General features: G+C 37.4%; 1 protein-coding gene across 1 annotated transcript; it reads left to right on the top strand.

Annotated features, from left to right (window-relative positions):
* The first annotated feature begins 9,905 nt into the window (after positions 1 to 9,905).
* Dhps (Deoxyhypusine synthase) lies at positions 9,906 to 107,547 on the top strand. Its single transcript, XM_090369874.1, has 10 exons — positions 9,906 to 10,020; positions 15,588 to 15,793; positions 29,753 to 29,917; positions 37,718 to 37,821; positions 45,117 to 45,231; positions 57,707 to 57,793; positions 69,144 to 69,249; positions 75,545 to 75,648; positions 95,314 to 95,439; positions 107,461 to 107,547. Exons 2-10 carry the CDS (start codon positions 15,593 to 15,595, stop codon positions 107,545 to 107,547), a joined length of 1,095 nt encoding a protein of 364 aa, XP_090226000.1. The 5' UTR covers positions 9,906 to 10,020; positions 15,588 to 15,592.
* Positions 107,548 to 116,494: the final 8,947 nt, after the last annotated feature.

Genomic DNA, 116,494 nt, shown 5'->3' with positions numbered 1-116,494 from the left:
TCTACATCTGTCTTTTCTTAATTTGAATTTATGCCCCCTTAGGTTCGTAATCTGAACAAGTGGAAGGATCCCATCAGAATTCAGCGTGCTCAACCCATTCAAGGCCTTATATACCTCAATCAGATCACCGCGCAGGTGCCTAGTCTCCAGCCTCTGCAATTTGCAGAACTTAAGCCTCTCTTCGTAAGAGGATCCCTTCAATCCCCTCACCAATCTTGTTGCCCTTCTCTGTACACGCTCAAGTAAATCTACATCCTTCCTAAAATGAGGCCTCCAGACCTGTACGCAGTACTCAAGCCTTGGCCTGACCATTGCCTATACAGAGGGATAATCACCTCCTTTTCCCTGCTAGCAAAATTCCTATATATCATTGACAAAACCCCATGACCTGCCCTGGCAGCCTGTCTGCATTGCTCAAAAACTTCATATCTGCCTGCACAATTACTCCCAGGTCTATTTCATTTTCTACCACCTTAAGTGTAGTACCACACAGTTGGTACGTTTCTCTGGGGTTACTTCTACCCATATGTAGTACTTTGCATTTGTCAAGGTTAAACTTTAGTTGCCACTTCTTAGCCCATCTGCCCAAATTATCTAGATCCTGTTGCAGTAGCACACTGCCATTACTGTCATTAACAACCTGCCAACCTTTGTATCATCTGCAATCTTCGACATTAAGCCTGATATACCTTCATCAATATCATTGATAAATATACAAAACAACAGTGGACCTAACACCGAACCCTGTGGGACTCCACTAATAACATTAGTCCAAGAAGAGCAGCACCCATTGATTACCACCCTCTGTCTTCTAGCACTTAACCATCCTTTTATCCATTGTAGCAATTTACCCTTAATACCATTCTGCTCCAATTTGTACAATAGTCTTCCACGCGCAACAGTGTCAAAAGCTTTCCTGAAATCCAAATATATGATATCAAAATTATTTTTCGCATCCAGTTCCTTTGTAACCACATCATAATATCCTATCAAATTTGTCAGACAAGACTTTCCCTTAACAAACCCATGCTGTGTCTGAATTATTGCTGCAGTCTTGTCTAGATGACCCTGCAATGCATCTTTAACCAGCGACTCCATTATTTACCCGGAACAGAAGTTAAACTCACTGGTCTGTATTACTCGTGTCACCCTTCGATCCCCCTTTGTGAATTGGGGTTACATTTGCACATCTCCAGTCCGTGGGAACCTCCCCTGAGTCCAAGGATGCTCTCATAATTATGGCTAAGGGTTTGCTTAGTTGCTTTGCCGCCTCCTTTAATATAACTGGATAGATCCCATCCACCCCAGGTGCTTTTCTTACGTTTAACTTCAACAATTTCTCTTCCACTTTGCTCTCAGTTATTACAAAATCATTCAGTATCTTGCTACAATTTGATAACCTTCTGCCATTTTCAAACCTTAATAATTCCTCACGTGTGAATGTAGATGCAAAATACTCATTCAGTTTGTTTGCTATCTGAGCAGGATCATCAACAGTCGAACCATCCATGTCAAGTGGACCAATCAGATTCATCCCCTTCCTTTAGAGTTCATATAAGTAAAGAAATCCTTGCCGTTTTTTAGTATCTTTTGCCAAGGATTTCTCGTAATCTACCTTCGCCTGCCGAACCTCCTTTGTGACCTGATTACAGATTAACTTATATCTGCCATAGGCTTCTGAGTCGCTTGATAATTTATATGCATCCCATGCATTTTTTTCTCTGTTACGAGTCTCATTAGTTCAGTGACAACCATTTAGGCCTAAACCTTGAACAATATTTCTTAATAGGTATGAACCTTTTAGTAGCTCCATGATTAATTCTTGGATGCTTCCCACTTAGAATTTACTGTTGGCAACATCGTCAGTTGATCTCACTGTACAGTACAAGTTGGACAGTAAATGGCTCTTGGCTGGTAGTGGCACATGTGCATAGAAACAGGTGCATGTATACTTGCGTGTACACCAATGCTAGGAGTTTAGTAAATAAATTTGATGAATTTGAGGTATTGCTCAAAACATCAAAGGCAGATATTGTTGGGATATCAGAGACGTGGTGTCACACAGATATAAGGAATGTAGAACTGGAATTTGGGGAGCACAATGTCTATAGAAAGGATAGACAGGATAGGAAGGGGGGAGGGGTTATGCTATTAGTTAAGAAACACATAAAATCCAAGGAAGTGAAGCCAGTCGACATCGCTGGACAGTGCAGTGTAGAGTAAGTTTTTTGTGACATAAGCATTGGGAGACTAGGAATGTGCTATAGGCCTAATGACTCTGATGAGTATAGTAAGAAACTGTTCAGGAAAATAGAGTGGGCCAGTAAATCAGAGAGTCTTATAATGGGGGATTTTAATTTCCCAGATATTGACTGGAATTTGGGGGCTGGTCACTCACACATTAGTAAGGCTTTTGTGGATTTATTGGATGATTGTTTTCTACATCAGCATGTTTGGGAGGCAACTAGAAGGAGCAATACTCTTGATTTGATTATCAGTAGTGATTCTTCATGCATTAAGAATCTGCAGAAGAATGAACCACTAGGTGGCAGTGATCACAGTGTGCTGAAGTGTGATTTACTCAAAGAGGTAACTACCATTAGTGGTAAAGGGAAGGGTTATTGCTTTCGTAAAGGCTACTACGATGGACTGAGACAGTATTTAAATTCAATACAGTGGGACCAACTGATGATGTTACTAACAGCAAATTCAAAATGGGAAGCATTCAAAGAACTTATCTTGGAAGTTACTAGCCTTTACATACCAACTAAGAAATATTGTTCAAGGTTTAGGCCTAAATGGATGTCAGATAAACTAATGAGACATATGGAAGAGAAGAAAAATGCATGGTATGCATACAAATTAACACGTGACACAGAAGCCTATGATAGATACCGGTTGATCTGTAACGAACTTACAAAGGAGGTTAGGCAGACGAAGGAATATTACGAGAAATCTTTGGCAAGGGATGCAAAGTAAAACAGCAAAGAGTTCTATAATTATGTAAACTCTAGAAGGCAGGGGATGAGTCAAATTGGTCCACTTGATATCGACTGCTCAACTGTTGATGATCCTGCTCAGGTAGCTAACAAACTAAATGAATATTTTGCATCGACATTCACACATGAGGAGTTATTCAGCGAGGGGAATGCCAGAGGTGTATTCAACTCTGCCAGTAAGCTAGAGAATCTCGTAATAACTGAGAGTAAAGTGTAGGATAAATTGTTGAAGATAAAGACAGCAAAGGTACCTGGGTTGGATGGGATCTCTCCAGTTATATTAAAGGAGGCAGCAAAGGAAGTAAGCAAACCCTTAGCCATAATTATGACAGCTTCCTTGGACTCAGGGGATGTACCCATAGACTGGAGATGTGCAAATGTGACCCCAATTCACAAAGGAGGATCAAAGGCTGACACAAGTAATTATAAACCTATGAATTTAACTTCTGTTCCCAGAAAATTAATGGAGGCACTGGTTAAAAAAGCACTACAGGATCATCTAGACAAGACTTCTCTTATAGCTTGGACACAGCATGGTTTTGTTAAAGGAAAATCTTGTCTGATCAATTTGATTGTATACTATGATACAGTTCCAAAAGAACTGGATACAGGGAATAACTTTGATATTATATACTTGGATCTTATGATACTGTTGCACATGGAAGACTGCTACACAAATTGGAGCAGTGTGGCATTGGAGGCAAATTGCTGCTAAGGAGAAAGGGATGGTTGAGGGGGAGAAGACAGAGAGTGGTAATCAATGAACACTGCTCATAGTGCACTAATATTATTAGTGGAGTTCCTCTGGGTTCAGTGTTGGGTTCATTATTGTTTTCTGTATTTATAAATAATATTTATGATGGTATATCAAGCTTAATATCCAAGCTTGCAGACGATACAAAGGTGCGCAGGGTTGTTAAGGACATTACTGACGCTATGCTGCTGCAATAGGATCTGGAAAGGTTGAGCAGATGGGATGAGAGGTGGCAAATGAAATTTAACATTGACAAATTTAAAGTACTACATATGGGAAACAGCAACCCCAGAGCAACGTATCAATGTATGTGGTACTACACTGACATTGATAGAGAATGAAAAGGACCTAGCTGTAATTGTGCAGGCAGATATGAGGTTCTCTGATCAGTGGATGGGCTGCATGAGTAGCTCATGGTGCCTTATCAATGATATACAGGAATTTTTCTAGCAGGGATAAGGAGGTGATTACTCCCTTGAATAAGGCAATGGTCAGGCACAGGTCTGGAGGCCTCATTTCAAGAAGGATGTAGAGCTGCTGGAACAAGTACATGGAAGGGCAACAAGATTAGTGAATGGAACACAGGGTTGCTCTTACGAAGAAAGGCTTAAGTTTGGCAAATTACAGTGTCTGGAGACTAGTCACCGGCGAGGTGATCTGATAGTTGGTTGGTGGAATAAACTTCCATCCCTTGTCGTGGAAGTTGATAGCCTAAATAAGTTTAAGGCTCAGCTGAACAGGTATTTCGAACGAACAGAGGGGTGAAGTGGAAGTGGTTATTTTTTATTTATTTATTTATTATTTATTTATTTATTTATTTATTATTTTTTTATTTATTTATTATTTTTTTTATTATTATTATTATTTTATTTTTTTTTGGCTGATGCTGCATAAGCTTGCTTTCTTGCATCAAATGCCTCTACTAATGCTAATGCTAATGATAGAGGTGTATAAAGCCTTGAATGGTTTGAGCATGCTCAATGCCGATGGGGTTCTTCCTCTTGCTCAGAATAATCACCTGAGAGGGCATAAGTTCAAATTGAGGAAAGACAGATGTAGGATAGATGTGCGGAAATTTGCCTTTAGCCAGCGGGTAGTTGGTTGGTGAACAGACTTCCATCCCTTGTTGTGGAAGTTGATGGCGTAAATAAATATAAGGCTCAGCTGGACAGGTATTTCGAACGAACGAACGGAGCGGTTAAGTGTATGTTTTTTTTTTTTTTTTTTTTGGGCTGATGCTGCATAAACTTGCTTTCTTGCAACATATTTTTTTTTTTTTTTTTGTTAATTGTTGGCGAATCAGCTTCTATGTCCATATTGCACATCCCAAAGGGTTTTTTTTTTTGCATTTTATTGTGATCCAAGAACAACTGCTTGTGTTTCACCGAACTTTTACATTGAATTTGTCCATAAATGGGTAACATAAGTCAGAATATCACCAGGGGATCAACACGGACGGAATTCATTTTGGCAATCATTGATCAGAGAAAAAGTTTCTAAATAGTTTAAAAGTTGGCGGTTAATTAATTTCTCCATTACTTTAGAAAGAGTAGAACTAATTGCAATGGGACGATAATTGAATGGGAGGGATTTTTCACCCTTTTTAGGAACAGGCTGCATTCGAGCAAATTTCCAAGCAGAAGGAAAAACACCTTTGTAACAAGAAAATGAAAAAGGCGGCAACGAACTGGAGCACAGGTTTGAGAACAAGTGGAGAAATACCATCGGGTCCTCGAGCTTTCTTAGCATCAAGATTCGTCAAAATAATTCTTACATCCTTTTGACGGAATACCACAGGAGACATTGAATGGAGCGTGTTGGGAATGGTGGGAGGTGTTTTACCAAGATTGTTAATACATGAGTCGGAAGGAAAATGGGATGCTAGCAGGTCAGCTCAAGGTTTACTGTATACAGCTCAAGGTATACAGTACTCAAGGTTTCGCCTGGCTATTGCTTTTTACAAGGGATAATAACCTTCTTATCCCTTCTAGGAAAATTCCTGTATACCATTAACAATCCCTCATGAACTGCTCTGACAGTCTGCACTAATAAAAAAATTTCATATCTAACTGCACAATTACTCCCAGGTCTTTTTCCTTTTTTTTTTTTTTTTTCACCCGAAATGTAGTACCACACAGTAGGTACTTTCTCTGTAGTTACTTCTACCCATATGCAGTAGTACTGTGGATTTGTCAATGTTGAACATCAGATGCCACTTCTCAGCCCATCTTCCCAAATTTTCTAGATTCTGTTGCAGTAGTACACTACCATTACCCTCATTAACAACCCTGCCAACCTTTGTATCATCTGCAAACTTCGACATAAAACCTGATATACTTGCATAAATATCATTGATGAATATACAAAACAACAGTTGGCCGACACCGAAGCCTGGGGGACTACACTAGTAACATTAGTACACGAAGAGTAGCGACGATTGATTACCACACGAAGAGCAGCGCCCATTGATTACCACTCTCTTCTCCCACTCAACCACTCTTTTATCCAATGTAGCAACTTACCCTTTAATACCGTACTTCACCAATTTGTACAATAGTATTCCATGCGCGTGTCAAAGGTTTTCCTGAACTCCAAGTATCTGATCCAAAAATTACTTTTTGCATCCGGTTCCTTTCTGACCACATTATACTGTTCAATCAAATTTGTCAAACAAGGCTTTCCCTTAACAAGTCAATTCTGTCTGAATTATTACTGCAGTCTATTCTAGATGAACCTTCAATGCATTTTTAACCAGTGACTCCATTATTTTCCCCGGAAAATAAGTTAAACTAACAGATGTGTAATTACTAGTTTCACCCTTTGATCTCCCTTTGTGAATTGGGGATACATAATCGTGCGGTAGTCGTGAAATTAGTATAAATTATTCTCTGTGAATGTTATGTATGCAGAGTTACATATGTTATTTAAATTACGAATGTTAAGTATACTCTGCTTATTAATCGAATTCCTGAGTGTATACTTAATATATACATATATACACAGGGTGATTCACTACCAGTGCGACAAACTTGCAGGAGGAGTAGTGGGCACAAAGACGAATCGGAATCACATAGCATTGCAGAGTCCGAAATGCCTTCGTCATGCAATAGAGGACGTTGAACGGGAGGTCGCGTGAACAGCTATCCCGCTGGAAGTCAGCATTTGCGAACCGGTTCCCGAGTAAGTAGGATGGACGAGTATTCAAACGTGGAACTGACCGACATGCACCTCGCGTATGGAGCTGCGGACTGTAACGGGTGCGCCGCTCTGCGCTTGTACCAGGAACGTTTCCCGCACAAGCGTGCTCCTCATCGTACGGTTTCGCACTTGTGCACAGAAAGTTTCGTGAGACTGGTTGTTTCACGAGAAGTACCATGAATCGAGAGCGAACGACGAGGACGCCAGACAATGAGGAGAATGTCCTACGTCTTGCAGAAGGCAATCCGAGTACGAGTACTCGAGCGATAGGCCAACGATTGGGTGTTTCCCAATCCACTGTATGGAAGATACTGTCAATAAACTAAATGAGTTCATACCATCTGCAATGCGTCCAATCATTGGAGCCTGCGGATTATCCACTCTGGAGGACTTTTGCTACTTAGTTTCTTCAACAGAAACTGTTCGCAAATGCTGACTTCCAGCGGGATCGCTGTTCACGCGTCCTCCCCTTCAACGTCCTCTACCGCATGACGAAGGCATTTCGGACCCTGCAATGCGATGTGATTCCGATTCGTCTTTGTGCCCCCTACATCTCCTGCAAGTTTGTCGTACTAGTTGTGAATCACCCTGTATATGCTTTAATCATTACAGACAAATACTTTCGGTAATCGATATGTTATTTATTATTAATAAAATAAAAACATTGTTATATTATTATCCATGAATTTTATTAATATCTAAAAATGAAAACGTTTTTAACGCCTGCCGATGACTCTTAAATGAAAATCACCTTAAATATGCTAGCGGTAGGACACATTACATACCTGGTACAGAATTTTTTTTTTTTTTTTTTTTGTTCCGACACACAATTACGTTCTTGCTAAAAACAAACTTTTGCACATCTATTCTGCAACTATTATTTTTTCAATTAAAATGCATGTCCCATTGGAGAAAGAGGAAGTATACTACCAGCGTTTAGCTTATTCAACACATTTAAGACCTAATACTTAAAGCAGGTCTCCTTGCAATTGCTTATTTTCAAAATTTTGCTATTTACAGACTTTAAGTCTTTCTTGGTAACACTAGACTTTTTGACGCTGACACACTTTGTTGCTTTTCTCTGCACCATTTCAAGATTCAAGAATCTACATTCTCCCTAAAATGAGGTCTCCAGACTTCAAGGTTCAAGATCCAAAGTACTCAAGGTCGGTGGCCCACATTATTCCAAGTAAGACAGTTCCCATTAATGACCATCCTCGATCTCCTACTAGATACATTATTCATAGCAGTAATTTGTCCCTGGAGACATAATGATTCAATTTGCACAGCAGACTTTCTGTGAAACGGCATCAAACGCTTTATAGTTGGGTTGAAATTAGCGATTCAGGTTTAAAATTGAGAAATGGTAGATACTGTATTTAGGCAATAGCAAATCCGGCCGCCTCCGTAGCCAGGTGGGCAGGAGCAGCAGTGCGTAGTACACGCTTCATGATTAGACCGGGGTTCGAGCCCATCACCACCAAATTCGATGCGAAAAGGTCAGGGAATGACCACCACATATCCCCGGAGCAATATGGCCTTAGTTGCTAATGCTCCTAAAAACCAAATAAACAAACAAACAAACAGCAGCAAATCCAGCTCAACTTTTTTGAACCTGAAAGTACCTTACTATCAAACTCAAACCAGTTGAGTTGAAGTATTTAAAGCTTTAAATTGGTTTAGTAAACTAAATGCTGATGTCCACATTGGAACACACACAAAGAGACGTAATTTTGAATTGGAAAAGGATGGTTGCAGGATTGATGTGGGCATGGATGTTCTCAATTAGGGGATAAGTGGATATATAAAGGTAAAAAAAAATTGCATCCGTTATCAATCCACTGCAGGAGGGAAGCTTCTTCAACAATTCATGTTGTGGGAAATGGACCATAATCTACCACGTTGATCCAGTGTGGGTTGGCAAATCGACCATATTTAGCAGTAATGGGCTTGAACCCTCCCCCCCCCTTTACTCAAAGAGCGTAGTCTGTGTGTGTAGCACAGTGATATCGTCACCGTCCTCCACACACCGGGTGGAAAATGTCCTGGTTCGATTCCATCGATGATGCGAGGAACTTTAATGGGCTTTTTTCACTCCGCGACTGAGTTAGTCGGTCTCAAGCGTAAATAACAAGATTCTCCCACACGAAACTGGGGGGTTTCGCCCAGCAAAACAGACAATTCGACCATAGAACACACGCAATTTACAGACACAAGACACACAGCACTGCAGATGAATTTAATTATTCGAGTGTCCTAAAAATAACAGTTTGTTTTTGTTTTTTTTTTTACTCCAAGAGAGTGTGCTACTACACTTCCACTCCTGACCACTCGGATACGGAGGCCAGTACGGGATGTATAGCCTTCCTTAATCCACCTCCTGGTGTTGTGGTAGAAGTGAATAGATTTAATAAATTGAAAGGACTAAACAAATTATTTGGAGAGATGGGTAAACAAAGTGGGTCATTGTTTAACAACCATCATTATTGGTTATTAAAATTGGTTTGATGAGCAGAAGGAATTTTTAAAAAAAAATGTAACCGTGCATGGGAAAATAACAATAAAAAGAATCTACGATAGAAAAAATATTGACAAATGGAATCACATGGACGAATTGGAAACAAAATGGAAACTGCGTGTTCTTGAGACTTATAAATGATTTAAAAATAGGCTTGAATTATATTATTTTTAGATAGACTTATTAGTATTAGTAATTATACTACAATTGTCTATCTAAAAATGAATTTAAAATATTAAAAAAAAAAGCTTATTAGTAATTATACTACAATAGTCTATCTAAAAATGGATTAAAAATATTCAAATTAGCAAGATAATGGATAGAATGATAGAAGGATGTAGTTTGGTCTTACGTTCCGGTAGATCTCGCTACTAGTGTAATTTTGCGGTATCAGAACATGCTGATCTCAATCAGATTATGAGTGATATATTTTTGAATTTGGAAATGTGTATACACGACTGGATTAAAAATAAATAAATAAATTTGCTTGTTTATTCTCCGAGACACCGACTTTTAATCTATCAGCTCTTATAGGAAATTTTTGTTTAGTGGTAGGTTATTTTTGTTTTCACTTTTCTAAGTGTTTTGCGTATAGTTGTGCGCAATTCGCCTTTTATTGTTTTGAGTCATACGTACGTGTCGAAATGAAAAATTTTATGAAATGGAATGGCCATTTATAAATTATCTTATTTTTGATGACAATACCGATGCATGTGACGAACCGGAACGCCATTCTGAGCCCTGATCATAATGTATTTTGCCTTAATGAATACTATAGCTCTTACAATAGTTCTCTCTCTCCTAGAGATATGCATCTGAGCGTTATTTTTTTTTAAAACGCACTCTATAAGACAGCACCACTATAGATGTCACAAAGTAAATGAATATTTCATCGACTGTATCTCTGCAATCAATATGACTCTGGACGCCTTAGCTAGTTCAGATAAACTGCTTCCGCAAATGAAAAAAAAGTAACTGTAGTATATGTTTAAAATTTTCCTTCAGTTCAGGTAGCTTCTTCCATTACTTTGACTTTTTTTTTTTGTACTTTTAGGTAAAATTAGGGAAGTTTTAGCATTTTTAGATTAGTATTAGTAGTGGGAAATTGTGCAAGGAAGCAAGCTTTACAGTATCAACCAGGAAAAAAAAAAAAAAAAAACCTACCCACCTCACATGTATGTCCCCTGCCAACTGCTGATCCTTCCTTAAATTTATTAAACTACCAACTTCTGTGTTATAGGCCTAATCACTCGAATAAGTACAATGTACAATTGTACAGAGAAATAGAGTGGGCTATTAAATCAGAATGTCTTATAATGAGCCATTTTAACTTCTCAGATATAGACTGGAACTTATGGGTTGGTCACTCGCACACTAATAAGATTTTTGTGGATTTATTGGATGATTGTTTTCTGCAGCAGGTTCTTCGAGAGGCAACCAGAGACGGTAATACTCTTGATCTGGTTATCAGCAGTGATCATTCGTGTATTAAGAATTTGCAGATAAAGGAACCGTTAGGTGGCAGTGATCACAGTGTACTGATGTGGGATTTACTTAAAGATATAATTACCATCAGGGATAAAGGAAGGGGATTTTGCTTCTGTAAAGGTGACTATAGTAGTCTCAGACAGTTTTTAAATTCTCTACAGTGGGACCAACTGATGATGTTACCAACAGCAAATTCTAAGTGGGAAGCATTCAAGGAATTAATAGTGGATGCTACTAAAAGTTTCATACCTATTAAGAAATATTGTTCAAAGTTTAGGCCTAAGTGGTTGTCAAATGAATTAATGAGACTCATGGCAGAGAAGAAAAATGCACTGGATGCATGAAGTTTTCTGAGCAATGCAGACAAGCTGCCAGGGCAGGTCATGGGGTTTTGTCAATGATATACAGAAATCAGGCGATTTCTGTATATCATTGTCAGGTGACACAGAAACCTATGATATATATAAGCTAGTCTGTAATCAAGTCACAAAGGAGGTTAGGCAGGTGAAGGCAGATTACTAGAAATCTTTGGCAAAGGATGCTAAGAAAAACAGCAAGGATTTCTTTACTTATATAAACTCTAAAAGGAAGGGGATGAATCTGATTGGTCCACTTGATATCGATGGTTCGACTGTTGATGATCCTGCTGAGATAGCAAACAATGAGTATTTGAATGAGTATTTTGCATCTAAATTCACACATGAGGAGTTATTAAGGTTTGAAAATGCCACAAGGTTATCAAATTGTAACAGGGTGCTTAATGATTTTGTAATAACTGAGAACAAAGTGGAGGAGAAATTGTTGAAGTTAAACATAAGAAAGGCACCTGGGGTGGATGAGATCTATCCAGTTATATTAAAGGAGGCGGCAAAGGAAGTAAGCAAACCCTTAGCCATAATTATGAGAGCATCCTTGGACTCAGGGGAGGTCCCCACAGACTGGAGATGTGCAAATGTGTCCCCAATTCACAAAGGGGGATCGAAGGGTCACACGAGTAATTACAGACCAGTTTGTTTAACTTCTGTTTCGGGTAAAATAATGGAGTCACTGGTTAAAGATGCATTGCAGGATCATCTAGACAAGACTGCAGCAATAATTCAGACAGAGCATGGGTTTGTTAAGGGAAAATCTTGTCTGACAAATTTGATTGGTTATTATGATGCGGTTACAAACAAACTGGATGCAAAAAATAATTTTGATATCATATACTTGGATTTCAGGAAAGCTTTTGACACTATTGTGCATGGAAGACTACTGTACAAATTGGAGCAGAATGGTATTAAGGGTAAGTTGCTACAATGGATAAAAGAATTGTTGAGTGGGAGAAGACAGAGGGTGGTAATCAATGGATGCTGCTCTTCGTGGACTAATGTTATTAGTGGAGTCCCACAGGGTTTGGTATTGTGTCCACTGTTGTTTTGAATATTTATCAATGATATTGATGAAGGTATATCGGGCTTAGTATCGAAGTTTGCAGATGATACAAAGGTTGGCAGGGTTGTTAATGACAGTAATGGCAGTGTGTTACTGCAACAGGATCTATAAAATTTGGGCAGATGGGCTGAGAAGTGGCAACTGAAGTTTAACATCGAAAAATGTAAAGTACTGCATATGGGTAGAAGTAACCCCCAGAGAAATGTACCAACTGTGTGATACTACACTAAAGGAGGTAGAAAATAAAAAAGACCTGGGAGTAATTGTGCAATCAGATATGAAGTTTTCTGAGCAATGCAGACAAGCTGCCAGGGCAGGTCATCGGGTTTTGTCAATGATATACAGAAATTTTGTTAGCAGGGAAATGGAGGCGTAGCCTGACCACTGCCTGTGTATCAGGCAGTGGTCAGGCTACGCCTTGAATACTGCATGCAGGTCTGGAGGCCTCATTTTAGGAAGGATATGAAGGGTATTTGCTTTAACGTGTACAGAGAAGACCATGAAGACTGGTGAGGGAAATGAAGGGATCCTCTTACCAGGAGAGGCTTAAGTTCTCCAAATTGCAGCTGCTTGAGACTAGGCAACTGTGAGGTGTATAAGGCCTTGAATGGGTTGAGCACGCTGAATTCTTATGGGATCCTTCCTCTTGTTCAGATTACGAACCTAAGGGGGCATAAATTCAAATTAAGAAAAGACAGATGTAGAATAGATGTGCGGAAATTTGCCTTTAGCCAGTGGGTGGTTAATTGCTGGAACAAACTTTCATCTGTCGTTGTGGTAGTTGATAGGTTAAATAAATTTAAGGAGTAACTGGACCAATATTTAGAAGGGATTGTTTTGTAATTTTTTTTTTTTTTTTTTTTGGCACCAGCCAAAAAAAAAAAAAAAAAAACAACGCTTGCTTTCTTGCATCACATGTCACTACTACAACACCAGATGGTAGTTTGTTCCAACAATCAGTTATTCTCAGACAAAGCAAATTTTGCAAATCTATCCTGCAGTGGCGCCTCCGTAGCCAGCTGGGCAGGAGCGGCAGTGCATAGCACACACTTCTTGATTAGACAGGGTTTGAGCCCATGACTACCAAATACGGAGGATGCAGAAAAGTTAGGGAATGACCACCCCATATCCCCCGAGCAATATGGCCTTAGTTGCTAATTCTCCAAAAAAACAAATAAAAAGTAATAACTATTCTGCAGCCATCCTTTCTCAATTTAAATTTGTCTCTTTGCCTATGTCATTCTAGAGAGGGTAAGAATGCCATCACCATTTAGTTTATTCATTCCATTTATAGCTTTAAATACATCAATCATGTTTCATTGCATATAGCTAGGTTTCAGATACTGCAATTTATAGAACTGAAGTGTTACTTGATAAGAGAACCCTGTTGTGTCTGTGATTAACCATGTTACCCAGGTGCAGTCTAACTCTAACCATTGCCATTTACAACAGGATACTACCTCCTTGCAAAATTCCTATATATCACTGACAGAACCCCATGAGCTGACCCAGCAACATGTCTGCACTACTATGAGAACTTTGATCAGATTGTTCAATTACCTTTAGGCCTTTTCAGTCACTGTTACCGTGGGCAATAGTGACTGAATTGGTATGTTATTCTGGGATTACTGCTATTCATATTCATGAATGGTAACTCACACTTATCAGTGCTAAATTTCAATTGCCACTACTTAGCCCAATATCAATTTATGGTTGCAATAGTATGGCTTGGTTTCTGCCATTAATCACCCTACTAACTTTTGTATCATCTGAAAACTCGAACATTAAGCTTTTTATGGTCATCTAATAATATGATTAGGGTTCATTGCTGGCTGTGACCCCTAGTAACCACCCTTTGGTTTTTGCCACCTAATCATCCCTTTATCCATAATAGCAATTTAGCTCTGATACCACTCTGCTCCAATTTATACAGCAGCCTTTCATGCAGAACTGGTAGTCTCAGATAGAGACTAAAAGGGGGATATATTCTTTCTACCCTTCTTATGATCAAAATAATGTTTTTTTTTTTTGCTGCTGTATGATGATTAAAGCTCAGTGATTCTCTAGTATGCTGCTTTTATCCCTTCACAGAAAACTGCTTTAGTCCTCCCTTTACTTCACAAAATCCTGGGACCATCACTGTGTAGAACAGCATCAAAAGCTTTACTGAAGTCTAGTATCAAAATTATTTTTTGCATCCAGTTCCTTTATTTCTGCATCATAGTAGCCAATTTGATTGGTCAGACATAACCTTCCCCATACAAAAACATAATATGATTGCTCATAACTTCATTCCTGTCAGGATGATCCTATGTTAATTCTTTAATCATTGATTTCATTATTTTCCTTGGAACAGAAGTCAAGCTTACAGGTCAATAATTACTTACATGCTCTTTGACATTTCCAATCTATAGGGACCTTCCCTGAATCTAAGGATGCATTCATAAGTATGGCCAAAGGTTTACTTAACTGCTTTTCTTGTTCTTTTAACATAACTGGATAGATTTTATTATCCACAGGTGCCTTATTAGCTTCAACAATTTCTCTTCCACTTTCTTGTCAGTTATCACAAAATCAAATAATATGTTGTACACATGAAGACAATATATGCAATTGCTCAATAGAGTCTTGTCAGTACCTTGCTATGCACAAATTTCAGACTCCATCCATACATCCTTAATCTCATAGAGTAGGGAAACAATTATTCACAAGCAGATACAGAGATCTTTTATTGTTACTGTTTATTCCTGGAAAATATTTTGCAGGCCTCTTTTTATATTAGTTTCTCAAAAGGGATGTTGCGTTTTACCTTGATGACCATTATAGATTCAAAAGATAGAGATAGGAAAAAAAAAAGCTGGAACTTTGCTCTTATGTTCAAACGTGGTCCCAGCCCATTTTGGCTCTCAGTAAGCATTTTGAGTACTTCTTATGACCGTGTCAAATGTCCAGTGAAATTTTATTTATGAAAAAAAAATATATATATGAATGTATAAATAGGTTACAGTTTGATTTTGTTAAATTTATTAAGAGAGATACTAAAAATTATTGGAATTCTGAGAATAAATCATTTAAAAAATCCTACTTAATAGAATTATATAGATGTCCAGGTATTTTCACTTGATAAATCTTATAGATAAATGATAAAGTTTATTTTTTTAACCATGTAGCAATATATTCTCTTTATATTTATCAGCTATTATGGATATTCCAAAAGAAGTACCATCGCTAGCTGTTGATGCTGTTCTTGTGAAAAGTAGGAGTCTTCCTGATATACAAGTTCCAGTTCAAGGATATGATTTTAATAGTGGTATTCATTACCATGCATTACTACAGTCATTCAGGACAACAGGATTTCAGGCTACAAACTTTGGCCTTGCCATTGAAGAAATCAATAAAATGGTAATCATGCATGTCTAAACTATTATGTTTAAGATATTTTTCAAGGAATTGTGTATTACAAAATCACTGTAGGAAGTTTGTATCATCAACATTGTCTCTGAGTTATTTTGCATTTTATTTTTTTATTTATTCTTTGCATAAAACATTATGATTAATTTTTTTTGTTATAGTAAGCTTGGATATACATGTTACATGCTAAGTTTATACAGAGAAACTTATGTTAAGCACATCCATTCTGCTGTGATAGATTGTGTGGATTATGCTTAATACGTGCGGTATTGTTTTATGGTAGTAAAGATTTTAACTAATTTTTGGTAGTAAAGGTTTTATGTATACTTTCATAAGAAAGGTATACCCAATATTTTTTTGTCATACGACCTTGGTCCTAATATTTTTAGTTTTAATATTTCCACGATGATTTCGAGGAACATATCCCCTATAAATATTGAAAGCTTACTTTATATTTTAAATGGTGTTTTGCATTTTAATGCTTATGTGCAATAAGGAATAAATATCTGTACTGAAGAAGTTACTTTTAAACACTTCCATATTTCAATGCTTGGAACATGCTATAACTGTGTGTATTATTATTTTTAATACTTTTTTTTTAAATTTTGGATTAAAAGTATTAAATCTGAATAATATATGTATGATGTTTTTGAATTTGTTGATTCATATTTAAAATTGTTTGTTTTAGTTATTCTTTAAAATGAAGGAATTGGGCTATTGAACTTTAGTTTCTAAACTCCTACATTGTTTTGAACACTTATTCTAAGTTGATTCAAATGCATTTTTTACCATTGCACTTACATTACCATATAAGTATGACAGATTTTTCAGTCATTACTGATATATTTTACTCATTTCATAATAGGATTGACTGCACTAGAGTTAATAAATACAGTAGCAGGCGAAGGTAAGGAAAGCCAATGCGTCCGATAACTTACGCGGAAAATTAGTTTCCCAATACGGCACTCTAGCACTGCTCGTTCGGTAAACAGATGGTAGATGTTATCGGTCTGGAGCAGAAGTCAAGAACAATATTGATTGATATGTAGGCATGGCAAACAATGTGCTGATTGGAGTGTGAACACAACACACAATAACCAATAACATCAGAAAAGTTTCACTTTAGTAGCACTAATGGTCACTTGCCTCAATGGTAACTTGCCCTAATGAATGCTTTCCATATTTGCAAAAAAAAGGTCAGGTTACCTCCACTTGAATCCCATGGGAGCTTGAACCCCTCCCAAAGTGGAGGGGGTAACCTAACCTTTTTTGTTTAGAGTCATAATCATATTTAGAAATACATTCATAAAAAAATAAATTTTTTTATGACTGTTGTTTTTATTTTCTTCTTTAATAATATGCCCTATTGGTGAAAAAAGGTCAGGTTGAAACCCTCCCGAAATGGAGGGGGTAACTAACCTTTTTTCTTTAGAATCATGGGTGGACTAGTGCATAAATTGCTTATTAACAAATTTTTAATTTATTATTACTACTTTTATTTTTAAAGACACTCGTGCAGATACACACATATCATAACGTCAATCAATAGCTATTAGTAGTAGTAGTAGTGGCATGTGATGCAAGAAAGCAAGTGTATGAGCTTATGCAGCATCAGCCAAAAAAAAAGAAGAAAAAAAAAATCACACCATTCCCTCCAAATGCCTATTCACTATATATAAAGAATCTTTCTTTCTTTTCCTATTATTTCCTAACCTAATGTTTAAGGTTAGGTCACAAAATATAAGGAAACCTTTTCTATTATTTCCTAACCTACCATTTAAGGTCAGGTTACGAAAAATAAAGAAACTTTTTCCTTTTTTCGTAACCAAACCTAAATCAACAATATAGTAAAAACACTCATGAACTGCAAAAATCTGCTTTTAATAATGAGAAAAAAATATAATGAAGAACATAAAAATGAATGGAATGAAACTTTTATTAATTTAGTTTTCCTCAAAATATCAACCAATGTTTTATTTTCCTTACAAATTTCTTCCATCTTTAAAAGTAGCAATCTTTAAAAAATTGCTACTATTACCTGTTTACCATTCATCACAAAACTATTATGCACCGTTTACTCATAAATACACATTATAATGCCAACCAATGACTACCAAGTAGCTTGTCATCTGTTGTACCCACTACCAATCATTTCATTGTTTGCCACGCCTACCTGTCAATCAATATATCCTTCTCAATTTTGGCTCCAGACCGATAACACCTACCATCTGGTGTCGGGGAAACTAATTTTCTGTGTATGTTATCTGACGTTTTTCGTCGTTCTCGTGTTGGCTTTCTTTACCTTAGCCCAGTAGCAATGTCTTAGTTACAAATTCTAATCATGCTTCAGTAAAAACTGGAAAATTAAAATTTAGTATATTGGCATCATTTTAAGGGTTCCCAAAACATTTTGGGAGCCCTTAAAATCCTCTTTTAATGAAATTATTTTTACAATACAGTATTTTATTTTAAACTCAAGTAATTCTTTGAGAAGGAAGAAAGCAGAACACTGATATAGCGTGTTGAATAACACGAATAATTTATAATGTAATGTATATACTTTTTTAATGCCTGGATGACTTCAACTGTTCCCCTCCTCTGTCCCCCCTCAGAATATTTTTTCTTTTCACGATACTGATACCTTGGTAAAATCATTACTGTACTCATAACAAAATTCAATACAAAAAAAAAAACAAAATGAAATTTCAGAGATATAGTTGCATCTCATGATCATTACGTATGAATGGTTGGCTTAACTAACTATATAATTTGGTTATTTATAATGATTTTCAAAGAAGTTTATCCTCACAGTCTTCAATATGTCCTGTGCAGAGAACTCTGAATTTTTGAGATTTTTTTTCTGTCATTTGTGATGAATTACCTGATCTGTATGCTTATGAATATTCCTTCTTTTATCATGACCTCTTTGGGTCTGAGAAATTTTGTTCAGGTTTAATGCTTTTCTTACTCTTTTTTTCAGTCCTTTCATTAAGTTCTTCATTAGAATGTATCTACTGATAGATACATACTCTGTGAATCCACTAGAGCCTTAGTGAAGATGCTTTTTCTGAAACAAGAGCTTCACATTAAAGGTAATCCTTAACTATTTAACGAGATTGCCTGGCTTCACTCTCTCTCATTCACATAAGAAGCAATGGTATTTTCTAAATTGGATTGCTAAATTTGTGCTTACTAGATTTTTTTTTTTTTTTTTTTAGAGATAAATCATTAATTAGCCTAACTGCCCTCTTTTTAATGGAATCTATAATCTAGATGTTCTGGGGGCACTGCCCCAGATGTGGGAACAATATTCTGTAGTACAGCAGATATGCGATTTCTACTGATTGAACAATGTTAGGAAGAAAAGTAATGCCGAGAGCAAAAAAGAAAACCAAGTTTTTTAGATGCAGAGGAAGCAATATTTGTAATGTGCTTATGCTAAGAAGGATTAGAAGTCAGAGGAATTCTTTTTTGCAAGATATAAGACAGGACTGAATTTTAGAAGTAATGAAATCAACTAAGTTATCTTTGTCCCACTGGAGAATTACCTGGAGATCAGCATTTAAGGAATTGGTAGTGGATATTTGAGAAGTTGAAGCTGTTTGTGGGGCAAGGTTTCTCAAACTGGAAGGGGGAATGCAATGTTTATCATCAGCAAAACTATAGATAGGATTTCCAGTCAATGGAAGAAGGTCATTAATATACAAGAGGAAAAGAGTGGGGGAAAGAACTGAACCTTGGGGAACACCAGCATTAGTAGAAGACAGAAAGAGCCATCTACCATCACTCACAGTGAGTAATCAAAGGTAAAACTGGATACCCAATTACAAAAAACAGTTGGCAAACTGCAAGATAAAGGTTATTATTCAAAGAAGTTTATTTATGCTGAATATGATCAAAAGACTGAAATGTCAAGAGGAACTGCATGAGTTTCAGCAAGCTTTTCCATTGAATTTGTCCACAGATGTGTAACATAAGCCAGAATATCACTAGTAGATCGACACTGACGGAATCCATACTGGCGATCGTTGAACAGATGGAAGGTTTCTAGATAGATCGAGTTGGTGGTTAATAGATTTCTCCATTACTTTAGAAAGAGAAGAAGTAAGTGCAGTGGGATGATAATTGGATGGGAGGGATTTGTCGCTCTTTTTAGGAACTGGTGGCGCCTCCGTAGCCAGGTGGGAAGGAGCAGCAGTGCATAGCACACGCTTCTTGATTAGACCGGGGTTCGAGCCCGTCACCACCAAATTCGGAGGATGCAGAAAGGTCAGGGAATGACCACCGCATATTCCCGGAGCATTAGTTGCTAATGCTCCTAAAAACCAAATAACAAGCAAACAATTAGGAACTGGCTAGATATGAGCAAATTTTCAAGCAGTAGGGAAAACACCTTTGGAATAAGAAACAGGAAAAAAAAGGTGACACTGAATAGGAGTAAGTTCAAGAGCACAGGTTTTGAGACTTGGTTTATTAATTGAAAAATTGAAAAGTTTTACCTCTAAGAAGAGGGACTTTGTTTGTGAATTGGATGAGCTAGGGCAGTGGTTTTCAACCTTTTTTTTAGTAACGGCACCCCTAAGTAATTTATTTTATTTTGTGGCACCCCTACTCAATCTACTCAATTTTCTGCCTGTTAGATCCGATTCTCTCTCTGTATATATATATATATATATACAGGGTGATTCACTACCAGTGTGACAAACTTGCAGGAGGTGTAGTGGGCACAAAGATGAATCGGAATCACATAGCATTGCAGGGTCCGAAATGCCTTCGTCATGTGGGAGGTCACGTGAACAAAGAAGCAAAGAAAAAGAACAGAAACAGCAACTCGTTAGTGTAACAGAAATCATTTTAATGACAAGTTTTACATTGGCAAAAAGCCATGCTACAGAAGGTGTTCGAAAGTTCGACTAGAAGCAGTCACACAGGCTTCACAGCGCCGCCTCATGGAATCCCTAACGTTCTGGAAGATTCCTGGCGTGTCTCGAATCTCCCCGGCAGCTACAGAGATGCAAGCGACGAGATCTTCAACTGAATCAGCGGGGGTCTCGTACACCAATGCCTTCATTTGACCCCAGCAGAAGAAGTTCAGGCATGATAGGTCCTGCGATCTAGCAGGCCAATGAACCGGACCACCACGACTTATCTAATGCTGTCCAAATGTAACGTTTAGGTGTTGGCGGACGTCACTGGTGTAATGCGGGGGAGCCCATCATGCTGGAACCACATGAGCGGCGCAACGACTGAGGAACATGTGCTTCATCAATAAGTTCGGGCAGGACTTGCTGTAGAAAGATCAAGTATGCCCTACCGGTTGAACTGTGTAGTCGGTTCCTACCTGCCCAGGCACTCCCCAAAATTCAGGCACTGCTCCATCTTGGAGTCGACCTTCAGAAATTAGCTACCGACTACAAATACTGTCACATGCTCCTCGAGTGGATTACATCTGTGGAACTGGTATAATTTCCTCCATATGATGTTTAGTCCTCATTTTTTCATTATTATAATTTACATGTTTGTAACTCATAATTTCCATGTAACGGTAATTTTTTCCCTTTTTGCCAATTAATTTCATTTATAATGTAAAACTCCTGGCCATGTCGCTGTGTTGAGTATTATTGTCTCTAGTACATGTCCTGTACTTAATAGCAATAAAGAATTTATTTATTTATTTATTTATTACCGTCCAGAAGAGGGGGCAGAAGGTATGGTCCAATGAGGTGGTCTCCAACAATGCCGGCCCAAACATTGACAGAGAAACGGCGTTGAGTTGCACATGTTCGCGTACCATGGGGGTTCTCCAATGTTGATTGAAGGTTCCCTCTCTTGTGAAACTTGCCTCATCCGTGAACAATACGGATGCAGCAAATGCGCTGTCTGGCGACCAAGTAGCAAAAGTCCTCCGGAGTGGATAATCCACAGGCTCCAATGATTGGACGTGTTGCAGATGATATGAACTCATTTGGTTTGTTGACAGTATCCTCCATACAGTGGATTGGGAAATAACCAATCATTGGCCTATCGCTCGAGTACTCATACTCGGATTGCCTTCTGCAAGATGGAAGACATTCTCCTCATTGTTTGGCATCCTCGTCGTTCGCACTCGATTCGTGGTACTTCTCGTGAAGCAACCAGCCTCACATAACCTTGTGTGCACACGTGCGAAAATCATATGATGAGGAGCACGCCTATGCAGGAAACGTTCCTGGTACAAGCACAGAGCAGCGCGCACGTTACAGTCCGCAGCTCCATACGTGAGGTGCATGTCGGCCAGTTCAACGTTTGAATACTCGTCCATCCTACTGCCTCGGGAACCGGTTCGCAAATGCTGACTTCCAGCGAGATCGCTGTTCACGCGACCTCCCGTTCAACGTCCTCTACCGCATGACGAAGGCATTTCGGAACCTGCAATGCTATGTGATTCCGATTCGTCTTTGTGCCCCCTACACTTGCAAGTTTGTCGCACTGGTAGTGAATCACCCTGTGTATATATGTTATATGATAGTTATTACAATAATATAATTATAAAAATTATATTTCATAATACAAATTATATATATATATATATATATATATATATATATATATATATATATATAATTATTCTTTTGTATTATGATGGTTCAGTTCGCATTTTATTTTTAATATTCTATTATAGTAGTTTTATTTAATTTCTTTCTAGCTTTTTCTGTTGTCCCAGTAGCTGTTTTAGCAATGCATGGGTACAAACAGAGTACCTATTATTATTCTTTTGTATTATCATTCTATTGTGGTTTAATTCGTCTTTGTTCATCATTAATGTCATTGTTTTTCGCCATGATGGCTAATTAAACATTGTCCGTGCCGGTGTTTTTTACCTATAGATATTATAGTTAATACATTACCGGTCTTTAAGCTAGCCTATTCTCGGTTATCTTAATTACCCGTGGCCTATACATTTAGGATTTTGCAACTCGTTGCGCATTACTAAAGAAATTTTCATAACACTTATTGATGAAAAACTGTAGCAATAGGCAAATTATCAATATTATTTTATAACTATATCTATAATTTATACATTTTTGTATTACATCACATGGACGTCAATCCCCTACTTCATTAGCATTAGCATTAGTAGAGGCATTTGATGCAAGAAAGCAAGCTTATGCAGCATCAGCCAAAAAAAAAAAAAAAAAACCCACTTCCACTTCACCCCTCTGTTCGTTCAAAATACCTGTCCAGCTGAGCCTTAAACTTATTTAGGCTATCAACCTCCACCACAAGGGATGGAAGTCTGTTCCACCAACCAACCACCCGCTGGCTAAAGGCAAATTTCCGCACGTCTATCCTACATCTGTCTTTCCTCAATTTGAATTTATGCCCTCTCAGGTGATTTTTCTGAGCTAGAGGAAGAATCCCATCAGCATTGAGCATGCTCAAACCATTCAAGGCTTTATACACCTCTATCAGATCACCTCGCTGGTGCCTAGTCTCCAGACACTGTAATTTGCAAAACTTAAGCCTTTCTTCGTAAGAGCACCCATTTGTTCCATTCACTAATCTTGTTGCCCTTCTCTGTACTCGTTCCAGCAGCTCTACATCCTTCTTGAAATGAGGCCTCCAGACCTGTATACAGTACTCTAGGTGTGGCCTGACCATTGCCTTATACAATGGAATAATCACCTCCTTATCCCTGCTGGAAAAATTCCTGTATATCATTGACAATACTCCATGAGCTACTCTTGCAGCCTGTCTGCACTGCTCAGAGAACTTCATATCTGCCTGCACAACCACCCCCAAGTCCCTTTCATTCTCTAGCACTGTCAGTGTAGTACCACAGAGTTGATACGTTGCTCTGGGGTTGCTGTTTCCCATGTGTAGTACTTTACATTTGTCAATGTTAAACTTCATTTGCCACCTCTCAGCCCATCTTCTCAACCTTTCCAGATCCTGTTGCAGCAGCATAGTGTCAGTAGTGTCCTTGACAACCCTGCCAACCTTTGTATCATCTGCAAACTTGGACATTAAGCTTGATATACCATCATCAATATCATTTATAAATACAGAAAACAATAATGGACCCATCACTGAGCCCTGAGGGACTCCACTAATAACATTAGTCCACGATGAGCAGTGTCCATTGATTAATCCACTCAAAGCCCCCATTCATCAGGGGCTTTGAGTGGATTGACGACCCATTCGATGTAATGCATTTTTTACTTACCCGTTTCTGTTTGCATCTATCACAGCTTTGCTATTAAATTAATTCTAAATTCCAAGGTTCTTTTTGAATTTTTTTGGACTTATGTTTATCTTATTCTTCTTAATTGTTGTTAGTTAAATTATTATTATTTATTATGAATTAAATTAATTCTTTATAATCTCTACAGCAACTGTGATAGAATACACAAAGCCCTACGGGTAAGTTTTTTTGTGTTGCAATACTATTACTTACTTGATGTGTTCCAGTGGAAGTCGAAGAGTCGAAAAGGGAAAGTTTCCCGCCTTTACCTATTGCTACAGTTTTTCATCAATAAGTGTTATGAAAATTTCTTTAGTAATGCGCAACAAGTTGCAAAATCCTAAATGTATAGGCCACGGGTAATTAAGATAACCGAGAATAGGCTAGCTTAAAGACCGGTAATGTATTAACTATAATATCTATAGGTAAAAAACACCGGCACGGACAATGTTTAATTAGCCATCATGGCGAAAAACAATGACATTAATGATGAACAAAGACGAATTAAACCACAATAGAATGATAATACAAAAGAATAATATATATATATATACACAGTATATAATAATTTTATTCTTTATATAGAGGTACTAAGTAAACATCAATTATAAATCACCACAAAATTAAAAAGATACTGTACACCATTTTATAACGAAATAAACATAAATAAAAAAAAATAATAAGTTTAAGTAACTTAAACCCAAATTATGTGGCACCCCTGGAATGTTATTTTGGCACCCCGGTTGAAAACCACTGAGCTGGGGTCTAAATATTGTGGAGTCTTGTAGAAGATATTGAAGTAGTTCTGCTGGCCTTGGCTATCATTCTTTTTTAAAGAATATATCTGCTGCCCCCCCCCCCCCAGTCAGGGCTGGATTTACCTTAGGGCCTCACATTACAATCTTAAAAAATTACAACTTCACATTACAATCTGTCTTAAAAAATTCTTTCTAATATTGTCATAGGTGAACTGTAAGAGAGAAGGGCCTAATACATGTTATAGCTTAGGGCCACAGCAAGTTTAAATTCGCCCCTTGAGTTTCATCCCTCTTTTGTTTATAAAAAATCCTGTAACTGGCTCCAGCCAATGAAGAGCTTTAATTCTTCACATTCTCTGGACTCACTGGTAGTGAGTGCTGTACTTGCTCTCTCTCTCTCTCTTTCTCTCTCTCTCTCTCTCTCTCTCTCTCTCTCTCTCTCTCTCTAAAAGTAGTTAATAACTGAAATAAAAGTTGTTTTCAGATTATATGAAATACATTTTATAAATAGATATTTATGTGCTTTTTAGCCAAAAAGGAAGTTATATACCATTCCATTTACTATCAACTTGACGACAAGGAGTGAAAAGGATGGGGTGTTTGATAATTACAAATTCTGGTTGGGGTGTTGAATTATTTTTAGCATGTTTGGTGTTTGTTGGCATCAAAAAAGTTTGAGAAGCACTGAAATAATCTGCCCCATACATTTCTAAGTCAAACTGACTCCCTAATTGCAACAACTTTTCTTGTGATCGACTTGGGATCGGGCCCCTTCACTTCTTTTAAAATTGTTCCAAAGCTTTTTTTTTTTTTTTTTTTCCCCATTCCATGACCCACTTATTGCTGACTAACTGACTTCATTCCAAGAATCTCTACCATTGTTGATTGCATATATTGTTGTCCCTCCAAGAAGTCCTTTAGGGTTGGACCACATTCCTTATCAGTTGCTATATCGTGCAACATGCATAATACAGTCAGTCTTCGGATAGCACGATAGTTGTGTTCCTAAAAACCCTCGTGCAATGCAAAATCGTGCAATATATACAAAAGGCCCTATGGGAAAAATAGGGTTAGGTGCCGACCACCCAAGACTGAACACACATTTGTAACCGAAACATTACCAAACACAAGAAATAATCGTAATAAATCGTAATAAAATACTTACGTATTTTATTACAACTATTACGTAATAAAATATTGCTAATGCTTTTGCTTCTATCGTAAGAAAACTTGTTTTTTATTTGGTTTTCTATCCAAACATATGACAGCCGTTCCATCTCTTCCAATTCTTTGTGTCTTAATCTAATGGATTTTAATTACACTTTGAGTTGTTCCTGCTATGAAAGTTGTTTTTATTTTCTCTGCATTCTTTGTAATTCTCGGCATTGCCTCATTTAGGCCTGTAGCACGTGCAATATCACATGGTCTTTCATTTCGCTCAAAGTGTTTCACAATTTCATATTTTTTCTCTATTGACAGAGGCGGACTGGCCATAAGCCTTACCGGGGAAACCCCAGTGGGCCGGAGGCCGGTGTGATTTTGGTCATAAACCATAGTATGAAGCCACTATAAATTTTCCCGGGTAAGAATTTTTGACTCAGTCCGCCTCTCTTTATCAATATTGCTTTTCTTTTTCTCTCTGAATCTGCAGTCTCTTCACCAGGACGCTTCCTTTTTACACCTTTTAAGTATTTACTCATTTTTAGGGAATAAACCACAATTACAAAACGAGGAGTCACGCTTGATACACATAAACAAAGCTGCGCACATGTAGAAACTGAATAAACAACTCCGTAAAGGCAGAGATACACTATTAACACCTCACATTTTACTAAAGCACATTTCTAGGGGTTACTACCACCATAAAACAATAAAAACAATTTCTAGTTGCGTTTCTGCTAGTGGAATCGGTTATAAACTGGTAGTAAACTCGATCTAATTGCATTTGCGATTATACTGATAGCTGGAATTGCGTTGGTTTTTACGTTATTATGGTGAAATGTGTTTCCCCTTCACTGATATAAAAAACAAATACATTTTCAGAATCTTCTCTTCATTTCTATCGTGTTGCGTTCGGTTGGGGTGATTCTGCGTTTGACTGCCATTTCTTGTAAACACAAAGGTAAATCTTGCGAATCTTGAAAACCAGTCATGGTTTAAACCATGGGCTTGAGCAGTGAGGTGGTGTTAAGGAGAAGAAACACCACTTTCACATTTGAATTCACGTCATTTAAATCCTAGGGGTGTCCAGGTATGTTATCGAAAATCAACAGGACTGTTAAATGCCAGAATGCTTTCCTAACAACATTCCTTTCATCGATAGCTTACTTTCATCTACATTAAAAACCTGACAAGAACAATATCCTCCATTAAAGCTGGATTTAAGTGGTCTGGGACTTGAGTACATATTTTTAAAGGTCCTAAAAATAAGGTTACAGGGGGACTGCTAGGCCAACAGTAATTGCATTGTTCCAGGGCCCACTGCAACCTTAGGTTGTCTGGGCCCCTTATTTATTGCATCCCAGTAAATCCAGCCTTGACTTCATCCAGTTTAGCCAGTTCATTGCAATACCTTTAGGCTGCACGTATTTGCACTTGCACTCAAGGTTATCAGTTGATTTAATGTTATGAAAAACCTACCCATTTTTAAATCTATGAAACCATCCGTGAACTTTCACCCATCCTTTCTTTCAAATCATAATACAGATCATTAGACATTGCTTTAGTTATAGTCTTACTAATAGTAATATGTTTCTGATACCGATTATCTATCCAAAGAAAGTCTTTCCATTTCACTGTGCTCAGGACCATTTATGGTTTTTGTCAAATTAAAAAATTGGAAATTCTCAGTGATAGTGATGATGATGATGATGAAGCTTGTTAAACGAGGTAGTTTCTGAATACCTTTCCACTCTGCAACTGCCTTGCAACTGCAATGCATCTTTATTACCTCGACCTGGCACCATACAATTCCGTCCTCCCTGATAGTGCATTTTGTTACTTGTTTGGAGAGGTCTGGGTTTGATTCCCATCTGACTGGAGGAATTTCTAAAGTTTTTTAATCGAAGCTGTAGTTAGCTGATCTCAGATGGAGGGAATAGTTCCTCCCCCTTGAGTTATTCTGAATATTTCTGCACAACATTCAAATCAACCCATGAACACACTTCTACAGACATAATACAGAATGGCACAGTATAGCCTAAGTTGTTGATATGCCTGATCACTTGGACAACTGTTGTCTGTGTGATTTCTACTCCCACCAATATAAAAACCTCATTAAAGGGAAATTGATTTTCTAATGAAACAGAAGTTAAAGCAGCTGTGACAAATGCAATCAAGGTACCTTTCAAAAAAGGATTCAGGGAAGAGCTTTTTTTTTTTGCAATTATATGACCAATGAAAAAAATATGTAGATAGCTAAGATCGCTATTTTGAAAAATTTTACGTGTTGTTTTCTTTAAATATTATGCTTTTTTAAATAAAAATTCACTCCTAGAACTTTTTAATCCTGTCATGTACAAAGTTGTGTGACTGAATAAAGTAGACAGTTTTCATTCCCTGTTTATACATATATTACACTGCCTGGCCACATTATTAAGACCATGGGCTAATAGGGTGTTAGACCACCATTGGTCCAAATCACTGCTCCAACATGATATGATATGGAGTCACCGAGGTGTTGAAAAGTGACAGACCCAAGGAATATTGTACCATTTATGTAACAAAACTGTTGTGAATTTCTGAAGTGATATTGATTTGTTATGGATTACAAAACAATGTTTCTCCCCTGTAGGCAGAGGATTATGCTGACAAACATTCCTTTCCAGTTCATCCCACAGATGCTCAAGGGATTAAGATTCAGGGATTAGACTAGCTATGGCAGTTGCAAGAAGCTTTCCTCGTGTTTGTCAAACCACTCTATCACATCTTTGGCATGGTAGATGGTTGGAGTGTCCTCTCAAATGTATCCCTGTCTGTTCCTAATTTGCACCAATATTCAGATATGCTTTGACATTTGTAACGTTTTCTGAGATCAGAAAACGTTACATCATCATTCTTCCTGTACCAGCCTGTTCTGTCAGCACACAACAGGGTGGTTCCAGTGGCTAATGTGGTTTCTCCATATGTGCATTCCATCAGTGCTGAAAGGCATAAATTGCCTCTAGTCCTTCATGTTTCTGTCACAGATCCCACCATATTTTTCAGTTGACGTCAGGGATCATTGGCTTCCACAAAATTTTCCTACTCCTGTAGTACATTCTTGGCGCCTCCGTAGCCAGGTGGGAAGGAGCAGCAGTGCGTAGCACATGCTTCTTGATTAGACCGGGGTTCGAGCCCATCACCACCAAATACGGAGGATGCGGAAAGGTCAGGAAATGACCACCGCATATCCCGGAGCAATATGGCCTTAGTTGCTAATGCTCCTAAAAAAAAAAAACCAAACGTAGTACATTCTTGTAGGGTTCTTTGCATGGTGCAGTGCTAATGCCTTGTGATGTTCCCACAGTAAATGCAGAGGTTAATTGTTCTGTCATTTGGCAGTAATTACACTTTATAATTTGCTACAGACATCAAATATCTAATTCTGCCACCTTACATTTTGGTTGCAGTTATCTGTTTATTGATGTTTTCTGGGAGTTTTTCCATTCATTAAAGATTCAAGGGACATCAACTTTGAACACTTGACATGTGCAGCCATCTATCTTTGCTGTAGCATCTGCTAAATGTGCAAGACAATCTCTTTGAAAAGCTGTGACATCCTATCTTTCTCCATTGATGGTAAACTGATTTGGACACTAATCAGGTTTTGTAGTGTTCCCTGCACTCATGCACATTATGTGACCCCGTTTATTTGCATGTTTTTTTTACATGGATTGTTGCATATCACCCAAACCTCCATGGTCCTAATAAATTGGCCAAGAAATATAGAAATTTTGTGTTCTTAACTTTTTTAATGTTATCTTTCAGATAAAATGTCGAAGACAACAGATTCCCATAGAAAAAGAAGATGTAATAGAGGCAGATCCATTCATCAAAAGAAAAACAAATTGCACTATTTTCCTTGGATTTACATCTAATATGTCTTCTTGTGGAGTTAGGGACAGTATTAGATTCCTTGTTCAGCATAAAATGGTAATATATTTTTGTGATCAAAACAGAAATGGTCATGCAAGAGTACTGAGAATATTCCAACATTAAAAACTTATTATATTGCTCAATGTGAACATTTCTTTGGAACTTACTCTGTATCGTAAAATAAATAGAGGGCTGACTTTGTACAGGAATTCCCTGCAACATCAGTAGATATGTTCCTGAAAAGCACTGCAGTTGGCAAGAGTAAGGTCCCATAGAAAATGGGTGTTAGGGGAAAAACAATAAATATGCCAGTAAAATATGTGATAAAAACACAAATTTCGTTTTCAGTTTATGCAATGTTAAATTGAAAATTAAGTCATAGAAATTATTGAAGTATGTTTATCTTCTGTTCCAATGTTATTACTTCCCTTGCTCTTTTCACACATTCACATACACTTACTGAATGTTTAAAGGCCATAATAAAAGCTGAAATAAATATTAGTTTAAAACAAATGTGGTAACCTTCAAAGGGCTATGTAAACAAGTCCAAAATATATCCAATAAAAATAAATATTAGTCAAAAACACAAAAGATCTACAGAGAGACGATGACACATCCACATTCAACACTGTATATACAGGGTGATTCAGGAGGAATAGTAAATATTTTGGGAGGTTATAATATCAATTATTCTGAGTAAAAAAGTTCATATAAACATGTGTCCAATTCTTAATGGATAAAGAGATACAGCTGATTGAAACTGTCACACACAAAGCCATTATGAGAGGTATTAAAGAACGATAAATGACTTATCGCTTGTATTTATTGACTTTTTGAATGATACAAAACACAAATAATTGACAAATTTTTTTACAGTTCATAATATTCTAAAATCCCACCGCCAACCTCAATGCACTTGCAACTCCTATGTTAATATGACGTGTTGTTCTTCTGAGGTCGTCTTGGCATTCCTTTATGAGGGCAGCAGTATCCAAAATGTGAGCGAGCAATTCGTCTCTTGTATTCGCCTTTTTTTTGTATACTGTGCTTTTGATCCATCCCCACAAACAAAAATCTAACAGAGCGATGTCTGGAGACCTTGGTGGCCAATGAACGGGACCACCGCAGCCAATCCATTGTTCAGGGAAAGTTCGATTTAAATATTGTACCACCAGACAAGTATAATGTGCAGGAGCTCCATCATGCTGAAAGTACATACCAATCCATCCCTTGTACATTCCATCCCTTGTGTTACAAAATTGTCTTACAGGGCCCCATTTACCTAGAATTTCTGCAAAACGAACTTCCCCTACTATTGGAGGATGTTCCCTTGGCAACAAGGATTGCATTAGCATTAGTAGAGGCATACGAACTTCCCCTACTATTGGAGGATGTTCCCTTGGCAACAAGGATTGCATTAGCATTAGTAGAGGCATATGATGCAAGAAAGCAAGTTTATTCAGCATCAGCCAAAAAAAAAAAAAAAAAAAAACCACCACTCCCATTTCACCCCTCCGTTCATTCAAAATACCTGTCCAGCTGAGCCTTAAATTTGTTTAGGCTATCAACTTCCACAACAAGGGATGGAAGTCTGTTCCACCAACCAACTACCTGCTGGCTAAAGGCAAATTTCCACACATCTATCCTACATCTGTCTTGCCTCAATTTGAATTTATGCCCTCTCAGGTGATTATTCTGAGCAAGAGGAAGAATCCCATCGGCATTGAGCATGCTCAAACCATCCAAGGCCTTATACACCTCTATCAGATCACCTCGCCGGTGCCTAGTCTCCAGACACTGTAATTTGCAAAACTTAAGCCTTTCTTCGTAAGAGCAGCCCTTTGTTCCATTCGCTAATCTTGTTACCCTTCTCTGTACTCGTTCCAGCAGCTCTACATCCTTCTTGAAATGAGGCCTCCAGACCTGTATACAGTACTCAAGGTGTGGCCTGACCATTGCCTTATACAAGGGAATAATCTCCTCCTTATCCCTGATAGAAAAATTCCTGTATATCATTGACAAGACACCATGAGCTACTCTTGCAGCTCGTCTGCACTGATCAGAGAACTTCATATCTTCCTGCACAATTACCCCCAGGTCCTTTTCATTCTCTACCACTGTCGGTGTAGTACCACAGAGTTGATATGTTGCTCTGGGGTTACTGTTTCCCATATGTAGTACTTTTACATTTGTCAATGTTAAACTTCATTTGCCACCTCTCAGCCCATCTGCTCAACCTTTCCAGATCCTGTTGCAGCAGCATAGCGTCAGTAGTGTCCTTAACAACCCTGCCAACCTTTGTATCGTCTGCAGACTTGGACATTAAGCTTGATATACCATCGTCAATATCATTTATAAATACAGAAAACAACAATGGACCCAACACTGAACCCTGAGGAACTCCACTAATAACATTAGTCCACATTGAGCAGTGTCCATTGATTACCACCCTCTGTCTTCTGCCACTCGACCATCCCTTTATCCATAGCAGTAATTTGCCTCCAATGCCACACTGCTCCAATTTGTGCAGCAGTCTTCCATGAGCAACAGTATCAAAAGCCTTTCTAAGATCCAAATATATAATATCAAAGTTATTTCCTACATCCAGTTTTGTGCCTGCATCATAGTATCCAATCAAATTGGTCAGGCAAGACTTTCCCTTAACAAAACCATGCTGTGTCCGAGCTATAACTGAAGTCTTGTCTAGATGATCCTGCAGTGCTTCTTTAACCAGTGCCTCCATTAAATTTCCTGGAACAGATGTTAAACTCACAGGTCTGTAATTACTTGTGTCAGCTTTTGATCCTCCTTTGTGAATTGGGGTTACATTTGCACATCTCCAGTCCTTTAGCCAGCAGGTAGTTGGTTGATGGAACAGACTTCCATCCCTTGTTGTGGAACTTGATAGCCTAAATAAATTTAAGTCTCAGATGGACAGGTATTTCGAACGAACGAAGGGGTGAAATGGGAGTGCTGTTTTTTTTTTTTTTTTTTTTGGCTGATACTGAATAAGCTTGCTTTCTTGTATCATATGCCTCTACTAATGCTAATGCAATCTTTGTTGCCAAGGGAACATCCTCCAATAGTAGTGGAAGTTCGTTTTGCAGAAATTCTAGGTAAATGGGCCCTGTAAGACAATTTTGTAACACAACAGGCCCAATCAACTGATTTTCGATGATACTACACCACACGTTTACAGAGAAGCAATGTTGAAAATTTGTTTCTACAGTGGCATGTGGATTTTCATCTGACAACCTATGAGAGTTACAGGTGTTGTTGATACCATCATGGGTGACAGTAGCTTTACCGCTAAACAGTATTAATGGAATTAATCGGCGATTAGTATTTACCCACCGACAAAATTTCAATCACTGAGCGTCGTCTCCTGGTTGAAGGTGTTGCACCTGCTGTATGTGAAATGGATACAAGCCGTGCTCACGTAATGTTTGCCATACCCTTGTCTGTGGAACACCGATATGCATAGAAATTCTTCATGTGCTAATAGTAGGACTACATTCTACCGACTGAAGAATATGTTCTATTTCATCCACATTTTGTTCATTTGCACTTCCAGAAGAAATATGATCACTGGAAACTGTACCAGTCTCACACAGTTTGATGTAAACAGTAGTAAATGCTCTTGAAGCCGGTATTCTGCATTTAGGAAACCAACGACAGTATTCTCTTCAAGCGGTAGCACTTCCACCACAAAACTGTAGGCAAACACCATATCAGCATATTGAGCATGTGTGAAGATGTGTGGCATTCTTAACATTTCTAACACCAAACAGCGTCAGGTTATAACTGCTTCTTGGTCACATCTGATCCAGGAAGCTGTGCACACTAGTTTCAAACAGCTGTTATCTCCTTTGAGAATTGGACACATGTTTATATGAACTTTTTTACTCAGAATAATCGATACTATAACCTCCCAAAATATTTACTATTCCTCCTGAATCACCCTGTACATATAGTAATTGAGCATATGAGTGCATTATTGAGAGGATAGAGTGTAAACAAATTCTCTCATGCATTTTCAACATTTCCGCTCTTTTTGAATTCCTGCTGTTGACTCGCTAGTCAAAAAAAATTATTGAGAAATCCCTGTATTTTATTTTGTTGGAAAATCCCTGTGTTACGTTCTATACTATTGAATCTGTAGAAAAATCTAGATTTCAAAGTTTTATTACTATTCGATAGCACACCAGGCCAACCAAAAGATTTAAGTCATCCAAACGTTGAAGTTATGTTCCTACCACCACAGTTGTACTAGGTTAATACAACTTCTTTCATTTGGCCATTAGATCAAGGCATTATACTCACATTTAAAACTCATTACAACAGAAAATCATTACAATGGATTTTGGAAAAAATTAATTCCGATCTATTGAAGTAATGGAGGCATGGAAATGTTTCTCAATTGTGGACTGTATTAGAATCATAGCTTTATCGCTGAAAGAAGTAAAATGGTCAACGTTAAATGTGTGTCGAAAAATGTATGGCCAGAATCAGTTCATTCAGGAAATATGGTCGAACCGGCAGAAAAGGAATCGGTGTTATAGTAGAACTTGCTACGTCGGTAGGAGAGGAAGGTTTTGATGATATGACTACTGAAGTCCTCATGGGTAGCACAGTTGATAGAATCACCCTCCCCCTCCTGGGTGGAAAAGACCTGAGTTCGAATCCCGTCGATGACAAGAGGAATTTTTATGGGTCTTTTTCAAAACGTGGCTGAGTTGGTCGGGCGAGGGTAGCATGGTTTTTTATACCCAAAACTCAGGTTTTTTGTCCAGCAAAACAGAAAATCGACCTCAGGACACAAACAATTTATAGACGATGTACAGAGTAATGTGGCCTTAGTTGCCTATGTTCCTAAAAAAATTTTAAAAAAGATATGATTACTGAAGATATCCAAGAATTACTGGTAGAAAAAGAGGCTGGCAAAGTGGATTTGGTGGAAATGGCATCAGAGGTGAAATCAATTCAAAGGATGATAGTGCAGATGAAAATTCTAAACTTCCAAATTTTACACTAAAAAACATACGGGAAGGCTTAAAGTTAGTCGAGCAATTAGAATCTTATTTTTTGAATGCAGATTCTTGAATTGGGCCAAAGATTCTTGAATTGAACCAAAGTTCAAAAGGGAGCTTCAAAAATGCTTAGTTCCATATGATGAAATTCACAAAGATTTATCAAGCAAAAGCAAACAAACCCGGATTACTGATTTTTTAAAGAGAGCAGAAGATACACGAAATCTAGAATGGTGTATTTTGTTAACATTTTGTTAACGAAATAGTGTATTTTTGTTAGCTTTTGGAACTTAACTCCCATTTTTCTACTTTTTTAGTCCCATATAACACGGTTTCGCACAACAAGACATTTTATAGGAACCTAACTACCGTGTTATATGAGGGTTACCTGTATATACTTTTGCATCCTTTACTGCTGCTTTGCGTGTTTTGGTGCATCTGTCATACCGTGCTTATTTATTATTTTTATTTTTATCCATTAACTGAAACTTTGATTATATGTTGCATTTAAGATATACAGAGGATTCTGGTTAATCGGGGCAGCCGTTTATTTGGGACAATTCTTAAAAACCAGAACCCAATTGAGAAAATAGCCAGGGTTTACTTCGCTTAATTGGGACAAAATGCCGTTTAATTGGGGCAAGAGACCGCAACTGGAAATTACCCTACGATTGTCTCCGACCGTACCACATAGTTCGGTCGGATTTCTGGAGGTCACAACCATAAAACAATTAGCAGTCACCTGTTTATTAGGTTTTTCTGTTAGTGCAATCTATCATAAACGGATAGTAAACTCGATCTTATTGAATTTGCGATAATACTGACAGCTGGAATTCTGTGGGTTATTACGGTAAATTGTGTTTACACTTCCATTGAATCTTCAATCATATAAAAAAAATAATTTTCAGAATCTTCTCTTTTCCTATTTTTAAAGCTTTGTAACTCGTTACTCCGTTCCCACTTGCGCATATTGTGTTACTTGCAATTTGTGTGTGTGCCGTGTTTTTTGTTATTGATTGCTTATCTTTTTACTGTTTTAAATTTTAACCCCCACCCACAAATGTCAGTGAACAGAAATGTCAACTAGTTTAGTTAGTATGTACATATTACAGTACGTATTAATTTTTCCGATTATCACATATATTCTTCCGAATTTCACACATCATTTAATTTTTTAATTGGTAGGGTAGTAAAGGGTAAATTTGTGCTTAATATATCTTTACTTTTATAGCCTGTGGATAATATCCCTCCTATTTTCGCTAATTAGAATCGCTGTCTAATAGAATTAAAATTCAATTCACAAACGTGATCACAATGACCGGCACTTACTGCACATCGTATAGTGAACGGTACTTTACTATGGTGAATTCATTGTAACGTGATTTGATTGTACAGTGAACTAATTGTAAGGGGGGGTACATTGTATTTTTTTACGTGAAACTTCGGATAATTGGGGCAGCCGCTTAATCGGACCAAAATGCACTAGTCCCGATGTGTCCCAAATAACCGGAATCGACTGTATGTGTATATATATATATATATATATATATATATAATATTCACTGTGGTTTATTGGGAAATTTTCTTGCTTACTAAATTTATGCATCCATAATGAGTAAGTTTTATTGGTTGATGTGTTTATATTTCTCTCACTCTTTCTCTTGGAGGAAGAAAGATGCCTCATGGCTTTAGCTGCCCTGGCACTTATTCTAATTCACAACAGCAACTATCGTGAAGGACATAAAAAATGGTTTATGCATTGTGTACATAAACATTCAGGCGCCTCCGTAGCCAGGTGGGAAGGAGCAGCAGTGCGTAGCACACGCTTCTTGATTAGACCGGGGTTCGAGCCCGTCACCACCAAATACAGAGGATGCGGAAAGGTCAAGGAATGACCACCGCATTTCCCGGAGCAATATGGCCTTAGTTGCTAATGCTCCTAAAAAAAAAAAAAAAAAAAAAACATAAACATTTTTACAAAGGCTATCCTTAATGAGCTGACTCCAGAAGCAATTTACAGATCTGGTGGGAATGGGTTGCCATAGTCACAAAGCTGCTTTTAAGCCAAAGCTGTTCCCCTAATGCACATCACTTCCTAATATTCAAAGTTCTAGTACTTCCATTCTCTGAATGGAAGTACTAGAACTTTGAATATTAGGAAGTGATGAATATAATATAATTCTCCAATGTCAGTGTTCATTGCAGAGAATAGATGTATTGGGCATTATATTGGGCATTATAGCAGTAACAGAATATGATGGATCATGCATTCATGCTACACAGTCCAGTTATCCAATGGACACACCCTGGTGTGGCAAATATTCAAAGATTGATTTCTGCCAGATTGTGTTGCTCCAACAACAGAATTCATTTGTGGTGGTAATGTAATGATATGGCCTGCTTTATGAGTTTTGGACTTGGTTTACTTATTTATCATGAAGAGACGATGATTGCAGCTATCTATTGTGATGTTGAAACAATTCTGTCATACCTTCGTTGTGGCACAGTTAGAACAACAGTGGTTAGAGGAGTAATGTGATGAATCTGCTGTTTCCAGCTCAGGGCTTAATCCAATCCAAAGATGTAACTGTGTCACTCAAAGAGTTTTTATATCATTAAAATTCATAGGGTTCTTACCCAATATTAATTTTTTTTTTTTTCCTGAGCAGATGCTTTATGTAGTGTTCCAATACATGTTGGAAGATAATGCATATCACCAATTTATTTTATTATTTTTTTTTTTTTTTGTAATGATTTTGAACTAATATATTCAGTATATTTTTAATGAATTTTTAAAATTTTTAATGCCTTATCTTCTTCTACTAAGGTAGATTGCTTGGTAACTTCAGCTGGTGGTGTGGAAGAAGATCTGATAAAATGCATGGCACCAACCCTTATTGGTGACTTTACTCTTAAAGGCAGTGAATTGAGGTTAAGTAGGTTTAATACATTTTACTTTCTTTTGGGCCATTTTTCTGATTAAAAAAATATTATTTTTTGTATTCTTTTGATTAACAAAGGACAGTTAAGTTCATTTACTGCAGATTATTAGCTGCTTTATAATAAAGGGCCACCTTTGATTTATTCTGTGGTACTTCTTCAAATCAGAAGAGTTTGAATAATAGAATAGATCAGGGGTAGTCCTTTAGTGTAATAATAAAAATCATAATTTTAGTTTTAATTTTATGTTTGATATGACTAGATTGTTAAAAGTTTTTGTAATTGTTTAGATTTGTGTTTTCTTCAATAAAACTACAAATTAATATAGGAGTACCACTGTTATTGACAGTGTCGTCAGCTAAGAACCCCTGATGTGAAAATAAAAAGCTATTTTCTTTTTAGTATATCAATTATAAACTTGCGTTAAGTGGCTGTTTATTAGGTACACTGACCAAATAGTGAGTAACATCTCTGGTCCTCAGAACAGCTCCATGTCATTGGAGCATGGATTCCACAGTGATGCTGGTCTGTTGCAGACTCCGTCACATCCCATTGTTGCACCAGATTTGATAGTGACAGTGAATCCCTGGTGTAAATAGTTCATTCCATCTCACTCCTAAGTGCCCAGTTGGACTGAGATCTGATGACTGAGCAGGCTAATGAAGTATGATGGACACTTGCCCTTATGCTCCAGGAACCATTCCTGAGCAATCCATGCCTTGTGACACGTCAGATTGTCCTGCTGGAGGTAACTGTTGCCAGACAGTTACCCGGACGCATAGATAAACTATGGGCATGAAAAGATGTACCTGGTTGGCAGTGGTCAATCCGCCATTATTAAGAAGCCTAACAGGTACTACAACACTCTCTGTGCCATCACACTTCCATCAACAGCCTACAGTGTTGACACTTAGTAAAATGGATACATTGATTCATGCTCTCTTCCTGTCATCAGCATGTAACAGTTGAAATTAGGAACCTTTTTTTCACTCTTTAAATTCTCCAATGTCAGTGTTCATTGTATCTATAGCTAGTTGCTTGTTTTTAGCTGACAAGACTGGAACCAAGTTAGATCATTTGCTGCTACACCCAGTGGTGTAGCCACCAGGCTTTTAAGTGAAGGGGAGCAAAGGGATAAAATAGGCACCAATTGTTTGTTTGAATGCCATTTTTTATAGTTTATGGATGTGGGGCATTCATTCTCCCCCTGGCTACACCCCACCCATGACAGGGTCTGATACATTGTGCATTCTGATATACTCCATTGCTTACCACTGTTGTACTGTGTTGTCATTTTTTTGATTGTGGCCCATATGTTAGATTGTACAGATTGTACCCTCCATCAGTCCCACCAATGGACTGCTGTCAGCTGGATGTTTTATAGTTGTTGAACTATTCTCCATACACTCTGGACACTGTAGTGGTTGAATACCCCACCAAGATGGTAGTACTATAGTACTTGTAGTGGTATATCTGGTGCAGACTGTTATATCATTCCCAGTCGCTTATTTTGTGCTCTTTCCCCATTATGTGCATGCACTCACCTCACTATCTGACCACCCTCTTTTTATAGCCTGATACAGGCATGTGACAGTATCTGATGGAGTGATCAATTCCTTGGTTGGCGCCTCCATAGCCAGGTGGGAAGGAGCAGCAGTGCGTAGTACACGCTTCTTGATTAGACCGGGGTTCGAGCCCGTCACCACCAAATACGGAGGATGCGGAAAGGTCAGGGAATGACCACTGCATATCCCCGAGCAATATGGCCTTAGTTGCTAATGCTCCTAAAAACCAAATAACAACAACAATTCCTTGGTTGGTGGGAGAGGGAGGGTATGACTAATAGGTTGTCCACTTAGTGTACATACACGCAATACAGTGTACGTATCTGATGTGGCATTATGTATATATTCAGTTGAACCTCTCAAATCTGGCAACTTATTGGATCTTATCATACTGGATCATTTTCTTGGGGGAAAAAAACAATGTATTAAGTGGTTGAAGACTGTTCCAGGTATATAAAATTACCAATTTTTCCAATTTTTGATTATTTATTGTACTTTAAATTTTCCTTCTCTCTCCCAACTTTCCTTTTTTTATGTCTTCTTCAGCTGGTCCATGCGCAGAACAAATTTCATCATTCAGCCATCCATTTTGCTTACATAATTCTTCTAGATAATGCTTTATAGCCAATTAAACTTTCTTCCAAACTAGCTTTAAAAGCTATTGCTATGCATTCACTGCACTGTAGCTTAATTCCAGAATATTTTTGTTTTAGATTTGTTATCTGGTGCTTTTTTCTAGCATTTTAGAATGTTCTGCATACCACTTCCCTTTGATTACTTTCATTTATTTATAGTTAGTCAATAATGATATGTGCCTGCTGGCACATATCATTAAAAGGGTTCAAAAATTTTCTTTGTCAGTAAGAAAACTTTCCCACAGATCTTAACCAGTGTATCAATTAGCCAACAGTCAAACTACCTGACATTTGAACTTTTTTGAGAAGCATTTCCAAGAAATGCCATAATGTTTGACACTTATTTGTTTATAATTCTAACTAACAGTTACTGTCAGTCATATTTTATGTCACTGTTGAACTTTTTTGAAGCATTTCCAAGAAATTTCATAAAATTAGGAAGAGCTGTTTCTCTCTTTTCTGCTGCCTAAAGGAACTTACGAACAGGGAATTACAGTGCTATGCAATGGGAAATTTATGTCATATCTAATTGTGGTAGATCTGTCACACGCATCTTCAAATTTTTTCACATTAGGCCAGGGAGATATCCCATACCTTGTAGTATAATTAAAATATTTCCATATTCATTTCTGAATGCAGGATATCAAAAATTAGGAACAGCAATGTGTCCAGAGACTGACAGTGGAAATCACAATGCTTTTACATCTACTGACAACAGGAGATTTATTTCTGATACTTGATGGACATCAATCTTTTGGATACAGAGCTTCATATTTTTGATAGAAAGTTATAGGAAATCCAGCATGTACTATTATAATTAAAATAATTTTGTATTTATTTCTAAATGTACCTGAAAAGTGTTCTGAGTAACAAATGTGATAAAAAAAAATAATAATAAATAAATAAATTTTCAGCTATGGCGTCTGCCTCTCCCCATTATAATTAAAATAATTTTTATTCATTTCTGCATATTCCTGAAAAGTACTCTGAATAACAAATGTCAAAAAAAAAAGCTAAAATAAATTTTCACCTATGGATTCCAAACCCCACTACTTACAAAATTTGGTGCCTCCGTAGCCACGTGGGCAGGAGCAGCAGTGCATAGCACACTCTTCTTGATTAGACCGGAGTTCGAGCCTGTGCCCACCAAATACGGAGGATGCAGAAAGGCCAGGGAATGACCACTGCATATCCCCCCCCAAACAATATGGCCTTAGCTGCTAATGCTCCTAAAAAACATATAACATAACTTACGGCGCCTCCGTAGCCAGATGGGAAGGAGCAGCAGTGTGTAGCACACGCTTCTTGATTAGACCGGGGTTCGAGCCCGTCACCACCCAATACGGAGGATGCAGAAAGGTCAGGGAATGACCACCGCACCGGAGCAATATGGCCTTAGTTGCTAATGCTCCTAAAAAAAAACCAAATAACAAAAATAACAATAACATAACTTACAAAATTTCTTTAATATTAGTAAACCATAACAGCTTAGAGGGGAACAGGAATTCTGTGGGTTATCAGACACTCAGTGTAAAACACTGATGGGTTAGAAAGAGACTAGTCACAAGAAAAGTAGAACAAGCATTAAGGGAAAACAAAGGACTTAAATCAGCAGCCATGAGCAGTAATACAGAAAGGCAAATGATATTGAAACTGAAGAATAACGATTGTGTACTTATAAATAGCAGAAGACTACTATAGAAAATTATACAAGGAGCAAGGGAATGATGTCAGCAGTGGGGGAAGCAGTGGAGTGATGTCAGCAGTGGATCACAAATTAGTAACACATACGACATACCTGATATCCTTCCAGATGAGGTAGAACATACTTTGAAGAAAATGAAGAATCAGAAAGCCCCGGGGGAAGATGAAGTTACTGTAGATTTGTTAAAATTGGGAGGAAGAGACATGACACAGAAACTGGCAACATTCTTCACAAAATGCATTAGAAAAGGAGTGACACCTAAGGAGTGGAATAATGCAATCATTGTTTTGCTGCATAAGAAAAAAGATAAATCAGAAATTGGAAATTATAGACCAATTAGCTTGTTGTCCCACATCTACAAGTTGTTCACAAGGGTCATTACTAACAGATTAGAAAGAATACTTGATGAGAATCAACCGAAAGAGCAAGCTGGCTTTAGGACAGGATTCTCAACTATGGATCACCTTCACGTAATGTCACAGCTAATGGAGAAAGCAAATGAATATAAAACACCATTATGCCTGGCATTTGTGGATTATATGTGGTATTAATGATTTTGTAATAACTGAGAGCAAAGTGGAGGAGAAATTGTTGAAGTTAAACATAAGAAAAGCACCTGGGGTGGATGAGATATATCCAGTTATATTAAAGGAGGCGGCAAAGCAACTAAGCAAACCCTTAGCCATAATTATGAGAGCATCCTTGGACTCAGGGGAGGTTCCCATGGACTGGAGATGTGCAAATATATCTCCAATTCACAAAGGGGGATCGAAGGGTGACACGAGTAATTACAGACCAGTTAGTTTAACTTCTGTTCTGGGTAAAATAATGGAGTCACTAGTTAAAGATGCATTGCAGTATCATCTAGACAAGACGGCAGCAATAATTCAGACACAGCATGGGTTTGTTAAGGGAAAGTCTTGTCTGACAAATCTGATAGGATATTATGATGTGGTTACAAAGGAACTGGATGCAAAAAATAATTTTGATATCATATATTTGGATTTCAGGAAAGCTTTTGACACTGTTGCGCATGGAACACTATTGTACAAATTGGAGCAGAATGGTATCAAGGGTAAGTTGCTACAATGGATAAAAGGATGGTTAAGTGCGAGAAGACAGAGGGTGGTAATCAATGGGTGCTGCTGCTCTTGGACTAATGTTATTAGTGGAGTCCCACAGGGTTCGGTGTTGGGTCCTCTGTTGTTTTGTATATTTATCAATGATATTGATGAAGGTATATCAGGCTTAGTGTCAAGTTTGCAGATGATACAAAGGTTGGCAGGGTTGTTAATGACAGTAATGGCAGTGTGCTACTGCAACAGGATCTAGATAATTTGGGCAGATGGGCTAAGAAGTGGAAACTGAAGTTTAACCTTGACAAATGCAAAGTACTGCATATGGGTAGAAGTAACCCGAGAGAAAAGTACCAACTGTGTGGTACTACACTTGAGGTGGTAGAAAATGAAAAAGACCTGGGAGTAATTGTGCAGTCAGATATGAAGTTTTCTGAGCAATGCAGACAGGCTGCCAGGGCAGGTCATGGGATTTTGTCAATGATATATAGGAATTTTGCTAACAGGGAAAAGGAGGTGATTGTCTGTATAAGGCAACGGTCAGGCCTCGCCTTGAGTACTGCGTACAGGTCTGGAGGCCTCCTTTTAGGAAGGATGTAGATTTGCTTGAGCGTGTACAGAGAAGGGCAACAAGATTGGTGAGGGAAGTGAAGGGATCCTCTTACCAAGAGAGGCTTAAGTTCTGCAAATTGCAGTGGCTGGAGACTAGGCACCTGCGCGGTGATCTGATTGAGGTGTATAAGGCCTTGAATGGGTTGAGCACGCTGAATTCTGATGGGATCCTTCCATTCAGATTACGAACCTAAGGGGGCATAAATTCAAATTAAGAAAAGACAGATGTAGAATAGATGTGCGGAAATTTGCTTTTAGCCAGATGGTGGTTAATTGCTGGAACAAACTTCCATCTGTCGTTGTTGAAGTTGATAAGTTGAATAAATTTAAGGAAGAACTGGACAGGCATTTGGAGGTAATGATGTGATTTTTTTTTTTTTTGACTGATGCTACATAAGCTCATACACTTGCTTTCTTGCATCACATGCCACTACTACTACTATTATGATTTTGAAGAAAATATATGAGAACGCTACCTCCTTTATTAGACTAGACAAAGACAGTAACAAATTTAAAATTGAGAAAGGAGTTTGACAAGGAGACACAATATCTCCAAAGTTGTTTACTGCTGCCCTTGAGGAAGCTTTCAGATTAGACTGGTAGCAGAAAGGAGCCAATGTGAATGGAGAGTACCTAAACCATTTACAATTTGCAGATGACATTGTGATCATAAGCCATGATCCCAAAGAATTAGAGGAAAATCTTAATCAGTTATGCACAGTTAGTAAGGATTTTGGACTAAAGATGAATATGGCTAAAACAAAAGTAATGATAAACAAGTATGCCACAGAAAGGGATATAATTATTGAAGGAGTAGTAATTGAAAAGGTGGAGTCATATACTTATCTGGGACAAGTCATTAGCTGTAATAATTATAAATGGCTGGATGTCAAGAGAAGAATAAATTTTGGATGGATAGCATTCAGGAAATATAGTCACATACTGAGGAGCAATATCCCAATTTGTCTGAAATGTAAATTAATGAACCAATATATACTCCCCACCATGACTTATGGAAGTGAAACTTGGCCACTCACCAAAAGACTGGAAGAGAAGCTGAGAACAACACAGCAAAGAATGGAACGAATTATATTGGGAATCAGACTGTTAGATAAGAATAGAAACACATGGATTAGTCAGCAAACTCAATTAAAGGAGATTCTTGTCAAAACTAAAGAACTAAAATAGTCTTGGGCAGGACACATAGCTCGAAAACAAGATGACAGATGGACTAAGAAAATAACAGAATGGTACCCAAGAGGAGCTAGAAGAAGACCTGGAAGACAATGACAGAGATGGACAGATGAAATTCACAAGTTTGTGGGTAATAAGTGGATGGCCCTTGCACAAAACAGAAGGAACTGGAAAGTTGCTGGAGAAGCCTTCATCCTGCAGTGGATTGAAAATTGCTGATAATGATGATGAACAGCTTAATTTGAATAAGTGGCACTCATTTTGTGATTTTGTAGAAATATTTTTCTCTAATTCAACTGTGATTTTATCAAAGAAAAGATAGTTTTTACAGTGGATAAGAGAATGATATAATTCTTTTTTTATCTACCATAAAGAATGCTTGTTGATAGTTTTGCTCTCTCTCTCTCTAACCCATTAGAAAATAAAAAAAATTAGACAGTTCCAGTTATTAAGCAAAGATAATTTTTTTTTTCTTATTATTATTTTTCTTTATTTTCAGGGATAGAGGACTTAACAGAATTGGAAATTTAATAGTTCCAAATGACAATTATTGCTTGTTTGAAGATTGGATCATTCCAATTTTTGATGAAATGCTAGAGATGCAAAGATCTAAAGTAAGAGCAGTTATTTATTCGTATATTATTTGTATTTACTTTTCAGAATAGAATTTTGTAATGTATATATACATATCCAAAAGTAACTATAAGTGTATTTTCTAAGAAGCATCAAGAAAGGCTAAATATAAATTTTAGCTTACTCCACTATGTAATACTTTTCAGAGTGGTAAGTATTGTGTAGACAAAGATAATGCACCTTATTCAGACATGCAGGTTAAAGTTATATAAAATATGCACTAGTATTGACATAGCCAGTATCAGGAAAGAGAATGGAGAACACTTGTAATGTGAATAGCAAAAGCTAATATATCTTGAAATAAGTAATGACTAATATATATTAAGTATTTGGGTGTGTTCAAGGGGTGGTGACGTGAATTCCATAACCTCTCCTACCCAAATGTCAACCTCACCTTCTCGGGGCAACTGACCCATTTCCACAGACGAGGTTCTGCCGACCGAGGTGTATAAGGCCTTGTACACAGCGATATAACTGTCCCATCACATACAGAGGAAATGCTGCACCTAAAGACAGGCTACAAGAGTAGCTCATGGTGTCTTGTCAATGATATACAGGAATTTTTCTAGTAGGCAATGGTCAGGCCACACCTAGAGTACTGTATACAGGTCTAGAAGCCTCATTTCAAGAAGGATGTAGAGCTGCTGGAACGAGTAACAGAGAAGGGCAACAAGATTAGTGAATGGAATAAAGGGTTGCTCTTACGAAGAAAGGCTTAAGTTTTGCAAATTACAGTGTCTGGAGACTAGGCACCAGTGAGGTGATCTGATAGAGGTCTATAAGGCCTTGGATGGTTTGAGCATGCTCAATGCCGATGGGATTCTTCCTCTTGCTCAGAATAATCACCTGAGAGGGCATAAATTCAAATTGAGGAAAGACAGATGTAGGATAGATGTGCGGAAATTTGCCTTTAGCCAGCGGGTAGTTGGTTGGTGGAACAGACTTCCATCCCTTGTCGTGGAAGTTGATAGCCTAATTAAATTTAAGGCTCAGCTGGACAGGTATTTCGAACGAACAGAGGGGTGAAGTGGAAGTGGTTTTTTTTTTTTTTTTTGGCTGATGCTGCATAAGCTTGCTTTCTTGCATCATATGCCTCTACTAATGCTAAAGCCTGTCTAGAGGCTATAAGGTGGGGCTGCTTGTGCCCTTTTGCATAACCCTGCAAAAGGCTGGTAACCTATCCGGGGGACATTCTAAATACTCGAAATAAGCTCAAGGGAAAAAACTAGACAGATCTCAAGGGTAACAACCTAGTCAATGGATATAGGACTACAATTAAGGAACTTAAAGTAGCAACTTGGAACATTTGGGGAATAAATCACAAATTATATGAATTGACCATGGAACTAGAAAATAGAAATATTGACATAGCAGTCATTACCGAAACAAAAAAGAGCAAAGGATTCAAAGAAATAGGTAACTTCATAATTAGCATTAGTAGAGGCATATGATGCAAGAGAGCAAGCTTATGCGGCATCAACCAAAAAAAAAAAACCCACTCCCATTTCACTCCTCCATTTGTTCGAAATACCTGTCCAGCTGAACCTTAAATTTATTTAGGCTATCAACTTCCACAACAGGGGATGGAAACTATTCCACCAACCAACTACCCGCTGGCTAAAGGCAAATTTCCGCATATCTATCCTACATCTGTCTTTCCTCAATTTGAATTTATGCCCTCTCAGGTGATTATTCTGAGTAAGAGGAAGAATCCCATCGGCATTGAGCATACTCAAACCATTCAAAGCTTTATACACCTCTATCAGATCATCTTGCTGGTGCCTAGTCTCCAGAAACTGTACACAGTACTCAAGGTGTGGCCTGACCATTGCCTTATACAAGGGAATAATCACCTCCTTATCCCAGCTAGAAAAATTCCTGTATATCATTGACAAGACACCATGAGCTATTCTTGCAGCCTGTCTGCACAGCTAAGAAAACTTCATATCTGCCTGCACAATTACCCCAGGTCCTTTTCATTCTCTACCACTGTCAGTGTAGTACCACAGAGTTGATACGTTGCTCTGGGGTTACTGTTTCCCATATGTAGTACTTTGCATTTGCCACCTCTCAGCCCATCTGCTCAATCTTTCCATTTCCTGTTGCAGCAGCATAGCATCAGTAGTGTCCTTAACAACCCTGCCAACCTTTGTATTGTCTGCAGAATTGGACATTAAGCTTTATATACCATCGTCAATATCATTTATAAATACAGAAAACAACAATGGACCCAACACCGAACCCTGAGGGACTCCACTAATAACATTAGTCCACGATGAGCAGTGTCCATTGATTACCACTCTCTGTCTTCTCCCCCTCAACCATCCCTTTATCCATAGCAGCAATTTGCCTTCAATGCCACACTGCTCCAATTTGTGCAGCAGTCTTCCATGTGCAACAGTATCAAAAGCCTTTCTAAGATCCAAATATATAATATCGGTTATTCCCTGCAACCAGTTCTTTTGTGACTGCATCATAGTATCCAATCAAATTGGTCAGGCAAGACTTTCCCTCAACAAAACCATGCTTTGTCTGAGCTATAACTGAAGTCTTGTCTAGATCCTGCAGTGCTTCTTTAACCAGTGCCTCCATTAATTTTCCTGGAACAGAAGTTAAACTCACAGGTCTATAATTACTTATGTCAGCCTTTGATCCTGTTTTGTGAATTGGGGTCACATTTGCACATCTCCAGTCTATGGGTATCTCCCCTGAGTCCAGAGAAGCTCTCATAATTATGCCTAAGGGTTTGCTTACTTCCTTTGCTGGCTCCTTTAATATAACTGGATAGATCTCATCCACCCTGGGTGCCTTTTTTATGTTTATCCTCAACACTTTCTCCTCCACTTTCTTCTCAGTTATTACAAAATCATCCAGCTCAATGCCAGAGTTTACTTCACCTCTAGCATTCCCCTTCCTCAATAACTCCTGTGTGAATGTAGATGCAAAATACTCGTTTAGTTTGTTAGCCACCTGAGCAGGATCCTCAACTGTTGAACCATCAATATCCAGTGGACCAATCTGATTCATACCTTTCCTTCTAGGGTTTACATAGGTAAAGAACTTTTTGTTGTTTTTCTTTGCATCCTTTGCCAAGGATTTCTCATAATCTACCTTTGCCTGCCTAATCTCCTTTGTGACTTGGTTACAGACCAGCTTATATCTATCATAGGCTTCCATGTCACCCATTAATTTATATGTATCCCATGCATTTTTCTTCTCTGCCATGTCTCATTAGTTCATCTGACAACCATTTTGGCCTAAACCTTGAACAATATGGTGCCTCCGTAGCCAGGTGGGAAGGAGCAGCGGTGTGTTGTACACGCTTCTTGATTAGACCGGGGTTCAAGCCCGTCACCACCAAATACAGAGGATGCGGAAAGGTCAGGGAATGACCACCGCATATCCCAGAGCAATATGGCCTTAGTAGCTAATGCTTCTAAAAACCAAAATAACAACAACAACTTGAACAATATTTCTTAGTTGGTATGTAAAACCTAGTAGCTTCCAAGATAAGTTCTTTGAATGCTTCTCATTTTGAATTTGCGTTTGGTAACATCATCAGTTGGTGCCACTGTATAGAATTTAAATACTGTCTCAGACCATTGTAGTCTCCTCTACGAAAGTAAAAACCTTTCCCTTTACCCCTGATTGTAGTTATCTCTTTGAGTAAATCCCACTTCAGCACAATGTGATCACTGCCACCTAGTGGTTCATTCATCTGCAGATTCTTAATGCATGAAGAATCGCTACTGATAATCAGATCAAGAGTATTACTCCTTCTAGTTGCCTCCCGAGCATGCTGATGTAGAAAACAATCATCCAATAAATCAACAAAAGCCTTGCTAGTGTGTGAGTGACCAACCCACAAATTACAGTCAATATCTGGAAATTGAAATCCCCCCATTATATAAGACTCTCTGATTTACTGGCCCACTCTATTTCCCTGTATAGTTTCTTATTATACTCATCAGAGTCATTAGGTCTATAGCACACTCCTACTTTCAATTTGCTGACCGGGCTAGCCAGGTGGGTAAAGTGCCTGCCTGGCAACCCAAAGGTCGCGGGTTCGATTCCCGCCTCGGGCTTGGATCAAAGTACTGCAAAAACCTTGCGAGGTGCATTATGGCCACAGAAGCCTATGCGCCAACAACTACCAATAAAAAAAAAAAAAAAAAAAATACTTTCAATTTCCCAATGCTTATGTCACACCAAACTGACTCGACACTGCACTGTCCAGTGATGTCGACTGGCTTCACTTCCTTGGATTTTATGTGTTTCTTAACTAATAGCATAACCCCTCCTCCCTTCCAATCCTGTCTATCCTTTCTGTACACATTGTACTCCCCAAATTCTAGTTCTGCATTCCTTATATCTGCATTAGCATACGTCTCTGATATCCCAACAATATCTGCCTTTGATGTTTTGAGCAATACCTCAAATTCATCAAATTTATTTACCAAACTCCTAGCATTGGTGTACACACAAATATACATGCACCTATTCCTATTATTAGTTACCCTAACACAACCCATGTGTTTACTTGTACCGCAATGACTCTCAGCAGTCTCTGAAATACCTTGCATTTGTGTTTTGAAGACTCCTGCTCATTTCAATAGAAGCAGTGCAAGAATCACTTTCACCTCTGCCAGTGGCTACTGTTAATCTGTTAGTCCTTGTATCTCCCCAAGCTAGCAGTTTTCCGACCCACCTAACACTGCCTCGATAGCATCAGCAAATATTCTTGCATATACTCTAATATACTAAAGAATAAACTTAATAAATACAGTGAACAATTCTTAGAAGAACAACAATGTGGGTTCAGAAAAGGGAGAAGCACAATAGATGCCATAAGAGAATTCAATCTACCAACATTTCTGCTGTTTATTGATTATGAAAAAGCATATGACAGTGTAAACCAGGAAAAACTTTGGCAGATTCTACGTGAAGAAAATATCCCAACCGAACTCCGGAATGCGATCCAAAGCCTATATAAAAACTCAAAAGTTTGTATAAAATATTCTAATGGCCAACTATCAGACCCAGTTAACACCAATAAGGGAGTCAAACAAGGATGTGGACTATCACCAAATTTATTTAATATCTACATCAATAAAATTCTTAAAGAATGGAAACAAACAATTAACAACTGAATACAGTTGAACAACAGGAATAAAATCCAAACTATATTATATGCTGATGATCAAGTAATAATTGCAAAATCCAAAGATGAACTGCAGATAGCAGCAAATGAACTTAATAAAATAGGTAAAAAGTACGAGATGAAAATCTCCACCTCAAAAATAAAATCAATGGGATTATGTGGAAAAAAATACAGAGTCAAAATTGTTATTGATGATAAAATAATAGAACAAATATCTGACTTCGCTATTTGGGAAATTTAATATCAAATGAAGGAAAAGACATCCACACTAAACTACAAAAATATAATAAAATGAATGGAATGATTAAAAGCCACATCAGAAAACAAATGACAATTGAAACAAAATTACGACTGCACAACATCACTTCAAAACCAGCCCTCTTCTACAGCTGTGAGACTTGGGTCATAAATAAGAAAGATGCACACAAACGAGAAGCAGCACAAATGAGATTTTTAAGACCATTTTTAGGCTTTACAAGACTAGACCACCAAAGAAAATTAGATATCTGCTAGAAATTAAAAGTAGATAACATAGTAAATGACATAAAACGGTATCAAGAAAAATGGATCATCCACATAGAAAGAATGAACCCAGACTGGATCCCAAAATTAGCCTTTAATTACAAACCTACAGGGAAGAGAGAGAGATGTTGGTTGACCAAGACAACGATGGCGAGATCAAGACCACCTCCAAGAGCTACAATGGAACAGGTCTTAAAAGACCTAACCGGACCAAATTCATGATGATGATGATGATATTAAGTACTTCAAATTTTGTGGCTGTTATTTCAGAGAATCTCAGTTTTGTAGATGTAAACTGTTTCTGTTATGATTCTGTGAGAAAGTAAAGATTCGTGTGAAAAGAGAACATGAAATTGCTGATTATGAAGCTTTATAATATACAACAGACTCTCGATTTACTGGGACACTTCAAGGGTCCAAAAAAAAAATCAAACAGAAATCATAAAATTCAAGTAATAAGTAGAATGGGTATAAACAGATATTTTGCAAGTCGCAAATAAGTGACAAGAAGTGGCATTATAAGCGTCGTGTGCCTATTATCTTGCAAACCCCACTGTATTTGCATTCGCTGCTCAAAAAAAAAAAAAAAAGAGAGAGAGAGAGAGAGACCAAATGTTTAGTTTGTTTTAGTGCATTGCGTCAATTGTTATGTTCCGTCACACCGCAAAAGGGCAAATTTTGTTTTATTATTTATGTCAGGGATGTCAAAATTTTTTTATAGTAAAAAAATTTTTTTTGTTTAGAAATCGTGAAAATGATGGATAAACGCAAAAGAGTTGCGCTTTCAGTTAAACAAAGACTTGAAATTATTCAAAAGTTTGAAGACAGTGCATCCGTTAAATCTCTAATGAACCATTATAATGTTGGTGACCAAAGCATATGCAACACTGTAAAAAATAAAGGGAAGCTATTAGATTTAAAATCAGCGTCGCAAAAAATAAAGGGAAGCATCGCATTGGACACACGAGTAATACGTGATAAGTTTTTTTATCTATCGCCATATTTTTTTACGCAACCTAATGTTCAGCAACCTAAACATTTATGTTTAGGTTGCCGAACATTTTTCGATACAGTAAGTCCCCGACTTACGCAACTACGGATTTATGTAAATTTGTTTTCACTCAATTTTTTTTATTTTTAGGATTGTAATATTTAAAACAACAAAAATAAATAAATAAATAAAAATAATAATAATAAGCAATCAATAACGACGATCACGGCACGCACAAATTGCACAAGTGAGATAGAAGTAACAAGCAAAAAAATAGGAAAAAAAAGAGAAGATTCTTACAATTATTTATGGGTTTTTTTTTTTTTTTATGACTGAAGATTTCATTGAAGGGGTCACACACTTCACCATAATAACGTAAAAACCCACAGAACCCAGCTATCAGTATTATCACAAATGCAATAAGATCAAGTTTACCCAATAAAACAGAAAGTGCAAATTGTTTTTATTGTTTTTTGTTGACCTCCAGAAATGTGCTTTAGTAAAATGTGAGCTCGCACGGGATGATAATATGAGTTTTAGCCTTAACCCTGTGAAGTTCTTTACAGAAAATTTCATTTTGACCGTTATCATGGCGTTGACTAAGAGAATAAGCGACAGCGGTACTAGTATATCTACCAACAAAAGGAAAGCGATCGATTTGGATCAGAAAATTAAACTAATAAGAATGTATGAAAATGGTCAAACATTAACAAGTATTGCACTGAATTCAAATTTATCAATAATAATATAGTAGCAATATGTTACTAGTCATTCCCGAGTTACGTAAAACTCGGCGAAGTAAGAAGTCCTGGAATGTATCTCTTACGTATGTCGGGGACTTATGTATTTTTGGATTAACCGGGAAATCGATTATCCGGGATTTGTTTTTTACCATCTATCCCGGAAAATCGAGAGTCTACTGTATTGCATTAACATGCCAGAAGTTGTGTGAAATTATCTACAAGATATTGCTGACTTTGTAGCATCTTTACAAAGGGAGATCAAAAGGTGAAGTGAATAATTACAGACCTGTAAGCTTGACTCCTGCTCTAGGAAAAATAATGCAATCACTGGTCATAGAAGTAATGTAGTACCATCTGAATAAGAATGCAGTTATTGGCAGTCGCAGCATGGATTTCTGAAGGAGATGATCTTGTGTGGCCAATCTGAGCAGCTACTGTGAGCTAGTCACAAACAAACAAGATGCAGAAGATAATTTTGGCATCATGCACTTAGATTTCAGAAAAACTTTTGATACAGTTCCTCATGGAAGACTGCTATACAAATTGGAGCAATGTGGCATTAGGGACAACTTTCTGCTATGGCTAAAGGGCTGGTTGAATGGGAGAAGTCAAAGCATGGTTACCAGTGGACAATGCTCTTCTTGCACCAATGTTATTAGTGCAGTCCCCCAGGATACAGTGCTGGGCCAATTGTTGTTTTCGATATTTATGAATGATATTGATGAAGCATATCAGGCTTAATTTTTAAGTTTGCAGATGGTACAAAAGTTGGGAAGGTGTAACAATTTAAAATAAATTAGGTAGATGGGCTGAGAAGTGGCAATTGAAGTTTAACATTGAGAAATGCAAGGTACTGCATACGAATAGCAGTAATCCCAGAATAACGTATCAACTATGTGGTACCACACTCAGGTTAGTAGATAATGAAAAAAAAACTGGTAATTGTGCAATCAAACATGAAGTTCTCTGAGCTGTGCAGACACACTGGTAGAACAACTCATGAGGTTTTGTTAATGATATACAGGAATTTTTCCAGCAAGGATACAGAGGTAATTATTTTGCTGTATAAGACTGGTTAGGCCACATCTTGTGTACTGCATACAGTTATGGAAGTATCATTTTAGAAAGGGTGTTGGTTGGAATAAGGGCAGAGAAGAGCAACAAGAGTAGAAAGACCTAAGTTCTTTTTTTTTTTTTTTTTTTGGTAGTTGTTGGCACATAGGCTTCTGTGGCCATAATGCACTTCCCACGGTTTTTGCAATACTTTGATCCAAGCCCAAGGCAGGAATCGAACCCGCGACCTTTGGGTTGCCAGGCAGGCACTTTACCCACCCGGCTAGCCCGGTCTGCACCTAAGTTCTACAAATTGCAGCATGTGGAAACTAAGCACCTTGGAACAAGCTTCCATCTGGTGTTGTGGAGTTGCATATTTTGAATAAGTTTAAGGAAGAATTGGACAAATTGTTCGAGGGAATGGACAAGTGATATGGTAAATGTGTTTTTTGTTTCCTTGTCATTTACCACTACTAATACCAATACATTTTTTCCTGACTAATAGAGATTTTTCATTTCAATAGAGAAACTATGACAAAAAAAAAAAAAAAAACTTGAGAAAAGCATTGATTTCCTCCAGAGTGAAAGTACAGGGAGGATGCAGTTAGTGGAGCAGAGTACAAAATGGAGGAGCTTTGCTGTTATAAAGTTTTGAATTTTGGGGAATTTTGTAAGGGACCTACATACAAAGTATTATAATGGGGAGTATGTTTATATAATTAGCATTAGCATTCTTTGCAGGAGAGCCCTGCAAAGAATCATCTGTTCTGGACAAAGGTTGACATTGTCAGGGACCTACATACAAAGTGTTGCCATCATATTCTATCATTCATAATATTGCATATGTCTTCATGTCCTCGGCCCTCTGCGGGATCACATGTAGCACCAGTACAGTGCACAGGATGCTATATGATATGGATTACCACAGTCATGCAGCTGTCCACAAGCCATTGATCACCCCATTTAATGTCAGGCACTATCTAGCTTGGCGTAAAATTTGCTATTCTTGGATTGTAGACTAGTGGAAAGCTGTGCTTTGAAGTGACGGATTATGGTACATGTAGGCATGCTCCTAGGGTATTGTGTACCCTTTTATGTGTGTGTGGGATTTTTTTCTTCTATCATGTTTGCACCCCCCCACCCTTTTACTTTGATAATTGGTAATGATAAACATAAGTTTGTAGTATGCATTTTAATTCTCAAATCAATTTTTACATTTTTATCTAATTATTAAGCAATCTCATAAATAAAGTCAACAAAATTATAAGATAGCAATATCACATACAAAAACATTATACAAAAAAAAAAAAATTGAATAAGAATAACTCAAAATTTAAATTTTAAATGAAGAAATTGTATTTTTTTTTTTTATTCTAAAAAAGTGGTTTTATGAGTTTTATTGATGCAAAGTTTAAAATAACATTAAGTATATTAATTCCAACTAAAACATCATTTTTGAGAGAAATTAATGCCAGATTAGTTAGTTGGCATATTGGAACAAAGGCAGTTTTTTAATAATTTTCAATTTCAAAAATGAGTGCTCTTTGGATAATACAGAAACGGGAAGTGTTAGACTGCAGTGTCATAGACAGCAGTATATTCTATTCTCTGATGATGTAAAATGAATTTACATGGTCTGGCTGACCCAGATATGATTTTGGTTTAATTTCTTTTTTTTTTTTTTTTTTTTGTTAAATCATGACATACACTGGTGTTCAAGGAAAGTGCATCACCCCTTAAAATTGTAATTGTTGTCCAAATAACATAAGTATATGGCAATATTTCTTACAGATTGCATCAGATAAGATTGACACATGTAGGTGATAACGTAATATTGCATCAGCTGTTATTTTCATCTATATAAGCACACTCTGCAAGAGTTGCAGCCATTCCTTGCTTGTGTCAGGATGGCGAGTTATGTGCAGTTGGCGCCACGAAGAAAGAGTGCTGTTGCTGCTTTACATGAGGAAGGATGTTCTTCCCATCATATTGCTTATAGAGTGTCTTGTAATCAGTCAAGAGTGAGTAGATTTCTTTCCAAACTCAAGAATACTAGTTCTGCTGATGAGGAAAAAAGGAACCCGGACACAAACTAGTCTCTACGCCAAAACAGGACCGCATTTTGAAGTGCTTATGCCTTAAAAACTGTAAAGCTTCTTCGTCTGAGCTGAAAAGAGAATGGGAAGAACATACAGGAGTGATAGCAAGTGCAGTAACAGTCAGAAGATGCCTCTTCAAAAATGAACTTTGTAGCCCGTCATCCTAAGGAAAAGCCCCTCCTCACACAAAAAATAATAACAGGCCCGATTGATTTGGTGTAAGGAGCATGTCAAATGGACCCCCCCCCCCCCCGAGCAGTGGAAGTCAGTTATTTTCTCAGATGAGAAGAAATTCAACCTGCATGGTTCTGATGGGAGACAAACGATTCACTGTAGATGTGGTGAAGAATGCCATCCAGACTGCTGGCTATATTGGAAGGCAAATTTCTGCCAACCATTAGAGACCATTTCAGTCTGCCAAGTAACTGCATCTTTTAGGATGACTCTGCTCCTTGTCATCGGGTGAAAAGTGCAAGTAGGCACTTCTGTAGTTACTTTAACTTCATATCTGCATTAGAGGTTCGACAGTAATGTGTTTACATTTGTTACTGGTTAAAAAAATGTTGGAAGAAGGGTCGATTACAACTCTTAGCTGGCCAAGAAACAGCCTGGACCTGAATCCTATAGAGAACTGTTGGCATCATGTGGAATCTGCAGTTGCCAGAAAGAAACCAAAGACCCTTCGTGAACTTCAGGAAGCCATAATTTGTGTTTGGAACCATGAACTATCAGTTGATTATCTTCAGAAATTGATCTTGTCAATGCCTCGATGGTGTGCTGCTGTCATCAGGCAGAGGCAGTTCAACTAAATATCAGTTTGCACCTGGTGAAAATTTCACCAGGTGCAAACTGATATTTAGTTTTCATTTAATTTTGTTTTCCATTTAAAATGATAAACTGAAGCAAATTGAGGTCTTCTGATAACATTTCAGTTGTAATTGTCATGTTTACCAAAACTGTTGTATGAAGGTTGAAAATGCTCATTTTGGAATATTTCGAGAGCACCTGTCAAATATTACTTAGCTTTGCCTTAACTATTAATAAATATCTTTTGTTTATGTTTCTGTTTGTGATGTTAGTCATTAAAGTAACATACCATTGCAAAAAAGGGTTACAAATGTGAAATTTCTAGGTGATGCACTTTCTTTGAATACCAGTGTATATATGAAGAACATATGAAGTAGATGCACATATCTTAACATGTATAATAAAAGGTGTATTTTATGTAATATACAGTTTTTGTATTTAATTATAAAAATAAATAACATTGTGATATATTTATTTGTATAAATTCAACATTTATTTGAAGTGCACAAAAAATTAAATTAATTGTAATCACTGGATAAAAACTGATGTAGTAGTAATTTTTGTAACCACTTGTTTATCCTCATACAAAGCTGTAGCAAGATTCGGCACTTTAGTTTGAAACATTCTGGCATACTTACTACTAAATCCATTCAAAGGTCATAGCCACAGAGTGGTAACTAATCTGTAGTCATAGCAGTTGATAAGAGGGCGAGACAGCTTTTGTGCCTTATGGCTGTTGCTGTAAAATTTATTAAATTGGACTGTGAAGCATATGTGGCAAGTCTCAGCAATTAACAATAAAAAATTAAATTAAATTAATAAATGCATATTTTTCATTAACAATGCCTTTTAATTATATTTCTTGGGGAAAAAAATAGGAATCTATTTATTAACATTATGGATAGATGTACTAGAAGGATTATGTGTTAAAAGCATGGAATTAATGTGTTAGAGTAATTAATGTATTAAAAAAATGGAATAGCTGCCATTTAGATACAAGGAAAAATTTTGTATATCAAACTACTCACTTCAGATAAATAGTCAGATGTGCATATTATTTATTTATTTTTTTCATTGAAGGATGTTATCTGGTCTCCATCCAAAATGATTACCTTGCTAGGTGAAAAGATTAATAATCCTGAGAGTATATGTTATTGGGCTGCAAAAGTGAGTATTATTATTTGAATTGTATTGAGAATGCTTCTTTTTTTTTTTTAAATACTTTTCTTAATGGTAAGTATTATGCCTGAAGGCAGTCCTTAATCCTGGAGATTTTAATTACAGGTTAATTTTTTTAATTCCTTTTACTTTTCCTTTGTATTTGGATCTTTAGCCATGTGTATTCTGAACTTTTTTTGTATAAAGGCAAAACTTTGCAAATCCGCCTAATGATGTCTGTTCAAACTCATGTGAAAATGCTGTTACAAATTTTATTTTGTCTAAGGTACAACTCAAACCTAGTCTTTTCCAAATGGGTGCTGAATGACTAAGCCACTATGTATTAGTATTAGCTCAGTGCTAATTAGTACCACTCAGTATTAGCATAGTGCTAATACTGAGGTCCCATGCTTTTCATACAGTCCTACTTTTAACCACTACCCAAATTGGTCAGTGGACAAAGGAGCAGTTCAGACTTACTGGAAAAACAGCTCTTCTCTCCCTCCAAAGAAAGCCAAGTTGATTCCTTTCTGCTGGTAAGGTTATGGTATTGGTTTTTTTGGTGTGTTGCTAGTGGATTACCTTCAGAAAGGCCAGACAATCACAGTGGCATATTTCACAGACCTTGTGAAGCATTTATGTGAAAACATCAAATACAAAGGCTGAGGAAAACTTAGCAAAGGAGTCTTGTTCCGCCAGGACAACACTCCTGCTTACAAGTCTGTCATTGCCATGGCTGCACTGAATGAGTATGGCTTAGAAATCTGCACCCCCCCCATAGTCACCAGATTTTGTTTCTGTATCAGTGGAGATGCACCAGTTTCTGCACCCCCCCCCCCCCATAATCACCAGATTTAGCACTGTTGGACTTTCACCTGTTTCCTAATTGGAAAAAATACCTGTCTGGCATCCATTTTCTCATCCACAGTTACATCATTGCTCCAGTGGATGCATTCCTGGAGGCCCAAGAAGAAACTTTCTAACTAGCTGGAATCTGCATTGCAGCACAGACTCCTCAAATAAACCCTTTGTACTCAGGCCATGAACTTAATTAACTGACACTTCTTCACCTTCCTCAATATAGATCTAGTTTTATTTAAGTTGTTTTTGAAATAATATTTTTGTTTTTCACAAAAATATTATTTCAAGATTAATAGAATTAAAGATCCTGATATGTTCTGTGCTTGTGTTTTTTTTTTTTTAACTTTTTGTGCTTAGTAGGCACCCGTCACCTCGCAGGTGCTGCTTGCATTTCATATTTATTTTGCAGAGTCATGATATTTTGTGTGTAGCATCATACATATCTCTGTACTAAAGGTGTAAAATTTCAGCCTTGTCTTAATTTGTTTTTCTCTTACACAGCTGAACATGTGACAAAGTAGCATCATGGACAAAGTTAAAGCCAGAGCTGTAATCCGGTATCTGTTCTTGAAGGGGAAATCTCCTAAAGAAATCCACAAGGAGATGACTGCTGTATATAAGGATGAAGCCCCATCCTATGGCATTGTGAAGCACTGGCATAGACAGTTTAGGTGTGGTCGGACATTGGTAGAATCTGAGCCCATTCCAGGTCATCCCCATTCAGCCATTGATGACAGCACGATCAGAAAAGTGGAGTCATTAATCATGGAAGATCGCCAGATGTCTGTGCATGAATTGTCCCAGGAGGTGAAGATTAGTGTGGGCTTTGTTGAAACAGTGCTTCATAACCAACTCCATTTACGGAAATCGAGTGCAAGATGGATTCCCCGATTATTGACTGGTTTCCAGAAGGCTGATCAACAACAGAAATCACAGGAGTTGTTAGCCCTGTGCCAAAAAAATGAGGAAGACTTTTTCTCTTGTCTAATCACTCAGGATGAATGTTGGGTACACCATTTCGACCCTGAAAGTAAAAAGCTGTCCATAGAATGGCGACATTGTGGTCACCCCCAAGAAGGCAAGGGTCCAATCGTCAGCAGGAAAGGTTGTTGTTGTTATTTGGTTTTTAGGAGCATTAGCAGCTAAGGCCATATTGCTCCAGGGATATGCGGTAGTCATTTCCTGACCTTTCCACATCCTCCATATTTGGTGGTCACGGGCTCGAACCCGGTCTGATCAAGAAGCGTGTACTACGCACTGCTGCTCCTGCCCACCTGGCTACGGAGGCGCCAGCAGGAAAGGTCTTGCTGACAGTGCTTTGAGATGTGAAAGGCATAATAATGACTGATTACCTGCTGAAAGGTAGAACAATTACAGGTGCCTATTATGCCAACTTACAAAATTACAGGAGAAAATCAAAACATGTAGGCGTGACATGTTGTCCAAAGGTATGAGAATGCTTCAAGACAGTGCCCCAGTTCACACTTCTGAAATTGCAACAACACAAGCGGCCACTTGTGGATATGAAATACTGCCCCATCCAGCCTACTTACCCAATCTTGCACCATCGGACTTCTTCTTGTTTCCTTCCCTCAAATCATTTCTTCGGTAGACCCCTTCCTTCACGACGAGACACTCATTTCTGCAACAGAGTTCAAAGACCAACTTCACCACTTCTACAAAAAAGTATCCGTAGCCTTATCCATCAATGGGGAAAATGTGTAAATCTGCATGGTGGCTATGTAGAGAAGGACTAAAACCTGTGCCAAGAATCAACAGGCTAGCACCTCTGCAGCTAGGTGATTTTTCAATAAAAAATCAGGTGGTTTTTTTATTGAACCACCCTCATTTGTACATACTAACTAATTGATATTTCTGTTCACTGAATTTTTTTAGGGTTGTAAAATTTAAAATTTAAAAGTAAAAAAGATAAGCAATCAATAACAAAGAACACGGCACTCACACATTGCAACTAACATAATATGAGCAAGTGAGATAGGGTAACAAGTTTACAAAGCTTAAAAATTAGGAATGAAGAGAAGAGTCTGAAAATTTATTTATTTTTTTTTATATGATTGAAGATTTCATGGGAGGGAAATACATTTCACCATAATAATGTATAATCTCACAGAATTCCAGCCATCGGTATTATCACCAAGCAGTAAAATAAGTTTACTACCCATTTATAATCGATTGCACTAACAGAAAAGCCCAATAAACAGGAAACTGCAAATGTGGCGTTCAAAATTGATTTTTATAACTGAACATATGATAACGATGAAAGTTTAGTGCATTTTAATGATTTGAATTGGTTTTTTGAAATTTAATTCTACTAACCAGTGATCATGTTAACTAGCATCTAAGTATTTCACTTTACAATGGGCTTACAATTGTTTCCAACTGGACCACGTGACCCTTCCTCTCAGCCAACAGCAGCATTTATAAACGTGTTGGCCGCATGTTTTGTTTTTGCATCCTTTAGTTGAAGTGAATTTTTGTGTTGCGCTTTAATCAATATATTAGTTTTAATCAATATGTACAATTTCCATTATAAAAATCACCTTTAAGAGGTGATTTTTATAATGGAAATTAAGAGATAAACAACTTAGTTATACAGCGAAATTTTCAACTTCCGAGGTCTTGGAATGGATTACCAAAAAACAATGTGTTATTGGGTTCGCATTACAATATTTTCACTATACGATAGTGTCTTTGGAATGGATTAATATCGTAAAGTGGGGGTCCACTGTACAAGGTTTTTAATTTTAAAAAAATTAATAAATAAAAATTTACTTATAATAATTAATGTAATCGATTCACAAAAGATCAAGCATTATTTAGGATTTTAAAAAACTAAAAGTTTTTCCAGAAATAAAAAACAAAGCTAGGGACCTGTCATGTCCACGTGCTATTTTTTGTTGCTCTTCGGGGTATTCCTGCTGCCAGATTAACTAAATCCAACTTCAATATATTATGAGTACTGCAGTCTAGTGATTCCTGTATCAGAAAATTTTTAATGCTTGAAGAGTCACTACTAATAAGCAGGTCAAGAATATTGCTTTCTCTTGTTGCATCTCTAATGTGCTGCTGTTGAAAACTGTTATCTACTAAATCCAGAAAATTTCTGCTAGTGTGGAAGAGACCAGCCCACAAATTCCAGTCAATATCTGGAAAGTTAAAATCTCACATTCTAAGATATTCTGGTTTGCTTACCCAGTCTGTTTATCTATTGTTGTTTGTTATACTCATCACAATTCTGTGGCCTATAGCAGGGATGGCCAACAATTTTTAATGCAATCTACTTTTTTTCTTCAAAATGTACCACAATCTACCATCTCAAGAATTTCATTACACATAGTTAAAAAAGTTAATCAACACATATTGAAAAATGTTGTTTATAAATTTTAAAATTAAATACAATTCAGAATTCTTATTTTAAATTCATACGTATTTAAATTTTTAATTTATATGAAATTTGTGTCTTCATGTCATCTGCCAAGCTTTCAAAATTGGGGATATACTGTAATAAGACCAACTGTAAAGAATCTTCTGTATGCAAGTCCATAAGGCGCCTCCGTAGCCAGGTGGGAAGGAGCAGCAACAGTGCGTAGCACACGCTTCTTGATTAGACCGGGGTTTGAGCCCGTCACCACCAAATACGGAGGATGCGGAAAAGTCAGGAATGACCACCGCATATTCACGGAGCAATATGGCTTTAGTTGCTAATGCTCCTAAAAACCAAAAATAACAGCAAGTCCATAAGAGTAGAGCAATTCTTCATCTTTGTTTGTTTCAAATATGAAAAGGCCGATTCACATAGATATGTGGAACCAAAACACTAATTTTAAAGTTCACTGCATTTTTTTACATTTGGATACTTTTCTCAGCAAACATATTTCCAAAAGTCTTTTTCTGATGATCTGGCTTTTAGCAAGATATCATTTTGCAATGTAAATAATTTCATTTTCAAGTAATATTTTCTCCATCTGAAAAATCTCAGCAATTTTTTCTGCAATTTGTTTTGTATCTAAGTCAACATTAAATGGATAAGAAAAATATCGAACAATGTCTTCAATTGTTTTAAAATCACTGAATCTGGTTTCAAAATCATCCACAACTTTCTCAATTTCAAAAACATATTTCTCACTATTAAATTTGAAAACAGAATATTTTTGCAAACGATCTTGCATATTTGCAAAATGATTGAATTTTTTTTCTTTGAGATCCTTAGCCGTTGCCAAAAATTTATATTTATATGCAGAAATACTACTAATCATGTCACCCACATTTTTATTTTTTCATTGTAATTCCAAATTCAGATCACTTAATTTACTGGTAAAATCTGCCAAAAAAAGCCAGATCACACAACCACTTCGTGTCTTTTAGCTGCTGATAATCATCTCCCCTTTGATCAACAATTTTTTTAATTTCATTCAACAAATTTCAAAATCTCTGCAGAAACGTACTCCGACTCAGCCACCTCATATCTGTGTGTAATATCAGATCTGGTTAATTTTCATCGAGTTGCATTTTGAAAAGTCTCCTTTGAAGAGATTGTCCTCTGATGGAATTCACAATTTTGAAAGCTATGTCCATAACACTTTTAGTATTTAATCTTTTGCTGGCTAACACTTGTTGGTGGGTGATACAGTGGTAACTCAAAAAACCTGGGAATTTATTATCCTTTTGGCACAATGCGATGAATCCGTTAAGAAGCCCCGTCATTGCTTTAGCACCGTCTGTTGTTATTGATATGAGCTTAAATAGTAGTAATTTAATATTTTCAATAAAATTTTTTTGAATGCGTTAAATATATCAAGACCTAGTTCTTTCTTTTAATGAAACCATACCAAGCAGTTCTTCTCCAGTGGCAGAATCATCAAAAACTATACAAATAAAAATGAACAATTGAGCTATATCACTGACGTCTGTGGATTCATCCAGTTGTAAAGAAAAGAACACACAATTAGCAATATGAGCACACAATTGTTTGCGCACATTTTTATTCATTTTTTCCCCAGCCAGGTGGGTAAAGTGCCTGCCTGGCAACCCAAAGGTCGTGGGTTCGAATCCCGCCTCGGGCTTGGATCAAAGTACTGCAAAAACCTTGGGAGGTGCATTATGGCCACAGAAGCCGATGCGCCAACAACTACCAAAAAAATTCATTTTTTCGATGTGTCGCATCACGGTAATTCGAGATAATTGCAGATCTTGAAGAGCACTTTTAATTTCATTTTTGTTCTTAAAATTTTCAAAAAGAGAATCTGTTATTTCAAAAAATGCATCTTTGATGAATTGACCATCAGAAAATGGTTTGCATTTTTTTGCAAGAAGATGATTCATTTTAAATGATGCTACATTTACTGCTTTAGATTGTAAATTAGGTGTCATGATGAAATTTTGTTGTTCAAATAATCTGGATTTAAGTTCTTTTAATTTATTTTTTCTAAGGTCACTATTAGGCAGAAAATCCAATTGGTATTTACCATGGAGTGCATTGAAGTGCCTTTCTAAATTTCCTTTTTTGGGTATAGCCACAGAAGCATTGCAAATCAAACAACCGCATTTTTCTTTTATCATTACAAAAATGTATTCTAGATCCCACTCTTGATGAAAATGATATTATTCGTTTTTGTAGTATTCATTTTAAATCAAAGGATATTAAATTAACATATAAGTACTGTCCAGTTATTAATATTAAGTAAGCTAAATAAGAATTTGACACATACACTATGCTCTCCACAACATAACTGTGTGAATTTTCACTAGACAAGCCCAGTGGCTACATGGCGACAGGAGTCTTGTGGTTCAACAGATTTGTAATAAATATTTATTATGCAGGTGGGCGCATAATAATAATATTTAGATTTTGACTAATCTATTTTTTATATATATTTAAAATTCATCGTGTTTGACCGAAATTAAAACCGCCATCGACTTGTTGGCCATCCCTGGCCTATACTCCTACTGTCATATTTGTTTTCCTAGTGCTTATGTCATATCAAACTGACTCAACATTGCACTGACCACTCTCATCAACTTGGCGCACTGCTTTTCAACCAAAATCATTTAACTTTTCACGCTCCCCATCATGTCTGTCCTTTCTGTACACAGTCTCATATTGAGACAGTACAAAGGGTACTAGGAAAGTTTTGCAATATGACGCAACAATGAATCACAGGAAGCTGCTTGTTGCTGCATGTTGAGACATGTTCATACGTGCATAGTAGCCGCCGCGCCAAGTCGATGGGCTCAGTTATTCATTAGTAGTGAGAGTGTAAAGTGCTTGCGATGGCATCGTGGTCAAAATGAGATAAGGACAGTTTTGCGGTATAATTTCGTGCGTGGTTTAACCATAGACCAGTGCTTAGAAGAAATGACTCTTGCACTAGATGATGATTGTCCACATCGTACAACGATATTCAGGTGGTATAGAGAATTCCAAAGGGGAAATTTCACTCTGGAGGATTCTGAGAGGCCGGGAAGGCCACGAACATCAGTTATGGAGGAAAATGTTACTGCTGTGAGGAAAATGCTTGACGAAAACAGGCGAGTGACCTAACAACAGATAGAGGATACTTTGGGCCTAAATGCACCAGCAATTCGTTCAATTCTGCAAGATCATTTGCACGTGAAGAAACTTTGTTCTCTCTGCGTGCCGCATCAACTGACTGAAGAGCAGATGACACGACGTGTGACTTGGTGCCGGGAGATGTTAAAAAAGTTTGATAAGGGACAATCTCGGTATGTGAACAACATCGTGACAGGTGACGAGACTTGGCTGTACTATTACGATCTGCCGACCAAGGCTCAAAACAAAGTTTGGGCCTTTGATGATGACGACACACCCGTAATTGTCAGAAAATCCCGATCTGTAAAGAAGAAAATGATAGCTGTATTTTTCAAATCGAGTGGAATTGTGGAACGTGTCGTTTTGGACACGCAGAAGACAGTCACAGCTAAGTGGTATACTGAACAATGCCTGCCTAAAGTCATTGGATCTATGAAGAACCTGCGGCCAAAGTCAAGACTGGACACCTGGTACCTCCATCACGATAATGCTCCAGCTCACGGCGCCAAAGCCTGCACCGAATATTTGACCACGACGGGACTGAAACTTCTCGAGCACCCTCCCTACAGTCCAGACCTTGCTCCCTGCGACTTTGCACTGTTCCCGCATGTGAAAATGAAGCTAAAAGGGAGGCGGTTTTCCAGTGATGAGGACCTTCTACGGGCTTGGGACAACGAGTGTGCTTTACTCCCTAGTGAAACTTGGCAGAACTGGTTTAAAGATTGGTTTCGGAGGATGAAGAGGTGTATTGAATGTAGAGGAAATTACTTTGAAAAAATTAAATAAACAAAGCTGTATTGCAAAACTTTCCTAGTACCCTTTGTACGTGCTCCATTGGGACTGGCTCACCTGTCCATGGTGTGGACAAGTACCCAGAAGCATCTGTCCAGGTGATTGATGCTTCTGGGAGCTAAGTGGCCAGAACGTAACAACAGAACACACATAATACACTACAAAAACCTATACTACTCACATTTCTGGCCCTCTTACAGTAGTACTGTCCTTCACAGAGATGCAAGGTGGAGATGAGCTCACATTCTAGGAGTCGCCCCTTACAAAAACATGTCCACATGTACTCCCCATATTCAAATTCTGCATCCCGTATGTCTGAGTGACACCATGTATCTGTTATTCTTAGTGTCTGTAGGAATATCAGAGACATGGATAGTCATTTAATGACTTAATGGTACTTCATAATCATCAAATTTGATTACTCTACTCCTAGCATTAGTGTACAAGCACGTATACATTCATCTGTTTCTGCTCTTAGTAACCCTAACACAGGCCATATATATGTCTGTTGCATGTCCCAGTAAAAACAGTCCAAGAATCATTCATCCCTGCCTGCATATCCCCATCTAACAGTTTTCTGACCCACCTAACACTGTCTCAATATTAACAACAAATATTCTTGCACCCCTTTTATTTAAGTGTATCCCATCCCTGTGAAAAAGAGTCTCTTGTAATGCGACCATGCTGAGAAAAACCTATCTCATGAACCTTGCAGTCTTTCCAGAGCTTAACTGATTGATAAGGCTCTCATGTAGTCCCTCCTGTCATCTGGGCAGAATTGCAGACACTTTCAAATTTAATCCTAACTCGCAACTTTTTTTGTCATCATTGCCCTATACCTCTTAAGTAAATCCTCAGCCCTTCTCTTCTTAATATCATTATTAGCAACATGTACTACAGTATCAACTTTTGTGCCCCTAAAAGATAATAACTGCTCTACATCATTAACTTTTGTTCCTATCAGACATATAACGGCAGAATAGAACACGGTGATAATTAAATAATCAAGCAAGTCAAAATAAAGATTGATGAAACTGGCATTAAATCTTAGGAAAAAGTACTGCATTAACCAACATAGTGGATTATAGTGCCAAAATTATTGCTGTCATCCAAGATAAATGCACAAGGTGCTGTCATCTCATAAACCTCTATATAACTTGTTATCCTTGGATGTAATGCCTTGTTTGAGACCTGCTTAAAGTACTGAGGGTATCAGTAAACTATAGGAAAGTATTGACTGAAAATATAAAAACCATTTTGCTACTCCCCAGTTGTTGTGGTGTTTATTGGCACCTCATTGAGTGAGGAGCTAGGCACAGACAACAAAACTGTGCCCAGTTATATAAAAACGAGGTAATTGGTTCATTCATAGGTCTTCCATTTGTGCCTGTTTCCTTACTGACAAAGTGCCAGTGAGGCACCAAAACAGCTGTGTGGGGAGTGATAAAATGGTTTTATCACTTAGCCTGGTTGGTATATTTTTCCTGTTCTAAGTGTCTTTAGTGGGTCTTGAACTTGAGACATTACATCCAGGGTAAGAGCCTAACTTTGGTAGTGCACACTACTTCAGGCACTTTGATTTGTGCACATGACCAAGTATCAAAATACCAAGTAAACTCATGTGGGTGGCTCATTTATTGTAATTTTTTTTATTAAAACTCTACAAATTAGTGTCCTTTTGGGCCATCTTGATGTTATGTAAAAATTTATCTTCTAAGACAATTTTGCTGAAAACAATTTTCACTAGTTGCCAACCTTGCTAGCAATTCATTTCAACCATTATGCCCCTAAGGGGAATTATTCCCTGTAGGGTAATGTTGGATGACACATGAGTAATCATTTTTCTCATCCCATGAAATTACCACAGCAGTCCAACATTGTGACAGTTATGCTTTTCTGTTGCAGGGATATTATTTTTTGCAAAAATTCCCACAAGGAATTACAAATGTTATTATGCTTTCCTGTGGTATGTTTTTGCAACCAGTAATCAAATCCAAAAAAGTCACTTTGCTTTCACTACTAGAGGTAGTCTTTTTTATGACTGAACATTTTCATACATCCCAAAAAAATGAAGGTATACTTTCTACCTTGGTGAATGGGAATTGTTTGGAACAATCACCTTATTTATTGAAAGGGGGCTCTTATGGCCTATTCTCAAAAAAATTCAGAGCAGTAGATGTAAATGTGTTTTTTTTTTTAATGCTTGAATAGTGCAGGAAAGGGCACTGTTTCAATAAAATAGCACATGATAATGGCATCGTGGTAACAGATTCCTTTCAGTTCATTTGTAGCACTAGTGTGACTATTATTTAGGTAACCTTGTTGATTTGCTTTCAGTTATAATAAAAATTTAAAAGTCTTTGTTTAATTTTTTTTTATTTTTAAACGAGCAGTGCTTGTGTCCCCAATTGTAACAAAAAGCTTGCATTGTTCCTCATCTGGTATTTTTTTTTTTTTTTTTTTTTTTCGCAATTACTTTGAAAATTCACTACAGCATTTGCTCTAGTAAGAAGGAAGGTAGAAAAAAAGTTTCAGTCATTTACCTTGAACCAAAATTTTTGTAGATATTCTTTTTGTGCCTCACCCCTCGGTTGTAGCACAAGCACTCTCAGGTGGTTAAATGAACATCTTTAAAAATATAATTAATTTATTTCTTACCAAGAACATATTACCAAAAAGAGATATTTACCAGTTCCTATGTAAACATCTCTTTTGGTAATTCACATCACTTTTAAAACTGCATACCTGAATCATACAATTTTAAAAGAGATCTTTATCCAGTGTGAAGGTACTCATGTTGGAGGAAAGTCTTGAAGATAATTAAGGCCATCCTTAAATTGTTGATGTTAATGTTCTGTATAATTAGGTAATTATTTATAATTGAAAATTTTATAGGCTTTACATTCATTAGGGGAAATACATTTATTATGTACTATGGAAATGACAAGTTGGAATAACTTATTAGACATAGTTGTAGATATTAAACATACTGAAAAACCCCAGAGAGTGTGTAATTTTTAAAGGGAACTACAGAAAAAAATATGCCTTATTCATTGCTTCTCTTTAACGTATGAAATTTAATATAAATGTTTAAATTTCATTAGCTAAAATGATGCTGTATACTTTTTTTTTTAGAATCAGATACCCATATTTAGTCCTGCTCTTACAGATGGGTCACTTGGAGATATGATATATTTTCACTCATACAAGAATCCAGGTCTAATTGTCGATATTGCACAAGGTATGATTAAGATTTGCATTTACATATCTGTTTATAAAATAAATGTCTTTGAATCTAGTTTTATCATATTGAAAGTGAAGAGAATTTTATCATTGTCATTGTTATACTTAGTAGGTATATGGGCCACTACAAGTGTACAAATCATCCCTGAACTATCAGCCTTACATTCACTATTTTGTCTCCTAAGATAATAATAATACAGCACATCCAGTAGAGACAACTAGATTTTTAATAACTAAGTAAGTTAAGACTAATTTGTAGCTTTCAGGGTAAACAAACCCCTTCTTCAGCAAGTGAATAAACACATACAGAATACTAACAAAATGCAGACATTAGAGATAAAATAAATACTGGCACCTCCGTAGCCAAGTGGGCAGGAGCAGTAGTGCATAGCACACGCTTCTTGATTAGATCAGGGTTCGAGCCTGTACCCACCAAAAACAGAGGATGCACCAGGTCAGGGAATAATCACCGCATATTCCCAGCCTGGATAAAGGGTGAGGGTTGGTGTCAGGAAGGGCATCCAGCCGTAAAAATTGCATGCCAAAACAATAAAAAAACACTGACCCCATATAATAATGGAAAAAGGCGAGGACAAAAAAAAGAGATAAAATAAATACTAAATGAGTTGTGCATGCTCAAATGCACACATGGTCGCGAGATTGTGCAAACGCATTCACCAGATCAGTGTTCATTGTTGGTGCACAGACATGTATGGGATTGCTGCCAGCGTTAGTCACGTTTCAAAACTGTTGATTCAAAGATGGTGTGAAGCGATTGAAGGCTTTTGGACAGCTCGATATATTTAATTATTCTAGCCAAAGGTGGTGACTGTAGTGCCAGGATTGGTTTATCACCTCACAATCGCATCTCGGGTTAAAGTCACAAAGGGTTGACCAGAAATGTTCCGTGATTGCGGAGTGATCAGTGTCACCTAGGCGAATCGATCCTCATGATGCTCTACGAGGCAGTCCTGAAGGCGTCTCCCCTATATAGCAACTGCCGCAATCATGGCAAGTTATACGGTATATAATTCCATTACATAAGAGGGGGGCGATGGGAGTTTTTACGTTCGAGACCAGAGAATGTAAGCTCCTGCCAGGGAGTTGTACGCATTTCATGCAGTACTTGTGTAGGATCTTAGAAATAGTGTCCAACATGCTCGGATAGTAAGGAATGTAGGCAGTAGGCTTACTGTCACGTGGGGATGATGGCCTCAGATGAGTCGTAAGTTCTTGTGCTTGTAGGAAGCATCTGTTTAATACATGGGTTGGGTACCCACAATTGACTAGGTCAGCTTTTACTCTGGAAATCTTGGTGCACCTAGCTTCCTCTGAGCAGGAATGGCTCCAGGCTTGAGAGAATAGAGTGCATGCAGTGCTGTTTAGATGGCAAGGGGCATGGGCTGATCTATAATTAGTAAACTGTCTGCACAACATTGGCTTACGGTACACAGGTTTCCAGGCGGCGTGGGCCCACTCGCTTCACTAGAACATCCAGGAATGGAAGGGACCCATTCACTTCTAACTCCAAAGTGAACTGGATGAACAGTGATAAGGAGTTGAGGTACTCTAACAGTGTTGACTCTGAACTATGTAGGATGATGGTGAAGATATCATCAACATATCTGCACCGTATTGTAATCAGTACAGGTTGGCTCGGGAATATCCATTCCTCTAATTCCTCCATAGCGATGTTGCCAACGACAGAGCTTACAGAGGTGCCCATAACTGTGCCATGTATTTGTTTGTACAGAATCGCCAAAGGCGATGACACCACCCAATAAGTATAGGTTGAGGGCAGGACAGATGTCCTCTGTAGATAGGTCAATTATGGGTACCCAACCCATATATTAGACAGATGCTTGCTACAAGCACAAGGGGCAACAGCCTTGCAACTCATCCAAGGCTGTCGTCCCCACGTGACAGTATGCCTACTGCCTACATTCCTTACTATCTGGGCATATCGGAACAGATTTATAAGATCCTACTTGAGTACCGCATGAAATGCATACAACTCCCTGGTAGGAGCTTACATTCTCTGGTCTCGAATGTAAAAACTCCCACTGCCCCTCTCTTACGTAGTGGAATGGTATACCGCGTAACTTGTCATGAATGATTGCGGCAGTTGCTATATAGGGGAGAGCTCAAGGCGTCTTCAGGATTGCCTCGCAGAGCATGACAGATCGTGCTCTGCAATCTGTCATGCTCTGCGAGGCAATCCTGAAGAGCATGACAGATCGATTCACCTAGGTACCACTGATCACTCCGCAATCACAGAACATTTGTGGTCAACTCATCATGATCTTAACGCAATTAACCGCGATAACCCCAGATGCGATTGTGAGGTGATCGACCAATCCCGGCACTACCGTCACCACCTTTGGCTAGAATCGTTAAATATATCGAGCTGTCCGAAAGCCTTAAATCACTGCAAGGGTACAAGGGGAAACACCCCAGCTTTGAATCAACAGTTTTGAAACTCGACAAACACTGGCAGCAATCCCATACACGTCTGTGCACCAACAATGAACACCGATCTAGTGAATGTATGCACAATCTTGCTACCATGTGCTCATCTAAGCACACACAACTCATTTAGTATTTATTTTATCTCTAACGTCTGTATTTTGTTAGTATTCTGTATGCATTTATTCACTGCTTAAGGAGGGGTTCATTTATCCTGCAAGCTACAAATTAGTCCTAACTTACTTAGTTATTAAAAATCTAGTTATTGTCTCTACTTGATCTGCTGTATTATTATTATATTGTAGTTTTAAATGTTTTTCACCAACCTTATGTAGAAATAAAACACAAAGAAAACAAAAACTGGAATCTTGATAACTGTATTTATAATAAGTTATATTTGTCTGTATTTACAATAAATTATATTTAACTTTACAACTAACCTTCTTATTGCGGACTTACCATAGTCCGCAATAAGAAGTGCGGACTATGGTAAGTCCGCCGTGGCCGAGCATTTTTGGGAGAAGCAGCACCACATCTCCCCGGACGAGGCTATCATCACCGATCGGGCGAATAAGTTCTGGGACCGGAAGTGGCTTGAGAGTTTGCGGATCTGTTTCACAGTGAACATTAATAGAGATAGAGGAATGCGGATCCATCCCCTCTTTGAGGCTACTATCCTCAGAAGGGATGAACGGTTCCACATGACCCACTCTCGAGCCACTTCCGATTCCATAACACAAGAGAACGGAACACGTGGGAATGAAACACGTGATGAGTACCGTGAACCTGCTGGTATTTAAAGACGCACCGCAGAACAAAGAAAATACCGCTGAAGAAGAAGGCAGGAGCCTTCGAAAGCTTTGGTTTTATCGATTTTAATTTAGTATATTTTAATGTATTTTATTGTTCTTAACCCAGTATATTTTAATGTATATTTTATATGTATATATTTTAGTTGTAAAGTTAAATATAATTTATTGTAAATACAGACAAATATAACTTATTATAAATACAGTTATCAAGATTCCAGTTTTTGTTTTCTTTGTGTTTTATTTCTACATAAGGTTGGTGAAAAACATTTAAAACTACAATATGAACATACCCAACCTCAGAGGCCTGTTTGAAGAATGTATTATTATTATCTTAAACCATGGAATCCAGTACTACGGGCCCATTTTCCTTTATTTTGTCTCCTGTTAACTGTTACATCTTCAGCTCTGACAAGATTTCTTTCCCTCTTTCTTCTAATGCTTGCTTGCTTCACACCAGTGCACCTCCTTTTTCTTGGTTGGCCTATTACCATTTTTGCTTTGACTATCTATTTTGCCAATCTCCCTTTTTTTATTCATTCTATATCCCAATACCATCTTAGGTGTGTGTCAGTTACTTTTGGATATTTGTTACTCCAAGATATCCATTCAAAAGTTAAATATCATGTCAAAGGAAAAGAATACTGGAATCACAGGCAAATCCTTAGATAGGATTTTGCATGTGATTCCAGTGAGTGAAATGGTCACAGAACACGTATATATATATATTATTTAGGTAGCTCCTGAAGTCTCTCTCAGTTTCTTTTTGGATCGTTGTAACATAGCATGCTCAAGAGTACTTAGTCAATCATTTGTTTTATAGGTGTCATGAGTTTTGTGTTGGAGCATTGTTATGCTGGGCAACTGGCCACTTTGCAACCAACTAGCAGCATCATCAGGAGAATTTGTGGTTGATTCATGTTGCTACCACAAGGAGGTGGGCCATCTAAAGCACAAGAGGATAACCAGGTGAGTTCCACTGACAACTGTGGGGTTGTGGGAGGCCAGCCCATGAAGATCCCTGACAGACTGGCCGAGGTGCATCAGAGGAGAGGAGGAGTTTCCCTTATTTTGGTCCTGTTTAGCCTGATGATGGAATCTGTAAAGGATCCTGAATCATCACCTTTATAGGTCAAAGGCATTTAATTAATAAACTAACTTTGTGTTATCCACATGGTAAAAGAGTGGTTCATTTCAGAATTAACCTCTTCCTGGAACGTTTTTTTCCGGAAAATGTGCCATAACAGATCAACTTTTTTTTATTTTACAGATTAAAAGTATGCATCATGCGAATACTCATTGTATAGTTTTTTGTGTTTTTTATTAATTTTTTCGTAGAAAATAACATGGGAGTACTTAACCCACTTGGGCTATCCCGAGTTATCTCGTGTACGCCAAAAAGTGTGCAAATTATACAGATTTTTTGTAATAAATTGATGCTTGAGCACAGAAAAAGTCTTCATTACTCATTATATAAATAAATTTAAAAAATCAAGTAGAACGCACAAGCAGTAATCGTGAACTAACTACATTATGACACATGGCTGCCACAAGTGGACAGGTGGCAGTTCAAGAGGGTGCCGAAATATTTTTCAATATTGTTTTTGTGAATTATTTTCATGTGTTCAGTATTCTACATTTAGGACGGCAAATTATATTTTGCTTATTGGCAGCACAGAAACATGCACTACTGTTCTGCGTGATTGTGAGTACAATATAAGTAAAATGAAAGCCAGTCGTTTGCTGCCAGGCGTAAGAAAATCCTGAGAAAACTCAGGATTTACCTGCCTAATGAAAAATTAGCCAGATAAATGCCAGAGAAAATACGTTTCAGTCCTAAATTTGTAAGTATTATTGTTTGCTTCGGGTGTTATTGTATCCTGAGATATTTGGTGTAGTTCCAAATAACTTTTAAAACTAAAAACGAGATATCTTGGGATAATCCATGAAGTGGTTAATACAAAGTCATCTGGAGAGGTATGGAATTATAAGGGAATCACAGCATGACTTTGTTAAGGACAGACATATCTGACTAATCTAGTTAACTAAAATGAGGTTGTCAGTAAAGAACTGGTTAGAAGAAATAATTTTGACACTTCAGTAAAGCTGTTGATACAGTTATCACGTGGGTGATAAATTGGAGCAACATAGCATTAAGGGCAGGTTACGATAAAGGGTTGGTTAACTAGTAGAGTTAAATGATCTCTATGTTCATGGACTAAAATGTTATGGTCCCATGGAGTTCAAAATATTGTTTTCAATATTTATTAACAATATTGGTAGCAAAGTAAATGAGGTGATTATTCCATTACATAAAGCAGTAGTTACGCTACCTACTGAATATTGCATACAGACTTGGAGACCCCATTTTAAGAAATATTTGGATCTGTTGGGAAGTGTAGAGAAGAGCAATGAGATTGGTTAAGGGTACAAAGAGGTATTCTTTTCAAGAGGGATATCAGTTTTATAAGCTACTACAGTATTTGGAAACCAGATTGTTGCAGGGTGACCTGAACAAGATGTTTAAAGGTTTGAATAAACTAAATGCAGAGGGAATTTTTGTGCTTAGTCATATAATTTAAACTAACAGGGAATAATTGTAGATGATATGTCTGAAATTCCTTTAGTCAAAGAGTGACTAAAAAATTGAAATAAACTCTTACCTACCCTAACAGAGGTTGGAAGCTTATCTAAATTTAAGAATAATTTTGATAAATATTTTAAAGGAACTTTGGTTACTTTGTTCGTTAATTTATTTCTATTTTTTTTTTTTTTATTTATTTATTTTTTTTTTTTGGCTGGTGCTACATAGGCATGCTTCCTTGCATAAATTTGCTGATATTAATACTAATGCTAAAATAATTTGCATTGAATTTTTCTGGGGTTTTATTTCTCTTTCATTCATTGAAATATAATATGTCAATATTATATTTCTGGAATAAAGATACTTTAGGTTGCAAACAGTCTATAATTAGTATAAATTCAAATTTTAAAACGGTTTCTCTTAATTTGTTATAGATATAAGAAGAATCAACAGTATTGCTGTAAAGTCTCTTAATTCTGGTATGATAATTATTGGAGGAGGATTAGTAAAACATCATGTTTGTAACAGCAATCTAATGGTAAGTGGAATATTCAATTTCTTTTAAACTTGCATGTTTCATAATAACTAACCCTGCGAAAAAATAAAAACCCACATTTATTATACGGGCTATAGATGGGTAGTAATTAAAGAAAATAATTTGCAGTCATTACTGAAACAAAGAAGAAATAATAAGAAATAGCTGAGGCTAATAACTCTGACTTTTTTTGGCAGAGTACATAGAAGTGAACAAGACAAAAGTAAGGGATAGTTAAAAAAATATTTAGAAAATAAATAAAACTTCTTTATTGCTGCTAAGTATGGTACATGTACTAGTGACAATAATTCTCATCACAGCAACATGGCCAGGAGTTTTACATTATATATGTGATTAATTGGCAAAAATTACAGTTACATGGGAAATTATGTGTTACACAAAATTAAACATGTAAAAATGAAATTATAATAATAGGAAAATAAAAAGAAGAACTGAACTTCGTATGGAGGAATTGATCCCAGTTCCACAGATGTAATCCGCTCGAGGAGCATGTGACGGTATTTGTAGTCGGTAGCCATTTTCTGTAGGTCGACTCCAAGACGGAGCAGTGCCTGAATTTTGGGGAGTGCCTGGGCAGGTAGGAACCGACTACACAATTTCAGCTGGTTGTATTTGAGGATTAGTGTGGGGTCTGACCTCAAGGATGGCAGAGGATTGTGCCACTGACAGAAATCCCAGATGTTTGGGGCGTTATCACTCCTGTGTACATTTTTACTGTAGTCATTAAACGCCTGCTATCAATTAATCTCAGGAGCCTGGGTGCATTTAGCTGCTCAGCCATGTCAGTTGTTCTCCATTGAGGGGGTCGGCGGCCACAAATCAATCGGCGATGCGGCCCATTTCAGGGTCCAGTATTCACACGAGAACACCGGTTTTTGAAGTGAGGGCAACGCAGATGCCCAAATTTCAGCAGTGTATAAAATAACCGCATAAACAGTGGTTTGAAGATATCTGGTAGTGACTGCGGCATTATTGGAATGAAGTAAGTGTTGCTTCGCTCTCCAGCATAGGGTGTTAAATTGCTTCCGGAGGTATTCTGTGTGAACATTAAATTTCAGCTTCGGATCAAAATAGACACTGAGATCCTTATGGCAGATAACCACTGGGATGAGAGGTCCCAAAACTGATGGTTGAATTATTGTTGGTTGCTGTTTCAATGAGTAAATCATTATTGCAGATTTTGAAGGGTTAAGGTATAATCCAAACATCTTCAAGTAAGTTGAAAGAGCAGTCAAGTTCTCTGTGATTGAAGACGTAATTGCCATTGGGTTTGCAGACAGTGGGATAAAGGTAAGAAACTTTATATCGTCGGCATATATTAGAGCATCATCACGGTGACTCATGAAAGGAATTAGAATGGCTGAGAAGAGAAGGCCAGACAGGATGCCACCTTGTGGTACTCCTGCATTGACTTTTCTTGTAAAGTGGATCTTCTTCATTGTGAGGTGGACACTTCTATTCCTCAATAAGGCAGTGAAGAAAGCTAGCCATTAATCCTGAAGAAGAATTGCAGAAGACTGAGAAGGGCAGTGACGTCTAGGCTGTCAAAAGCAGCTTCAATATTGGCATACACAATAGCTAATTCGGATTTAGTTTCGAAGGCTTGAAGAATTGATGTCTGTGCGGCCATGAGGTTTGTTATGGTGGATCTATTTGCGACTGCGAAATGGAACTGTTTCGGCTTCTGTGGCATCAGCTGTTTGTTTAATGCTGGAAGGAGTACCTTTTCAAGAAGTTAAAGTTGAGATTGGTCTGAAATCTTTTAGGCTTGTTGGCGCTTTAACCTTAAGCAGTGGCCTCACAGAGTATTCATTCCATTGAGCAGGAAAAACTTATGTGGAAAGAACAGAGTTGTAGATTGAGAGCAATGCATCTAGGATATAGTGGCTAAGGCACTTAATTATGAAATGAGGTATCGTATCACGGCCTGTGGTACTAGATGGACGCAGGGAGTTAATAGCATATATCAGTTGCTGTCTTGTGATAGAAATTATGGGAAGGTCATCAGTAGGAGCAAATTGAGAGTTTTGGAGAGGAATTTCAGTAGAAGCGGAATTGGCTTTGAATCTTGAAATGTAGTCCATCCAATTATCTAGATCAAGATTTGAATTAATGAGACTGTGTCTGGATGAGTATGGCGCTTTTTCTTTAGACAAGGTAGCATCGGTGTATCTCTTTATTGCTGATACCTTGAGTCTTGAAAATAGCTCTTGCTCTGGGGTATAGGATTCGATCTTGGGTTGTGCCAGAGATTTTGCACTGCCTATGAAGGTACTGCTTGTTGTGGAAACTGCATGATAGATCTTTGGTCCACCAAGCTCTAGTTCTTGGAGAAATGTGTATGGTTTTGACTGACACATCGAGGGTGACTTTATTATCCATCTTGTGATTATATCAACTGCAGGGATTGGGTCACATCCATCAAGCACATGCCATGGAATAGACTGCGCTGCCTCGAGGCACTTTTTTGGATCCAGAAAAGTTGGAGAGAATATGATTTTATTTTCAACAGTATTACAGCAATTGAAGCTGGGCATAGGCAGAACAAAAAGTAATGCAATTGGTTCGTGATCTTATTTGAAGGACGTTTCTGGTGGAATGTTGACTCTGCAAATTCCAGAACATAGAATCAAGTCGAGGCGACTGGTGCCTCTCGTTGGCTCCTCATTGATAAGCGTAAACTTTAATGGACAGAGATTGTTCATTAGTCTCTGAAGGAGAGGGCTCAGATGGGATTGAACTTTAAAATCACCGCAGAGAATGTGAGTAGCGGAAGAGTGTAACTTACTCATTATCCAGCCGGTACCATCGCCAATTGTTGCAATATCTGGAGCTGGGGTATGTAGATTGCCGCTAAATCTATTAAACAGGCATTAAACTTCACAGTCACAAGTATTGCTTCATAAAATAAGGAGTTGCTAGATGTGACGTGCACAAATTTCAGGTTGAAATCTTTGACGAAGATGGCAACACCGCCGCCTCTAGATTGAGATCTTGATGCGAAGAACGATGAAAATCCAGCAGCTGGAACACAGGCTATTGACTCCTGGCCAGGTTCAAGCCACGTTTCTGATAGACAAATTATATCCATGCTGTTGGACAACGAGTTGTTCGAGAGTTTCAAGCTTATTTCGGAGGCTCCGGCCATTTTGGTAGGGTGAGTTGAAAGGGAATTTTTATAAGTGCTGATCTATTTGTTGATGCTTTTGAACACCTCAACAGATTAGGCCTGGTGGAAATTATACTGTTAATTGAAAGTGATTGAAAAGCAGAGTTATATGGTGTCACATATATTTTGCATCTACATTCACACATGAGGAATTATTAAGGTTTGAAAATGGCAGAAGGTTATCAAATTGTAGTAGGATACTTAATGATTTTATAATAACTGAAAGCAAAGTGGAGGAGAAATTGTTGAAGTTAAACATAAGAAAAGCACCTGGGGTGGATGGGATCTATCCAGTTATATTAAAGGAGGCGGCAAAGCAACTAAGCAAACCCTTAGCCATAATTATGAGAGCATCCTTGGACTCAGGGGAGGTTCCCACGGACTGGAGATGTGCAAATGTATCCCCAATTCACCAAGGGGGATCAAAGGGTGACACAAGTAATTACAGACCAGTTACTTTAAAGTCTGTTCCGGGTAAAATAATGGAGTCACTGGTTAAAGATGCATTGCAGGATCATCTAGACAAGACTGCAGCAATAATTCAGACACAGCATGGGTTTGTTAAGGGAAAATCTTGTCTGACAAATTTGATAGGATATTATGATGTGGTTACAAAGGAATTGGGTGCAAAAAATAACTTTGATATCATATATTTGGATTTCAGGAAATTAGCATTAGCATTAGTAGAGGCATTTGATGCAAGAAAGCAAGCTTATGCAGCATCGGCCAGAAAAAAAAAAAAAAAAAAAAAACCACTTCCACTTCACCCCTCCGTTCGATCAAAATACGTGTCCAGCTGAGCCTTAAACTTATTTAGGCTATCAACTTCCACGACAAGGAATGGAAGTCTGTTCCACCAACCAACCAACCACCCGCTGGCTAAAGGCAAATTTCCGCACGTCTATTCTACATCTTTCTTTCCTCAATTTGAATTTATGCCCTCTCAGGTGATTATTCTGAGCGAGAGGAAGAATTCCATCAGCATTGAGCATGCTCAAACCATTCAAGGCTTTATACACCTCTATCAGATCACCTCGCTGGTGCCTAGTCTCCAGACACTGTAATTTGCAAAACTTAAGCCTTTCTTCATAAGAGCACCCCTTTGTTCCATTCACTAATCTTGTTGCCCTTCTCTGTACTCGTTCCAGCAGCTCTACATCCTTCTTGAAATGAGGCCTCCAGACCTGTATACAGTACTCTAGGTGTGGCCTGATCATTGCCTTATACAAGGGAATAATCACCTCCTTATCCCTGCTAGAAAAATTCCTATATATCATTGACAATACACCATGAGCTACTCTTGCACCCCGTCTGCACTGCTCAGAGAACTTCATATCTGCCTGCACAACCACCCCCCCCAGGTCCCTTTCATTCTCTACCACTGTCAGTGTAGTACCACAGAGTTGATACGTTGCTCTGGGGTTGCTGTTTCCCATGTGTAGTACTTTACATTTGTCAATGTTAAACTTCATTTGCCACCTCTCGGCCCATCTGCTCAACCTTTCCAGATCCTGTTGCAGCAGCATAGTGTCAGTAGTGTCCTTGACAACCCTGCCTACCTTTGTATCGTCTGCAAACTTCGACATTAAGCTTGATATACCATCATCATCAATATCATTTATAAATACAGAAAACAATAATGGACTCAACACTGAGCCCTGGGGGACTCCACTAATAACATTAGTCCACGACGAGCAGTGTCCATTGATTACCACTCTCTGTCTTCTCCCCCTCAACCACCCCTTTATCCACAACAGCAATTTGCCTCCAATGTCACACTGCTCCAATTTGTGCAGCAGTCTTCCATGTGCAACAGTATCAAAAGCCTTTCTAAGATCCAAGAATATAATATCAAAGTTATTCCCTGCATCCAGTTCCTTTGTGACTGCATCATAGTATCCAATCAAATTGGTCAGGCAAGACTTTCCCTTAACAAAACCATGCTGTGTCCGAGCTATAACTGAAGTCTTGTCTAAATGATCCTGCAGTGCTTCTTTAACTAGTGCCTCCATTAATTTTCCTGGAACAGAAGTTAAACTCACAGGTCTATAATTACTTGTCAGCCTTTGATCCTCCTTTGTGAATTGGGGCCACATTTGCACATCTCCAGTCTGTGGGTACCTCCCCTGAGTCCAAGGAAGCTCTCATAATTATGGCCAAAGGTTTGCTTACTTCCTTTGCTGCCTCCTTTAATATAACTGGATAGATCCCATCCGCCCCGGGTGCCTTTCTTGTGTTTATCTTCAACAATTTCTCCTCCACTTTACTCTCAGTTATTACAAGATTCTCTAGCTTACTGCTAGAGTTGAATACACCTCTGGCTTTCCCCTCGCTAAATAACTCCTCATGTGTGAATGTGGATGCAAAATATTCATTTAGTTTCTTAGCTACCTGAGCAGGATCATCAACAGTTGACCCATCAATATCAAGTGGACCAATCTGATTCATCCCCTTCCTTCTAGAGTTTACATAAGTAAAGAACTCTTTGCTGTTTTTCTTTGCATCCCTTGCCAAAGATTTCTCGTAATCTGCCTTCGCCTGCCTAACCTCCTTTGTAACTTGGTTACAGATCAACTTGTATCTATCATAGGCTTCTGTGTCATGTGTTAATTTGTATGTATCCCATGCATTTTCTTCTCTGCCATATGCCTCATCAGTTCATCTGACATCCATTTAGGCCTAAACCTTGAACAATATTTCTTAGTTGGTATGTAAAGCCTAGTAGCTTCCAAGATAAGTTCTTTGAATGCTTCCCATTTTGCATTTGCTGTTGGTAAAATCATCAGTTGGTCCCACTGTATAGAATTTAAATACTGTCTCAGTCCATCGTAGTCGCCTTTACGAAAGCAATAACCCTTCCCTTTACCCCTAATTGTAGGTACCTCTTTGAGTAAATCCCACTTCAGCACACTGTGATCACTGCCACCTAGTGGTTCATTTACCTGCAGATTCTTAATGCATGAAGAATCACTGCTGATAATCAAATCAAGAGTATTCTTCCCTCTAGTTGCCTCCTGAACATGCTGATGTAGAAAACAATCATCCAATAAATCCACAAAGGCCTTGCTAGTGTGTGAGTCACCAGCCCCCAAGTTCCAGTCAATATCTGGGAAATTAAAATCTCCCATTATAAGACTCTCTGATTTACTGGCCCACTCTATTTCCCTGTACAGTATCTTATTATACTCATCAGAGTCATTAGGCCTATAGCACACTCCTACTCTCAATTTTGATCTCTCAATGCTTATGTCACACCAAACTGACTCGACACTGCACTGTCCAGCGATGTCCACTGGCCTCACTTCCTTGGATTTTATGTATTTCTTAACTAATAGCATAACCCCCTCCTCCCTTCCTATCCAGTCTATCCTTTCTGTAGATGTTGTACTCCCCAAATTCCAGTTTTGCATTCCTTATATCTGTGTGACACCACGTCTCTGATATCCCAACAATATCTGCCTTTGATGTTTTGAGCAATACCTCAAATTCATCAAATTTATTTACTAAACTCCTAGCATTTGTGTACACGCAAGTATACATGCACCTGTTTCTATTCTTAGCTACCCTAACACAACCCATGTGTTTACTTGTACCGCAATGACTTCCAGCAGTCTCTGAAATATCCTGCATATTGTTTTTCAGGCTTCTGCTCATTCCAATAGAAGCAGAGCAAGAATCTCTTTCACCTCTGCCAGTGGCTACTGTTAATCTATTCGTCTTTGTCTCCTCCCTGGCTAGCAGTTTTCCGACCCACCTAACACTGCCTCGATAGCTTCAGCAAATATTCTTGCACCCTTTCTATTTAAGTGTATCCCATCCCTGTAGAAGCAATCTCTCCTGTTAACAAGTACAGTCCAGACTGAAAATAATTCTACCCCTTGAGCCTTGCACAATCTTTCCAGGGCCGAATTGATCGACAAGGCTCTCATCATATACTCCCTCCTATCGTGTCTGGCAGACACTTTCAAATTCAACCCTATTTCACGGCTTTTTTTCAACAGTGACCTGTACTTGTTAAGCAATTCTGCCGGTCTTCTACTCTTGACACTTTCTTTTGACACTGTTGAGCATGGAGACTATTGTACAAATTGGAGCAGAATGGTATTAAGGGTAAGTTGCTACAATGGATAAAAGGATGGTTAAGTGCGAGAAGACAGAGGGTGGTAATCAATGGGTGCTGCTCTTCTTGGACTAATGTTATTAGTGGAGTCCCACAGGGTTCGGTGTTAGGTCCACTGTTGTTTTGTATATTTATCAATGATATTGATGAAGGTATATCAGGCTTAATGTCAAAGTTTGCAGATGATACAAAGGTTGGCAGGGTTGTTAATGACAGTAATGGCAGTGTGCTACTGCAACAGGATCTAGATAATTTGGGCAGATGGGCTAAGAAGTGGCAACTGAAGTTTAACCTTGACAAATGCAAAGTACGGCATATGGATAGAAGTAACCCCAGAGAAACATACCAACTGTGTGGTACTACACTTAAGGTGGTAGAAAATGAAAAAGACCTGGGAGTAATTGTGCAGTCAGATATGAAGTTTTCTGAGCAATGCAGACAGGCTGCCAGGGCAGGTCATGGGGTTTTGTCAATAATATATAGGAATTTTGCTAGCAGGGAGAAGGAGGTGATTGTCCCTCTGTATAAGGCAATGGTCAGGCCACGCCTTGAGTAGTACTGCGTACAGGTCTGGAGGCCTCATTTTAGGAAGGATGTAGATTTGCTTGAGTGTGTACAGAGAAGGGCAACAAGATTTGTGAGGGGAATGAAGGGATCCTCTTACCAAGAGAGGCTTAAGTTCTGCAAATTGTAGTGGCTGGAGACTAGGCACCTGCGCAGTGATCTGATTGAGGTATAAGGCCTTGAATGTGTTGAGCACACTGAATTCTGAGGGGATCCTTCCACTTGTTCAGATTACGAACCTAAGGGGGCATAAATTCAAATTAAGAAAAGACAGATGTAGAATAGATGTGCGGAAATTTGCCTTTAGCCAGCGGGTGGTTAATTGCTGGAGCAAACTTCCATCTGTCGTGGAAGTTGATAGGTTGAATAAATTTAAGGAGGAACTGGACAGGCATTTGGAGGGAATGGTGTGATTTTTTTTTTTTTTTTTTTGACTGATACTGCATAAGCTCATATACTTGCTTTCTTGCATCACATGCCACTACTACTGCTGCTACATCAGTATGTTTATAAGCAGTAGCTGGGGCAAGAAAGTGATTGGAGCTGGTGCAGTGGTTTTCGACAGTCGAGAGACACTAGTGCAGTTTCACAATTAGTTAGTCGTGCAGGGGGGAGCTGTGTCATTCTTCGGTTTTGCTCACAAGATGAAGTTGAAGTGGATGGTTTTGGGTCTCAATTCATAAAAAGGCCTGATTAGAGTGCCAACTGGCCACACAGATGTAGATGCAACAGATCTGAATGCCCGACTTTCACAAACTGCTCTAAAGGACGAGTAATTTGGCTTTTTCTTGAGTAAATTTGCGATACTTTGGTATGCAGTTCTTTACTCATTGCAGCCTCAATATCCTCAGCAGTTGTCAGTGGCCCCAGTCGGGAAATAAAAAGGTTTCTGTGCTGGGAGACTTGCTCATCGATCTTAGAATAGAGGATGTGGAGGTACCAATCCTAATCTGACACTTTTCCTTGATATTGGCGGGGTGACTCTTAATTTGAAAGGGTGACCTGGAGAAATGAGGATTCTGATTAGCTGTCAATTGAGATGAAACAGAATGGGTAGCAGAAATTTTAGTCCAAGATTGTTTGTTCATGATAGGTGAGCAATGGCTGCTTTCAGACAGCAGCACAGATGGTAAAACTGAGGTCAATTATGGAGGTGGGATGCTAATTTGGTGGGCCGCCACTTGTGGATCGCACCTCTGTTCAGCTGCTTGACACGAATTCATAACCGGGACTTCGGTGCTTGCTACATTAGGGAATTGAGGTTCATCTGAAAGGTGATTGGCTTCCTGAGTATTTGGGCACCATTCAAATTTGGCAGGATTGTGTGAGGTCAAAATATCTAACTCTGCTGATTGGGCGGTGAATTGAGTGTTGATTCTGTTAATTGATTCATTTTGTTTGGAAAACTTATGAGTTTTGAAGCATCCAGTTTTGATTTGCATATTAGTATACAGATCATTAAGAGCAGACATCAGTTTATCTATTAACACAGGTATGAAATTGCTTTGCAACTCATCTGCAACAGACTTGCTTATTGACTCATTCTGAATTTCTGGCCTTGGGTTGTCCTGTATGGACAGTGCGGCCGTTGACACTATTCCTGGCAAAGAGGTATCAGTTTGGATCGTTGCATTATTAGTGCTCTGGGCCTGGGAAACAGTTAATTTGTCTTTGGTACACGACAGTTGCAACAAGCTTTGCGACGAAAAACTTAACTCACCCCTGATACACCCCGGTGTTTTGCAACTGATTAACATGGGTGCTTTGTTATGACAGTTATTGAGAGTATCCGCAGGGAGGATCGATTTAGCGGTATTATGATTCTTTGAAATTACATCAGATGGAACATCTTGCGACAAAAGTTGTTTACTGATCATGTTATTCATATCAGAATTATCATTCATTAGTGTTGCTATGTTCAGATGGTCTGCTACTCAATGCGTCTACACCTTTTAGCATTAGCATTAGCATTAGCATTAGTAGAGGCATTTGATGCAAGAAAGCAAGCTTATGCAGCATCAGCCAAAAAAAAAAAAAAAACCCACTTCCACTTCACCCCTCTGTTCGTTCAAAATACCTGTCCAGCTGAGCCTTAAACTTATCTAGGCTATCAACCTCCACCACAAGGGATGGAAGTCTGTTCCACCAACCAACCACCCGCTGGCTAAAGGCAAATTTCCGCACGTCTATCCTACATCTGTCTTTCCTCAATTTTAATTTATGCCCTCTCAGGTGATTTTTCTGAGCTAGAGGAAGAATCCCATCAGCATTGAGCATGCTTAAACCATTCAAGGCTTTATACACCTCTATCAGATCACCTCGCTGGTGCCTAGTCTCCAGACACTGTAATTTGCAAAACTTAAGCCTTTCTTCGTAAGAGCACCCCTTTGTTCCATTCACTAATCTTGTTGCCCTTCTCTGTACTCGTTCCAGCAGCTCTACATCCTTCTTGAAATGAGGCTTCCAGACCTGTATACAGTACTCTAGGTGTGGCCTGACCATTGCCTTATACAATGGAATAATCACCTCCTTATCCCTGCTGGAAAAATTCCTGTATATCATTGACAATACTCCATGAGCTACTCTTGCAGCCCGTCTGCACTGCTCAGAGAACTTCATATCTGCCTGCACAATTACCCCCAGGTCCTTTTCATTCTCCACCACTGTCAGTGTAGTACCGCAGAGTTGATACATTGCTCTGGGGTTGCTGTTTCCCATGTGTAGTACTTTACATTTGTCAATGTTAAACTTCATTTGCCACCTCTCGGCCCATCTGCTCAACCTTTCCAGATCCTGTTGCAGCAGCATAGTGTCAGTAGTGTCCTTGACAACCCTGCCTACCTTTGTATCGTCTGCAAACTTCGACATTAAGCTTGATATACCATCATCATCAATATCATTTATAAATACAGAAAAAACAATAATGGACTCAACACTGAGCCCTGGGGAACTCCACTAATAACATTAGTCCACGACGAGCAGTGTCCATTGATTACCACTCTCTGTCTTCTCCCCCTCAGCCACCCCTTTATCCACAACAGCAATTTGCCTCCAATGTCACACTGCTCCAATTTGTGCAGCAGTCTTCCATGTGCAACAGTATCAAAAGCCTTTCTAAGATCCAAGAATATAATATCAAAGTTATTCCCTGCATCCAGTTACTTTGTGACTGCATCATAGTATCCAATCAAATTGGTCAGGCAAGACTTTCCCTTAACAAAACCATGCTGTGTCCGAGCTATAACTGAAGTCTTGTCTAAATGATCCTGCAGTGCTTCTTTAACTAGTGCCTCCATTAATTTTCCTGGAACAGAAGTTAAACTCACAGGTCTATAATTACTTGTCAGCCTTTGATCCTCCTTTGTGAATTGGGGGTCACATTTGCACATCTCCAGTCTGTGGGTACCTCCCCTGAGTCCAAGGAAGCTCTCATAATTATGGCTAAGGGTTTGCTTACTTCCTTTGCTGCCTCCTTTAATATAACTGGATAGATCCCATCCGCCCCGGGTGCCTTTCTTGTGTTTATCTTCAACAATTTCTCCTCCACTTTACTCTCAGTTATTACAAGATTCTCTAGCTTACTGCTAGAGTTGAATACACCTCTGGCTTTCCCCTCGCTAAATAACTCCTCATGTGTGAATGTGGATGCAAAATATTCATTTAGTTTGTTAGCTACCTGAGCAGGATCATCAACAGTTGACTCATCAATATCAAGTGGACCAATCTGATTCATCCCCTTCCTTCTACAGTTTACATAAGTAAAGAACTCTTTGCTGTTTTTCTTTGCATCCCTTGCCAAGGATTTCTCGTAATCTGCCTTCGCCTGCCTAACCTCCTTTGTAACTTGGTTGCATATCAACTTGTATCTATCATAGGCTTCTGTGTCATGTGTTAATTTGTAAGTATCCCATGCATTTTTCTTCTCTGCCATATGCCTCATTAGTTCATCTGACATCCATTTTGGCCTAAACCTTGAACAATATTTCTTAGTTGGTATGTAAAGCCTAGTAGCTTCCAAGATAAGTTCTTTGAATGCTTCCCATTTTGAATTTGCTGTTGGTAACATCATCAGTTGGTCCCACTGTATAGAATTTAAATACTGTCTCAGTCCATCGTAGTCGCCTTTACGGAAGCAATAACCCTTCCCTTTACCCCTAATGGTAGTTACCTCTTTGAGTAAATCCCACTTCAGCACACTGTGATCACTGCCACCTAGTGGTTCATTTATCTGCAGATTCTTAATGCATGAAGAATCACTGCTGATAATCAAATCAAGAGTATTACTCCCTCTAGTTGCCTCCCGAACATGCTGATGTAGAAAACAATCATCCAATAAATCCACAAAAGCCCTGCTAGTGTGTGAGTAACCAGCCCCCAAATTCCAGTCAATATCTGGGAAATTAAAATCTCCCATTATAAGACTCTCTGATTTACTGGCCCACTCTATTTCCCTGTACAGTTCCTTATTATACTCATCAGAGTCATTAGGCCTATAGCACACTCCTACTCTCAATTTTGATCTCCCAATGCTTATGTCACACCAAACTGACTCAACACTGCACTGTCCAGCGATGTCGACTGGCTTCACTTCCTTGGTTTTTATGTGTTTCTTAACTAATAGCAGTAATTTGAATTGTGTTAAATTGATTATTTTATTATTTATATTTTACTTTAATTATTTATATTTTACTTTAATGTACCGGTAAGTTGTCGATTTTTTCGTTTTTTCCGTTTTAATTTCTGGAGGGTATCATACGGAAGTGTTCCACATACTATATTGAGGTAAACTCCTCTTATCAATTTACTAATATTATTATCAACGTAGAACATATTGAGTATTACAGCTCTGATTCATACTATCTTAACTAATAGCATAACCCCTTCCTATCCTGTCTATCCTTTCTGTAGACGTTGTACTCCCCAAATTGCAGTTCTGCATCCCTTATATCTGTGTGACACCACGTCTCTGATATCCCAACAATATCTGCCTTTGATGTTTTGAGCAATACCTCAAATTCATCAAATTTATTTACTAAACTCCTAGCATTGGTGTACACGCAAGTATACCTGCACCTGCACCTTTTTGATTTAAGTTCCATTTCGTGCACATTGCAAATTGAAGCATGGTTGTTCCTTGATGTACACATCAAATTATAGATTGTGGTAACTTGTTCGCTGAGTTTTTCGTTCCGTTGTTTTTCTTTTTCAGAACTCATTATGAGTTCTTGCTGAGTTGTTAATATCTTCCAAATTTGCTGTTTTAAAAGGTCCTGGTTGGTAATGACCGTATCTAGTCTGTTTTGTAACTCATCTATATGGGATTTCAAGTCGTGATGATCTGTTGCTTCGACTTATTGATGAGTTTTGCTCTGAACAAATTTGATTAATTAACTGCAGAGTGTCTGTATAATTGGCGTCTTGTAGATTGAGTTTGGGTCCAAGGATTTCTATCTATGATTCCTCAAAAGAGACTTCGTTACCTGATAATTCATCAATAATCTTAGAGCGCTTCTTTTCGTTTTTTATCAGATATTTTCCTGGTTCGGTTTATCTCTATTGCAGTACAGCTCGCACAAATCCATTCATTTTTATCTTGCTTCATTTTCTTAAATATACTATGTGACACTGAGGCACATTTGAGACAATATTCCATTTTGCATCTTATACAGAAAAGCGTATTTTTTACCTGATTCTTGCAGATCAGGCATGTCTCTGTTCTCCTCATCCTCGGTTATGAAAAATGCTTGCTTTTTCCCTGAGAAACTCAAGCACGCTAGAGTTCAGTTTTCATTGTTCTTCTAAGCCAATTTCTGCGTAACAATCACACTAGGCCTGGTCTCCGAGTTTCTATAACTTTAACATTGTTATTTGTGGCAGTCAAATTTGTTGGGGCAGGGAAACAATTGTCTGCTTACAATAATGTTTATGGTTCAAGTCTCTGTGGGAGTTCCTTTGTCAAAACGACCTTGAAGTAGGTACCAAACGACTCCCATTCAAAGGTCTTAGTGATTGCTTTGTATAAGCTTATGAGCAAGTATACATAACGTACATTGCAACTTGGCATAGCCAGCATTAAAATTATAAAATATAATTAAAAAGTTACCTTTTAACTTCATTGCAGAAACGACATGTTCATCCAAGAACTCACTAAATTCCGAGTACGGACATACAAAAAAATTATCATACTTTGATAACTAAACACACAAATTTTTGATTAAACATAGAGCACTAAAAATACACAGCAGCATGGAACCAGCGCAAGCGTGAATGAAAAATATATACAGCAGAACCCCGTTAATCTGGACTCGACAGGCCCACACTCATTCCGGATTAGTGAGAAAGTCCGGGTTAACCAGAAGCTATCTTTAACGTACCAGTTTTTATTTAAAGTTACTAAATGACAAGATTTTAACTAAATTGGTTTTTTTATATTAAATTAATAAAACAATATTTAAAGTAAAAATTATAAAAAGTAAAAGAACATGGTAAGTAAACAAAATACTGTACAAAGCAATAAAGTTTTAATGTAGAACATTATATTACAACACAAAACAAATAATTATTTTTGAGAAGTTTACTTGAAATAGTCCTCAATGTTTTTTTGCTTTAGTTTTCAAACTCACTTTCAAAATTAACACGTGTACGCAAGGACAATGCTAGCTGCAGCTGTCAACTGAATAGGCCAGCACTCGAGATTACCCTACGATTCTTTCCGATCATACCACATGGTCCGGTCGGATTTCTGGAGGTCACAACCATAAAACAATAAAAACAATTAGCAGTCGCCTGTTTATTAAGCTTTTCTGTTAGTGCAATCTATTATAAACGGATAATAAACATGATCTTATATGCCATACTGCCGACAGCTAGAATTCTATGGGTTTTGACGTTATTATGGTGAAATGTGTTTCCCCTTTCACGAAATCATCAATCATATCAAAAACATAAATTTTTGGAATGTTCTCTTCATTCTTATTTTTTAAGTTTCAGAACTTGTTACTCCATTCTCACGTGCATGTATCGTGTTAGTTGCAATTTGTGCATGCGGTGGTCTTTGTTATTGATTGCTTCTCTTTTGAACCCCCTCCCAAATGTCAGTGAACAGAATTTTTTTTTTTTTTTTTTTCAATAGTTTGAATTCTTCCACTGATTGAAAATCCAGTCCGGATTAACGGGGTTCTACTGTAATTGTATTTAAGAATGAATGTATTTTTGAACTGAAATTTAAAAACCAGTAAAGGAAAACAAGCCCTACTAGATGTTTTCCATCCCAAAAGAAAGAAGTGAAGGGAATTTTATACATTAGTGTTAGTATTGGCAAAATGAAGGAGTAAAGCAAGCTTATAAGTTTATCTATCATTTACCAATAGTGTGGGGGAGACTGTCAGGGGCGGCCGTCCCGAGGGTGCAAGGGGTGCACTGCACTCGGGTGCCAACATTCAAGGGGCACCCGAAAACCTGAAACTTACATATACATATGAAGAAAATTTTAAAGGGGGGGTGCCAAATTTCAATTGGCACTCGGGTGCCACATACCCTAGGAATGCCCCTGGAGACTATACATAGCCAGTGTCGCCTTCTTTCACTTCACCTACCTATTTCCCTCACGTATTTGTGCAACTGTTTGTTAAACTACCAGCCCCCATAAAAGTAAATGGGGGAAAAAAATCATAATAAATTTAATATAAAATTATCCACTCAATTTAAATTTACAACCCACTTCTATGTGTCACATTACTAAGTGTAAATATACCACAGCATTTAGTTTACTTAACCCTCTTAAAGCTTTAAACACTTTTATCAGGTCATCCCCATACATGCCATTTCCAAACACACTAAGTTACAGGACTTATTTCTCTTGATAAGAATACTCCTTCATGCTCTGCCACTCTTCTCTTTTACACTTTCCAAATGGTCCCTTCTTTCCTAAAATGGGGTTTCCAAGCCTGTATTGCAATACTGCTTTTCTTTTTTTATACCGGAATAATCATCTCTTTGTCGCTATTGACAAAACACCTATGTGCTTCCAAACAGCCCGTTTACACTCCAGTTATTGCCAGGTCTTTAATCCTTATCACCCACCTTTAGTTTTAAGTGTTACACAAGTGGTGTGTGATTTACATTTTCCAGTGTTAGATTTTCCTAAAATTTGCCTATTTTCCTAAGATTTACATTTTCCAGTGTTAGAACTTAGCTGCTATTTCTCAACTCATCCAAATAATTTGTCATCCAATCCTCTCCTGCCCACCTTTGTATCATCCAAAAACAGAAATTAAACTTGAAATACCTACATTAATATGAGAAACAGAATTTCAGATCTAGCATTTGAATCCTGTTGTAACCTATTCATAATTAGTACATGAAAAACAGTAACCATTTATCACTGCTTTCTGTCTTCCACTACTTAATTATCATTTACCCATAATAGTAACTTGTCCTTCGTGCCAAATTGCATTAGCATTATTTATTTATTTATTTTTTAATGTATGTAATCTTTCAACAGAGTTATTGTTTATTGCAGAGGTTCCCAAACTTTCTCTGTTCACGGTGCCCTTACTGTCCCAGTAATTTTTTCACGGCACCCCTAGGCCAAAAGAAATGCCTAACATAGTGGTTTTCGACCTTTTAATATTTACCTATATAATAATTTTGTTCTTTATATAGGGGTACTAAATAAAGATCAATTATAGATCACCACAAAATTAAAAGGATACGGTACAATGAAAATTATACCGTACCCTTTATATTTTACCCTTTTTATAATGAAATAAATATATAAATTTCAAAAAAATAATAATAACTTTAAGTAAAAAAAAAAAAAAAAAGTAAAGTGCAGCCATTATCAACCCACTGCAGGATGGAAGCCTCCTCAACAATCTGCCACGCTGGTCCAGTGCGGGTTGGCAGATCGACCATATTCAGCAGTCAGGGGCTTGAACCCCGGTCTACTCAAAGAGCGTGTGCTACTGCCCTCCCACTGCTGCCCACTCAGTTAAGTAACTTAAACCCAAATTACATGGCACACCAAGAATGTTGTTGCGGCACCCCGGTTGAAAATCACTGGTTTATTGTAACACTGGTTCATGCCAGTTATATGTGCAAAGAATTCATCAGGCATGTTACTGTGTAAATTCCAAAATGCTAGAAAATCCAAGAAAATTTCATAATGCTGGCTCATCTGTGATAGCATAGTGATTGTGCCACTTGTCACTCATTTGGAGAAGTGAAGATTTGAATCCCATCAGAGACTGCAGGAATTTTTAAAGTCTTTTCAATTGAGGCTGTAGCTAGTTCATCTCAGGTGGAAGGAGTAAGGTTTTCAGCCTGTACAACACCTGTGTAAATCAGTGTGTACATAGATGCCAGCAATCTCTATAAATAACAATGGCAATACAATGCTGAACTGCAAAACTCCCATAAAGGAATGTCAACTGATAAAAATGCTTCACATAAGTTGGCACAGAATGCTAATAATATGCCTCTCATTAGCATTTCAAGCAGTATCTAAACCAAGATTCTTTTTCACATTTCCCTTGCATTAATTTTTTATTTTTGATCATGTTTGTTTTGGACGCTTAAAAGTATTTCTCTCTAAATATTTTTTCATTTACAGAAAAATACTTGAAAATACAGAAAAACCTGTGTAAATTGCTTAATGTCTTTTGAAACTTGTTCCAGTAAGTGCCATCATGTGGCCTAATGTTTAACATTTTTAACTTGCATAAAAATAAAACCATATAAATCTGAAAAAAATAGAAAAATTCTGAAATGTCATCTTTATCTCAAAAAGTAAAAATGGGAATTACCCACATTGACTCATAATAACCATCAAATTTCAGTTTCAAGAAAGTATAATATGATATATGCTCTAAAAAAGAGGAAGCAGTGCTTTACAAGAAGCCATGTCTCTCAGTCTCCCAGAAAATCAGTGAAATAATCAAATTTTTGTACTATAAAATTATATTGAATTTAGATTTGCAGACATCACCCTGACATGCAAATATGGGATTTTATATAGAGCTGTCTAATAATTTTTAACTTGTTTTAATTAAACATATCTGAGTTGTGTTTTGTGATCCATTGAAGAGAGTGAGAGGGAGAGAGACTGTATGGGTGATCTTTTTAGTGGAGTGTAGTTGGCAGGATGGAAGAAGCCTAATTGATGTGTACAGGTGGCTAGGGTCCTGAATGTGATATGCATATATGGAGCTGCACATCTTCAAGAAGGGAATTACCACTGTAAAGTTTCAGGACAGAATACTTGAATCTTATATCAGACATTTTAGATGTATGGTTGAGCCCCAGTTCTTTCTTTCATATGGAGTGCAACTTGCCTGAGAGGAGGATATTTCTCGAGTGGAATGGCTACTTTTGAATTGCCAATTCTCATCCCCCCCCCTCCCAACTCCCAACATCTTACATGAATTAATTAGCTTTCATTGGGACTCTTGGACACACTCATTAACAGTATGAGGATTTGTTATAGTTTTGCCTGGTTGCATTGGGTAATCATACCACCTGTTAAGATTCACAACTTTGCTGCTGGATAATCATTTTCAGATATGCATATTTTAGAAATGACGTGCTTCGTTCAAGTTCATACATGGTACTGTCACATCATAATGTATTTCCACCAAATATTAACAGGATGTTTCAGTTAAAAGGCACCAGGTTCTGCCCTGCTTTTTTTTTAGATTTAGCTTTTGCCCATCTGGACCTTTTTTTGTCATATTTGAACTGCAATTTTTGAATTTCATTAATGTTTAGATTTTATGATTTATAAATATAAATTTAAATTATGCATAAGCAATGTATAATTTAGTAGATACTCCCACAATGAATAACGTGGGAGTATCTACAACTTTCATGTAAATGGTCTTGGGGGGGGGGGGGTCCTTAAAGCTTCGAGATTTGGGCCGGTCATGGTTTAGTGGTTAGTGTGCATGGCCACAAATAAGGAAGTTGCAAGTTTGAGCCCATACACAACCACAAAAAATGTATGCCCCATTGTGACTGTGCCAGGGAAAATCTGGTCATTAATAATTCAATATGTATGCAGTCATAATGAATTTGTAAACTCTTCTGGCCTTTGACTGTATAGAGATTAAATATAAATTTATATATATATTCCCTGCCTTTGATTTAGCCTAAAAAGTCATTGACATACTTTTCTGAAATGAATGTAAACTGATTTTATTTGAAGCAAAACTGCATGATGCTCACTCTTCAATATGCATTTAGTTGTGCAGAACTTCTGGCTTTATGTGGATAGTTTGTTTTGCTTCTACTCGTGCTACAACCATTGTGGTTATTTTTATTATTATTTTTTTTTATTCATATAAAATTGTATTAATTTCAGAAATATACCAATGGCATTTTTAGGCTAAAACAAGGATGGAGAACAATTTCCTATTGAGAAAAAAGAAAAGGAAAAAGCAGTTCATTTGCCACAATTTAAATTTAGAATTCATAAAATCTAAATAGTAAGTTCAATTTTAACATCAATTTCAAAAATCAGCTCAAAAACAACAAAAAAAGGGTTAGGTTACTTATCCAAACAATAACTAACCTAACCTAAAAATAAACAAGTAGACCCTTGTGCTTTTTAATTGAAGTGCCCTGTTTATATCAGATATTTTGCAACTATTACAGTTTTGTTATTTATACCACAATTTTTATCCACTATTATTGCATGTGAATAGATATATAAACTTAGACATATTTATAAGTATAAAAATAAATATTCTATATAGTGTAATATACATTTATGCAGTAACAAATTGATCTTTTTCAGAGAAATGGGGCTGATTATGCTGTCTATATCAATACAGCAAACGAATTTGATGGCAGTGATTCTGGAGCTAGGCCAGATGAAGCAGTTTCTTGGGGAAAGATTAAAAAAACTGCTAATCCAGTTAAGGTTTGTCAAGTGTTTTACTTGAACTGAGAATGTATTGAATTTGGTTATATATTAATACACATGGTATCTTTCCATGATAACTTTGTTCCTTTTTTTATTTTTTCGATGGTAACTCCAAACAAAAGGTTTTTGAACTTATGTACTGCACTAGTACAGTGTGTGAGTTGAAGGTTGCTCCAGAATAGAAGAAATAAATGAAGAGGAAAAATTAATTCTATGAGTTTGTAGTTTAAGAGTGAATGTATGTTGACTAGTTACATTACATATAAAAGATGATAGATAAAGATTGAAGATACATATAAGATTGAAGAAACTGAGGAAATATAATGGTGATTGATTGGCAGTTATTAATTCATTAAGCTTTGTTAGTTCATTATTAACCCTTGAATACTCATAGTAATGAGTAAGTTTATACATTTATTGGATGATGGGGAGATGCATGAATTAGTCTCAGGTGGGGAGTTGTACAGTTACCTGGACTCCTGTTTATGTTTTTTTATCCAGCTGAACAGGCACACCAGCAGAATACTTTTAATTTAAACACATGATGCACTTGCACCAGCTGTATAATAGTTATGTACCTACCATAGCTTGAAGCTTTACAGTTATAAACTTTTATTAAATTATTTGACATCTCATACTATGGAAACTTATCAGAATTGATCATTCCCTCTACACTGAAGGTGCTTAGTTGTTACCAGTGAAGGAACAGTAATTTCTAAATGGTCTATCTGAGTAATGGTGCTCTTAGTAAAAACCTCTTACTAAGGATAAATGACAGTATGCTGCTCTTTATGGTACAGTGCTGTTTACTATATGGTGCTTGTAATGGAGTTTGATATTTTGCATCCCATTGCTGACGTAGCTGAGTGGTTAGGAGCAAGAGTCCTTGAGTGGACTGGGGTTCAATCTGCTGACTACTAAATACAATAAATATTTGTATTGATGATTTATTGTAAACTCTACTGACTTGGTTGTCGTGCCGGAGTATAAACAGAAAATTTAATTTTACCATAATTTTCAATCTTAATGTTACCGAAGAAGTCATAACGACTGCCAAGCATGTCACTCATCATCAGTCATTTTGTCTTCCAGTTCTTGTGGACCAATAAATATGCCACCTTTCACTTTTGCATCAGACAACTGTATATGCTTGAAGGATCTACTGCTTAAGTGGTGGAACAATTTGTAAAAGCAGTGGAAGCAAGACTTTTTTGGAACCAAGGAAATGTTTACTACATTGTGTGCACCAGCATGCATCCCAATTCCAGCACACCATTCTCTTCTGTGGTGCTGATCTATTACCCTGCTGTCCCAGAAGCAAGGGAATTTAGTGAAATCGCCTTGCAAACCTTGAAGAAACTCAAGTATTTTGAAGTCCCCCACTTGATCTTCTCTAATACATTTCTATAGTCTTTAATATGAACAGAGTGCACAACAGGAATCAATGGGTATATATTCTCATTGTGAAACAACAGCTTTTTCTTGGACAGTCAATGAAAAGATAGCCCCCTTTTGGATTGTGACTAATACTAATTTCTTTATAAAGACCAATTAGAACAAAATATTAGCACAGAAATCCTTCAGAGTATAAAAACGCTGTGTAAGTGACATCTTATGTCACTGTCTTTTAACGTATATGGAAGTCTGCAGTTGAAATCTAATAAATTCCACTCTTTTAAAGATATCAGCAGCTGTGCAATGAAATTTGGATTTGGTTAGACTCAAGCCTCCCACTAAGTCATCTGATTTGTGCTGATCTGAGGACTTACTTAACAACTACAGGGCAATTCTGAAAAAAAGTCATGAGTTAGGATTGAATTTGAAAGTGTCTGCAATTCTGCCCGGACGTGATATGAGGAATACATGTTAAGAACCTTGTCAATCAATTCGGCTCTGGAGAGAATATGCAAGGCTCATGGGTAAAATTTTTCTCAGCTTGGTCTGTGCTTGTTAACAGGAGAGAGAGAGACTGTTTTTGCAGGGGTGATATATACTTGAATAGAAGGGGTGCAAGAATATTTGCTGATGATATCGAGGCAGTGATAGGTAGGTCAGAAAACTGCTAGCTTGGAGGGGGATTCACAGACTAATAGACAGTAGCCACAGGTAGAGGTGAAAGTGATATACTTGCACTGCTACTATTGGTACATGCAGCAGCCTGGAAAGAAAGGTGTCTGGGACTTCAGGCCCTGCTGTGTTATCATGGAACAAATAAATACATGCACTATGTTAGGGTAACTAAGAGTAAGAACATGTGCATATATACTTGCATGTTCACTAATGCTAGGAGCATTGTAAATGAATTTGATGAATTTTAAGTACTGATTAAGTCATCAAATGCAGACATTGTAGGAATAGCAGAAACATGGTGTCACTCAGACATAAGAGATACTGAATTTGAATATGGAGAGTACAATGTATACAGGAGAGATGGAGAGGTTATGCTCTTAGTTAAGAAGCATATTAAATCTAGGGCAGTGCATCCAATTGACATGGGTGATGAGGGCAATGTTAAATCAATTTGGCATGATATAAGCGCTGGGAAAACAAAATTGACAGTAGGAGTGTGTTATAGGCCTAAAATATAACCGAACAAACAGTACAGAGAAATAGAGTGGGCTTGCAAATCAAAATGTCTCATAATGGGGGTTTGTAATTTCCAGATTGTTACAGGAATTTGTGGGTTGGTCATTCACAGACTAGCAAGGCTTTTGTGTTTTTCTTGGATAACTGTTTTCTACAGCAGCATGTTAGAGAGGCAATAAGAGGAAGCAATACTCTTGATCTGGTAATCAGCAGTGATTCTTCATGCAGTAAGAATCTGCAAGTAAAAGACTCACTGAGTAGAAGTCATCACAGTGTACTAAGGTGAAATTTAATTAATGACATAACAATAGTTTAAGGGTGACTACAGAGGCCTCAGACAGTTTTTAAATTGTATACAATGGGACAACTGATTATGTTGCCAACAAATGGGAGGCATTCTGGGAAGTAATCTAAGAAGTGACTAGGCTTTTCATACCAATGAAGAAATACTGTTCAAGGCTTAGACCTAGATGGATGTCAGATGAACTGTTGAGACGTGTGGCAGAGAAGAAAAGTGTATGGTATATATATAAATTATCAGGTAATGCAGAAGTCTATGGTAGATATAAATTAGTCTGTAATCAAGTCACAAAGGAGGTCAGACATGCTAAGGCAGATTATGAGAAGTCTCTGACAAAGAAAAGCAAATACTTCTATGCTTATATTAACAGTAGAAGGAAGTGGTTGAATCACATTGGACCACGTCTATGGGCTAACTGTCGATGATCCTGCTCAGGTTTGGACAAATTGAACAGGTATTTTGCATGTACATTCACACATGACGAATTCTTTAGGGAAGAGGATGCCAGACGTTTATCAAACTCTAACAAGGAGCTAAATGACTGTAATAACTAAAAGGAAGGTGGAGGATAAATTGTTGAGGATGGACTTAAAAAAATTGTGTGCTGAGCACACACACACAACAGAAGTTAAGTGAAACTTCTTTAGGCAAACATTTATCACTTGACTGAGGATCCCATATTGACCGTATGAATGCTGCAGGTGACAAATCTGCACAAATGGGAGCTTCGGAGATATGATACGTTCTGTTATCAAATCTAGTTTCGGCAAGTGCTGTGGCACTGGACGATATTTAAAACCATTTGACTTTGATAGAGCCGGAATCACTTTGTTCTTGAGAGAGCTATGGCAGTTGTTACAGGCAGACATTTGATTTACATCCTCATTTGGAAATGCTGTTTGAAGAAGAGCGTCATCTCGACTGCTACAATTTTCACATTGTTCTTGAACCAAAGCCGATCACACATGGAACAGACAACCGAAATCATTATCCACGAAAGTACGTTTAAACTGTGCATGGATGCTTCAGTGTTTCTTAAAATCCTGTTGCAACTCCTGCTGTGTATTATGCCCGCTACATGTTGAACAATTTGATGGAGTATTTCTGGCAATTGGTTTTGGTTTCTTTGCTTTTTGTTTACGGCTGGGCTTCGATGACTCTTCATCGTTTTCATTTGCAGCATCAACTTGCACGACTCCTTCCAGATTCACTTCTAATATTTCTGGGGAGGTGGATGGACCTTCTCCGGCTTTTTTGTTCAACTCAGTTGCACACTGCAATCTCTCCTTTGTACTCAGTGGGAAGTGGTTTCACTTCCACATACACGCATTGCATGTATACCTGCTCTATACGGCTTACAATGCTCACTATTAGTCTTAGACATGTTGAATTATACTTGATTCTAATAACCAGTGATCAATATAACCGGCACTTTGCTGTACACAGTGTAGTCTTCCTTACTTCCACCTTAACATGATCTTAACGCCAGTTTCTCCAACACCAAATGTATACTTTGGCAATAGAAAATTCTCTACATGCCAATTTTTTGTGTAACTAATTATCTTTAATTTAAACTCAACTGTGTTTATAGAAGTCATATACACTATGTATATTAATTTCTATGCAGACACCCCTCCATGTGCTGTACTGTGCCAGAAGTTCTCCACACATGCATATTGGCTTGTACATGCCAGTATAAATCTTGTAGTCTGCCTGTGCAGCAGCAGCAGCAGCAGAAATATGTTAGGAACCAGTATAGGTCGGACTGGAACTTTAAATGACTTTCAATGTGAAATGATGATTGGATGGTACATCAGTAACTGTGCATTTTCTATAGAAGCAGTGCAAGAATTGCTTTCACCTCAGCGTGCAGCTATTTTTAATCTATTAGTATTTATATCCCCCCCCCCAAGTAGCAGTTCTCTTAACCACCTAACACTGTCACGATAGCATCAGCAAATATTCTTGCACCCTTTCTTTTTAAATGTATCACATCCCTGTAGAAGCAGTCTCTTCTGTTAACAAACAGGATCGAATTGATTGACAAGGTTCTCATCACATACTCCCTCCTATCATGTCTGAGCAGAATTGCACACTTTCAACTTTAACCCTAAGGTGGAAGACCATGGGTGATATTTCAACAAAAAAAGTCTGAACAGCCTGACAAGCTCATGGAATGTGTTCAACAAACCATAAAGAGGTAGTTCATGCTGCACACATCTGATTTGACAGAAAAACATCATGGAGCATATCCAAGAAGCTGCAGGAACATATATCAGTACAACCTCTTATAGCAAGTTGCATAGCACTTGGGTTCGGTGGTAGGGCATCTGTGCACAAGCCTAATATCATTGTTACCAAAACAAAATGGCAGTTGGAGTGTCGTTCTCAATGTTCATAGACTCTAGAACAGTAACAGAAGATGTTGTGGAGTGATGAATCCAGCTACACAATGTTTTGTTTCAATGAACATGTTTGGATATGGTGATTGACCGGAGAGTGCTTCCTGTCTGAGTGTCATCATCTCAGTCATGAAGTTTGATAGGTGCAGCGTGATAGCACAGACCTGTTTCAGATTTGCTTTGGTAGTGCCTGAAGCTGTGAATTGTTTGAATGTTTTTATTTTGGTCAACTTTGTGCTACCTACACTTGGCAGTACTGTTGAAATGGGCCCTGTCAGTACCAGCATGACACTGCTTCATGTTGTTCAGGATTAATTTGTGGACAATAACATTTTAATGTTATTGTTTATTGTCCACAAAAACAACAATAACATTAAATACAGGACTTGGATGGATAGGCCTTGCTTGATTCAGATGTTTCCAAGATGGACTACTCAGCAAGATTTGTATGTATGAAGCATGGGATATCTCATTTCTTGAGGAAGATCAGAGATCTCAGTATACCATATAGGTGTAACTTTTAAATAGAAAAATTATTTGTCCAGTTTTTTCCTTAATCCTTTTTAAACATGTATTAGCCAATAAATTGATAGAACTGTTTCAGTAAAGACTCAGTTATAGTTCTGTGGACATGTACTATGCTGTGCTTATCTTCACCTTGTACTTTTGGTAGTTTCTGCACAATGTAAGGTAGATAGCTGATTAGAGATGGAACAAGCTAGACATATGAATTGGGAAGGAAATAATTGGAAGTTGGAAATAATTGGATGATTTCATAGAAATGAGGATAATGGCTAGTGTTATGCTGTCTCACACAAGCCATTAAATTTTTCCATGTTTGGTAGCCCACTTGTTAAGTATTATTGCATATTTCTAATTATTACAAAATAATCTTAATCAAAATTATAAGCACAAGTTTTCATTTTTTCACCCTTAATTTGTCTAAGTGGGCCTCTGTCTGGATCACATTCTTTCACCTTTTTCCCCCCCTCCATTCATTTTGTTCTTTCACCCTATATGCATCCATGATGTGAGTATTCAGTCTGGATTAGTCTGAATTATTTTGACCATTTTTACAGTTTGGTGAGGCACACGCACACAATGCCAAATCCCCACAAGCTTGTTTAGATAAAATGTTTAACTCTAATATATACTTTAGCAAAAGCCACAAAAACAGCTGTTGGTTATTTTTATTGATTGACTAAACAACTAATTGGTAAGTAGTACATTTGAGGGATCATTAACCCTAAGGAAATCACACCGTATTTCAGGAATACAGCTAATGCAACGCAGCCTTATTCGTCCAAGTTGTTTGTTAAATATTTGCCAGCATATTCCTTTTATGGCATAAAGGGAGCAACTGTATAAACATTTTTGTGGCATTTAAGAAAATGATAATAATAATGCCTGATGTGGATATCTGTTATCATTTATGATTGAGAATGTCAGTTGAAAACCAACCACATTGATTATAACATCTAAGTTTTATGAAGTGGTGAACGTTCTTCAAAAATACCTGTCATTAGTCTGTGTGCCAGCTGATAAATATGGAAGTATGTATCAAGTTTGTAACTTGATACAAACCTCCATATTTAGTGGTCTTTGTTGAAATGTGGTGCAGTAGCCACACTCAGGCTATAGCACATCATTTCTAGTGATTTAATACACAACTAACCGCTATTTTAGCGGTTTGTTGTGTATTATGTCTGTATCAGTGTACGCTCATGGACTGATTTGCATGTTGTGTGAGTTTAAAAACTCGTGGGAAGGCACTGTTCCTTCTCCTTATAATTGGCTGACTATAGTTCTAACTGAAGATGCCTTTCAGAACCCTCTTAACAGAATCATTTGAATTTAGACGTTGCCAAATTGTGAGCGCTGGATTTTGTTACAAGTAGCATAAACCACTCTACTGTTATAGAGGACATTAGATAGTGGATCTTGAAACTTACAAGATGTAAAGAAAAATAAACAGAAATCATTACATCAATACTTAGTCTGTTTTTATCTAATTTGATAGAAAGAATAAAATCAAATAGAAAGCTCTATTTTTGCTAATACAATATAGTGTATTCTCTCTCTATTATCTTGGCATAAGAAGTGGCTGTTTTAAATTCATTGTGATATTGCAGTGTTATATAGTTCTCTTATTAAACCACTTTGCAATTGCAAAATTGTATTTTATGTTTCTTTAAAAGAAGTTTTTTTTTTTTTTTTTTTTTACATTTTTTAAAATTCATTATTTGTATTAGAATAAATTATTTATCTTTCATTATGACATTAGATATTAGTTGTTTTTTTTTTTATCCAATGCAAGTTCATTTATTTATAATTTGGGTATATACACAATCAGACAATTCAGTAAAAAAGGTAAAGTGCAGCTATTATCAACCCACTGCAGGATGGAAGCCTCCTCAACAATTCATGCTGAGGGAAATGGACCATAATCTGCCATGCTGGTCCAGTGCGGGTTGGCAGATCGACCGTATTCAGCAGTCAGGGGCTTGAACCCTAGTCTACTCAAAGAGCGTGTGCTACTGCATTCCTGCTCCTGACCACTCAGCTACGGAGGCCGTCAGTTCAGTAATACATTCTAATTTTTAATGTTATTTGCTGAGATTATAGATGGGGTACTCCATGGCTTTTTAGCTAAATTGAATAATTTTATCACTATAGCATACTTTAATTAAACTTGGACTATGTGGAAATACTACTAAATAAGAAAATTTTAATAAAAGACATTGTTTGAAATATTTAATTATTTTATTGGTAGGATAAATTGATACAATTAGACTCAAACACCCCCTTGCTACATTTTGAATTCCTATATATAATACAAAATGTAAAAAAAATTTATTAGCAAATGGAGGTCCAGGATGATTTGCCTCAACATGAACTCCACAACAGGATAGCAGTGTTCCTTCACTATAGCCTAGGTTGCTGTTGCACCAGTAAAACCAAACCAAAAAATCCTATGCAAACTGGGTAGTGAACAGAAGTGAGGCCCATATGCCTGATGGCCCTTTTGACCTCATCCCACAGTACTTTCTTAGGTTGAGATACACAGAAAAATCTCTTTCATGATCCTGGGAACACTCCTGCACAAAGCCTAACTACACATACATTATCTTTCTAAAAGAGCGTTACTGGGAATGGGAAAGATGGTTACCAAGAGAGGATGCACTTCATCTGTGAAGCTGTCCAAGTAGAATCTACACTACAGGCATGTGTTCATTGATATCTGAAAACTAAGCATCTCCAACAATACTTTTAAACATGTTACAATGTATACACCAAGTATGAGTTCATAGAGTGGAGTGGTGTTCCCCCATGCCTTGGTGCTGCCATCAACCCTTTGATTCCTCTACTTTTAACAAACCTTGGCCTCAGACTACTTGTTTGCACCCTTGCATTGGACACAGATTTTCTCAACTATGAGCTACACCTTTGATACCACTGTGCATGTGTGGTCATACTGTTTTAGCTGTTCATATGGTTGATAAAGTTGTTTCCCCCCTCCCACTTACGTGTGGTTTACTCAACTCTTGTTTGCTATAGCACTCTATTTTTGATAATATTTTTGAAAATTGAAAATTTCTTTTCAATGGGTGCCCCCATTGAAAAGAAATTTTTACCGCTCTTCAGTTCAATTTTACAATCATTTGTAATTCATAGCATTTGCTTTAAAAGATGTGATCTTTGATTTAAATTGACTTTTAATAACCAGTACTGTAAATAGTGGGGAAACAACAGCTGTATTAGTATTAGCCGCATAGAAAGCCTATGGCTTATGCTGCACCGGCAAAAAAAAAAAAAAATAAAATAAAATAAAATAATGATATAAATAAATAATAATAATTAGTAAAAGAAAAGGAAATTAAACCTATCATCCTATGTGCTTCCCTGACCCGAAGGTACTATCCAGATGCCTTTGAATTTCCCCAAACTGTCAGCCTCTACCATGTAGGCAACTTATTCCAGTAATTTATAACTCGGCTAAAATAAACTTTCTGCAGTCCAATCTAAACATTTCCCCCCGTAACTTGAATTTATGTCCCCTAGTTCTAGCATCATTTATAACCTTGAAAATTCCGTCCTCATTCATTTTACTGTTGCCTCTCAGGGCCTTAAACACCTCAATCAAATCTCTTCTAAGGTGTCTAGTTTCCAAGCTCTGCAACCCACATATTCAAAGTCATTCTTCATAAGGACGCCCTTTTGCCGATCTCACAGGCAAGTTACCCGTCTTTGCACCCTTTCAAGAAGCTCAATGTCTTTCTTTAGGTGCGTTCTCCATACTTGAACACAGTATTGCAAGTGTAGTCTAACAAAAGCCTTATGTGATGGGATTATCACATCCCTATCTCTACTTGCAAAAGTTCGATAGATCACTGATAGGACACCATGGGCCTTCCTTGCAACCTGTTTACAATGCTCAGAGAATTTCATGTCTGACCGTATCGTAAACACCCAAGTCCCTTTCCTCCAGTACTGGGTTTAGTTGAACTCCACCAAGTGAATAAGTTATTTTGGGATTACTGTTTCCCAGGTGTAATACCTTACACTTTGTTGGATTAAAGCATAGCTGCCATTTTTCTGACCATTCCTGAAGTCTATCTAGGTCTCTCTGAAGAAGCTCAGCTTGACAGTGATCATTAACTACTCTAACAATTTTAACATCATTTGCAAATTTAGACATCACGCCCTCTATCCCTTCATCGATGTTTATGAAAATTAAAAACAACAGTGGTCCTAATACTGATCATTTGGGAACCCCACTTCTTACATCAACCCAATCTAAGGAATAGCCATTTATCACAACCCTCTGCCTCCTGCCCTGAAGCCATCCTGCTATCCATCTAAGGATTTTCCCAGTGATTCCAACCGGTTACAGCTTATAAACCAACCGCTCATGTGAGACTGAGTCAAAAGCTTTGCTAAAATCTAAATAATGTCGAAATTATTCCCTAAATCCAGCTCGTGAGTGATCCTTTCAAAATTTTATAGCTGTCTGTACTGGTTGAAGTTTCCTGTGGCTATAAATGCTCTGGTCACATGCAGCATTTCTTGCATATTCAAAAATATACACTTTATGCATCCTCTAGGCCTAGAAGTGTAAAATGGGAAAGGGAGCCCACCGTGGTTCTTATTAAAAAAAAATTATTGCCACAGTCATTATTAAATTTTTCTTTAGGAATTTTAGTAAAAGCAACTCTGTCATTTCCTGACAGAGAGTTGCTTTTACCTGCACACTGCTCAATAGCAATGCTGTTTTCAGTTTAGTTTTGGTTTCCAGTTATTTCTGGTATACATATTATGTAAATTTTGTGTCCATATTTTTGCTTTTTTTTTTTTTTTTTTTGTCATTGAACTTAATTACATATCCATGTAGGTAGTACCAACCTCTCTTTTTACAAAATGGCCTTAAAGAGATTAAGTGAATCAGATAGTAGTACTAATAACATGAAATGATATCAGAAAAACGTGTCATTTGACATTCTAAAAAGTCTGGATTGGGGAGAGTGCTAGATTTACACTAAGTGGTGTTGACTGAAAATTAACAGTATCACGAGCTATTATTAAAAATAATATAAATAAAGTATACATATAAGGTTCTGTAATTTTAAGGTAAGTTTTTTTGAACAGATAGTTCAAGGGCCTTGTGATGAGATCCCATCACATGGCCCAATATTTTTCAAAATGTTTTCTTTGATTTCTCCACTGAAAATTCCAGAAATCTCTGGTAGTTATCATCCAATTAAGAAAAATGTATGGGTTAAGTTAAACCTAATTACATGCACATGTTGAATGGCATCTGTAATGTACAATTATTGATAGTTAGCTTGCTTTACTGACATGCTTTCCTTCAGTCATTGAAGCGTACAAGGTTTTTAATTTGCATTTCACTTGCCAATAGTTCTAAAGGTAGTTTTAATTTCAAAAATTAATTTAAAATGTTTTAAATAAATATAAAAAATGGATTTTCAGTTATGGTTCAAAAAAGATTGAAAATAAAGGTGGCATTAAAAACGTGAACAATTTTTTATTTTTTGGTAATTTTTCAAATGCACGCACATATGGTCGAAGTGACCCACGTGCAAGAGGAAGGTCAGTTCTTCATGTGGCAGGTTAATATTGTTATGAAGAGAAATAATGCCCTAAAATCAGCCAGAAATAATGGTCAAGCCAGCCAGTTAAAACTGACATTATCTCCTATGGATAAATCTCCCCTTCTGCTCTGTTTAGCAATTGTTTGTAATTCATTGGTTGGTTGATTTTACTGGTGCAAAAACAACTGTGGTTATACTGTGCCGGAAGAACTTTGTAATTCATAGTATTTAACTGGTACTGTGAATTAGAGATTCCCTTAGTGTTCTGTTTTTACATCCTCAATTAAGAACACTAAGCAGGGGATGCATTAGCACCTCTCCTATCCAATTTCCCTAATATCATTTTATATTCAAAATAGATTATATTATATGTTCATTTTTGCCACAGATATATTGTAAACAGCTGAAGAACTGTTTGCTTCAAGTCATAGGCACATGCGAGTGGTGTGCTTTTGCTAAATTATCCAGAGATTAAATATATACAGTTTTTGATATGATGTATGTATATTTTTAACTATTATTTGTATCTTCTTAAATGTTAACTTGAAGAATGTAGTAGCATAATATGCATTATCAGTAAATTCAAGTTAAATTAAGAAATGACTTAACTGTTTTATAGGTTTATGCAGATGCTACGTTGGTATTTCCTCTGTTAGTTGCAGAAACATTTGCAAGATGGCATCATGGAATTCAGAACTGTTTATGACATTTAAAATTTCTAATTTATGTAAATTAAATTACCTTCACTGTAAAAAAAAAAAAAATCAATTCAATAAAGTAGTGTAATTAATGACATATAAGGTTTGTGTTAAATTTTGTGTAATATTTAATAGGAATTATCTTCTAGTCAGTAATAAAGAAAAAATTACATTAATCACAAATTTTCATACATAAGTTTTCTAAAAAAAAAAAACTTCCGAAAAGCGTAGTTTGCTGCTCCTATTTAATTTTGGGGCGATGTACCCATACCTTGTAACAGACCACTTTGAATACTTTCACAATTCACAGACAAAACCTGCACATTTTACAGTGGTGGCATATACAATGAAAAGTCAAACTGCCTTTGTGGTAAGAGATCAAAAGAATTACAAGGCACTGGAATAATTTAAAATTTTCTGAACCTAACCAATGATAAGACTGAACAAATATGCATAAAAGTTTCAAAAAAAAAGTTCAGTTGCAAGATACTGCAAAATAAACATTTATTTTCTAAATTTGACTACCAGTATGTAGTTAAGTGACATTGTTGCAAGGTGAGGTGTATTGGTATCATTTACTTCCTTATTTTTAACTAAATAGTGAACTAATCATTTCATATATGGTTGGCATTTCATAAGTAATGTATGTAAATCTAGTAATAAACAGTTTGAAGTGCTTTCAACATTTGTAAATTCCCATTATTTTCTAAAAACCTGGCCCTATGCAGGCACATTTGCTTTTATGCAACTAAATTGTTCGTCCGACTCTGTCAAGGAACAATTAAGTTGCATAAAGGCAAATTTGTGCATAGCCTTCTGGGAACTGTTAAGTTACATATAACCAGCAATTTGCATTTACTGGATTACACACAGTGGTTGCTGTTAAACTCTTAAAAGACAATGACACAAATAAAGCAGCCAGTTCTAATTGACACAATTCAAAATACAGCTGCCCATGCACAAAGAACTAGTTTTCACTGGCAATCACTATACCCATGTCAAAACCCTGGCCTTGTAACTTGGTAATTACAGATCAATGGCACTGAAAACTGCATTGCAGCATGACCAGGAAGTCCATGTTGCCAGTGGTGTCTAAATGAACACAAAGTATGATAATGACAGAACTGGCTTTGTCTGCAATGAGTACCTTGTATGCAAGAATCCTGCAGTACAACCATAAGCACAGTCATCATATCACATTTGTAAGCCATACAAGAGTGGTTTTATCTCTTGGTTTGTAGTGTGCCAGTCCAAAACCACAGATAAATCAGCCTAGTTGCACCAAATAATTGTTTTATCTGTGAATGGAACCAGCACAGTAATGTTGTTCATGGTGGATTCAAATAGATTTACCCATAAACATATCAAGCATTTAGTGTCAAACAACATTAACTACTAAATTATTTTGTAGTTGATATTTTTGTAATTAACCAAAAAAAAAAGCCATTTGATATTTTTTTTTGGTTTACCAGAAATGTACTTACAGCCTAATCTAACTTGTAATGTACTAGAGAGATACAGTTCTATGACATGATATGCATTGTTATTTGTATAAAGTAAAACTAAAGTTATCGCAAAAAGAAAATGCAATTTTGTAGTTAATATTGTTTGACACTAAACCGTCAATATCAGCATGGTTTTAATAGCAACCTAGGGTCAAGGAGTACTTTTTTTACTTTGAAGCAGATTAAGCTTAAAAATGCCTAAAATATTTGTCTCTAAAAATATACAGTTAACATCCATGTCTGTGGAAAATGAAATTTCAGAATTAATAGAAGTTTGGAAATGAAATCCTAAATAAAATTAATTGAATTAGCAAAAGCTTCCTGGCAATCAGAGTAACTTATTTTGTTCATTCTTAAAATCACTTTTACACAGGGTTACTGTGTGTCTAGATTTCCCTTGACACATCCAAGAATTTTGCCTGGGGTTAGCCAAGTAGCTGGCTGTGGTCCTTGGGTAAGGTATGCATGCTGCTACAAAAAAATTTGACTACAATGGCCAACAAGATATATAAAAAAAGAATTATTTAAGGAATTTCATATGAATATATATTATTTACTTGTGCATTTATGTTTATTTGATTCTGTACTGGTGAAAAAGAAAAGTTTTGCAACGTACCTGCTTGCTTTGGAGCACTTTAGTGTCATGTTCACTTTCTTGACAATATTATATATTAGTTATGAATTCATAAATACTGACCACAATAATAGATATTCAATAAATTATATTCTTAGATTAAGATTTCACAATCACAATGTTTTGTACGTTTTCTTATTTTTTGTTTCCATGTTTTGTACGTAATTATTCTTAGTTCCTCATAGTGGGATTTCATTAATTGTATTTATTCAGGTATATGAGTCTATTTATTAACCTAATCATGACTTACCCTATTTTGTTTTTTGCCTGTTTGAAAATGACATACAACAATGAATACTTATCCCTATCATTCATATGATCACATAGAACTGTGCTGGTTGTGAAAATTGTGATCTAATACATGGATGTTTCGGATTTCTAGAAGTACACACTAATTAAAATCATGGATAAATCTTTTTTTTTTTTCTCCCGCACATGGTTTTAATTGCTTTTAACATGGATAATTTTTAATTTTTCCCTGGTATTTCTTGTGTGCATTAGTGGGAGAGTTTTTCTGATTGGTAAAGGTCTTGACCCTGGTCCATTTCTGCAGGGGGGGGCACTCGTGTGTGTGGCCACCTATTGGAGAGGCCAGAAGAATGCTCCTCATGACAGCACAATGGCATTGATCTCTGATCTTAGACTGTGTTGGTTACTCAGGCAGTATCAGTATATTAAGACACTTATATAGCAACATAAGATCCCTACATTTATAGTTGGTGAAACAGGCAGTTTATTACTATTTATTTTTCTTTTTTTTAATCTTATGCTTAAGTAACACTATTGGAGACACCAAGAGAAAAGCTGTTTTTTTTTTCTGGCAAACAAGTTATGTTACATATAAACAAACTGTCCAAATAAACGGCTGGGATTTATAGTAGTAATAAAAAAAATTACCTGTGAATATCTTTGTTGTATTGGATCACCTCTGCCTTGCAATGTTTAATTTTTACCTGGATTGCAATAATTTTTTTTTTTTTTTTTTTTTTTCAAGATGACAATGCAACTATTCACCATGCAAAAATTGTATGTGAATGGTTAGATAGTTATATGAGTTTTTAGGAGCATTAGCAACTAAGGCCATATTGCTCCAGGATATGCGGTGGTCATTCCCTGACCTTTCCACATCCTCCGTATTTGGTGGTGACGGGCTCGAACCCCGGTCTAATCAAGAAGTGTGTGCTATGCATTGCTGCTCCTTCCCACCTGGCTACGGGGGCGCCTATGTGAATGATTCAAAGAAACATTCCCAAGATTTCCAACAGAGATGTTGGAAATCTTGGGAATGTTTCTCGAACATGGAAATAATGGCTGCATAATTCTCCAGATTTGAATCCAATTGAGAATTTCTGAGATATATTGGAAGGAACCTGACAGTTCTCTATATCCATAATACAGCAGATGACAAATATCCAAATGGAAGAATGATGAAATTTGAAACAGACTCCCTCAGACACTTAGAGGAATTCATGCTACAAAGCATACAGACAACATAAGGCACAACTAAATAATGACGAAAGGTTTCTAATTTTATGGCCAATAACTGCATATGAGTTAATTATTAATGATGTTATAGCTCGGACACACCATGGGTTTGTTAAGGGGAAGTCTTGTCTGACCAATTTGATTGGATACTATGATGTAGTCACAAAGGAACTGGATGCAAAGAATAATTTTGATATCACATATTTGGATCTTAGAAAGGCTTTTGATACTGTTGCACATGGAAGACTGCTGCACAAATTGGAGCAGTGTGGCATTGGAGGCAAATTGCTGCTATGGATAAAAGGATGGTTGAGTGGGAGAAGACTGCAAGTGGTAATCAATAGACACTGCTCTTCATGGACTAATGTTATTAGTGGAGTCCCCCAGTCTTTAGTGTCGGGTTCATTGTTGTTTTCTGTATTTATTGATGATGGTATATATCAGGCTTAACGTCCTAGTTTGCAGACAATACGAAGGTTGGCAGGGTTGTTAATGACAGTACGCTGCTGGAACAGGTAGATGGGCTAAGAGGTAGCAACTGAAGTTTAACATTGACAAATGTAAAGTACTGCATGAGGGTAGCAGTAACCCCAGAGTAATGTATCAACTGTGTGGTACTACACTGACAGAGGTAGAGAGTGAAAAGACCTGGGGGTAATTGTGCAGGCAGATATGAAGTTTTCTGAGCAGTGCAGATGGTCTGCAAGAGTAGCTCATGGTGTCTTGTCAATGATATACAGGAATTTTTCTAGCAGGGATAAGGTGGTGATTATCCCCTTGTATAAGGCAATGGTCTGGCCACACCTTGAGTACTGTATACAGGTCTGGAGGCCTCATTTTAAGAAGGATGTAGAGCTGTTGGAACGAGTACAGAGAAGGGCAACAAGATTAGTGAATGGAACAAAGGGTTGCTCTTATGAAGAAAGGCTTAAGTTTTGCAAATTACAGTGTCTGGAGACTAGGCACCTGCAAGGTGTTCTGATTGAGGTGTAAAAAGCCTTGAATGGTTTGAGCATGCTCAATGCTGATGGGACTCTTCCTCTTGCTCAGAATAATCGCCTCAGAGGGCATAAATTCAAATTGAGGAAAAACAGTTGTAGGATAGATGTGCAGAAGTTTGCCTTTAGCCAGCGGGTAGTTGATTGCTGGAACAAACTTCCATCTGTAGTTGTAGAAGTTGATAGCTTTTTTTTTTTTTTTTTTTTGTTATTTGTTGGCGCATTGGCTTCTGTGGCCATAATGCACCTCCGAAGTTTTACTCATCCAAGCCTGAGACCTTTGGATTGCCAGGCAGGCACTTTACCAACCTGGCTAACCCAATCGGCAGTTGATAGCTTAAACAGATTCAAGGCAGAACTAAACAAACATTTGGAGTGGGTAGATGAGTGAAATGAGAAGTGGGTGGGTGTGTTTTTTTTTTTTTTTTTTTTGGCTGATGCTATATAAGCTTGCTTTCTTGCATCATGTGCCCTTGCTAATGCTAATGTGGACTGGCCACTTAAAATTTTGGGTTATACACAAAAACAGTTTAAAATAAAAATATTACAAAGTATTAAAATACATCAAAAGCTGTTATCAAAATAATAACATAAGCACAGAACCCAATATACAAATATTTATAACATAGCATAGTTTTGGATATACTGCAGATGTGTCATGTTCCCCAAAAAAAATTATGAAAAAAAAAAAAAAAGTAGTATGCCCAAAGAACTAGCAATTTCATATTGGAACTGGAAAAAGTGAATATTGTATTACTCATATCTACTGTAAATTCTATTATCATATTTCCAAGAGGAGAAATTAGCTAAAATTGGCTGTATATTCAGTTGCAGAGATATTTTTCTAAACATGACTCATCAGAAACTTATTACTGTAGACACCCAGTAGATTTTCACCTCAGCAAGATATGCAATAAAAGAGTATCAGTGGAACACTAATTACACACAGCTACTTCTGAAAGGCAATATGGCTATCATTCGTCAAGTGCATTACATTAGTTACAAAGCAAATTTTTGTAGAAGAATAAGAGAAATTTACCTCAATGTGATATGTAGAACACTTCCATATGATACTTTCCAGAAATTAAAAGGAATAAAAGATTAATGCAAAATGATTACAGTAAAAAATCAATTGAAAACAATTCAAATACAGAACCTCAGCATTTTCATCTTTAGACAGGCGATAAAATTTGGAATAAAAAAACTATGATACATTATTTAATAACCTTAAGGACTGTAGACTTGGCAATAATGATAATTTATTCTCACTGGATGTTACTTCGTTATATAGGGTTGTTCAAAATGAAGTCCGGGGTTTCAAACAATTCCTGTACACACATGAGCAGACAGGAAGAAAGAAATATTTCGAGAATGCAAGTATTGTAATGAAGTTTTTTTACATACCTCATAGATGTTCAATATGAGAGCCTTTAGTGATCTGGCAGACATCAACTCGGAAAAGGAATTCTTCCCACACACGGCTTACTAAGTCAGGAGTGATGCTGTCAATGGTTCTGGTGATCCGATCTTTCAGTTCTGGTATAGTTGCAGGTAAGGGAGGCACAAAAACGTTATCCTTTAGGAAACCCCACAGGAAGAAATCACATGGCATTAGGTCAGGAGACCGAGGCGGCCAGGATTCGATCTGCAGCACTCCCACATCCGATCCATTGCTGCGGTAAATGGTAGTTTAAAAAATTCCAGACTATGTGATGGAAGTGACATGGGGCACCATCTTGCTATAGGATGGAGTTCGCACTATCGTCCTGTAGTTGGGGTAGAAGCCATAAGCGTAATAAATCCAGATAAATCTCCCCAGTTACAATCTTTTCACAAAAGAAAAATGGACCATAAACTTTCCTTTGAGATATGGCGCAAAACACATTTACTTTTGGAGAGTTCCACATGTGTATGCGGATTTGATGTCTCCCAAAATCGCACATTCTGCTTATTCACTTTCCCTGACAAATGGAAGGTCGATTCGTCAGAAAAAATCACTCTGTCAGCAAACGTGTCATCTTGTTCCATGCGGCTCTGCAGTGCAGTGCAGAAGTTACTCCTCGTGCACAGATCATCTGGTTTCAAAGACTGCAACAGGGTTAGACGATATGGTTTCATTAGTAATTGCTTCTGCAAAACACGCCAAACTGTAGTTTGTGGGATGTGAAGTTGTTTGCTTGCCCTCGTAGTGGATTTCCTTGGGCTCCTTAGAAAAGTTTCCCTAATGCATTCCACATTAGCATCTGATATGGGCGAGCGACTGGGACTTTTTCCCTTGCACAGACATTCTGTCTCCTTAAACTGCGTATACCATCGTTTAATTGTCTTGTTCGTCAGCAGATCTTTTTTAAATTTTGTCCAAAAGTGGCGTTGCACAACGGTAATAGATTTACTTACATGAAACTCCAACACAGTAAAAGCTTTCTCAGTACATTCTGAAGCCATGTTGCAACAGAGCAGAACTGAGTCACAAGTAAACGAACGACTGCACGGTGGTATGCGTCCAATGCCATCTGGTGGTTAGCCATGCAGCATACCGAACATCGCGAGCGTGGGAACGAAACTTGAGATATTATGTGTTCTTTCGAGATGGCTACAAATGATTATGACACATGCGCTTTCCCAAAAAAAAATTCTGAAACCCCGGACATTATTTTGAATAACCCTGCATATGAATGTAAATGAATACACATTAGATATTCTTTGGGATATGTTAAATAATAACTCTATACTGGTTATTTATACGAAGCTTCCTATTAAAGAAAATTTTCACTTAAACTTGTAGTTGAAGCCAACTGTATCACCTTTCGAGACAAAGTATACAAACAAATTTTTAGTTTGCCAATGGGATTGAGTCTAAGCGAATTAATGTCTGAGGTCTATCTCTCAACGATTGAGTGTATATATTTGATGCCTTTTCTATCCTTTATCACACTATGGGAGGTATTTAGATGACGTTCTGGTACTGATAGTAGTAGCACTATTCAAGACGTTTTACATTAATTTAAAATAATATTCATCCTAGACTCAATTTTACATTGGGAAGAGAAAATATGAATACTGTCATTAAATTTTATAAATTTCACGATTACTTGGGACATGAATAAAATCCAATTTAACATCTATCGTAAACCAACAAACACCATTATGCTTCTACATTATAACAGCTATCATCTGTTCATCTACAAAAGGTCTATTATCTTTGATCAGTTTCTCAATGCCTACATTTCTTGCAGTGATTTCGACTCATTGGACCAAGGATTTTATTACTAATTTTATTGAAGATAATATCCAATGCAGAATTCAGTTAAGTTAAATATTATTATTAAAAAAAAAGAGAGAGAGAGAGAGAGATTAGCCAATATGATGATCTGAAGAAAACTCACCTAAACAAACAAAAAAAAAAAAAAAAAAAAAATGTGGAACCATTTAAAACTAGTAAGGGCTGGTTGAATAGATTTAAAATCCAGAGAGAAGCTGAAAGTGCAGATGCAGCCGAAACTTTCAAAAAAGAACTTGTTAAAATTATTGAAGAGGGATATTATGTGTTATACTTCTCAACAAGTTTTTAACATAGATGAAGCAGGACTTTTGTGGATACGAATGCCTAAAAGAAGTTGCATATCAAAAGAAGAAAACATGCCAGGTTTCAAAGCGGCGAAGGATCGATTGACTTTATTGTTGGGTGGTAACGCTGCGGGGGATTTAAAATTAATACCCCTTTTATTTGGAAGAGGGCAAAAGTTCAACCCAAAATCGACACATTTTTCAAGAATAAATTCATCAATTAAATTAAATCAATTTAGATCGATTAAATTCATGATTTTAATTGGAATTTTAAGTTTAATTTTGATACGTAAGTAGCTACCACATAATTATATACGTATTGTAAAGCAGTTATTAATCAGTCCAAACTAGAGTTTGAGCAGGCTAAGAGTAGAAAACTTGCTTCTTGCCCTAATGGTAGCCGAGCATTCTGGTCCCTTGCCAAAGCTATTGGCTGCAACTTTTGCCCATCTCTGCTCCCACCTCGGTCCAAACCAGATGGTTCTGTCGTCACTTCAGCCAAGGATAAAGCTGACCTGCTAGCATCCCATTTTACTTCCAACTCATATATTAATGATCTTGGTAAAACACCTCCCACCATTCCAACACGCTTCATTCAATGCCTCCTGTGGTCTTCTGGCAAAAGGATGTCAGAATGATTTTGACGAATCTTGATGCTAACAAAGCTCCAGGTCCCGATGGTATCTCTCCACTTGTTCTCAAAACCTGTGCTCCTGAACTTACTCCTATTCTTTGCTGCCTTTTTTTCACTTTCTTATTCCAAACG

The sequence above is a fragment of the Mastigoproctus giganteus genome, chromosome 3 (genome assembly GCF_048544385.1).
Source record: "Mastigoproctus giganteus isolate SK-2022 chromosome 3, ASM4854438v1, whole genome shotgun sequence".
Lineage (NCBI taxonomy): Eukaryota > Metazoa > Arthropoda > Arachnida > Uropygi > Thelyphonidae > Mastigoproctus > Mastigoproctus giganteus.
This window is presented reverse-complemented; position numbering and strand designations above follow the sequence as displayed.

Bases quoted from the DNA above. Each gene is read 5' to 3' on its own strand.
- Dhps (XM_090369874.1), top strand. From the start codon at position 15,593: ATGGATATTCCAAAAGAAGTACCATCGCTAGCTGTTGATGCTGTTCTT. The intron at 69,250-75,544 runs GTATGATTAAGA...AATTTGTTATAG, and splicing joins AATTGTCGATATTGCACAAG to ATATAAGAAGAATCAACAGT. The intron at 75,649-95,313 runs GTAAGTGGAATA...GATCTTTTTCAG, and splicing joins TTTGTAACAGCAATCTAATG to AGAAATGGGGCTGATTATGC.